General features: G+C 41.0%; 1 protein-coding gene and 1 long non-coding RNA gene across 17 annotated transcripts in view; both read right to left on the reverse strand.

Annotated features, from left to right (window-relative positions):
• The window catches only part of LOC116823746 (uncharacterized), a 14853-nt gene extending 13765 nt beyond the window's left edge, over window positions 1-1088 (reverse strand). Inside the window, exons 1-2 of the long non-coding RNA XR_012656244.1 lie at window positions 777-1088; window positions 501-654 (exon numbers count right to left, since the gene is read on the reverse strand). This is a non-coding gene — a long non-coding RNA (uncharacterized LOC116823746). The remainder of the gene's footprint in view (window positions 1-500; window positions 655-776) is intronic.
• A 36207-nt stretch (window positions 1089-37295) lies between these two features.
• Window positions 37296-108121, reverse strand: ZNF644 (zinc finger protein 644). 16 transcript variants are annotated; one of them, XM_075067785.1, is made up of 9 exons: window positions 108037-108075; window positions 82845-83111; window positions 78588-78637; window positions 77579-77654; window positions 51402-54445; window positions 50592-51197; window positions 47958-48080; window positions 38428-38530; window positions 37296-37881 (listed from the first exon to the last, which is right to left on the reverse strand). In XM_075067785.1, exons 5-9 carry the CDS (start codon window positions 54412-54414, stop codon window positions 37689-37691), a joined length of 4038 nt encoding a protein of 1345 aa, XP_074923886.1. In that variant the 5' UTR covers window positions 54415-54445; window positions 77579-77654; window positions 78588-78637; window positions 82845-83111; window positions 108037-108075; the 3' UTR covers window positions 37296-37688. The 16 variants fall into 16 exon arrangements, with proteins under 16 accessions (XP_074923886.1, XP_032634422.1, XP_032634423.1 ...); XM_032778531.2 differs by lacking the exons at window positions 82845-83111; window positions 108037-108075 and adding exons at window positions 105450-106328; window positions 107469-107750; XM_032778532.2 differs by lacking the exon at window positions 82845-83111 and having other exon boundaries at window positions 108037-108121.
• Window positions 108122-144179: the final 36058 nt, after the last annotated feature.

The following is a 144179-nucleotide window of genomic DNA, read 5'->3' on the forward strand; positions in this document are numbered from 1 at the left end:
ACAGTAGATAAAACTCTGGAGATCTGGAATAAAACAAACTACTGCTCCTCTCAGAAGGTATGTGACTTTGTACTGATGCTTTTGCCTGTTAGCTCCGCACTGACTATCTTTTCATCTGTCAGTTCTTTCTTTCCTGTTTTTGTCAACTGTTTTTTATATATTCACTTGTCATCTGCATCCTTCCTCAACAGGAACGTGCAGCCAGGTCGCAATTAAATATACAGATACACAAGCTGTTAGCAAGATTTCACCCTCGCATCCGAATCAGAAAGCAGCAAAGTTGGCGGGGATGATTGCCATGTCACTTATTCTTTATTTAAAATGTCTTAAAACTCGCCGGCAGAGCGGTGTGTTTGTTATTCAAACACTTTCTTTTGTTAGTGTCCCTTTCGCTACCGAAAATCTTTGAAGTATTGACTTAAACTGCTGCTTTTTGGTTTTTAAACTCAAATGTATAAAAGAGAGAGTCCCCAAAGAGATTGTCTACCAGCTACTCTTACCCATTCGCTTCTTCATAATTTTCTCCTCATCACAATCACTATTTCGAGTGGAGTCAGGTGGGTTTGATGCTCAGTTCTGATATTCTCCCCTTGGATATTATCGCTTGTCTTTACACGCGTTGGAGGGGGATCAGCCGACGTGCTTTTGCTGTGCCTGGGAAACATTCATACCAAAAGTGTCAGAGGGGAACCCGCGTTAGCCTGATCTTAGCCCTATCCTGCCATCACCCCCTGCCGGACTAGGGTGGATGGAGCCTCTGCAAAGGGAAACTCAACTCAATGGCCCGTAACGTCTCCCTGTCCCGGCCCCTGGAAAACCTCAGGCCCGCCCCCGCCGAGCGGGCGAGTTAACACAGCTGTGGGTCCCGGGTCCCATAGCTACGCGGTGGGAGGAGCGCAGCGCCGCAAGGAACTGAGATACCCCCCAGCGGGGTAGCTGGAATGGCTGGGCCCGGCCTGCAGCTCGCAGCAGAGGCCTGGGAGGGATGCCCGGAAATAGAGAGGGAGCCTCAGCTGCAGGGCTGCGTCCTGCAGCAGCTCAGCTCCTCCCCGAAGCTGGCGAGCCGCCCCGTCGGACGGAGCTCGAGCCCGCAGCCCCCCCGCAGGCCCTAGGAGAAAGGGAAGGCCCCCGCCCCGCCCTGACGGAGGCCGCTCCCGGCCCGCTGGGAGGGAGCAAGGGAGGAGCAGCCCAAGCTCTTGCACGCTCGCCGGGCTCGCTGGGGGATTTGTTTACGCGGGAGCAGGGCGGGAAGAGAGGCCTGAATAATTGATGTGGCGGGGCCCGCGCGCCTCCCGAGCTTCCTCTCAGGGGGCGGGGACTCGTGTTCCCATAATACACACTGCACGGCCAAAACGAAATTGTAATGGCGGGGCGGCCAATTACAGCAATTAGCTCCCACCAGCCTCTCTCCCCGCATCTCCGTTCAGCTGGAAACGCTCAGAAAGCAGCTCCTCCCAGGGTCTCCCCTGCCAGCCCCACGCTCCACGTGCTCCCTCAGGCGTGGGTGGGTGTCTGCTGTTCGCCTCCCGCTTCCCTGGGCATGGGTGTCAGCGGGCCAGGCAGAGCGAAGCCACCTCCATCTGCAATGGGGAGACTACGGGCCCCAGCCTTTCAGGAGCCGCGCTGAACTTAACAGGAGGGCCATTAGGCCACGCGATGGACCGTTGCATGGTGGGACCTGTGGTCTCCCATCAACTCCATGTCAAAAACTAGGGTGCTGTGGGGGGGCTCCTGCAATGTGGGCTATTCTTTACACCTCGACCACCCCTTCCCTAGGTTGTAACCAGGTACCAGAGGACTTTGCTATGCAGCAGGTTTTTTCTCTTTGCCCTCTTAGAGTTTTTTTTCTAAGTTGAATAATAAGCCTCTAGATATTTTCAAGATGAGCTGTAAACACACCTGGACTTTACCACATTAAAGATGCTTTTGTGAGCGTATGTAAAGTATTATTTCCAAAGAAATGCCATATAGGAAGTGATGTGTGACAACAGGAGAAACAGAGTCCTGTGCAGAGGGCCCCTAGGAAACCAATGCACCTCTATCAACAAGGCTTAGGTGGCTCTGAGTGATGCACTGGCCTGGTGGTGGTGGTCTGCACAGGTTAACCTCCTAAGGATGTCCTACCAGCCAGCTCAGGCCTTTTTCCTGAGAGGACATATAGTGTCCTGCAGGTTCTGCAGTGCTATTTTTGGGAGAAGGAACAATTCTGGGTCTTCTGACAATCTGGCATCTCAACTGTTTGCATTTATTTAGAATCATCTACCACTGGGGGGCTACTTATATGTTTGTACTACCCAGTATGTCCTTCATGAGAGTGAAGATGAACCACACTGGTGGTACAGGGGCAAGCAACTGTTTCAAAATAGCTTTAAGGGCCACAAGAAAAGCAAAATATGTGTCATGTAGAGAGCAGTAAATATTCCCTTTCCTGTACAGGAACAGCTGTGCCCAACCTTTATACCCATATAACTGTCTACAGTAGGGTGATGGTACTGCATTAACTATACTAGTATAGCTTAAGTGGTACTACCTTGTGTAGAGAGGCCTTATTTTTGTATTTACAAAAAAGCAGCTCTAGGGCACCTTTACAGTCATTAGAAGAACAGTTTTTGGGGGGTCACTATCCAGAAAAAAATCCTACCATCCACAAGCAAATTCCTTTCCTTCAGCCTCTCTCTAATCCCCAGTCTGCCTGATCAACAGTCCCGCCCCCGGGAACGCCTGGGTGTATCGATAGGCTTTGCCAGGTGAGCTGAATGGCAACAAATGCAGACTCTACTAGACCCTAGGGAAAGGTGGGTACCGTAGCTGAAGGCTCATCTATTGAAGCCACTGACAATCTCTGATTTAAATCAGGAGCTGTAAACTCCAGTGCTTTAGCTGATCATAACTGTTGCATTATCATATGAAAATAGAGGTAGTTTCTAAAATATCCAGAACACAAGACACTATGGGTGCTGGAAGTCAAAAAACACCTTACACTACACCAGGAAACTAAATGGAAGTCAGTGCAGATCACAGAGAAAGTGTATAATTTGCTTTATGTAAGAAGTACCATGAAACTTATAGATGGCTACATTCTGCACCAGCTGAAATTTCTGAATGACTTCAGCTACTGTCTCACATATCAGTAACCCAGTCGTTAGGTGACCGGGATTGGTAACTAACAAGGTCCACATCCAAAAGAGAAAGTCCCAACATTTTTTTCCAAGCAGAGATGAAAAATGTGGCCAGTCACACCAGTGCAACTATCTGGATAGCTAGAAACTGCTGAAGTCCAAGTTACATACTTGGCTGACGAATGGCAGGCAAGTGCCCACAAATGAGGGGTCAGACATAGGCCCCAAGGCTGCTCCTTGTGCCTGCATGCAGCCCCATTAATGTCATTGACTGCCTGCATAGAGCCTATTGTAAGTTCAAGGGGACAAACCATTCCTTCTGTTTTTTTCCCAGCCTATGAGCATTACTTAAATCTGATAAGGATTTAACTTTAGCCAGGTAACCCTCATCCAAAGGACAGCCAAACATTGCACTGGCTGGATTGTTCAACTCCAGCACACAGGCTTATTAACTGGAGACACAGAGCTGGGTGTTACCTACTTATTGAAAGTACATCAGCATAAAAAGCCTCACTAACTGAGATCAGACATCCTGATATTATCGGGACCATCCTAATATAAGGGCAACTATACCACTCCCCCCAAAAGGGTCCCTGTTTTTCAGACTTGCTATCTATCTGGTCACTTTAGGCAGACTAGAATGATCACAGTGGTCGCTTCTGGCCTTAGAATCTATAGGTCAACTATCTCCCCCAGTAGTCTTATATATACATTGAACAGAAGTGACAAAATACAATCTCTTGGAAACTCACGAGAGAATATCTGGGGCAGAGGAGTACCTGAGGTCACTCAGAATAAAATACTCAAAAGCAAACTTCACCTGCCCACATTAGAGGTATCAGCAACACCTCATGGGGAAAATGTTTGCAGCTGATGAGTTTAACTGGGAGCATTTGCCACTGAAAAAGGAAGAGTTCTGGCAGCCAAGTAAGGTGCTTGACAGTGCAGTATGGGATTTGGTAGGATTCTGCACACTGGAAAGTGATTGGGCTCTGGGAGTCTTATGGGAGGATATATGTGAGGGGCTTCTCACTGAGATGAAGGCTTCTCAGAGAATTGCAGGAGAGGTGTCATTGAGAATGCACTTTCCAGTTTCTTCTCCTTTTATCTCTGCCAAACACCACCTTTGACAGCAATGGGAGTTTTGCTTTAGTATTGCAGGATCAAGCCCTACATAGTTGTAACCAATATATTTTAATCCTGAGATATGCTATATCATCTGTAAAATTTTAATAAATATGTACTTTATAGGATACATCAGATAAAGCATATGCTGCATGGTAGGACTACATCAGTTCATAAACCAGTCTTTGCCACAGTATCTCAATAAAGCATTTAAAGGTAGGATGTCAATCCATGGAGTTCTAATCTTAATCTAAATACAACTGATAAACTACATTTTAAATGTTTATTTCACAAATATCCACATTTTTAAATATTGGTAACTTAGCAATAATAATTACATTTTTATACTAGAAATGGCCTACAGCATAGTGACAAATATTGGCCCCCACAGTTGCAATTGGAGTGAAATCTCCCCCAACCTTTTTTTTAGTGAAAGTGCAAATAAGTGCACAAAACTGAACAAAATAGTATTTACTTCTTCTGCAAATAAAAAGAAAATTATTTTATAAAAACTGTAAAAATGCCTACAGCCAGATTTGTAAGTTGTTTCTGTTATTGCGGATATTATTTTTTGTATATAGCTACATAAAACTGATTGGTGCTTTACAGGCAAATAAAAACTGAAGTCCCTGCCCTGAAGATCTTACAATCTAGGTAAGGATCATCTCTGTTCAGCCTGACTTGTGTAATTGGAGAGGTATTTAGGTACCTGGACAATTGTTGTCACTTATTTATCTGACAGATGGTAAAAGCTCTTTTGAACCAGGCGTTAACACAAATAATGAAGTTAGTGCAGATTTTGTCTGAGTAAGAAATTCAAGAGTGGACCATAATATAGATTGCTTCTGTGTGCCATGTCAGAGATCCTATCTGTGCTTCCATTTATGTGCTGAGGATTGAAGGGAGATTCTGAGCACACTATGAACTAAATCCTGCAGTTCTCACTCAGGCAAAATTCTCAGGAGGGGAGGCAAACTCCCATTGGTGCAAAGACGGCAGGATCAGGCCCTTTGATCTTTGAAAGAGCTTTACTTAGAAGCAATTCTGAGGGAAGATGGAGGAGAGAGAAGTCTTTCGGCGTGCCTTTTTTCTTATTTTTGTATTTTTTTTAAATCAAACTATTTCATTAGGCCAGAGCAAACCGGGGAGAGAAATTCCCCTGCATCCTCACTGTGTGTGAAACAGTCTCGTTCTAATATGTGGTCGAGCACGGAACATCGAATGTAACGTAATAAAGAAATGATGTGTAAAATACAAATGGACAGACTTCAGCCTCTCTTACTGACAAGCGTCCCCACTTCACTCGTGAGCTTGCCAGAACCGCTCAATTTCGCTCTTGATCAGCCCTGACCTGCTATAGTCTACCTCACCTACAGATGTAGGGGTACTTGAGGGGATTGAAAAGAGTAGGTGAATTCTGGTACCATAAATACTACAACATACAGATAGTGATTTACGAAGATAATTAAGAGCTCTTGAATTTCTGGGCTACTATGGGTTTACCTCAGATTATTCACGGATTTTACTGACTCTTTTGTATATTACGAGTTAGTTTATAGCATGTTTTCTGCAACTTATAATCTATTAAACGGCAAAAAACTACAGAGAATAATCACACAAATAGTATCTGTAAGCATTTCCTGTGGGTATCTGATCATGACTTTCAATACTTTAGTCCCTTCTTTTTTCCTTCTTCCTTTTCTTGCATTTATGGTAACTTGAATCTTGGTCTTAGGTCATAAACTGATTAGTATAGCTTTTATTAATTTACAGCGGGGAGCGAGAGAAAGGACCGGAAGGGAAGAAATAAAACCAGTTTTTATCGAATAGTTTACGGTAGCCCAATGACAAGATCCACACACCCAGTCTTATGATCAGACAATAAAGCTGTAATTCATAATGGGAGGGAAAAATCATGATCGTTCTCAAAAGTCTATGGCAAATATGAGTCCCTTTTAACTCTCGCTAACCTGGATGGTAGTAAAGGATATTCGGTACTTACTCTCTTGTAAGTCCCACTGGCCTTCTCCAAATGATTCAAAGCCTTTTAATTGTGAGGTTTCTGAGTCAAACCTTACTCTTTGGCTGGTGTAGGCAGACCACGCGCCTAATCGTGGTAGAAGTATGCAAATAGAGCGGCCTCTAGTGTTCATTCTCAGATTTACATTTCTGACACGGAAACAGCTAGTAACGACAAAACAACACATGGGGCTAATGCAGCTACTGGGCAAAAGACGAACAAGAAGTGACACAGAAGCCATTCTACCAAAATGAACTGTGATATCCTTTTGATGGCTATAATTTATTCCGCATAGTCCTGGACTGAAACGATCAATTAGCAACCTGAAATGCACTGTGAAGTAAATTGTCACACTCCCTATTACAGGGTGGTTATCATATATTTATAAGGTGGGTTTTCTGCATTCAGAGCAAACAAGGTGTTGAGTGATCAGTCATAAACGTAATTCTTCAAAAAAAGAAAAGCCCAAGTATTGTGTACTGAAAAGAGAAATCTTTGTGACAAGATATTACACCTTTCCTCCAGGAGTGTTAGATTTTATCTGGGGAATGCAACAATGGACTAAAAATGGGAACAGTGCTATTGCTAAACGGAGAGATTTCTATACATGTATTTAAAGGGCAGCCTACTCTGGCCGCTAGTCGGGAAGATCCGCTGTCTTCTCTGGGTTCATGCGAAGGAACACTGAAATGGAGAGTTTAATCTGTTGACGTTCCTCTAGCTCGCCCAAACCGGGGGTGACAGCTCTCTCTCTCCCATGACATGTTCTGTGCTCGCCTTCTCCACTGGTTCCCTTTTCCAAGCAACTTCTCGGTAATTTGTGCTTTTAATGAATTAGGCCACAGATTTCGCTCCTCTTGTTTGTTTCCCAGTAGCACGATAGTTTCATCTGAAAATAAATTAGCTTTTAATTGGAGTTGACATCTCACATTGTGAGAGCCAGGGGCAGGAGTGAAAGAGCTATCACTGCCTTTTAGGGACATTTTTCTTATTTGAAATAAGCCTCATAGAAACCAAAGAGACCCCTCTGATCCAGGCGCTGGGTGTCCTCCCAGAAGATGGAACGCAGGCCTCTGTGCAGGGGGTTCTCTGGGCCGGGCGTCACCGGGTTCACTATTGCAGGAGTCAGTCTTTCAAATCTGGGATACAACCCGGCTACAGCGTCACCTTCTCTCCTGAGTGCTACAGGCCGGGTTCCTTCCCCCCTCCACTTCCCCATAATGCACCTTCCCTGGTGCTGCTGACCGCCCCGCGGTGCAGGAGGGCCTGAGAAAGGAGGTCAGATTGCGCCTGGAGGGATGAGGGGTAGCTGCTGGGTGACCAGCTCTCTGTCACACCTAGAGCTTTTTGTCTGGAGACGTTCTTAAGCGAGTGATCAGTGGGAAATAACGGCCTAGCCAGAGGAGCCGCGAGCAGCCTCCCCCAGTGCTCTCCGACTGGGGAGCTGCACCGTATTAGCATATGTATACTTTTAAATAGCACTTCAGCCAGGGGAATTGGCTGCAGCCCACACCAGCGCCGGCTCCCAGGCCGAGGGGGCAGGTTGCTGGGACCACTAGAGGGCAGAAGCAGCGTATACAGGAGGGGCTGGGTGGCAAAGCAACAGCAGGCACCTGGGATAGCAGCTTCCCGTGTTCAGTAGGACTCCAGCCCCACTCCCTTGCCGTGCAGAGCTGTGAACAGGGCACATCTCGCAGGTCTCCCAAGTCTAAGCCAGGCGGCGGCGGCGCAGACACGGAGGCAGAGGCCTTCTCAGCCCGGTGTGGCTCACCGGAGGTGGAATTTAGCTTCTTAATGGACTTCAGATTACTGGCATCGCTAAACTCTCCCCTAATAGACTGTAAAGATCCTCACGCTACTTTCCCCCCTTGCATCTGGAATTCGTAATCAAGAGCCCAATTTTGTCATTTGGAAATACTAATTATCTAATCACGCCACGCAACAGAACGCACTTGTCTGCCCAATTAGCTAGGACAATTATTAAAATTCGGAGGCCTAATTATGTCTCAATTTAATGCTGGCAAACTCGTGTATGGAGCAGTAATTAAAAGTCGCTCTTTGCCTCTGCCTTTAGGGCAGTGGCTGATTAGGACCTGTCAGAGGCTGTACTGAACCAAACCAGTCAAGCGTATTGTGCACCATGACCCTGCATTGTTAAGTGTGTCAACATATTAACCTGAATTCCCTTCAGCCCCCATAATCACGTTTGGTAAAAGGAAGAAAGGAGGCTACAACATGAAGCATTTTATTAAAAACACATACATGCTTTTTAATTAATGCTACAAGAGATCTGACGCGTTTTGAGCTACCAAGTGCTGCAAGTCATAAGACCGCTTCTTCCTAATTACCAGTAAAGGAGGGTTTATTCTTTTCCCTTCCAAAAGTCTCCCTTCTGCTCTCGTTTAAAGAAAATGATCGGTCTGATGGAGAGTGTATTTTTTAAAACCCAGCTAGTTGGCTCGCAGTGATAAGTTGATTGCCAGTTTTTCTGTTTGATGAGGGGAACGCAAGCGACTCTGGGCTTCCGCGCGAATCAAACGGAGGGCTGGAGGCACAAAGAAAGAGCGGTTGGAAATTAAGAATCCTAATATTGGGTTAATTGCTCGCTATTGATTTTCTTTCCGCTTCTCACTTCGATGCCTGACCGGAATTCCGCCGGAACCCCGAGACCGGCAAGACCCGGGCTGAGCCCAGAGGCAGGCCAGGGCCTCACTCCGCTGGCGTGGCTGGGGTTACACTGAGGCCGCGCTCCAGCAGGGAATCCGCATTGACAGGTGGGGAGCGCGGCTGCGCTGCACAGAGCCAGTGGCGGGGGAAGGCCCTGCAATAGCGACGCACCCTTTGATCCAGGAAGTTGTCCAGGCTGTGTCTGTGCGCACAGGACCCTGAACATGCAAGGCCGTCCTGCTGAGGGAGCGGCGTTTGCCTTTGCCATGGCGTTTGCCCAACATCTGGGAACAGGCCTTCCTCTGAGCCTCTCTGGACGGCAAGCCGAAGTGCAAAGCTGTGTTTCGACTTGTTGTAGTGGCTGTCAGCATGTTTGCCTCTTGTCAGCAGCAATTGACTGGTCAGGTTCACCCTTGCACAGCAATTGTCACAGCTCATTGACAGACCAGTGACCCAGCCGCACCCGATAATGGAAAACTATTGATTTTTTGTAGGCTCCACGAATCTAAAACAAACGAGCCCTGTAAAGTCATCAATTGCCTTGGACCCTGGTAAAGAGACAAAGTTCCAAAGATCTGCTGCACATCCTGACAATTCACCTGTAAAAAATCAGTGAATACAACAATGAAGGGGACCTTTATCAGCTTGTTTCCCAAATAAACAATGATCAATCAATCCCCCTTTAAACCCTAAGGCTGCACTACTACATGCGCCTGTAGGCCAGCTGCGGTGGGGATTCCAGCTACCTCTTAACTGAAGAGATCTGTGTCTGTCTCTTCTGCTGTTAACACTTGCAAAGGAAGAACAAGCATAAGGAGAATGATAATAAAAACTGCACCAACCCAGTCTAGAACAGAGACCAAGCAATGGCAGGGGAATGAACAAAGACAGCACAGTATCACCTCTGTAGCCAATACTATCAACTTATTGTTGTAATCAAGCAGAAAGCTAGAATAACGAGACCCAGCTGTGCAGACCACATCTCCTAGCTATGGAGTCTGGTAAGGCAACGTGAAACTTTTACTAATTAGGGAACTGGTTCTAATGTGACCCATCTCAGGTAAGGCTTGGTTTTCAGAAGAGATGAGCACCCACAGGTCCCCCTGAAGTTAATGGGATATGTCTACACAGGGATAAAAGACCCTAGCACAGCCACTGGCCGGAGTTTGCCTTGAGAGGGTCTTCTGACAATAAGGCCCTTGCTGTCCAGCTGCTCTTTAATGAATTCTTGTTCTTACTCCCTACTGGACAAATACAGACAATACAAAACCTAGGAGCAGAGCTGACAGAAGTGAACAGTCAGGAACAAATTGTGGGGGTCTGGCAAAACTGTGCTAGCACATAGAACATTGTGTGATTACGTTATATCCTGCAGAGGTGGGGAAGTGGAAGACATAGATCTATGAAAAGTCTAGGGGAAGGCAACTGCACCCTTATCCCATAACAAATGGCATCCCTGCTTGTAGCCAGTCTCAGCAGAGAAGTCAAGGATTGACTGAGCATAGCAAATGAGCTATTCTCTCATTTGTTCAGAGGTCCATCTCTCTTCCAGGTGACAGGAGAGACACCAATAGGGAAGCTCACACTGCTGTGGGACTGGAGCTTTGCTTTAACTGCTAGGTTCCATCCTGTAAGGCACTAACTAAATGACAGTTAAAGGTACTCAGCAGCTCACAGAATTAAGCCATTAGGATCTGATCCTGCAAAACCATACTCATGTGAGTGCTCCTCCCTCAGAGGCAGGGAATATGTCTCACTCCTGCAAGCACTGAAGAACAGGTGTAACTTTACTCATGTGAGTAGCCCTATTGAGTAAATTAAGTGCTTGCTGAAGGGAATAGTGTCATATATAGCTATTAATAATAAAGGATTTCATTCATCAGTATTTTAGAGATAATCAGTTTGGAGTTCTTTTTAGTTTCTTCTGTGATTCTATGAAGTCATTCATCAGTATTGTCCATCTAGCATCTTTCCTAAGAAATCATTACTTTGGGGAAAAACTGATAGTTTAACAATCATCTGGTTTAAGATTACCTTATTTTAAAATCACAGAAATCATAGTCTATTCCTTTATAAATGTTGAGTAAATCATTCCTTTTATGAAGGAATATAGAGTAATGAATCACCTTTAGTTTCTTGTAGGCAATTGGCTGAACACAGATCTTGCATACACTTGCATAAATCAGGAGTAAGTTAGTGGAGTTATGACAGTGTAATGCATAGGGGAGATGAGAATCAGGCAGGTTCTGGCTGGGAGCTACTAAGTACATTTTTGCAGAAGGTGTTAAAAGGCCCTTGAAAGGAAATAGCCAGAACTTTACTTGTTTCTGCTAAATGAAGCTTCCTTTAAAAAGAGAGAGAGAGAAGGAAACAAATATTTATCTTGCAGATGACATGATAAACTTAATTCAACACCTAATAACTGTTGAGACTTGAATAGCTTTGTAATCCTGGTAAAAAAAGTTAAAGTACCTTTGCAGGAAGGAAGTTTCTTTTACACCTTAACTATTCACCAGCCCATCACCAAAACAAAAATCCATTCTGCAATAATTTTTCACTCATCTACTGTAATTTCTCCTTGCTGGCCTCTCACTCTCCTGCTTTGTTTCCATCCATGCAAAGGCAGCTCCCAATATCACCTTTATCTCCCACCTTTGTGACAATGGGCCTAACCCAGCAATCTGCGGAGGACTGTCAGTCAAGCAGAGTAATTCAGCATCTTGCAGGAAGCACTCAGCCCCTCACAAGATAATGACTGTCTTGCCCCACTTATGAATTCTTTCTTATCTTCTTTATATAGTATTAAACCTGCTTCTCACCTTCAGGCAACTCCATAACACTGGTTCTGCCAACACCTGAGCCCTGACTTCCCTCTTCATCTCCATCCTCTCCCTACATTCCTCTCAACCCTCTCTCCTTAGTGTTCCCTTTTGGGCCTGATACTGTGAGGGTAGGTATGCAGCACCTGAGAACTGCCGAGTGCCAACTCCCAATAAAGTCATTGAGAGTAGAGGGCATCCAGCCCTGCACATAAAAGTGCTCAGGACCACACCTTTCGTCATAGTCTCTTACTATGAATTCTATCATACTGGCCTCCTAATCTTGCAACACCTTCCAATTAAATACTCAATGCCTCTTCCTTCTCCTTGCGTCTATTAAGCCAACCAGGGATCGCCTCTATTCACTGCTCTCTGTTTGACTGCAGCGTACCCACACAGGCCTTTAGACAGTAAGATTGTACATAAGAACGGCCGTACCGGGTCAGACCAAAGGTCCATCTAGCCCAGTATCTGTCTACCGACAGTGGCCAATGCCAGGTGCCCCAGAGGGAGTGAAGCTAACAGGCAATGATCAGCTCTCCTGCCATCCATCTCCATCCTCTGATGAACAGAGGCTTAGGGACACCATTCTTTACCTTCCTGGCTAATAGCCATTTGTGGACTTAGCCACATGAATTTATCCAGTTCCCTTTTAAACATTATTATAGTCCCAGCCTTCACAGCCTCCTCAGGTAAGAGTTCAACAGTTGACTGTGCGCTGTGTGAAGAACTTCCTTTTATTTGTTTAAACCTGCTACCTATTAATTTCATTGGTGACCCCTAGTTCTTGTATTATGGAATAATAATAACTTTCCTTATCCACTTCTCCCATATCACTCATGATTTATATACCTCTATCATATCCCCCTTAGTCTCCTCTTTTCCAAGCTGAAGAGGCCTACCCTCTTAATCTTTCCTCATATGGGACCCTCTCCAAACCCCTAATCATTATGTTGCCCTTTTCTGAACCTTTTCTAGTGCTAGAAATCTTTTTTGAGGAAGGAGACCACATCTGTACACAGTATTCGAGATGTGGGCGTACCATGGATTTATAGGGCAATAATATATTCTCAGTCTTATTCTCTATCCTCTTTAATGATCACTAACATCCTGTTTGCTTTTTTGACCGCCTCTGCACACTGCGTGGACATCTTCAGAGAACTATCCACAATGACGCCAAGATCTTTTTCCTGACTTGTTGTAGCTAAATTAGCCCTCATCATATTGTATGTATAGTTGGGGTTATTTTTTCCAATGTGCATCACTTACATTTATCCACATACATTTCATTTGCCATTTTGTTGCCCAATCACTTAGTTTGTGAGATCTTTTGAAGTTCTCACAATCTGCTTTGGTCTTAACTATCTTGAGTAGTTAGTATCATCTGCAAATTTGCCACCTTCACTGTTACCCTTTCTCCAGATGCAATTTATCAAATAATTGAATAGGATTGGTCCTAGGACTGACCCTGGGAACACCACTAGTTACCCCTCTCCATTCTGAGAATTTACCATTAATTCCTACCCTTTTTCCTGTCTTTTAGCCAGTTCTCAATCCATGAAGGACCTTCCCTTTATCCCATGACAGCTTAATTACGTAAGAGCCTTTGGTGAGGGACCTTGTCAAAGGCTTTCTGGAATCTAAGTACACTATGTCCACTGATCCCCTTGTCCACATTTTGTTGACCCTTCAAAGAACACTAATAGATTAGTAAGACACGATTTCCCTTTACAGAAACTATGTTGACTATTGCTCAACAGTTTGTTTTCTATGTTCGACAATTTTATTCTTAACTATTGTTTCGACTAATTTGCCTAGTACCAATGTTAGACTTACCAGTCTGTAATTGCTGGGATCACCTCTAGAGCCCTTTTTAAATATTGGCGTTACATTAGCTAACTTCCAGTCATTGGGTACCGAAGCCAATTTAAAGGACAGGTTACAAACCTTAGTTAATAGGGCCATGGATTGTGGGCCATGGATATTGCTCATTATTACTGTTGTCATATTTTCCCTGCTGTAATGTTTAATGTACAATTATGGCACCTCATACAAATATAATAAAGACATGTTGGAACACACATGGAAGCTGAAGAGAAAAATAAAAGTGGAGCAGCCCTCTAGGTTTGTTATCTAAAACGATGATGTATCTGATGACATGTTGCCAACCACCAGATCTGAAAAGGAAATGAACTACAATTCTGAACATTTCAAAATATAGCAAACTAAAAGGAGCCCAGGACGTGATTCCCCTTCACGTAAATGGTGCATTCATTATGGTCTTCAGTAGTTCTTTGTCCCCTGGCTTTTGATCATCTCCTCCCTCAACACACTTTTTCCTCATTCAAATGATGAAGTTTAATTTAGGCAGTAGTTTTTACTGCCACGTGATAAATCCAGCAGCAATGAAAGCAACTAACCACAGTAATTATAAGAAGGAAAACATTGTGTATTCTTGTGTCCCTTGTGTGTTCTTTTAGCATTTGACTTTTCCATGATGAAGCAAATCTTAACTCACCCAAACAGTAATCTCTTTTCTAGTCACCTCACACACTACGGAGATAGAGAGAGGGAATTTAAAACGGCTCAGGTTTGCTTCAAATCACCAGAACTTCTAAAGGCAAATCTGACTTGCAACTAAATCCCTCTCTGCAAAAGTTTTCAGTATGAAATCAGTCACCTCCATCTTTTCCATAAGAAAGAAATTAATATAATACAGTCATTCATTTGGCTTTAAATGAGTTTAAATAGATCCCATACAGAATCCAATGTCTTGGGCAGTGGCTTGCCAAATCCAACATGACCTATACATTTAATAGACATAGGTCCCCATCCTGCAACTTCTCCCACACAGAAAGACTCCTGCACCTATGGAGAGCCCTACTATAATCAATGGGGATCCTTCCATTGGATGCAATTGCAGGACTGAGGCCTAATTTGGGCTGTGATTTTTGTAGGGATCTTACAAAGCCTAGAATTTTTCTTTGCAAGTGGCTACTAATACTACAAACCCAAATCCCACCCTATCTTTATAAGCACATTTTGCTGTTAATCTCAGTTACTCCTCTGGCTACTTGTTGTCTATCTAAACTTCCCAGGATTTTTAGTAGAATTTTCTAATGCTTAATAATTACACTATCTTTTCTATATGATATGTTACAAAAGACTAATTTACTTCATGATCAATTTATGTTAGATTTGGGAATAGCCTATTAGTCTTAAATTCTACAGTGTTAAATATTAAACTAATATGATCTAATTCTATACTTTCTTTTTCAGTGGAAGGTAAACATGGTTTTCATTCCTGAATAGTAGAAGATCCAGAGGAAGGCCAGCTTATGTTATTTTGACTTCATAAATAGCTCTCTATGCCTATAAAAGCTCATAAGTGTAAACACAGATTTAACAAAATCAGGTTTATTCAGGTTCCTGTGAATCCAAATGCACAGGTTTAGTTTCCACAAAGGCACAGTGGCTCAGAGAGGTTACGTGATTTATACACAGTCATCACAACTCAGTGGAACAGCAAGAACCAAACTTAGAGGGACCGAAACCTGCCAACACTATGGTCTTTTTTGCACTACTCAGGCTGTGCAAAGTCCCATAAAGCTGGCTAAATCAGCCCCTTCAAGATTCCTCTTGAGCAAAGAGAAAACCCACATGATGAACAATCATGTGCCTCTGTATCAACACCCTTCTCAGTCCCTGGCATAGGTAGCATGGCTGGTGTGCCCCTGTCCTTTGGTAATTTCCAATTGCAGAGCCCTTTGGTGCTGTTGGGCTCTGGACATAATTTAAAATAGCCTTGAGACTGCTTTAAGTTGAACCAGAGAACAAGCCTGGATGGGAAGGAAAGAGAAGGGTGTAAAGCTGACTTATTTTCCCCATCCAGAAACGTTCTGAATACAGTTCTGGCATGGCTCAGGATCAGGGTCTAGGAGTCTAACTTCAAAACATGACACAATGAGTTAGTGTGATCCGACTGGCATTCTTCTTTGAAGTGAAGTATAAAATACAAAAGCTTTCATTGGTTAGTTCAAATCCCTGCTAAGAACATTCCTATTTCTGACCCCATATGGAGCACTCTTAATTTAGTCTCACTGGAAGCACCAGATGCTCTAATTACATCATCCTTGTCTTTTGTAAGTTCTATTAGACAACAAATGGGAACATTTTAAATTTAACATTGACAAATATTTTTTAATCAGATCAGCAACATTTTTTATATCGCAGCTCAAGAATCCTCTTCAGCAGGACTATTTTATGTTTTAACACTACCCAAGAGCGTTAGTGAGGAATTCTTAGGATGCACATGCTTGTATCTGTTTTGAAAAGATTCAGGCACATAAGGCCATGAATATATCTTGCCCATCTGCTCCATAACTTTTTCTGTAAGGCTTATTTGTAGAACACAGTAAATGAGTTTTCCTTGGTCAGCTGTTGCTTTCCATTTTTGCTGAAATCACTTAATATGTTGCAGATAAAGCTCATTTCTGCATCAGCCTGTTTGATTTCATTTAAATCTAAATTAAATGGTTAGGTTAAATCTGAATTACTGTTATCTTTATCATCTCTTAATTATTCATTTATTTTAGTAATATTAACAGCTGCGTGGAAAGGACCCATGAAACCTTTACATGTTATTTTCCTATAACATTATACGAAAGTTTAGTTTCCCCCCAATCAGATGTCTCAAATACAGTATGGCAAACTTAAAAATCACAAGCAGTGTAGAATGATCATTGCATTCTTAGCCAGAGTTTTCATCACTTATTGAAGCTGCCCTTCTTTTGTCTTCATGATTGAACGATGTTCTTTTCCTATTCCCTTCTACACCCTCTGAAGGTATGTGAGCAACTTTTGAAAGTTAGTCTTAAATAAGGATTTGGATTAAGTGCCATCAGGAATCGCAGACGACAGGATGCATGGCTGTTGTGAGATAAGCACACATCTCAGGTGTGTGCTGAAGTGTAAGACTGAATGCCAGGTACCTTCAGCATCTGAGAAGTGCAGATTTCTCATAACCATTGCAAATCATGGAATGTGGTTTTTTAGCTATGTGAAGGAATAAGTGTGTGTGGGGCGGGGGGGGGGAGTGCTAGACCCTAGTTCCAAGAAGTGCGGCTGTTGTCCCATATCACGTGGGCTAAGAGCTTAGCTAGCCAACCTAATGTCTCTCTTGATCCTGCCCATTTTATAGTGTTCATTATGCTGGGGAAGGGATATGAAAAACAATGAAATACACTGGGAGAACAGTGAAAGTATAACCTAAAGTCCAGGGAGCTAACGCAAGGGTCAGAATGGAGTCAGCACTTCCAGCCATCCCGTCACCATCATATGTGCAGACACCTACACTGAACAAAACATTTTATAAACTGGATTTGTGCAAATAAAAGGAAGAAGAAGGTCGTATGCCTTCTGCTCTACAAATATTGCCATCCTCTGAGGACTATGCCGCACTTTGAGTGCTAAGTTGGAAAACCCTTCCTGTTATAGCATGGTAAGGATAGAAGAGGATCCCCTAGTGCTCTCTTCCCCCAGTAATTCATTTGCACAGCAGAAGATCTAGCCCTTACTGTATTTCTCTTAGCCTTTCTGCCAAAGATTTTTTTTTTGTTAATTTAAATGATTAATTTACTCTGACCATAACTTGTAACCAACGCTTACCACTGTCATCAGGAAATTCATATGGTAAATCCTTTGCCCAACTGGGATCAGAAACATCTCTTTCTGCTAGAAGTAAGTGAAGGAAAACTCATAAAAAATTGAAAAATACTTGGCTTGTGCAAGCACTCTGAATATTGGCTAGTATACAGGGCGAAGAATCATTTAAGTCTACTCTGGTGTCATGTTTTGGCATTTATCCTTCTGTTTAATTATTTCTGAAATGTTAATTTTCTGTAATTCACTGGTTTGACTCTTAAATTCTCCTTTCACTTCACTCCTGCACCAATGGTCAATCAGTGCAATCTTACTTATTGAAGATAAGGCTGCCAGAATCTAGCTATTTCTTTAATAATTTTCATAAAATATGTAGGGTTAAAGGGTCCAAATATTCACAGAATGGCTTTGGTTAAGGCATTTTGCAACTACTAAAAACAGTATGACAAAATGAGTAATGAAAAGAAGTCCAGATCCTGGGAGACTGGAGTTCAAGTCCAGGTTTTGCCACAGATATTCTACGTCAATGATTCTCAATCGATATGTGTACCCCTGGTGGTACACAGAGGTCTCCCAGAGGGTACATCAACTTATTTAGATATTTGCCTAGTTTTACAACGGGCGACAGAAAGAGGACTAGCAAAGTCAGTGTGAACTAAAATTTCATACAATGACTTGTTTAGACTGCTCTATATACTATACACTGTAATATAAGTACACTATTTATATTGCAAATGATTTATTTTATACTTACATGGCAAATATGAGAAAGTAAAGCAATTTTTCAGTACTGTGCTGTAACACTTTTATATTTTTATATCTGATTTTGTGAGCAAGTAGTTTTTAAGTGATGTGAAACTTGGGGGTATGCAAGACAAATCAGACTCCTGAAAGAGTTACCATAGTCTGGAAAGGTTGAGTCACTGTCTTATGTTACCTTGAGTAAGTCATTTAGTCTTTCTATGCCTTAGTTCCCCATCTGTAAAATGGGGATGTTTCTTTACCTCACAGGGGTGATGTGAGGGTAAATACATTAAAGACTGTGAAGCACTCAGATATTACAGTAATGGGACCAGATCAGGATCTTAGAAAGATACCAAGAAAAGAATGTGTCAACTACAGGCTTGATCCAGACAACTGTGGCACACTCACTTTCTTGGAATTAAGCATAGGTAGTTGGGGTGAGATTTCTGAGAGAGGAGATTGCTGTTTGGGACCATCTCTGTTCAAGGACTGGTGTACAGTATGTAAATAAACCCATTGTGCGTGCGTGCACACACACACACCCTCCCTCCCCCCCTCCCCTCTTCCACACAAAATACCCAGACTCCGCATTTGAAAGGCATTCAGATGGATGGTGGGTGAGGTTAAGATTGAACACAACTAAAACACCTCTGCAACCCATTAATTAATTAATAGTTTGGGTAGTGGGGATGGTCAGAACCTGAGGAATTACCCTTAATTTGATTTTATTCAAGATGTGGTATACAGGGAAATCTTGAGTTTATGAAGCTATTGATATCTTTTCAAAAACCTAGACTGGAAGTTACCTTTCTAAAATAAATCAGTGCAGAAATAGAACATTTGATCTATGCCCTCTTTTTGTGTTTAAGCCCTATGAAGCCTGAATTCATAACATACCTTTACCAACTTCCTCATAAGGGTGAACCCCTTCTATGTGATCTACATAATCTAGTAAATGTTTTGTTCTCAATTATACCTGTAAACAAGTGAGTGCAATGAACAGAAGTTTTAAAAAGCATGCATCCAAGATACTTTGTCTTTAGTTTTTATTATTTTTTTCATGACATATTCCCACATAATATAAAATTAGGGCCATATTCAAGCTTTTGTTATGAGAAGATGATGAGCCTATGTTTAAGCAAATTTGGTACGTCCCCTTGGGTTATGTGTCATTCACCGAGCTGTGCTTACAGTCTGAGCCAGATGGCTGATGCAGAAGTCTTTTGGAAGAACACATCTCTACAGAGGATGATGTCGCACTGTACGTGGTGGCCAGGCTGTCACTGAATGCAACTCCGTCACGGTATTTAAATCACATTAAAGCTTTCTTTTATTTATACACCCCCTTGTGATTTTGTCTGGCTACATTCTAATTGCTAGCCTCACTGCAGTGCATTGATGTGCCACAACTAGCTATCTCTTTTTATTCTAGGGAACATGACCTCCATCTCCTGCATAGAGTATTCACAATCCTGTTGACAATACTGTGACGAAGTAACTCACTCATCTGTAGAGAGGTCAAGGTTTCAAAAACAAATGCACTATCTATTCCCCCTCAGCAATGGAAAATATAATGTATTAACTAGAAGAATTGTTGAAAATAAGATGTTTCACTGACTTCTGACGACTGATTTTATAAGAAAAAAAAAGTCCAGCAAAAGTTAAAGGTGATAAGTAGTGTAGCGCTATTCCATCTATTACCCACTCGCCTGTAGTCTGGATAGGGAAGGACTCACTGGAGTTTAAAAGAAAAGTGGAGAATGTAATAATCATGAAAGCAAAGCATGTAAATCAGTAGTCCAGTCCTTCATACATCTCTGCCGTTGCTCTTCAATCATAGTCTGGAACAACCCTTGCCATTCCAGGTTCAGATCTCTCTTGAGTAATATCTCAGCTATATTAAACTGTGTGTCAGTTCCATAATCTGTCCACCGTTCCATAGCTGCCTATTTGAATGATACTCAAACTCATTTCAGCTGGTAACCAAAGCAAAACTCTAGTGTGGTGAAAGGTCAAGTGTGTACTTACTTTCTCCTGGATTTTTCCCGTCAGAACAAAATTGTGGACAATGAGAATGAACCACAGCACAGGGCAATTTCAGTCTAGAAAGTGAAAAGTTCAGACCTACATAGAGGAAAAGGGGAGCACATGTAGAGATCTCAGCTACACAGTTATATCTGCCCCAAACCTAGACCTTTCATGAGAACCATCTTCATTAAAATCCACACACCTAATAGCTCTTTTGAGAGCAAGGTGTTAAAGAAGAAAATTCTAACTACATGGGGACAGTTTCATAGTGGTGGCAAATTGAGATCTTTGTGAGATAGTAATCAATACAAGGCACTGACTGTATACAGACAGCACATGCCAATGATCCCAGGCAGCCGCCACATGGAACAGTTGAAGCTCTGAACACACCTGCTTTAATGTTCACTAGATTCACAATTTCATTTTGATCCTGGGGGGCTCAAACTGTTCTATCTATGCATAGTAATAACAGTAACATCACTGGAGGTTTGTAAAATTAGGCCAAATTATTCAGATGTTGGGAGTCTGAAATGTGACACCTAAATAAGTTGCCAGATTTTCAGAGATGCTAAGCCCTCACAGGCCATTAATGGGTTTCTGAGAAATCAGGACACTTTTGAGGTGGCTAACAGACATCTGAGTTTGAAAATTTTGGTCCAAGAATTTGTGTAGAAGTAAAATAAGATGTAGATAAACTTGTGAAATCTGAGACAGCAGTGTAAGAAAACTTACTGCTTCAAACTGAAACAAGTAAAGAATCTGCCTGTTGTAGGCATAGCTGCTTTGGCAGTAGATATTCTATACATTCATCTAGAGATAGAAATACCCCCCTTCACAATATGCGAACTACTTTACATTTCTAAGGCAACACAAAGTGCATTTCCTTCACATCTTATCTCACCATTCATAAACCAATCCAATGCCCAACACATGTTATAGCAAGTGTAGACTTCAAGCCAGTGCCCGCCTCTATTAAATTATGTGCCAGCTGTTATGTACTGCAAAGAAATTATGTTAAACTGCAGGTTGTTGGTTTTGTTTGCTGCTAGCAGTGGGGGGTTCAGGTACTTCTGACACATTTCCAGATAAAATCTGAAATCACAGTTTAATTTTGTATGGATATTTTCCTGACATCTATTGTATTCATTTTTAACAGGTATACATGCCCTGATTCAGGATCTTCAATATGTTTGTACACAACATATTTTCTTTTAAGTCTCTCTGTGAAGTTATCGATACTACCTTGCTTAAAAAGCTCACCGGCTGCTTGCTCACAAAAAATCATTCAAGTCAAATACTTCATTTCCCAGTTTTCCCCATTTTAAATTGGACTTGTCAGCAAAGCATTTTGCTGTTACATTAGGAAACCAGAAACATGGGACAGGGAAAAGAGAGTATTCCATTCATGTGGCCTCAGCTCGTTCTATGTAAAATAATTCAGCAGAAAAGATATTTCAATCATGAAACCAAATAGAAACACAAGTGCATTTTGACCATCAAGATTTGGGAGGAATTGTTACAGCTCTGGCCATACTATTTCTGGTTTCTCTCATCTCTCAAAAACATATTTAAACATTAACAAAGACACCAACAAAAGACAGTTACCTTTTCCGTAACTGGTGTTCTTTGAGATGCGTTGCTCATGTCTATTCCACAGTAGGTGTGCGTGCTCGCTATGTGCATCAGTGCCAGAAGTTTTCCCCCTAGCACAGAGGTTCTCAAACTGAGGGTTGGGACCCCTCAGTGGGTCGCAAGTTTATTACATGGGGGGTTGCGAACTGTCAACCTCCACCCCAAATATCCTGCTTTGCCTCCAGCATTTATAATGGTGTTAAATATATAAAAAAAAGTGTTTTTAATTTATAAGGGGGGGGGTCACACTCAGAGGCTTGCTATGTGGAAGGGGTCACCAGTACAAAAGTTTGAGAGCCACTGCTCTAGCAGTATCCGTAGGGAGGAGCACTTCCCACGACCCGTGGGGTGGCGCCTCCATGGCACGGTATAAAGGACGCTGCGCTCTTCCCCCATTCCTCAGTTCCTTCTTGCCAGACAACTCCGACAGCAGGGAAGGGGGATGGGATGTGGAATAGACTTGAGCAACACATCTCGAAGAATGCCAGTTACGGAACAGGTAACTGTCTTTTCTTCTTCGGGTGATTGCTCATGTGTATTCCACAATAAGTGATTCCAAGCGATATCTGTGGGAGGTGGGAAAGAGTTCACAAATTCTCAGAACGGAGAATGGCGCTGCCGAACCCAGCGTCTTCCCTGGTCTGAGAAACAATCACATAATGCGTGGTGAACGTGTGAACTGAAGACCACGTGGCAGCCCTACAAACGTCCTGAAAGGGGACATGGGCCAAAAAGGCAGCCGACGAGGCCTGCGCCCTCGTCGAGTGTGCCTTCACAATAGGTGGCGGAGGGATTCCCGCCAGGTCATAACAGGAACGGATGCACAAGGTGATCCAGTTGGAGAGCTGCTGAGTGGAGATTGGCTGACCTTTCATGTGCTCGGCCGAGGCAATGAACAGTTGCAAGGACTTTCTGAATGGCTTAGTCTGCTCCAGGTAAAAAGCCAGAGTCCATCGCACATCCAGCTCCTCACTGAATGCATGGAGCTTGAGGAAGAGGACCGGCAGAAAAATGTCCTGACCCATGTGATAAGCGGAGACCATCTTCAGGAGGAACAAAGGATGTGGGTGGAGCTGGACTTTATCTTTATGAAACACCGTGTACAGGGACTTGGCGGTCAGGGCCCTGAGTTCTGAGGCCCACCTAGCTGACCCTGATCACAACCAGGAAGGCCACCTTCCACGAGAGGTGTGACCAGGAGCACGTGGCTAGCGGCTCAAATGGGGGCCCCATGAGACGGGTCAACACCAGGTTTAAGTCCCACTGTGGGACTGGGGCCTAACATACGAGAAGAGACAATCCAACCCCTTAAGGAATCAGCCAGTCATAGCATGGGAGAATGTCGTGTGGCCCTACACCGGCAGATAGAAGGCCGATATGGCCGCCAGGTGCACCTTGACTGACGAGGGCGCCATGCCCTGGGCTCTAAGGTGAAGGAGGTAGTCCAGAATGAGCTGGATCAGGGCAGCCCCACTCCATCCGCCCATCTGGAAAATTGAGAACACTTTGCCAAGTAAGCTCAGCATGTGGAGGGCCATCTGCTTTCTAAGAGGATGCACTGAACCCCTTCCGAGCATGTCCTTTCCTCCCTACCTAACCATTGAGCTGCCACGCCATGAGGTGGAGTGCCACTAGGTTGGGGTGGAGGAGGCAGCCCTAGTTCTGGGAGAGCAGGTCTGGGCAGAATGGCAATGGCCACAGTGGAGCGACCACCAGGCCTGTGAGAGTCCTGTACCAATGCTGCCAGAGCCATGCCAGGGCAATCAGAAGGACCCAGGCTTTGTCCGGCTTTTTCTCTTCCAGGATGTTGCCAGTTAGCGGGATCAAGGGAAAGGCACAGAGAAACTGGCTTGACCAGTACAGGAGGAAGGCATTGGAGATAGTGCCCCATCCCTGCCCCCCTGAGCAGAACTGGAGACAGTGACGGTCCTGCCGAGTCATGAACAGGTCCACCTGGCAAGTTCCCCACACTTGGAATAGTCTGTGCACCATCTCTGGGTGAAGAGACCACTCATGCTGAGAGGAGAAGTCCCTGCTCAAGCGATCTGCTCGCGTGTACCGGGCAGATGGGAGGCCTGTAGGCAGATGTCATGGGCTATACAAAAGTCCGACAGCCTGAGGGCTTCGCGGCAGAGGATCGGGCCCCGCCTTGTCTGTTGATGTAGAACATCGAGGCCATGTTGTCCGTGAGAACCCTGACCACTCTGCCCTCCAGGTGCGAGCGGAAGGCTGCGCACGCCAACCGTACCACCCCGAGCTCCTTGATGTTTATGTGGAGGGTCAGATCCTGAGCTGACCACAGACTTTGGGTCTGAATGTTTCCCACATGGGCTCCCCATCCCAGGTCTGACACGACGGACACCAGTTCCAGTGACGAGGCCCTGCCCCTGAACAGGACCCCTGGGAACATATTTCTCATGGAGGACCACCACCATAGGGAGGTGATCCCTGGCTTGGGCACCATGAGGACTTTGTCCATCCTGTCTCTGGCCTGGGAGAACTCCGGGGCCAACCAGTGCTGGAGGGGCCTCATTCTGAGTCTGGCGTGATGGACCACACATGTGCATGCCAACATGTGACCCAAGAGCTGGAGGCAGGCTCTGGCTGTTGTCACCGGAACCTTGTGACCATGTTGATGAGCCCCTTCAGGGTCTTGAACCTGTCCAGTGGGAGGGAGGCTCTGGCTGATGAGATGTCCAGGACCGCCCTGATAAACTCTATGCGTTGTACCAGAACTAACATGGACTTCATATTGTTTACTAACAGGCCCAAAGTGGTACATGTGGACAGAAGGAGCATCATGTGATCCTGCACCTGCGACTGGGAGCTGCCCTTGACCAACCAGTCATCCAGGTAGGGGAAGATCTAGACCCCATGATGCCTGAGGTGGGCTGCCACCACTGACATACATTTCGTGAATACTCTGGGGGTCGCAGACAGGCCAAACGGGAGGACCGTAAATTGGTAGAGTTTCTGCCCCACCATGAAATGGAGGAAGCATCTGTGCCCCTTGAATATATGAATGTGGAAGTACGTGTCCTGCAGACTGAGGGCAGTGTACCAGTCCCCAGGATTCAGGGAGGGGATGATGGAGGCCAAGGAGACCATGCGAAACTTGAGCTTCACCATGTACTGGTTCAGGCTTCGCAGATCCAAGATGGGCCTGAGCCCCCTTTGGCCTTTGGGATAAGGAAATAGCAGGAGTAGTACCCCTTGCCTGTGAACTCCCCTGGTACTGCTTCCACCGCTCCTAGGCCCAGGAGCCATCCCACCTCCTGCTCTAGCAGAGCTTCGTGTGAGGGGTCCCCCAGGAGTGACAGAGGCAGGGTGATTGGGCAGGGAGGAAGTAAACTGGAGGATGTAGCTCCGGGAGATGGTGTTGAGGACCCATTGGTCTGAGGTCAGCTGCGACCACTCCAGGAGGAAAGCATACAACCAATTGGAGAAGGGAAGTTTTATTGAGGAGGGATCCCTGATGAGAACTGGCAGGGTGCCCCGGGCGTCCTGTCAAAACCACTTTCTCCCCACTTGCTTACCCTTGGATGACCCAGGCTGGGGGGCAGGCCGAGACTGCCTCTGTGGGCACCTCTTATAGTCCCGCAACTTCTTATAAGCTGTCTCATATTTTGAATGGGTGGCCTGAGCGGGAGTCTCCTGTGGCTTGAACATATGTTTAGCCAGAGCTGGAACACAGAGACCCAGAGTCGGAGAGTCATGTGGGAGACTTTCAGGCCATGCATCTTTGTATCTGTTTGTTCCGCAAACAGAGTTTTGCCATCAAATGGAAAGTCCTGCAGGGAGGTCTGTGCCTCACTGGACAGCCCAGAAAGCAGGAGCCATGACACCCTTCTCATGGACACCGTGGAGGCAATGGACCACGTGGCTGTGTCTGCTGCATCCGAAGCAGCCTGCAGGGTTGCCCTGGCAGCTACTATGCCCTTCTCCACCAGCACTTTGAACTCCTTCCTGTTGCACTCCTGGAGGGAGTCCTTTAACTTGGCCAGGGAGCCTCACAGATTGAACTCATACTGGCCCAGAAGAGCCTGGTGGTTCGCCACCCATACGTGGAAGCTCAAGGACGAATACATTTTTCTTCCAAATGAATCCATCCTCCTTGAATCTTTATTTTTCAGGATAGGCTAGGGGCTGGTTGGCCCTGCCGTTCCCTGTGGTCTACCGACTCGACCATCAGGGAGTTAGGAGCATGGTGGGTGTATAAGTATTCATGCCCAGTGGTGGGAACAAAATACTTGCGTTCCACTCTCTTAGAGATGGGGGTCAATGAGGCCGGGTTTTGCCACAGGGCATCTGAAATTTTCGCCAGCATTTTGTGGAGAGGCAAGGGCACCCTGCCTGGTGCCAAGGAGAACAGTACATTAACTAGGGAGTCCGAGGGCTCTTCCATCTCCTCTGCTTGGAGGTGGAGGCTTGATGCCCCCTTTATAAGAGTTCTTAGTGGGCCCTAAAGTCCTCCTGCGGAATGGAGGGAGGAGGGGCTGTAATTGCCTCATCCGGGGAGGGTGAAGAGGCTGGCGCGGTACTTTGCATGTCCACTGGCACTGGAGGGTCCACCACCTGGCCAGTTTCCGTGCACGGTGCCGAGGATGTATGTCCCACCGACTCCTTCCTCAGAGGGCTGGAGAGGGAGGCCAATGGTCCTTCTGAGGCTCTGGCAACTGAGCGAGCCCCCATTGGGGGCTGCGTCAGGGGCCATGGTGCCCCCTGGTACCATTGGGCCAGCCACAGGACCCGGTGACACTGCACCTGCTGTGGTTCTGGCAGAGCCGGCTGTTCAGCCTGGCTGGCCTGGCCCATCGATAGATGACTACAAAGGGAAGCCAAGCTCACATACGACCTGCTGCTGTCCCTGGACCAGGAGGAGCAGCGGCGCCAGGAGCATTGCCAACATGGAGGACTGGTACCATTGGTAACAGCTGCTCTGTGATCGGCTTCGGCAGGCGGACTCGCGCTAGCGATCGACGCCCGAGGCTGCGGAGGCAGTGTCATGGCAGGATCCTGGAGCAGAATGAGGAATGGGAATGATGTCAATGTTCATGCCGTGACTGGGTGCAATAGCCCCGCTGAGATGAGGACCTTTGGCGTCGACTGCTCAGTCCCATCAGTGTTCGCTCCTTGAGGTGGAATGGTGCCGAGAGTCTTGTTCAGACAGAACCCAACCAGAAAGCCTGGTGGGCGTCGAGGGCAATCCACATGGACTTTGCCCTGAATGGTCACTGGGTGGCGAACGGCATCAGGAACATTCCCTCAACCAAGACTGGTACCGAGCCAGGGGAGACTGCAGAGATCCCATTGGTGGCTTGCTTCTGGAGTGTGGGGTTGACATCAGCGGTGCTCCTGGTACTGACATGGACAGAACATCCCAGGCTGCCTGCAGGGGCTTTGGTGTGGAGGGCACCTGGACATCAGAGAAGGCCTGCTCTGAATGGGCTGGGCTATTCCGCTTGACTTGAGTAGGCGGCCTAGAAGCTGGTGGGGATCGATGACTGCCCAACATGGGTATAGCCTCTGTCATGGTTTTACTCCAGTGCCACGGCAAAGAAGGCCTCTTCCTAGCTTTCTTGACATGCTCCGTGGATGGGGAGCAGTACAAATTAGTCGATGGCGCCAAAGGGTCACCACACACCGACACCGTGGTGCCAACTCAGAGCAGCACGCCGGAGCTGGGGTCAGCACCGACTCCATCAGAATAGCCCAGAGCCTAATGTCCCTTTCTCTTGGTCTGAGGCTTAAACAACTTGCAAATCTTGCAGCGATCACTGAGATGGGTTTCCTCCAAACAGTCCACGTTCAAATCACTCACTTGCCTAGATTGCCTACAAGTGTTACACGACTTAAAACCTGGGGCATAGGGCATGCCCCGGCCCAGGCGCTCTTGCTAAACTAAACTAATTATAGGTACCATACACTGAAAGAACAAGCAGTTTTGGGGATGAACTACAGCAAAGCTGGAGCAGGGTAGTTCCGAAGCACCTTCACTGGTGGCAAGAAGGAACTGAGGGTGGGGGGGTGCGTGCAGCGCCCCTTATACTGCGCCATGGAGGTGCCACTCCAGGGGTCAACTAGGGCGCTCCCCTATGGGTACTGCTAGGAGAAAAACTTCCGGCACCAGTGCACGTGGCATGCACGCACACCTGTTGTGGAATACACGTGAGCAATCACTTGAACAACTTTGGCTTTTAGTAAGAAAGCACAATGAGATAGTGAAAACAGGTACTTACTATTAAGTTACAGGTGTTCAAACTACATATATCCCGTCAGCCTCTCTCAATACGATTAGGAAACAAACCTTTAGCTCTGAGGTGGCAGAGGTAAAACAAGACACAATAGGACAGGAAGAGAAGAGCACCAGGCCCCCTGCTACCCTCCCAGGCCGCTCTGGACCCAGAGCCATCCCATCCCATAGGATGGACTGGGGCAACTGCACCGGGCCCTGCACTTTGTGGGCCCCACGCTTCAGGGGGATGTGGGGTCCAGCACAGCCGGGGGAGGGGTTAGCAGGGAGGCCTGGCACTGGCAGCAGTGAGCGACCTGGCCCTCAGCGCACCCCTGTTCCGCCCCTTCCCCCAAACCCTCACCCCGCCTCTTTCTGGCTTCTGGCCCCTCCCCTGAGCAATGCCGGGGCAGGGCAGAGCAAAGTGGGCTGGGGCCAGGTCGCTCACTGCTGCTGACACCAGGCCCCCTTCTAGCCCCTACATCCCCGTGAAGTATGGGACCTCCCCTCCAAAGCACAATAAGCTGAAACATTGGTGGAGCCGGGCCCATGTTCCTAAATATTGATGAGCACGGGCACCATGGACCCACATAATTCGCTGCCTATGCCACCTTGTCTTTTGTAGAGAGGGCTGCTTCCTACCGTTCAGTTGGAGAAAAGGACAAAATGGCAGATGTGTAAGAGAGACCTTTAAGAAGGAAAACAATACACCCAATAGGAAGAGGAGTTAGAAAGTTATCAGTAAGGAGTCTGTGACTGAGGCTAAATACAGTGAAGGGTTCACACTAATTTGTTATGTGACTAATCATTCACAGATTGAACCATCATTTAAAAAATTTACAGTAACATTAATTCAGATGGCAAAGTAGAACAAATAGCTTCTATGATAATTTCAATTTAAAACCTATATTTGTTCCTGGCACAAGCCTATTTCTTTATATATTTTATCCGGACAATCCAGGGCCACATTAGTGATCTTTGCCCGGTAAAGGCACTTGGAGAAGATTTGAAGAGTCTGGGAAATTCAGCGATCAGATTTCATGGAACACAACAAAATAGGCAGCAACTTTTATCTTCTGCTGGTTCTCTCTCAGAAGCTGGGGAAAACCTAGCAAAAATTGTTTATGTCCAAAAAAGGACAAAGTTATTTTACATTCTGTAACTGGCTTTTTTTAGAAAAGAGCTAGATGAAAGTCTGATTTCTAGTGAGCAGGGTTTATACCTGGCTGACATGCACTTCTTCATTCAATTAAAATGTAGCTTAATCTTGTTAACTCATACTCTCTTTGTCAGTCATATCTCTTACACTGAACAAGTGCAAGAAATCATTACTTTGGCATTCATTACTGCAGTTACTTAAGTTATTAAGTTGAATTTGAATGTTTCACGACATACATGAACATGATTTGTATTTGGTAGCTGTCTAAAAGATCCATCACCAATACTACCTTGGGTAGGTAACCCAAACATCTGAAGAACAATCACTGGCAATGAAATTCCAAAAAGCATAGATCATTACAATAATATACAAGTACAAAGATCAGTATACAGCACCTTCCCTAAAAAGTCACTGGGGGGGAGGTGAGGCGATGTTGCAGGTCTCTCCAGTACAAAATGCTGCATTCAATAAGTAAAGATACAATTGTCAGTTAACTTTTGTCAAAAGACCCAGTTTTGAGAAGTTAAAAACGTAGCTTTTTACTGGGATACAGGATGCTGAAATACACAATGCTACACATGCTATGGGATTGATTCAAACATTTTTGGAAGTGTAAGGGATGGGGGTCCAGCATTTTGCTATCCCTTTAAGTCTCACTCGTAACAAAGTTGTTCACATAGGGGCAATTCCAAGGTGGATCAATGTCTCATAACTACCAGGAATACTTGTTTGTGATGTCGTATATATTAGGGAAATTCACCATGACCCTGTGTGTGGTCTCCCTAGCACACTTGTACCCTTGCCTCCATACTAGCGCTCCCAGTGATGTGTATCCATACCAAACATCTTTTGAATTGGACACATTTCCAGCCAGATTAACCACTGTCAGTCTCCACTGCCACTGTGGGCACAAGTCTGCTGCTGTTAACACCTCAAATGGTGCATATAGTCCTCTTCCATCCCAGAGCATTCTGGTGGCCTGTCTGGTCTAGATTCTGTGCTCCGGTGACTAGAAGTCAAGATGGTCAGACACCACTTACCTGTTCAAAGTTGCACACACATGGGCTGCAGATGCAAACTACTTAGACTGCAAGTATCTTCTGCTTCAAGCATTTGAATATTATCTGCATGTCATACAGGAAGCCTTCTCATAAACGGGCTGCCAGCTGGCAGGCCCTGTTCTCAAGTCTGGGGAGACGTGGAATGCCAGGTAAGCTAGGCAACATAATTAGAAATACTGTTTTATGGCCAGGTGGTGGCAGAGTTTAGGATAACCAAGAGTAGCATCCAATGCCAGGGGATTAAGGGCCTTAAACTACAATATAACAAGGCCAAGAGAAAATAGCAGTTAGTGAAAAACATGCTCATTTTATGATGAACTTGATTGGCTCCTGGGCATTTGCTCCCGCAGTGAGCCTTAAGTGCTGAGAGTCTGCAATGAATCACTTTGTGGTGTGGTTGTGAGGGGTCTGGACTGCCAGCAGGGAGGATCAAGAGGCTAAGGAAATGCACTGAGAGATACCTGATATACTGCTAGGATTACAGGATCTTTTTGGGATGGACTCAGGATCCAAATGTGACTGGTGACCCAATGGGCAAGCCAGTTCTGTGATGGAGGAGTTGTGGGATCTGGGACTCTCTACAGGAGACAGGTAGCTCTTTATGATAAATGTACCAGTGAAGGTGGATTTGGCAGGCTCAGTGGAAAAGTTCTCCAGATTCTTATGAATAGTGCCATTATTATTTGTGAAAGGATGGATATAGCCTCCTATGGGCAGAAGCGCCCACACTCTCTGCTCCACCAGTCTCCATTCTCCACCTGCACCACTGTAGCACTAGTAACAGCTGGCTGGACCCTTCCTAGCTCCCCCAATTCAGGCCCCTCAGAATTTCCTAGGTCTTGTAATTCTCTTGGCCCCCATTTTAGCTGCATAGGGCATTGGTCCAGGTGGAAGCAGAAGGGCCTGGTTTGGCATATATGGCAGCTCATTGAACCAAGTCAGATGGTTGAACTTGGAAAGGACCAGTTGGGAAAAAAAATCAAGAAGTCACACAAACTGCAGTGTTAAAAGGCAAAACATAGGAACATTTTATTGCAAGAAGTTACATATTGGGCACTATGGCCAAAATGTTTCCATTACATTGACTCTGCTAGCACACGTGCCAGGCAATGGCATCCACATCGCATGCTGAGCTTACACACCTGAAATCACATGAAATTAGTCTGACTTTCTATGAAACACTTTCCTAAGCAGATTCTTTCTAGCTGTTTAGGTAATACCTTTAAAACTGTATAAAGCACAATTCTGGAATGTAACCAATGTGCAAGTAACAGTCCACTGTTTAGTGGGGTACAAACTACAGTTTAGTAGAGAGTTCTGTTAACTATAGCCCTTATTTCTTCCCAGTCTCTAATTACTGTTTCCAAAAACCATTCATAAGAGCAAACACTTGCTATTCACCATCACCATTCTACTCAGTGTAAAGCTGAATTTTCTTCCATATATGTTTGCATACTCAGGAAAAGGCTTAATCTATGAACAAGCCTCGGAAGATAACATCATTAATGTAAAAATAGTTTGGTGAATTCCACACTGCTCACTCTTCAGAAGTTCTAAGTTTTGAAAATCCTGGAATTATGCATGTTTCAAGGCTCCAAAGGCTTCATGAACTTTTCATAAAGATCCAAGAAGGGCTGCACCACCCTGGAGAAGCAGCCCTTTCAGTTAACTGTATTCCTGAGCTTGTTTGGGAAGATAGTGGGACACAGAATGGATATTTGGATTCTTCCGTAACAACTCACAAAACCCAACTGTTTAAATACCATGATAAACTTAGGCACATTAGCAGCTTGATCACACACTCCTGCAATACACTAGGTTTTGTCTTGCACACTTTCACCAGAACAGCAACTACCATGGACTTTCTGATTCCAGACTGACTCTCTCCAGATGACTGGTAATGAATCTGGAGTGGCCAGATTCAACAGGATGACGACTACTCTTTGCCACAGAAGTCTGTCACTGCAGTATTGGTTCCTGGTCAGCATAAGAGTTCCAGAACAGTTTCTTTCTTCATCCCAAGGTTCTGTAGGTAGAGCTGGCCATCCCAAGTCACCAGAACAATTTGTGATTGTGGTTCACTGGGTGCAATTCATCCAACAGTTAAAACACACAGCTATGCATGTGGCAAGCAGCAGTAAGTGCCTGATGTGTGTGTCTCTCTCTAGCTCTCTGCAGGTATTGTCTGAACCATTTCGTCACTCTGCAGCAGCTCACTCAGATGCCTAATAAGGGCTTGTCAAAAATTTGACTTTTCCCATAATTCTCCTGTGCTTCCCAGGATATTCCAGAAGTCCTTCCACAATCTGCCAGAAACAACTGCTTGCGAGAGCTGTACCAGAAACTAGGATAGTTATTGGGAGGTCAGTGCAACTACATTGCAGTAGAAGAGCATAATATAAGGAGACAGAGCAAAACTGCAACTGTCTTTAGCCTGAAACATGGCTAGTGTGGACACACTATCACTGGTGCTTACATGAGTGCAATTCAGGTTCAACTCCCTAGTGAAGACTCTGTCTAAAGCCTCCTAAGCACAGCAAACATGCAAAGATTCAACATCCCTATGCTTAGAGGACTGGACTTATGACTTTTGTCATTTGGCAGCCTTAGGAAGGGTGGCTAACAAAAGACAAACATTTTGGAAAATGTGTGAGGCCTGATTTTCAGAGGTTTGGAGTACCTGTAACTCCCATGGAAGTCCATGAAATCTAAAAGGTGGCACCTCTGGAAAATGAGACCAATCATCCTTATTGCTTGACATCCATGATAAATGATCCACTGTAAAACTGTCTTGCACTTCACAAACACCCTATGCATCACCCCTCCCTTTGCTTTTCCTGTCAGTTCTTTCCAACTTTTTGAAAAGCTGTAATCCCTCTTCCACAAATTATATATTTTACCTAAGAAATCCAATAAATGCTTTTAACTGGAAAAAAAAAAATCAGCCTTATCAGTTCAGGCTGAACATGGTCATTTGAACTGGCCACAAAGCAACACATATAAACTAGTCAGAATGATTTATGTTAATTCAGCCATCATCTCCATTCAGTTCCTAGTGGAAAAATGTCTGCAACACAAAAACAATCCTTCACAATTGGCACCCTTCCTGGTGATCTCGTCGGAGAGCCAAGGCATGGGAACCCAGCTGGTTACCAATCAATATATTAAAGTACAGTAATGCCTATAAACAAAACAAAAGGCCAAACACTAGACCAAAATTTTCAAATTGGATACCCAGCACGAAGAATCCATATTTTGGAACCTACATAATGTGGGCTGTGATGTACCGAGCAACTTACTGAGTCAATGGAAGCACTGAAGTCAGTGAGAGCTGAATGGGCTGTGAATGCTAAGCACTTCTGAAAGTCAGACCACTTATTCAGATGCCTAAACATGGAATTAGGTGCACAAGTTTGAAAAGTTTAGACTTCTCTGTGAAATGAAAAAGGATGATCGATTTAACTAAGCCTGTTCTATCAGATTTTTCATTACCTCCATAGTACTGGAAATTGGGATTTACGGAATCTGACAGCAAATACTGATGGAGACCAAGACTCCCAGCAACAGTTACACTAGGACAGTAGAGAAGTCCTAACATCTTGGGTCAATAGGGTGATTTGAAAAAGACCTAAGGATAGATAATTTAATAAGCCACTTTTAGATCATTCATTTTAAATCCAATGTAGGTCCCAAGTGCAATGAATTTAACTATTCAAAGAGTGCTAAGATTTGCCTATACACCTCTACGCCGATATAACGCAACCCGATATAACACAAATTCGGATATAACGTGGTAAAGCGGTACTCCGGAGGGGGGGGAGGGCTGTGCGCTCCAGCAGATCATAGCAAGTCTGATATAACATGGTTTCACCTATAACGCGGTAAGATTTTTTGGCTCTCGAGGACAGTGTTATATCAGGATAGATGTGTATTTTTTAAAAAAATATATTGGTAAGAGTCCAAGATAAGCACAGCGGGATGCCACATTTTGAGACAGATCTGGATTCGCAGTGAGGGTATAGCTGAAGAATTGTGCAGCTCTGGCTCACACTACGCAAAATTGTAGCCATTACAAACAATCATTTTCTCAAAATTTAAGGGCCTGATCCTGGAAGTTGCAGAGCTCCTCCTTCAAGGATTATAGGACTAGATCCATATGCTCTTCAAACTTAACTTTAAAAGTGAAGATGTTACATTAAGTGATCCACTCAGTGATATTACACATTGCCTGAATGAACTAAATTAAATTCAAGTTATTTATCTTGTTGAAAACCTAGTTAGATTTTCTACTACTGCTAAATTCTGCATGGTATGGTTTTACTCTATCAGCATATTTAGCAATGATAATTATCAGTGTAGCTTCACCGAATTTTTCATAAGTTAACCAGCCACAAAACATGCTTAACATCTTTTTGTGAAAAGAATAAACAAATATTCTATTAAAACATTCTGAACTTTCAAAGCAATTTCATTGTTCTTATCTAATTTACATTAATTTCTTATGAATATTTTTTGTAATCCTCCACCCTACAAAGCAAGTTTTCCACCACAAGAGCTCAAAATCCCACAGGGTGCTTGCAAACACCTACTTATTTTTCAGTATCCACAACTAAACCAGCTCCCATGCAGACAGAGACTAAGGCCCTGATCCCACATTGTACATGGATGTAGATGGAGCTTTGCATGGGCACAGCAGTTCACCCGTTCGCTACACAATGTAGGATCAGTTTCTAAAGGATAACAGACACTCAGTTTTACGATGAGATATAAAAAAAAAAATCAAGATTAAATGCAGTTTGAGTATATCAAACCAAACACATGTAAGGAAATGCTCAGGAGCATGCTATGAGATTTTCCTCTCATCCTAAAAATATCAGGAGGCAGCACTCTTTTTAAACAAGAAAAGCCCTACAACATTATAGTAGGATGTTTTTGTACTATACATCAACATATTTCAGTTATCCTATTTTTAAAATTTTTCCCACAGCCAAAAATCCTTTGAATATTTTGAGGTATATTTTTGATTCAGAAAGGTAACAATATAATGGACATGTTAAAGCTTCTACTTATCCACAGGGAGGTTACACTAAGGCCATGGCTACACTGGCGCTTTACAGCACTGCAACTTTCTCGCTCGGGGGTGTGAAAAAACATCCCCCTGAGCACAGCAAGTTACAGCGCTGTAAAGTGCCAGTGTAAACAGTGCCCCAGTGCTGGAAGCGCGGCCCCCAGTGCTGCAAGCTAATCCCCACGGGGAGGTGAAGTACGTGCAGCGCTGCCGCCGTGACCACATTCACACTTCAAAGTGCTGCCGCGGGAGCGCTTTGGAGTTTCGAGTGTAGCCAAGCCCTAAGACAGTGGCTCTCAAACTTTTTTACTGGTGACCCCTTTCACATAGGAAGCCTCTGAGTGCGACCCCCCCCTTATAAATTAAAAACACTTCTTAATATATTTAACACCATTATAAATGCTGGAGCCAAAGAGGGATTTGGGGTGGAGGTAGACAGCTCGCAACCCCCCATGTAATAACCTTGTGACCCCCTGAGGGCTCCCGACCCCCAGTTTGAGAACCCCTGCACTAAGAATATATTACAATACCTCTCTAACGACTTTAGCCTAGACATATAGAGAGCTACTTTTACAAGATATTAGCAAGACCTAGTATGGAGATTATTTCAACTTTATAAAAAAAATCATCCTGACATTTACACCAATCAAATGTAATGCATCTGTGAAGAGATCATATTATGTTGTGAGTAAACGTATTCTACTCTGGATCACTAATGAGGAGAGTCTAATCTCAAGCAAGACAAATCAACTTCTCATGAACTGTTACTTCATACATAACACAAATAAGAAATGCTTCACATTATAGACATTTATATTTTGTTTAAACCTTTTTATTTAGAGATTTTTCTGGTAAGGAGATATACCATAGGAAAGCAATTTCACTGGCAGTGAGGTATGTATATACTCTACCAAAATACTCCTTGCTTTAACTGCTTTTAACTTTATTTACATATAAAGAAAATATCAATGCATATTCTTGATTTAACTACAGTTTTAGTTACCCTACATGAATAAAATGAAATGTTACTTGCATACAAAACTGATTTGTAGAGGAATCTGATTTACTGATTAAAAAATTAAATCACGTTTTGATGACAATTTAAATGAACAAACACAATTTATCATGACCAAGACACCTGCACCATATTGTCCATCCTCACAGCACATTTATTCAGTAATTCCGCAAGTAGGTCCTTAGCATGAGCATAGTGTTACACAGTTTTCATACATAGAATCACATCCAAAACAAGTTCTAAAATTTAAATTGTAAACATTCTCTTCATATGTAGAAACATTTCAATGTGTTCAAATTTGTTAAAATGATCAAAAAAATTTAAACAGAATTATAAATGAAAAGTCTAGTCCTAAACCGTGTAGTGAGCAGTTCTTATTAGTACATTTCTACAGTGTTAAATAAAGTAGTAGAGAGGCAAACTGTTCTGTAAGCAAGTCAGACTTTAAGTAAAACATCATAAGGAAACAAACTTTAAAAAAAATGCTTTACAATAAAGAAAGTTGGATTTGAATCTACTATGATACAAAAACGTAAAGGGTAAATAACATCTTTGTTGACAAAGTAGGAGGTAGCATGGATGCACCACTTTATTGTCAGTGAGAAATGCAACTGAAGTAAAGAATACTTCCTTACCACAAATAATTTCCAGTACTATGTACATATTTCTCTTAGAAATATTTGTTTAAACAAGTTTCCCTCCACTTTTTAGTACAAAAAAGCCTCATATGATTTAAAAAAAACACTTACACACCTAGATAGAATAGTACTAATTGCCCTATTTGAATGAAACAGTCTCTTGAACTATGAAGTACATGATATTTAATGCCCTAAGTTGAGTAAGTTGTATTAGCGGTTCTTGGTATTATACAAAACACTACATACATACAAACAAAATATAATATCTTATTTTACTATGCAAGTGTGTTTTTTGTGTGTGTGTGTGTGTTTTTTGTTTTTGTTTTTTGAATAAACAGAGCCTTGATTCTGGTAACACTGCAGAGGGCATGGTTTGTTTTTATTAAAATCTGTCTATAAGTACCCATGTGCAACATTTTAAAAATGGCTGCTTACATGTAATGATCTTGTATTGATAGTGAACACAGTAACTGACAAAAACATAGTAAACCTTAAAAACACATCTGCCACCCTATATAAAATATAAAGACTACTTACTGTAACTGTTAAGTACTCAATTTGTTTTGATGTTACTGTAATTCACTTTCCCTACTTCTCTGGCTTTAGGATTTATAAACATAATTTAGTGTAGCAATATTTTTTAAAAAATGACAAAGTATTTCAAATTTACATCCAATTCAATTTAAAAGGTTTCCTTGTTCTATGATGCTGCTTCTGCCATCAGTAAAGAAAATGAAGTTTCAGTAATTGCAGCAGGCTTTTTAAGTAGCGATGTGACCTCAACCATGCCAGCCCCAGTCCGTGGAAGATTTGCATTGACGATGTGTCTCTGCAAGTGCTTTATCCAGTCTTCCTGAACAGACAATGGTCCTCGAAAGACCAGACCACAAAACCTGTGCAAATTTTAAAATCATTCCATCAAGAAGATATATTAGCATTAAACAAAATACAGGTCAGCAGACATCGCTAAGGATTAAGAATCATACAGAAAGTAAACTTTTCTCCTAAAAGCTCATTTTAATATATTTTTTAGATGAAAACCCTAATAGTTTCATAGTTAATTCAACAATACTTAACTGTTTCAACTGACTACGAAGATATAAACACAAGATTGAAGTTTATACTATAAATTATACCTTCACATTTGTAATGGTATAGTTAATGTCCCATTTCCATTAATAGGCTTCTGTTTGTTTTGTGCAGGGGAAGAACACTGCCCAAATATGAAATATGGAAAACACATTTTCCAGCAGGAGAGGGAAAAAAATCTGTTCCAAAATGTAAGACTGTTTCAGGTTCTTTGTTTTGCTCAATATTGACTTTTTAAATCAAATGCAGTTACAATATATTTCTGAATATTCTTATGTAAAAGAAACAATATATAACCTCTCCCAGATACTGTAATTTCAGTTAACCAGTTATAAAAATCCTGTATATACCTGCATCGGAGTATGTAAACTTCATCAGCACTATGAGGTAATGGCAGCATTTTTTTCTTGCTTCCAGATCTTGATCTTGACTTTTTTTGCTTACAATCTAAGGCTAAGAAGGAAGGAGAACATTTTCCATATATAAAAGTTAACAATTAAAAGTTAGTCCTAAACCAAATAGAAATATTCAACAAACCTTCATTTATAACCATGCTGAAAAACCCATTTATTTTCTCTTACTGTGCCATGTTAAATTGCAATCTAAATTCCAAAATTTCCAATTACCTTTCAAACTCAGAGAATGATTCACAAAGAAGCAAAGATAGTCTTTTCCTATCTTTGTTTATCTTAGTGTTTGTTCTCCTCTAAAAACCATAGGACAATCATGAAGCTAGATACATTTTATCCAGCAAGCACTAGTAACTGTTATTGTGGAATTACCTGGAATTACCCAATGACAGTTTGAACTTCCCTTTCATTCTTAAAACTTTTTCGGTCATGGAAGATCTGTTGATAACTATAGTTCAAATTATGTTATAAAAATACAGTTATAGATTCAAAATGTTGACACATTCAAGCTAATTTGATTTAAATCCAAAACATGAATGAGAACTTCTGTCTGCAAGGAGGTCTTGTTTACATCTGCTACAACAGTGAGGAATGCACAATCATCTGCTCACATCATTCAAGCGCCAAACCGAAGCAAAAGTTTTGATCCTGTCCTGTCTCTGGGACTCTTAGCTGAAGCTTTCTTACCATTTGTCTATTCAGTGGTTAAAAGGAATAATAAGAAAACAGGGATTATGAACCTCTTGTAATAGGTTGACAGACTTTATCACAATGTATAGAGATGAAGAGCCACTTGCTGAATCACTGTCTTATCAGGTGTTTGAACTATGCAGGAAGGTACAGCATAAATACTGCTGAAGCATACTAGCATGTGGATTTAGGATTAAGAGGGGCTGAGCCCTTTAGGGGCAGAGGAAATTGAAGTTTGCAACAGAGGCCTTGCAGGGAAAAACTCTACATCAGCCATGGTTGGGAAATAACTTTAAACTGTACTTGACATTATGTAATGATTTACACTTACCATGAAGCTAAACTCAAGGGACAGTCTGGAGGCATGTGGAAACGTTAACTACTCCTAAACACGAACACAAAACACTAATGACATAGAACTACCAAAGTAACAGTAATGGAAAGGGCATCAGCAGCACCACGGACAGTCACTCTAGACCAGAGATTCTCAAACAATGAGGCACAGGCACCAGTTGCCTGCCTTTTGGCCAGCAGTTAAGTGCTCCCAGAGCAGACCCAGAGCTCTGTCCTGCCTGAGGACAGGGCAGAAGGGGCCAGAGCTCTGTCCAGAGGACAGTGCTGGGACAGCAGACAGCCAGGGATCTGTGGGGGAAGCAGCTTGCAGGGGCTCCCCTGCCCCACCCCCCAACTTATCTCTGCCTACAGCAGCACAGGGATTCTCCTGATTCCCCATCTTTTCTCCAGTAACACAAGGCCTCCCATCCCTGCCATCTTCCCCCTGTGCTCTGCTCACCAGCTCAGCTGGGGCTCGGAGATCCCCAGGGGCTCTCCTCTTTGGCTGAAGCTCCTCCGCAACATCCCAGGGGCTCCCTTCCATCCCCTTCCACCCAGCCCAGCCACATACCTGGGGCTCCCCTCCACTCCTGCCTCAGCCCGGCCCTGCAATATCCCCTCCATTTGCTACTGAGCTGCTGCTCATCCCTGGGCTGCAGGGCTGGATGAATTGGGCTTAGCAGAAGGGTTCTCTTTCCTCAGCTGCTGCAGCTGTTCATTTCTAGCTGGCGCCCCTATCATGGTGTTACGATTTCCTAAAATGTTAGTGCAGTTTTATTTTAGTTGCTACAGTTTGTATTTTTTGGAACACAACTGTGAGATAGCATGAAAAATAATTTCTGCAATAAAATTAGTACTTTTGATACTCATATCCTTATTTTAACTATACTGATCATACGCTGCTACATTATTATTCGTATTCTTGCAAAGTATAGGATTTTCAGTTTTGTGTTGTCACTGTAAACGATGAGGGGCTGGGAGGTGCAATTTTTTCTCTCTCTGAGCTTAGGGATGCTCACAGTGACAAAGTTTGAGAATCCCTGTTTTATGCTGGTGTTTCTCAGGTGCAGAAACATTAAGATGTAAAATCCTAATGTTTGCATTCTCTGATATACCAGTCAAGGATAATGACACAAAGACAATAGCACTCAAAGCCTCCTCTGCTTACGCATTCATACCAATTAAGAGAAAAGAGAGCATTACACTGCACCTTTGCATTTTTTTCCTAACATGGGTGAATATTCTGGGGAGCAAGGGATCCCTTTAGATGGACACTTGATCTATAGGTTTTAATCCAGTGGGCCAAACTTATTTTTAGAGGCCTTGTCTTCATCCCTGATTCTGTCCAACAGAATAACTATTTAAAGATTTCTGTTCCTCTAATTCTTTCCAGATAGAACCTTAAGGCCATCGTGTTCAGAAGCTGCCACAGAAACTAGCTACTGACTGAGTACCAAGATGTTCTCTCTCCCTCTATTATCTTATTGTTGTGGAAAGAGAGTAAGGGAGAAGAGATAAAGAGACAGCTGCCAAGTTGCTGATCCCTTTTCTGGAAACAATATTATCTAGAAAAAAGACTAAAAAGCCAACAGAAAACTCACTGACACTTCCGAGTCTTGAAGGTAGGAGAGAATTAAATTCAGACTCCAAATGGGTACAAAACAGGTATCCAGATAGGCTTATTTACACAAGGTTGAAGGAAGCCTTCTATTAGTAGATGAGGCCCAATGGTGTTCTCTTTGACAGCAGCAAGCAAAGGGCTCTGGACACAAAAGGTGCTGACAGCAAGGACTTTGTCAAGACCCTCTTGGAGAAACTGAAGGATGTGATCAAGGGAACAGAAATTGGTCCTAAAACTTTATGGTAACATACAAAAACATGTTCCATTTTCTATAATGGAGAGAAGACCTTATCTTCCAAGCTTTAGGGAAAGTATGAATTACACAGGAGTAGAAACCATTAAATTGGTGGCTTTGCCTTTACCACACCACTGGCAGCTTATCTTTGAGGAGGATCATAGGACTGGAAGGGACCTCATGGATCATTAAGTACAGTCCTTGGCTATTGCAGGCAACCCCATTCATAAATTTAAAACTAGTTGGGATGTTCATCCTCTCTGCTCCGCTAAGGAGTTTTGAGATCTTCAAGTGAAAGGTGCTCTCAGTACAAGGTACTAATTTTAATCACTTTGTGTCCTCTCATAGGTATCAAAGATCCTTTTCAGCCTCATCTACATAAATACATAGGTTTTTATGTAACCCTCAAAAATGCAGCACCTGAGCACCTTCCGCAAGAGATATAATCACCTGCACAGAGATATAATCTCTCCTCCCAGTCAGGATTAACTGGGCTTAATTCATTTTGTATTTTCCCCCTTTTAAATCTAGTATTACTGATGGACATCTTGCTCAAAAAAGCAGAGTTTGCATTTTGCCTGAAAGGTACTGAAATTTATGGCCATCCTTCTCTCTGAGAAGGATGACAGGATACCTCTCAGAGAGGAGACAGGATACCTGAGGTCTGGATACCAGTGTGCCAGTAGAGAACAATTAGCATAAAAGGAGATCCATCTGGCAAGGTGAAAATAGCTCTACAACAATGGCTTTGCCTCTGTGGATTTTGCAGAACACCCCAGAGAGGAAAACTGGAGGAAACAGAGACCACAGCTCCATTAGATTGCCAAGGCATTGATGTGAGATCCTTCTGAGGTCAGTTAGCAGTTACAAAATCAATGACATTAAAGAACGTGAAAAAGGTCTACAAAGTGGCAGCCCTATATGTGTAGCAGGCTCTAAAAACCAGAAGGATGTCGCTCTTGTGAGATAAATGCTTTGTGGCTCAGAGTCTCTTAGATCAGATTTCTCTGGATACAGACAGACTTCAAGGCTAGATTCCCTCATTCCCATCAAAAAAACTGGACTCTTCTCAGTCAGGCAAATACTCTAGTGTTTCAGTGAGGCTATACCATCACTTGTGTCCTAATCCTAGCTTTTCTCACAGAGGGTTCCTGAAGGCTAGCAATTCTAGGACAGGGAAGTGCAATCTTCTGAGAAATAAACCTCCCTGACCATCCCACACTCAATTGGGCCCTAACACAGGAAAATGGAGTCTGGCATAATGCACCAAGAGAGGTGACTTTGCAATAGCCAGACAGGGATTTTACAGAGTGTAGAGGGAAGGAAGGAGAGAATGGGCAAGTAATTTTTTGCTGTGTCTATTACACAGGCTCTAGATAGAACAACTGTAAAACACAGGACTGAAGAACTCAGTGAAGACTTCCAGTGAATGCAGCCCCTCTCACATAGGGTAACAGGACTAAGGTTGGAACACAAAGATCAGTCCACGTGAAACAATAGTAACAACAGACTTAGAAAACAAATTTACAAGCAATTCAAATGTTAAAACTGGCCATAGTTGAAGTAGCATTCCACACAAGACATTTGTCCCCTTTTCTTGTGGTTTTTGACTTTGAGTACATTTCTTTAATTTTAACAGCACAAACTAGCATGAATATGCTTTCAGGTCACTGTAGGAGAGAAGGTAAGACCAAAACTTTTGGTAAAATTTGACTGACGCTTCTGATCAACATTCAGATGATTCATTCTCCAAACAGACTGGTATATGAGTAACTGTAAAACTGTCATCAAATTGCTAAAACTCAGGAGTAGTAAACTCACTTAAATTAAAGCCATGTGTGCACAAACACTTTTGATGCTCACATACTGTACTGACAGGATACTAAAACAAGCAGCACCAACTTAAGAATAACACAGTCTCACTCCTAGGTCACCTGTTCCAACCCAGCCCGTGTTATGACCAAAACCGGTTATTTAACATCGTCTGTCTGGTGGTTTCAATCCAGTTCCTAGTGGACAGTTTCCACATGACAAAGTAAAACTCCCACAACCAGCAGGCTCACTAACACTCAGCAAAGAGATCAAGAAATCTGAACCCCAACCAGCCTCATGGAAATTCCTTAAGATTAGGGTGAGGCACATTGTCAAAGTGTATGGAAGCTCTGACTGCCACTACCTATGCCCATGTTGTGGATAGAGGGTATCAGTCTCCACAGCTGTCAACTATCATCTTTCATGAACACTATATTCAGTACAACAGTCTCTCTGAAAGAAGGCTTTTCCCTTCAACCTTGACTACCCGCTGTCTGCTTAGTTGCTGCTTCTGAAAGCTGTGTGTGACTGACTGGATTCACTGCTCATCAAAAGCTTTGATTCAGCATGGCAGAGCAGAGGAACAACCAATTTAAAATAGAAGATAATTGAAAATCTTTGGAAAGATCACTTGGAGGAGCTCCAGTTCTGTTGAGAACACACTATTTAAAAAAGCATACACACATTAGGTAAACAGGCTGCATATACTCAATTTCACAGCACAGTGTCAGCATGGCAGGAAAGACTCAGTCTCACGGAGGTGTCAGATTAAAATGTATGCCCAATATGAGTGGGCAGCAGCATGGATTATGTTGGAAATTGTAACTAGTGGTTCTTCAATGCACATCTTTAGGTCCAATGAAATTCTCAGGCTGTGAAATAAGTGTGCAACTACACAACAACTTAAATTTGTGCTTTCTGCTAATCCACAGTCCCCAAAACAGGAACATTCTTTACTTCAAGTGCTGAAGCAAGGTCCGTTCTTACTAGGACTTCATTATTTTTGCTACAGAACATTTACTAGTATACTAAACTCAGGCAAGACTACAATTAAGTGATATATGTTATCATTTAATTGTATTTGTTTGCTTACTTGCTAATTGGCCACATTCAAATCATTTGCAATGTCTCTCCCAGTCATTAGGGCAAATTTGTAGGGTTTAACTATACATCAAAATATTTTTATCTAAAGTAAATTTTATGCCAGGGAACTTTACTGTGTATTCCTCAAGATATTAATACATTTTCTTAAGTACTGCTTGATCAATTATGGATGTAAGACTGCAGAATAAAGACTTCCATTGTATTTCTTGCTCCTCCTCCTAGCTCCAAGGCCACTTCCCTTGTTATGTGCCTCACTGCGGCAGCACAGCAGAGAGCAGTAGCAGAGAAAGCATACGTTATTTTCACGGGAGCCAAAGGAAGGATAGGTCAGTAAAGACAAAAGAATGGTTGAAATGTCAGGGTGCAAGAGAGATCAAAGAATCTTAGGGGACAGAGAAATTTGGGGAGGTCAAGGAGAGAGAAATGGGGGACTCTGGAATACAAGACCTTAATAGGGAAAAACCAAGTGGAGAAAGATGTATTTTGAAGATGGTGAAGAGGTATGTCCTTAAAGTGACAGCGTGAAAGAGAAAACCTCTCATCTGCTCTGCAAAACACCAGAAGTGGACAGCAGTCCACTAACCCTTTCACCAAAATAGGTAGGAGGAAGAAAACTAGCATCTGTTGGGCATGGGGGATTAAACCAATCGTGCAAACCTGTGTTGTACAGCCTGAAAACTTGCACTAACTTCGGGAACTAGTCCAAAGTTAAATATAAAATTTCACAAGCAAATTGGGTAACTGTGCACACAAATGCACCTAGGTCCTTTATGCACATAGTTACAGTGAACAGTGGACCCATATTGCATAAATTAAGTTTTCAATTACACACTAAACTTAGCATAGCCAATGGCCTAACAAATCCTGGCCTTGCTTGAAGATTTGTTCCTTGAACTATTTTTCAAATACTGGCAGCCATATTTCATATTTTTTCTTGTTAAATCATAACGTGGCGGCATAATACTCCTGTATTTTCTCAGCACGCAAAATTTGGTTACATACCCTGTAAGTTACTGGTTGTGAAACAGCATGGAATCTACTAGAAAAGTGATGTTGTAATAGTTAATATTGAAAATACACATAGTCAAAGTAGTGAGAAAAACATTAATTGCCTAAAAGAAGGGTACTTAAGCTAATGCAGCCCTAGGAAAGCTTTCATTTCTGCTTCAATGACTTGCACAGATGATTCTATTTCTTTTACCCAATACCAAAGTATAAACAGTTCTCATAATAATTGCCACATCACATAAGAATTACAGCAATCATGTATGTGTACAATTATGTAATTAGAGCAAGGACCTGGGACAAGTACTGAACTAATAAAGAATTTCTCTGATTATTATTTCTTTACAAAGATGTAAGGAAGTAAAAGAGTAAGTTTAGGGCTTTTTTAAAATAGGAAAAATTACTAGATACTCAATGCCTTTACGCAGTTTAGAAGCTGAGGTCAATGAATTTCAGGGCTGAAGACCCCATATAATAATTTCTCTAAAACAGTCATCTTCATCTAACAAGACAAGAAGAACTGGGATCTTCCCAATATAGGAGATGCTCAGTAATACCTGCACTCACACAGAGCCATCTCTTCTCACTTCTCAGAAAAACAGTAAGAGCACAGTGCTTGCAGTGTGGTATTATATCACTAAGACTTCATCCTATACAATGTACAACAGTGTAGATGATTTACTTACTGGTACACTATGAATTATCAGTTAATTAAAACCACAATTTTCAAAGTATTTTGTGAGCCATTATCCTTGCTTTGTTTATTCGCTTACCAATTGACAAAAGTCACTAATTTGCAAAGGTCTCCCAGTCACTAGTGAAAACTAGCAGCATTCTAGTATCAGTTACTGGGGATAAAAGTAATACTAAATACTGATTATGTATTCTAACATAATTTAATCTTCCTATACATCATTTTTGAGACATCCAACCCATGGATTTCCTCTAGCTGGTTTAATGAATCTCCTCTCTGTGACCAGATTCAAATTCTGCACTTTAAAATTAAGTTTCTAGCTCTTCCAGATGAGAAGAAAAACTTCCAAATGGGCAAATATAAATGAAGAACTACTCATACAGAATTATCACTGTAAGTTTGCAGACAGCCTGAAACATCTCTAAAAACATGAACTGCCCTCAGTCTCACAGGTGTTATGTAATAAATCATAAGAATAATACCACTTAGCTTTTATATAGAACTTTTCATAAGTAATCTCAAAGGACTTCATTAAGTTAGTACCATCTCCGTTTTATAGATTGGGAAACTGAAGCACAGAATGACCTGCTCAGTGTTACCAAACCAGTGACTCCTGTTGCTTTTAAAATATTTTTATTAGACTTAAAAGTTAATAATTTCCAGCAGCTTACATATGCAATTGTGCACCTATCTTGCACAATTATCATAACTTTGTGCATAAACTGAATAAAAGCACTAGCAAAGAGTCCAAAATCTCAAAAACAGCAGTGATGGTAAAGCCCTGTGCATCATCTTTTCCCCACTGAGTGATATGGCAAACAGGAACCTTAACAACAAAGTTAATTATTATGTAAGAGCCAGATTCTACCATGCAGTCTTCGTTCAAACCTCCCATTGTTATCAGTGGGAGATCCACTGTGAATCAAGGGTAGCACACAACTCAACCTTCATAGACTCTGCCTACAGACTAGAATTAAAAACATATCTTGGCCCTCTTCACAAAAAGTTTGACATCCCTGATTTACATATGACTTGTACTTCATATAACTTGCAAGTTCTATGGCTAAGAAAACGGAACACTACTTTTACCAAAGTTTACTTTTTCCTGTGCTTGTTTCTTCTATATGGAGTGACAGACAGCTGCCTTCTCCATTACCTAATATTTCTATTTCAGGCTCTCCACCTCCCAATTTCCTTGATATCTTCCCCTGCTGCTCCCCAACCCTCATTCTGCCTCCTACTGTAGACCATACAGATTCAGATCACACTGACTTCAGTGATACTTCATGTGGCCACAAGGGGTTACCTGCAGAGAGCCAGCTGCAGAACCAGGCCCCCGGATAATATTCCAGATCACAACATAAAATGGTAAGGGACATCAACCTGAAATCTAGTTTATTTTAGTATGAATGATTTAAAAGCAGCGTCAGGACAGTACTACACTCACCCCATAGTACCACTACCAAATTATTTTCGCTTTGTGAACCACCAACACCAACAGAGAAAATTGTGAAACTGACTATACACAAAGTGCTGTCAGATGCATAGACTGAAAAATTAGTTATTTTTCGCTCATCTATTTCAACTGTAGTACTCTTAAGGGCTATTTGTAATAGTAAGTAGGTAAAAAGTGTTTGGACAGGCATGATTTTTTAAAGCTGTCATATCCCTTTCATAAAAAAAACAAATGGCTATTTTGATTTTGGGGTGAAGAATGAAAGTTGCTCAGCTTGCAGCTTTGTTTACATACCTGAAATGCTGGACCAAAATGAGTGAGTAAGAATGAAAAACAAACATGAAAAATGGACAACAGCAACGCCTATATGTTTACAAGTTGCTGAAGTTCAGTCTCTTAATTAAACTTGTTTACTAGAGAAAGCGTCAAAATTCATTTGGATTAACATATAAGTTTGTGCAGTCTGATGAGGAAAATGCATCATACACAAACTTGCTTTTACATCTGTAACAAAACATACCTGTCCCAGTCAAAAGTCCAGCACTCTTCTTTCGTGCATAAGCGCGTAAGTGGTTGGACAGACTAACAGCACTTGTAAACGTCGTATTGCAATGCACACACGTTCTAAGCTTCACAGGCATACCTATCATTCAAAAGAAAACTATAATCCAGTTCTCTCTTCAAAAAATGAAATTCTCAAAGCGTTGTAAAAAGTTTTCTGTAATAAAGATGTTTAAAATATATTCACTGCATTGATGCAATCGTTTAGTATATTAGAAGGATCCAAATTAACCATTATTAGTTTTGCATGTAGCATTTAGAGCCAAACCATGTTATTTTGAAAGAAAAGAGGGGTAAAACTTGAACCCCCAAGCTTCTCTGGATTTAACACCTATCATCACTTTCCTGCAGATCTCCACAGTATGCAGATCATTTCCTAACCCCAAAATACAATCCTGTGATTTGAATAGCACAATTCTGTTGAGAAGTTTCAAAGCCTGCAACATTCCCAATAAAGAGAATTAAAAAGTCTAGTTGACAAAGTGGTAATTAAAGTGTTTTACCCACAAGACTGTAAAAGGCTCACTACTAAATTAGGCTGCTGATGAAGGCTGGGAGAAAAGGTGGTAAAACACACCACTGAACAGCTGTTAGACAAAACATTTTATTCAGTGCATTTTATGTTCATTACTTTGGATGCGCAATCAATAATGAAAGTTAATGATTTGAAGTTTTTTGCTAAAATCTTTGTGCTAAATAAATGATCAACAAACTAACATCTTATTTATCACAGGAAAGAAAACACAGTGAAACAATAAAACTCCTCACTTACCAGACAAAGAAACCATTATAATTGGTTTCTTCTCAAATTTACTGTGATACCACATCAAAGTGCTTCCCTTCCCTTTGTCAGAAATACATTATCTTGGTCAATGATGTCAACTAATATTATAGAAGACTTAAAATATGTTAGTTTAAAAATGTCTAGAGCTATTATGTTGGAAAACTTCTGTTTGCAGGATAGAAAGAATCCTATAATCCAGCAGCCCATAGAAGACAGACTGCTTTTCAGGCAAATTACAGAATGAGAATACCTGGCTGGTAGACAATTTTTTAAATTGGAATTGTATTAAAGATATTTGAAATAAGTTAATTTTTGCTTGATAAGCAACTTATGGTTATAGAGATTTTATTTTCTTTTTAACTCAACAGTCACAGGGAGTTAGTTGTCAAATTCTATTATCTTAGCCACAGCTCGCTCAAGGGCTTTGTTTATACCTATTAGTATTATGCAACTGTATGTTCATTTTCACTTAATTTTTCAGTACAGCCAAATAGATACCATCTAACATTCAGAAGTAAATGTATTAAATTTGGCAAGCTATACTTCAGTATGTTTTTCCAAATATAGTGAAATCTGTCAAAGAGACAATTCCCTTATTAGGCAACTTCCTGTTTGAAAAGACCACCAAAAATACCCAAATGTACTGAATATAATTCTGTTCCACCTTTGTTAGGCCAAATTAGAAAGTCACCTTTGTTAAGAAACTGATTTTTGTCAGACAATTGTGTAGTCACTTAAGACAGATTTTACTGCACAGGCAAGTTATTTTTTAAAAAGACAAACACACAGGTGAACAAGCATTGAGCACTGCCAGATATGCTATGCTGTACTGGAATATTGGCAAGAGAACCAGCAAAACAAAAAACTGGTAAGGAAATAAAATAAGAACCGATACTTCAGTATCTACGATATTGCAGTACCAGAAAGCGGTGTCCAAACTAGGAGCAGAAACAGACTAGCTAGAAATTCTGTTTACACAAAGGCGTTATCAAAGGATACTAGTAGAGTTTCCCTAACCAATGGAAACAGATTTTATTACAAGAGCTGCGTTAAGAACATTGTTCTAAAATGGGGCTAGAGACTATGAGCAAGTAGTCAAAAATTACAGAATTGTTTTATTAGCACAGTTCTCAGGGAAAAGAAATCTTTGCCTGCAACAGTCAGGGATTATGCGTTAGAACCCTGCTGGCAACCACTGTGTTCAAACAGAGCTGTAACTAGCACAGTTCTTCTCCCAGGGTAGACAGGGCTAAAAGGAGAACAGCAGTTTCCCACATCAGCCACAATTATACAACAAACATGCACTAATTTATGCTGAAGAAGCATGTTTGCCTAAAATGTTGAAATTATTCAGTAGTTGTTCATAGTTTTGAAATATTATGCCTTTGTAACATTGAGAATAGTTCTGTCAGCTTGGGTAAATGCTGTTTCTGTATAAGTCAGCTTACTCTCTGGGAGGTCTAAGGGTTGCACCCAGCTACTTCAACTATTTTTGTTGAGGAGCAGCATATTTTGCTATCAAAAGAGTGTACTTTTGTCTAACCTTTTCCTTAATTTCTGGCTCCTTTTAAATCACACTCCAACCACATGCCAAAAAAGAACTATTTTTTTGTGCAAGAGAATTCACTAACGTTGGGCAAGTTACACTAGAAGTTTATTGCATTCTCTTTCCCCACTCAGTACTTTGCAAAGGAAACAAGAGTTAAATGAACTGTGTTCTAGGAAAAATATTCTACACCACAACAGCTTTGCTAATAAATGAAAGAACTCTTTGGAAGCATAGTTAGACAGCTATAAACATTCTCTTACCTGACTGCATAGTCAAGTCCATTCGTTGCGGCTGATACATCAATGGACTATCTTCATTTAATGGAAGAACACATTTCTGAACAAACCTCTTCCTTGCAGTTTGATTATGGATCTTTTGAGAAGAGATATCAGGATTCCTTTCTTCTCCTAACCTTTTATTTTTCAGAAGTTCTATCAGTGTAAGTGACTGATTTTTTTTTTCATCATGTAGTACTGTTTTTGTTTCATCACATTCATTTAGGAAACTCAGACCTTCTTCCTCCGATGCAGACACTGAAATATCTTCAGTCTTTAGGCCATTACGGTATGCTTCAAGAGGTATAACATTTTGAGATAAAAAGTCATCATTTGAAGCAAGTTTCTGAGCGACAAATGGTCTGGGAATAATACGGCGACTGTTCAATGCCTTTAGGATTTTTTCATATTTTTCTTCATTTTGCATCATCTCATTCAGAACACAGATTGGAGACTTGTGTGCATCCCACTTGGTTTTGCCAAGCCTTTTCAGGTGTCCTCGCACATGATTAGACAATCCAATTTTTGTATCAAACCAACCTCCACAGAGTTGGCATGTGTGTTCAGAAGAAGTTTCAGATTTCTCAATAGCTAAAGAGAGAAAATAATGATTTATCAATTTTTCCAAACATTTTTGAACACCTTAACTGTACTTAATGCTATAAACTTTTAATCATGAATACAAAAAAACACCTTTTTTAAAGGAAAGAAGACATAATTCATCTTCTTTTATGATTAGCAGACCATTATATCCTCCTCTACCCCCCACTGCACACCCAAATTAAAAAATTGTACCTTTTCTAACTCGTTTAACAGGGGTTCCTGTTCCAGTTCTTTTGAAATGCTGCATTTTGTCACTTGTCGCTATCTGCTCCGGTGAAACAACATGGCGGGCTTCATAGCTTAATCCAGCTCTGTGAAGATGCCCACGGACATGATTAGACAATCCAACTCCTGTTTCAAATGTTGCTGGACAGTATGGACAGGACTTCTTCTCAAGTGATAAATCAGTCCAATGGAAAACTGAGTTATGCTTTGGCAACGCTGTTCCTACATTTTCTAAATTTTGAGGATCATGTAATTCATGCAGAAAGTTACTACTCTCTGCATCTTCATAATACTCAAAATAAAAACCATCATTCTGCTCATAATGAAGAGAGGATTTATCACCAGCTTCTTGATCCTCCATTTTACCTTTGAATAAAGGGAATAGGTTTACATGATCCTGATTAATATCACTGTAAGATTCATCCTCCACAGACTGTGCAGTGTAATCACATAGTTCAACATTATCCCATGAACTTTCATCCTCCGTTTCATAGCTGTCTTTTTTTTCAGCAGAGTTAAGTTTCTGTAAAACAACAACAGTCATTTTATGTAGAAAATCTGGATAGCAATCCAAATCATCTCCTGTAACAGAGCCTTCCCTCTTAGACTCTTTAACCACTCTTTTTACAGCTACACGCCTACGATCTTTATAGCCTTCTGGGCTTTTGGAATCAAGATTATGAGAATCCATCATAAAACAATTATTATGGGGACTATTTGATGATGAAAATAAATGTAAAGAACTAACAGAGCTGGACTCTTCCTTTTTAAAATGTAAAGGATAAGGATCACTAGATTTTTTAATCATCCTGTAGTTTTCATATTTGTGCCTATATAAATAATTACTGCTTGTTTTGACACTAGCTTTTTGTTTTGCTGCTTGATGGAAATATTTAGGTTTTTGGTCAATGCTATTTTTAATCAAAATAGTCTTGTTTGTAGAGTTTTGATTGCACACACTTACAGCTGACTGTGAAACGCTTTTCCGAGCCTTCTGTATCCTGTGGGGTCTCTTGTGAAGTTTCGCAAAGTTACTCGATTGTGAAGCTGAGCCAAACGATCTTTTTACATCTTGCTTTAGAACAGAATTCTTTGGAAATGTAGATGATTGTTTGATCAAATGTTTAGTTCTGCTACCAAAATCTAAAGGTTCTTCAATTATGCTGCTTTTCCTTTTTTCTAATCTAAGATGGCTACCAAATGGATCAATGCACGATGTCGGATGCAAGTATTCCATGTGTTTTTTTAAAATGCTTCTGGCTGATGTAGTAAATGGACACATTTTACACATATATGTGGTTGACTTTTTTGATGAGCCTACATATGGATCTTTCACTGAAGTCTTTTTCTGTGTTTTTCTCTGGGACATATCACTACTGATAATTGAACACTTCACTACTGCTCCATGAGCAATCCCTCTATGGCACTCCAGTTCATTTTCTGTCACAGCCATGAAATTGCATTCCTCACAACAGTAATATCTTTTATCCTTTTCATGGGTTTTAGCATGTTGCACAAATGTTTTGGGACAATTGGTACCAAATACACATTGTGGACACTGTAATCGTGCACTTCTACCTTCATCCTGGAGTTCTTTCAACTCCCGGATTTCTTCCATCAGTTTCTGCCTTCTTTCCTGGTGAATTATCATGTGCTTAAGAAGTGAATTACGATCTCGAAATGTCCGTCCACATTCCCTACATGCATAGGGTCTTGGAACATTGAGATGACGGAAGTGACTGTTCCCATCCAAATGATACATCATATGCCTATGCAGATGTTTCTTCTCCCTAAAATTCACATTGCACTTTGTACAAGGATAAAATGATGGCTCATCAGTACTAAAAGTAGATGGTGATTCTGAATCATTCTGTTCACATTTGTTTTTTAAAGTACTAGAAAGAAAAGTGCTAGTGTGAACTGGAGAAGTATCTTCTGCACATTTGTTAGTAGGACTATAAATCAAGTGTTGGATAGCATCAACAGCTTCTAACTCCTCATCTGTTGATTCAGGCTTCACTTTTGTTAATGCATATTTCTGTGGTTCTACTACTTCTAGATCCTCACTCTGCTCTAAATAGTCAACATTTAGTAATTTTGATTTACTGGGAATATAATGTGTATCATCAAAACAGTCCTCTGTATAACGTGTTATCTTGCTAACATCCATTTTTCTTTTTCTCTTTTTCTCTAGACTTACTTTACAGTGAACTGGAGACTTCTCTATTGTTTCTTCATTTGTCATAAGAAACTGTATAAACTCTTTTTGTGGATCCCAGTTTGTATCATTTCCTGATCTGAAACCACCTGTACCTGAGGAAATTCCTGTTAATGTATTGATACAATCATCGTCTACTAGTAAACTTTTGCTATCCTCACACACTTCTACTTGGCTTATTAAAGTGCTATCTGATTTCACACTATTTCCTATAGATTTCTGTGTATCACAACCAACTGAAGCAGAGGTAGGTAGATTTTTAATGGAATGAGTCAGGTTCTTAGCCTGTGCTACATCAGGTAACAAAAATAACACTTGGTGTTGACTTGATTTCTGTGTTGTACTCTTTGCAGGCAACTGGAGATCATGTACCACTGGCAAAGTTGAGCAGGAATCTGTATGACCCCCAGGTTGTCCAGTGGTTAATGAAACACTGCCTTTATTCATAATGGAAGTTTTAGTTAAGGTGGAGTGTGAAACTGGTCCATTAACAGCAGTTCCTTTAGGCAAGATAAAGTTTTCGGTAGAAACAGTAGGAGCACCAGTATGAATAAATAGAGACTTCTGGCCTCCACTTAAGGCTTTTTCAGATCTGTCCCTTGACAGCTCTTCCGGCAGAGTCAATATATTGTTTTTCTGAAATGATGTTTCACTCTCTTGTGGTTTAGGAATGCCACTTTCTCCCTCGGAGATGAAATTGCTGTCATCTAGGAGTCCTTCTTTAGCACCAGTAATCTCAGTATTTATCTTTGAATCATCCATGTTGCTGGGCTGTCTACTAAGCACATTTATACTAAAAATAAAAAGAAATACAGTAGTTAGACATGCACAGAAATAGCTGATAAAAACAGTTTTAAATTGATATTATTTCTGCAGCAATGTGCTGTATTATGATTGGCTATTTAAAGCTGAAAAATCATTTTGATTGTTAAAAACAGTTCAGTCTTTTCATTTAGGAAATTCAGTGCAGACTGTTTTCTATATTAACTTGAAAAATAAAGTGAATCCAATGCTCCTCTCCCCCTAATTTGTGCAACGTTAAAGTTGCAAGATAAAGCATTAAAAACAAATTGAAAGTTCAAAAAGTTAAGTTTGAGATAACAAGATTAACGTAGCCACATTACACAGCCTGTATACTTTATGATATATTACATTAACATTTTCTAAGGAAAAGAAATAGTATTTCCTACGTATTTGCAATGGGCAGGCAGTAACCTTAATTTGTGGAATTTCCAAAAGTGCTTACAACCTGATCTTGCAGCCTTAACATCATTTCCCCCTTCTAATGTCCTACAGTTCGTATTTGTTTAAAAGGGAAAATATGGTAGAAACTGGAAGTAATTGGCTTCTGCAGCTTAACACCAGGAGAACTTTTAAGGCCCCCAATCCTGCAAACACACATTCTTAACTTTACTATGGGGAGAAGTTCCAGTGATTCCAGTGGAACTATTCACAGTAGTAAAGTGGTTGTAGAATCGGGCCTAAATACCTTGTTCCATATCTGTTGGGTTTGCACACCTTACAAACTTCACTGGCTTTGCACTTGTCAATTCACAGAAATTTTCTATTATATTCAGCGTGTAGTTTTTAATGGTTAGATCTTAATTACTGTATATACTCGTTCATAAGCCGAATATTTTTGGTAAAAAGTGAGAGATCAAAGAACCAGGGTTGGCTTATAAACAGGTCTACACCAAAATTTGATGATTTTAAACTCTATGGAATCATTTAATTGAATATCTAATACATTGCCGTTTTGTTTACCTGGAGCATCTGCAAGCCTGGAGCCCCTCAGCTCCCTGTGGCCATGGTTCGCCATTTCCAGCCAAGAGGAGCTGCAGAAAGTGGCGCCACTTCCCACAGCTCCCATTGACTGGGAATGGCGAACCGCAGCCAAGGGAGCTGAGGGCCTCCAGGCCTGCAGATGCTCCAGGTAAACAAAACATCCCGACCCGCCAGCGGCTTACCCTGTTGGGCCGGGAGTCAAAGTTTTCCAACCCTGAAATATAGGGTCAGCTTATGAAAGGGTCATATAGTTTTTGCTATTTTTACCTATCTATGGGGGGGGGGGGGTCGGCTTATTAACGAAAGGGCTAATGAACGAGTGTATACGGTAAATCAAAACTAACTTTACAACAAAGTAAGAGCAACAGTGCTTAATGAGGATATTTGCAGGTAATTATTTTAAAAAAACAGAAAAAAGGATCTTCACTAGTCTGATGTCTCTCTCTCCCCCAAATTGTCCGCCAGTCATCTATTTATACAATATTTAATCTCCCAATTAAAAAATGAACTAGTACACGCAGGTAAAAAGGGCAGGAAAGTATTAACAACAAAAAACTACTGAAAGTACAATTTATAAGTACATTAATGTGGATTACAAAGTTCATTTTTAGCTGTTTACTATAAACATTCTAATCTACACATTAGTGGTTACAGATGTAAAACTACAGTTGGAAAAGAATAAAGGCTTCCAAGATCACGATGTTAGAATCATTTCAATGAATTTGCATCATCAGAAAAGTCAAAAGCTCCCTTTAGCATCTGCAGAGTTAATCAAGAGAACTTGTTCTGTATCTGAAAGCATCACCCACCTTCAAGGTGTTTGCCACAACAGACTTGACACTTACTATGGAACAATTTATTAAAACCTTTGTTCTGGTGGTCAAGGAACTCCCCAGTACCAGAAAGAAGAAAACAAAAACCTAATTCTAGTCTATAAGCATTGATATAAAACATGGCAAAGCACACTGAGTATACAGACAGACCTGGGTTATCTGAATCAGTTAATGAATTTAAATATGTCTTGCAAGAAAGAGGAGAAGTTGGGTGTCTGTCTTTCACTACTTCCTTATGCTACATAAAGTTTACCTGAAAGATTTTTCTCTCCTTCCTCCACATTCTTCCTCCTCAACTCCAAAAATATTTTTTCTTTTACTTGGTTTAACATTAGGATTTCCAGCCCCATTTAGAATAGAACACTGTGGCAACTGGAGAGCAAGTGTAATATGACATCTCAAGGGTACAAAAAGTGAAAGTTAAGCAACAGAAAGGGAGAGAGAATTTTAAAGGTGTATCAAACAGGGCACCCAAAACTTGAGGCGGCCCAAATTACCAAGCACTTTTGAAAATTTTGATCTTTGTTATCTGTTTGTTGTTAACACCTATTTAACTTCAATTACTAATTAACATTTTAAATAAAGAAAGCCTCTATTAAAGTCATCACCTACACTCCTTCAATTAAAGTGCCACAACAAACATCCCTTGCTCCTCCCAATGGTCCTTCAACAAAACCCAGGAAGACCACACTTGACATCCCTTTTTCTTAAAACTAAAATTAAAAATAGAAATCAAGCAGTAAGTTAAAGAAAGCACACTTTCGTCTTATTAACAAATCAAAAACTAGTAAAATGGACCCACAGTGTCTTTTTTAAAAAAAATCCTTTATAGTTCACTCTAAAGACAATCTCCTCCTCCTGACACAAAGCCAGCCAATGCCAGACCTCATGGAAATGCTGCAATACTGCTTATATTGGAGCCAATTTACAGAGAAGGAAAAGCACAGATTTACCAAGCCACATTTAATTTTCTCCCTCTCCCCGCCACAACACTTTTTTACTATCTTATTTTCCTGGCGCAGTTATTCTTCTAAAAACTAAACTGGGCTAAAGAGTGTGAAGAAGAAATGATAATACAAGTACTGCTGTATAATGAAAATAGCTTTTATTACATGCAATATATATATCAAAGCTTCTCTTCATTGTATCAATATGCAGAACAATTCCATTTAAGTAATATAGTATTACTCATATCAGTGTGCAGTCACAAATACATGAAGTATACATTAATGACAGAACATTGTTTAAACGGATTTATGTCATACCCTTAAGTAAACCTAACTAGACAAAACATCAATTTTTAATCCTTCTATTTCTCCAATTTTCAAAATTCTATTAAATGTTGAGATTAGCAAATTTCCACAGTAATTAAAAGACTTATAATAAGATCATATTCAATGTTATCACCCTAAAATGGCGATAATGCAGCACCCAGCAGGAGTCTTTACATCACATACACAAGTTAAAAATGGGTAGCACAAACATGCACTAAAAAGCAATAGTGCAAATGTCAGTTAAAAGAAAAGCAAACCCTAAGGATGCTCCACAGTTTCCCTGTCAAATTTCTCATGGAATAAGTAAAAAATATTGAACTCTCAATCATATCATGTTATTCAATCATTCTGAAATAGAGTTTAGAGATTTCATCTTTTTTAGTTATTTATTCTGAAAAGATTTGTATTTTTTTCATCTTATATTCACAGAGGTAGACAAACGTATGTTCAGTCAATTTGAGAGCCTATATTAGTTTTTCTCAACAGGAAGCAATGTTGCTAACGAAGTGGTAAATTCAGTGTTAATGAGTGGCTTCACTGTTACCACCTCTTGAAGTAAAACCTTCCATGTTCCATGTTCTACCCATCTGTTCTGGTGTTAGGGGTTCAGAGAAAAAACAGACGCTTCCCATTTAAAGCTACTTCATTGGTACCCCTGAACAGCAGGATGGCAAACTGAGAATATCATGTCTGCTTGGAGATTGCAATCCTCATTATCAAAATGGTTTCCTGAAAACTTTCCACAAGTTTAGATGAAGACAAAATCATACTGTTGCACACATGAAATTGTAAATGCATAAAGACTTTAGTAATCTATAGAGAGCATTTAATTTTATTAAAATTATGGAACATGGAAATATTATAATCCAACCACCTCCAGCTAGAAATGTATTTTAATGGTATGATGAACAGTTTAATTATATCAGATATTTTTATTTTTCATAAATTACTTCAGGTGTTATACGTTTATGAAGATTAACAATCAGTCAGAATGGGCTCGATCAAGACTACCAAAATTGATAAGAGTCTTTCCAGAGACTTCAGCAGACTTTGGATCAGGCCCACAATGCACAGTACTCCAACACTAAGATGTATCAGATCATTTTAAGTTAGTTGTAGCATTTTTCCACTTATGAACCAAGTGTTGGTGCCAATTAGCTGGCACCAAAGGATGAAGTAACTGTATGTTTGCAGTGATTTTAAAAGTCTTTTTGTGAGTGCATTGAGAGGCGGAGATTTGAGGCTGAAATTCAATACTTAAACCTATTGGATTATACTTGAATACTACAACAAACAATCGCCTAGGGTCACCAGATGTCCTGATTTTAGCGGGACAGTCCCGATTTTTGGGTCTTTTTCTTATATAGGCTCCTATTACCCTCCATCTTCTGTTGTGATTTTTCACAAGTGCTGTCTGGTCACCCTACAATCGTCCACTCTGATATCCTGAAACAGATGAAATAAAACAATACGCAGGGCTAGACGGTTTTAATAGTGTTCTATCCTGAGCTTTCAATGTCCTTATTTTTAAGAGAATGTTTATGTTTGAACCTCCAGAAGAATAGTGACCTACTGAAGTGTAATCTGATCCAAGGCACTTTCAAAATTAAGTGCATCAATAGAGCAATTAAGATTTAGCCAAGATTGTATATTATTCTTAACATGCAGTCACAGCACACATCTTAAAAAACTTCATGCTGTACACTGAACCATGAAAGCATAAAACAGTACAAACTGATCCAAATGCACAGTAGTAACTTTTAAATATACTTACTCTACTTGCACAGTACTAGCCACTTTAATATGTCAGGATTTAAATAATCTATTTCTTTGTAAATGCTGAATGTATATAGTATCCCTCCTCTCCCTCCATGTTAAGCATTGTCTCTCTTTTTTTAAGATAGAGAGCTGAGCTAGTTTCAATTTTTTAAAAAAAGGTACGACTTCTGGCTAAAATCTTGTATAACAAGTCATTTAGATTGCAGCAATGCCTAAAATATGCTATGATTTTACAAACACAGAATGACACAGTCCCTGCCTTGAAGAGCTTACACAATATATACCTGCAATATCTGGCTAATAAATACTGATAAATTACTAGAGTAGTGCTATCATCCAACTGTATATAAGTACTGGGCCAAATTCAGTTACATTAGCAGAAGTCTGGAATAACTCTGCTGCTCCTAGCAATCTTACTCCAGATTTACACCAGCACAACTATTTACTGTATTGAGTTACTCAAGATTTGTCCTAGCGTAGCCAAGAGTAGAATATGATCCATTGCTTAGCTAACCGAAACAGTTTGTCCCCCCTACTTTAATTATAAATGGACATTTAAAAAAATAAAACCACTAACTCTTCTTAAATATCTTGTTTTCAATATTTAACATAAAACATCTCATTTTCTGAAAAATCCTAATGAGTTCTGCAGCTATAACTGCCTGTAGCTAGATACTACAAGTCTTTTTAAAAAAAAGTGCAAAGGTCAGATCTGTCTTCAAGATGACAGATCATCACTTAAATGCCTCAAGCTAATCTTATTGTCTCAGAAATCTCAAACATCAGTATTTTTGCAAACTATCAGCACTTGCTATAACACCCTTACTACACTACATCTTGAGGTTACCACAGAAGAAATGAGGTGATAATTGCATATTAACATAATTATTCTGTAATCCCTCTGAGCAAGCTTCCTAGGTCACTCAGTAATTCAGATTAGATGCAACCTTCTTGTCATTAAATCTATGCTGTCCACTTTCTGTTCATTAATAATTCTTTTTGATAGAAAATGTACTTAATTCCATTCTTTTATGTACATTATTAATTGTATTTATTAGACGTAGGTTAATATTTCTTGAGTACTTATTTCATAATAATAACCTTTGCCATGTAATACTGTCACACACCAAATTATAATATTGCTCTCATTCAAGGCTAGTTCACTACAGAGCTAAATATATTACACTGTTGCCTGCTAGCACCATTATAGTTAGAGGCTTGTCGATTTCTATTATAACCCCTCTATTTTATAGGCATTTGCAGCATACTCAAAAAAAAACAACACTGGAACTGAAAGAACAGGATTTAACCAAATTTGTGAAGAGCATAAAATGCTTTTCCACAGCTAATATAAATTTTCATGCAAAAGCTACAAGTACAAACATAAATGAGCTAAAACCATGGATCTTAAAGTCATATTAACATTAGACATTTTTAATAAGGCCATAGGGTTTGTTTGTTATTTTCTGAGACCCTGATTAAAAGGAACACTGGAAAGTAAGTGGCCCAAAAAATTGAGCCAATTTAAAGGTGAGCTAATTTTATTCATCCTGTTTATACAATATCAAAGAGAGAAAACAAGCCTTTCAGCATAGTTTTAACCCTATATAAGCCCAGCACACTGTTTTTTTAAACAGACACATGCACAATCTTTTCACAGGAAATATGGATCCAACATTTAGCAACAGGAAAGGCATTTAAAATTCTGCACCAAGTTTTCACTTGTGCCTCTTTTGTCACCCAAGAGCGAAGCCTTGAAGAGAGAAAACTGCTGCCTAACGTGTATCAACTATTTTGAATGTACTTACTAAAATGCATAATTTTACATACAGAAGCTTTCATAGAGTAATGGTCTCTCACACACACAACCCCTATATGACTGGGAGACAAGATGGTAGAGCCAAAGCACAGCTTTTCATGAAATGAAGGGCAGAAATGGAAATTTTAGATTGCTGGCTCTTTGGTTCTGGGATCAGACAGGACCACAATCAGGCTAGTGGACGGGTTCAGTAGCCATGCTGAAGAGGGGCCATTTGCAGCCAGAAGGCATAAGCCTGAAGACTATCAGTGAAGACAGAAAAGTAAAGATAATGGGTGAGAGAAGAGAAAAAATGACCAAGAGATGAGGAGACACTGTTCTAGTCTGGAAGCTATTTTTGCCTAAAGAAAAAAGCATACAGGACAACTGGGGAGGAGGGAAGAGTCACAGCAGGCAAGAAGTCATTACTTAGAGAATGAAATTAAAAAGATAGATAGGAAAAATGAAAAAATACAGGAGAGAAGAGAAGAATAAAAGATGCACAGTTTTTGGGTTGATTTTTTGTGTTTTATATTTTCTCTCTCTATATCATCTTGATCAAAGTACAATTTGAGATGACAGGGAAAAAGAATGTTAACCTTATGCGAACAGGAGTCATTACTTCATATTGTTATAGCTGAGCATGTAAGAACTCATATTGTTTGAGGTGGGGTTGTTTCAATGAAGCTAATTGCCAAGTCATGTTCAAGCACTGGTTTGGAACAAGACTGAAAGTTTAAGACCTTTTAAAAAATGAAAGGGCACAAAAAGAAACAGTTATGACGAGAAATTGGTATTAACTTGCCAACAGTTAGCCTGGAGGGAGACAGCCTGCTCCACCAGTCACCAACAATGCTAGCAGAAGCCAGCCAGTCACCCAGCAAAACCCAAATGGTGTAAAGCAAGAACAAAATCACTTGACTTTAAGTGGATTTTTGTCTAATAATTCTGGATATTCATATTGTTGGATATATAATTGACTATAAGTTTTAACTTGTGCTTCTGAAGGAACAGTTTAGCAGTTTCTGGTTCTCTGCCTTTTAGAGCAATTCTGACCGCTCCCTGAGAGAAATTTACTGTTCCTTATGTAAGGCTTCACAGTGCTTTCTCCCTTTTTCTGCTTGTACTTGCAAAGCAGATTGCTGAGAGCGTGCTCCCATACTCACGGCATAGCACTATGGATCATACCATCTCCACTGTTTGTGGGCTTGCCTTGTTTAGAAACCCACATTTTTGTTTAGCATGTGACTTTGTTTAGCACGTGGTCTGATCCTCTTCTCCCTTGGCTACTCATGCTGAATTTAATTAAACACACACAGAGCATTCTACAACATTTAATAAAAGAGTAATGGAGGAAGGCTCCGTTAAGCTCTGAACAAAAAGCTCTCTTTTTAAAAAGAAAGAAAAAAATGGAGCACCAATGGTTCTTCCTGATATTTACACAGATCGATTGTTTTGAGTATAGTTACTAAAATGCATCACCTGCAGGGTGACCAGATAGCAACCGTGAAAAAACAGGACAGGAGGTGGGGGTAACAGGCGCCTATATAAGAAAAAGACCCAAAAAACAGGACGGTCCCTATAAAAATGGGACATCTGGTCACCCTAATCATCTGACACACAGAAGTGTTCCTAAAGATCATTCAGGCCTTCTCTAGATGTTTTTCATTTGTTTTTATAAATTCACATGTGTAGAGTTTTGAAACAAGTATGATTACTGGTTTGGAAACAATTCCAACCTAACTACCACTATAATGAAGTGCTAAAATTAAGTTTTCCAGGTAGTGTGGTGTGGCCTACTCAAGTCAGAGAGCAGAAACCAAGTCCTTGTATCTGGCTCCTTGAGTCAGCAAGGGTTGAAAGTGCTCAAGAAGCAACATAGTTGCAGAAAGAAGGAAAATGGATAATTGTTCAAGTCATTCAACTGGGACAACAGATCTGTTAACACCGAGTGACTCTGAAATCTTGTAGTTGTTGTAACTTGGGTCCTTAAGACATATTCTGGCTTGCTGGAGGCAGTTTTCGCTGAGAGAAGGCTGTAGTGACGCAAAGTGTTCACACTATTCCTTCTGTTGGAGATATGCTGGGGGTGATCACAACAAACAAAGTGGGTAGTACAGTCATTGCAGGGGTTTTGGCATGGCAGCCAGGAAATGTGTCAATTCAGTACACTACCAGGACTGCCTCAATTAGCAGAGTGTGTGAGATTAGACACCAAGCACAAAATAAAACTGGCCCTGGTCAAACCATGACCAAAATTCAAACTGCTGCTGACCACTGGACTCCTCCCAAGGTGGAAATAATGTTTATCCTCACTAGGTGTTAATCCTTTCTGAAATGCAGTGGGCCTTGCTAGTGTGGAGAAGTGCAATTTACACCACCATCCAACAATCAGAATATATCCAGCCCACTTTTGGATGTGTGATCTCAGATTCAGAGAAGCATATTAAATGCATTTACCTGAATATGCACTCTTTCGTACCTGGGACATACAAACTATCACATTACATTTAAGTACAGCAGAGTCTTCAGAGTAATTAAAGTTAAAGATGACCGATCAGGCAAATTACTTTATACCATATTTGACTGCACGATGATCCAAATTTCTACCAAAACTATTTCTAGAGTATGTCACCTTTGCATCTAATTCTGCAACAAAAGCATCACATCTTAATGTATTAAGTTAATAGAAAACGATAATCTCAAAGCACTTTTCAGATAGACAATGCCTTAAGACAACACTCTTGTGAGGTACAGATATCATCCCCATCTTACAGAAAAGGAAACAGATTTTGCCTTGGCCAAAGAAGGGGGTTGGGGAAGGAGAGGAGACTGCAACTAGATGTGATTTGGTAACCAAAATCCTTTGAACAAGACAGAAGGCATTAAAAGTCAGACCGTTTAAGAAACACAGAAAAAGTGATGGAGTGCAAACCCCCAAAGTTTCTGAACTGGTAAAATATACCATATCGTCAGGCTCAGATCTTTCTGGAATGGCAAACTAACCAATCAAACAACAAAATAAATTCACCTTTCATTGAGGATATACATGTACAAATAAGAAGTCCATGAATTTCTCTCTGTGCATCATTTTAAATAAAATATTTAAATAAGATAAACTAATAATGAATATCAAGTATCAGAGGGGTAGCTGTGTTAGTCTATCTGTAAAAGCAGGCCAGAGAATCTGTGGCAACCTTAATAGATACAGACGTTTTGGATCATGAGCTTTCGTGGGTGAATACTCACTTCATCAGATGAAGTAGTGAAATTTCCAGGGGCAGGTAATATATGCTAGCAAGCAAGCTAGAGATAACGAGTTTAGTTCAATCAGGGAGGATGAGGCCCTGTTCTAGCAGTTGAGGTGTGAAACCAAGGAGGAGAAACTGGTTCTGTAGTTGACAAGCCATTCACAGTCTTTGTTCAGCCCGAGCTGATGGTGTCAAATTGCAGATGAATTGAAGCTCAGCAGTTCTCTTTGAAGTCTGGTCCTGAAGTTTTTTTGCTGCAGGATGCCACCTTAAGGTCTGCTATGTGTGGCCAGGGAGGTTGAAGTGCTTCTCCTACAGTTTGTATATTGCCATCCTAATCTGATTGTGTCATTTATCCTTTTCCGTAGAGATGTCCAGTTTGTCCGGCACACCATCACGGTTCATTCACCGCACGTCCACCAATGAAATACGCCATCAATGCCAGCATGCCCCTCTGCATGTAACATCGGACAAACTGGACAGTCTCTACGGAAAAGGATAAATGACACAAATCAGATATTAGGAAGGCAATATACAAAAACCTGTAGGAAGAGCACTTCAATCTCCCTGGCCACACTATAGCAGATCCTTAAGGTGGCCATCCTGCAGCAAAAAAACTTCAGGACCAGACTTCAAAGAGAAACTGCTGAGCTTCAATTCATCTGCAAATTTGACACCATCAGCTCAGGGTGAACAAAGACTGTGAAGCTTGTCAACTACAGAACCAGTTCTTCCCTTGGTTTCACACCTCAACTGCTAGACACAAGGCCTCTCCTCCTGATTGAACTAAACTCTTATCTCTAGCTTGCTTGCTAGGCATATATATACCTGCCTGGAATTTCCCACTACATTCATCTGATGAAGTGGGTATTCATCCACGAAAGCTCATGATCCAAAACGTCTGTAGTCTATAAGGTGCCACAGGATTCTCTGCTGCTTTTAGTAATGAAAATGAAATCCAAGTTTCAAAAGTAGCACATCGATGCATATGGCAAAAATGTACTGTTAAAATACTGTTTCATGTATTATTTGTAGAAGTAGACATGGATCAGGAACTCACTGGGCTATTAAAAAAATCGTATGATTTCATTATTAACGGTAAGACTTTTATAGTGAATTTAGTACCTATGAAAGACGCCTGATTGACAACACTGTAATCTGAATTCCTATTTTACTACAGCTTGGATGGCAACAGCACAAGCTTCCCCATGCCCCCCAAGTGTTCAATTCTGTTCTGTCAGGGACCATCAGGTCTCCACATGTATTCAGTGCTTGATGACTCTACTGAGATTGCCACACGTATCAATTGCAGGGGAATTTCCCTAAAGCTACGGCTGCACTAGAGAGCTTACAGCAGCACAGCAATACCGATACAGCTGTGCTGCTGTAAGTTCTCCAATACAGCCACTCTAAGCTGACAGGAGAGAGCTCCTGTCAGCTTAGCTACTCCAGCCCCTGTGAGCGGTGGTAGCTATGTCGGCAGGAGAAGCTCTCCAACCAACACAGCATTGTCCATATGGCGCTTATGTCAGAGTAACTTATGTCGCTCATGGTGGTGTTTTATTCACACCCCTGAGTGACATAAGTTATGCTGACACAACCTACAGTGTAGACATAGTCTAATTCTCACTAAGGACTGGGAGACCATATTTGAATCACTGAATTTTCTAAGCAGGCCATGCATACAGCAATCAATGCAAGAGGAATGAATGCTTCTATAAACGGCAAGATAGACGTCCGGAAATACTATTTTTGAAAGCATTTTTAATTAAAACATTTAAAAAGTGGTTTCTTTAGAAAACTTGGAGTATTTTGTCTTACAAAGAAAATACTGACTTCTGGTCCTTATTCATTCATAAGTAGTAAGAGACAGTGTTATAAACTCATGATTATACCACAAGTCTCAGTATTTGGTGATTTTCTTAAAGCCTCAGTAGTTGGACTGCATGAAAATCTTGATATTTGAATGCTTAGGATTGGTAATACTGAAGAACATATCCCTATCCTCTTGGGACCATAAACTGGTAACCAAATTAGCTGTAACACAGAAAACTACTTCTAAAAGCCTGAAAAGAGAAAATCTAGCTGTTAAGTACAGCTAAAGCAGCTTTTTCACAATAAGTACAATTGCTTTAAATTTTCTCCAGGAAACTCTCAACAAAGTCAGAGCCTTTAAAGTTTTACTGTAAAAAGAATTAATTCTTTTCAACTTAAGCATGTATTCTGTATGCCCCATTAAGAAAATCAAATTATTTGTAAAGGTAAGAGAGCCTCAAGCTAATCAACACTATGGATTCAGTTTAGAATAGTGAAACTCCAGAAACAGGAAATTTGCTCGTCTGCACTGAAACTTGTTTAGTATGCACCTTTGTCACATGACTATCTTTAAAATGAATATATTTTTGCAGTGGCAAATAACCAGCAGTTTCCTCTAGCTGTGATTCAACACTCATTAAAGCTGTTAAGTTTTTGCTTATTACATACTCAGTTTTAGAGTTTCATTTACTATTGCAGAGACATCCGTTTAGTATAAATTTCAATAATTTAAAAGCCACATTAATAGATTACAGAACACGAAGCCCATATGTTATACAAAGCTTCCATTTCTCAGATAAATTTTTTTTTTTTTAATTACCAAGAGCTGGATTTTTGTGGGGTATTTGTCAGCAACTGATCACCATCACACACCAGCAAAAGAAATTAGGAACTCTAGTTCTCTCAAGAAAACAATATACCCCAAACAAGTATAATACAGTGTTCAAGACCATACAGACTATCTAAGGTCAGAGAGGTTATGTACATTTGGGGGAGAACTGGTAGAGAGGGGACACACATATTTTAGTTTGATTTTTTTAGTCCTGAAATAAAGTGCTATTTTCCTGGACACAGTATATCCCAGCCATTCTTCCAGCTGCTCTGTCAGTGCTCTCTCCCTAATGTATCTTCACTTAAGCCATGTCCACACTACCTCTTATGTTGGCAAAACTTATGTCACTCAGAGCTATGAAAAAAACCACCCTCTTGGGATGGAATCCTATCCACTGTAGACTTCTACCATCTCATAATTCTAATTCTTTCGGGTCTTACACTTAAAAAATATGAGCATGCTGCAGTGCAGACCAAACAATATGGATATCAAAGTGTCAGGGTGGCTGATTCATGTATCTCCTGCTTCAGTCCTCTCTATGGTGACCAGATATCCCAATTTTATAGGGACAGTCCTGATTTTTGGGTCTTTTTCTTATACTGGCTTCTATTACCACCTCACTCCATCCCGATTTTTCACACTTGCTGTCTGGTCACCCTAGTTCTCTCATTCTGGTTTTTGTTTGTTTTTTAATTCCTTAATCTAAAAACAACATATTTGGGTTGACAGCTGCACAGCCCAGGATATTTTTTCTAAAGTTAGAAAAAAAAAAAAAAGACCCCATTACTATGGGGTAACACTAATTAAGGCGAAAACAAGCTTTTTAAAGCATTTTCCTGTTTATTTCATTGCCACTAAATACGCTGCACAACTCACTCGTTGACAAACTATGCTTCAAAATCTAAGTTTTCATCTAAAAGGAGTTTTGTTCCTAGCCTTCATGATAGCAAAGGCAGCCTTTCAAAAGTGAAATGAATATAAATTATGTAGTGTTGTTGCCTTCCTCAGTTTGCAGGCAGTTTGAAGCAATGTCTTTAAGATAGATAAGAACTGCCCCCCATTTGGCATTATGGCATATTATATTAAAATCATAGAAGTGTAAGGCTGGAAGGGACCTCAAAGAGCCATCAAATCCAGCCTCCTGTGTTGTGGCAGAGCCAAGTAAATCTAGACCATCCCTGAAATGCTTCTCTCACCTGTTCTTAAAAACCTCCAATGATTAAACCTCCTCACTCAATTTCAGAATCAAAGGTCAACATTTTTTAACTCTCACTGCTGATCATTTCAGTAGAAACATCTAGCTAATATGTTTATCCCGGCAACTCAAATGACCGTGTGCGCCAAAAGCCCCATTCGTCTCTAACCAGCTGCCAAAACATCTAGTTTCCCAATGATCCCTGATGAGATTACATGGAAACTCACAAATTTTCTTTTGTAGAAGATGTGTCATCCCACAAACAAATGAAGTGCTAATCATCAAATGGTTATCAGAGAAGTTGAAGGTTTTGAGGGTTACATTCTAATACTAAAATACAAAGATGTGTACAAAATACATCTAAGTACTGTTGAGACTAAGAATGTTAGAGAATTGTGAAAGCTGCCTCCTGCTTTCATGTGCATTCAAATGTTAAGTAGCACTACTTTTAACAAAATTGACATTAGACTGGCAGAACAGAAACTTTACTTCTTCAGTATTTATAATAGCGGCCAGATTTTCAAGCATTTTCAGCACCCAGCAGTGCCCGCTGAAAAAAATAGGAATTGAACACTTCTGAAAAATCTGGCCACTTTGTTTGGGTGCCTAACCTTTCTCCTGAAATTGTGGTTCAAACTGCGGATGTGGAGTGCTTTTGAAAATCCAGCGTCTTTTTTATACAACACAACAGGTGGATATTTTAAAATATTGTAATTATTATTTGATTATGAAGCAGCTTCAAATGTTCCATGTCAATAGCACACAGAGAATAAAGGAGAATAATCTTCTATGTAGCAAAAATGTTTAGTCTATTCAAAATTTATTTTCCACCTCAACCCACCCCCCACCAAAAGGCTGACCATTCTCAAATGGTTTGGGGCTGGTTTGTGTTTAAGTTTAGTTCTCACCTCCATCAACTGTAACACTTTCTCAATATAAACTCTTGTTCTCTTCACTATTATTTGATAGACTTACAGATTTTTCAAGTCAAAAGGGACAATCATAATTTAGTCTGACCCTGCCCCCCATCTAAACACAGACAGTAGAATTTTGCCCAATTATTCCTGTATTGAGCCCAGTAACTTGTGGCTGAACTAGAGCATAAATCCTAGAATGTCTTATTCAGTTTTTATTTAAATATTTCAAGGGATGGAGAATTTATCACAACCCTTAAACTGTTGGTTAATAATCCTTATTTAAAATTTATATCTTCTTTCCGGTTGGAATTTGTCCGACTTCCAACTTCATGCAACTGGATCTTGTTATGTCTGTCTATCAGAGCTCTCTCACATCGGAAACCTCCCTCTTTTGATGTACTTGGCATGATCAAGTTGTCTCAAATATCTCTTCAATACCATAAATAGACTAAGCTTCTTAAGTCTCCCATTGTAAGGTCTTCCAGACCATGAAACATTCTGGTCAATTTTGACTTCCATCCTTCATAACTCTTCTTTATTTGTACACTTGATTTCTCCTCCAAACCTCTCTCTTATGTTCCCCTCTGCCTAGATTAATTCCTTTCCTTCATGCTAATTTCAGATGCCGAAGCATCCTTTCTTTAAAAATCTAAAACCTTGATACCATATCATCTAGGTTTTCCTTTCCTCATTATCACCTGGCTCCTTTCATTCAGACTTCAAATATTTTTTATTTCACTTATGCCTAGAGTAACCTGCAGACTGATCAGTATTTTGGCTACAAATAACTTTTCATCATTAAAATTCCATTTTATTAAGTATTTGCATTTCAAACAAAAATGTTTGGTGTAGACTTTTTTTTTTTGCTGTCCATTCCTCCCTTCCAGTAAAATTCTCAGCCTTTTCTTTCTTCCCTTTTTCCCCCCTCAAATTAAAACTCCACATTTTATCAGTCCCTAGAAAAATTCTAGGTTTTAACATACATATAGATATACAGGGGATTCATTCTGATCTCCATTATAACTCTACTTCAACGGATGTGCCCTGCAGGCTCAGATTTAATCTACAACTTTCACCCATTCTCAAATCTGGCATTATGCAAATTAAGGAATTTTAGCCAAAAAATGTCCACTGATGCTACAACCAGATGCAGCCGCAGTTAAGTCTCCTCAGCAGGTTAAACCCTCTTTACTGAACACAATATTATAGGTGCATTTAGAAGATAATTATTTTACACAATGGCACTATGAACATAATCACGCCTAATATATTCCCCACCATCGCCTCTAGGTCTCTTTCACCATTAGTGTTTTCAAAGAGTGTCTCATTAAATTGCTCAGTTTGGGACTACTCCTCCACCACTGTATTAACTTGCATTTTTCCAACTCGCAACTTGGTATTTTCTATTAATAATTCTAATATTCAAGGTATTTATTATTTCTCAATTTCATGCAATTTAAGATCTGTAAATTTCACTACTGTTCTGTGGATTATACCCTCCTCTAGGTCAGAACAGCTTACCTGGACTGCCTTCTTGATTTATTGTGTTTCAAAGGAGCCTAAGGGAGTTAGGCACCCAACCTATATCAGTTTCTAAGGTGATGCAAGAAAAGAATGCACTTTCTTCTGGCAGACTTATTTGTTTTTGTTTTTGTTTTGTTTATGGTTTTTTGGTGGGGCACACACAGCAACAGCCAATTCTAGTTCCTATTACAAGAGACAAGAATTGTCCCAACAGGAGGCACTTTTATAAGAGTGCCTGCCCCAGGGGGTTTCCTCCATCCCCTGCAGGCCCCAGCCCTCCAAACACACAGTCTTCATGAAACAAGCAATTCTGAAAGCAGTTTTCCCTCCAAGCCAAAAAGTGCTGCAATCACTAAGGTATGAGGGACATCATTAGGAAAGGAACAGGTGAAAGTAGTCCATGTCCCACTGTCTGGAGCCATCATTTCCAAAATATTAAATAAGTCATGCTATTTCAATTGAAGTAACTGAATGAAAACTTTTCCATTTAGGGAAATGTTATCATATTAGTAGTAAAATTACAGTAGGTTAGAATTCCTTTAAGTACACTGTCCCCAATAAAAGTAAAACACTAAGGTAAATAATATGTTATTACACAATGAAGGGCAAACCAGTTCTTTAGCTTTACAGTTAAACATTGCCCAAAGCAAACACTTAATTAAAAAACCACATCCCTTTAATTATACATTTTAAACATTCTAACTAACTTCTCTATAAAACTGTCTTTGGGACATAACAATTAAAAGCTTTTCTTTACGTTAAACAAAAGCCTCTTGCATTTCTGAACACATTGCCATTCTTTCCTATTTTAAAACAAAATTAATACAATTCCTGTATCCTCTAACCTGTAATTTTAAAGAGAATTAAGACCATTTTCCTTTTGAAGCCAAGTACTGCCACCAAGTGGTGACTAGAATCTTTAACCAACAATTTGACGGAGTACACAAAAAACAGAGAACCGAAAACACTTATTTTTTCAAAATGAGCACAAAAAAAATTATTAAAACTATGCAAGTAGCTCAGGACAAAATGCATTGGAGCATTTGTTTCATGTTCCAAAACTGAACTTTCCGTTCAATCTGAATAACTAAAGCTTTTTTTAATACTAAAGTAATCTTTTACATATAGTATTTTTTACTGTAGCCTTTAACCATTACTCCCATAGCTATGAACAAAAATAATTTAAAATCTTATATTTATACTGGAAGTTATTATTGTATGATAGAGCAGTTATATCCTGCAGAGTTACAGTAAATTTAATTTTAGTAGTTTGTTAAATTTTGATTTCTATAAGAATTTAGATGTTAAGCTCCAGGGGACAGACAGTGTCTTCCTCTGATCTGCCCAGAGCAACAAGTATATTGTCAAAGTTTAAATGTCTATATCTTTCACTGGAATTAATGAAAGTCAAACAACTTTGAGAGGGGGAAATTGCCTTTTTTTATTATTATTTCTTACATTCCCTTACACACTTTCAAGAACATACTTTTCAAAGGACAATCCAGGCAGGGCTGGCTTATATGTAAGGCTAGCACTCACCCAACCATTACTGAAACTTTTTAAAAATAGTCTTGAATTTCTATATTATCCTCTTCTGCAACCTATACATCAAAGAAGTGTTTTATAGCTCTTTTCAGCAGATATTATTTCATGACTTCTCTTCAAGCTGTCTGATCATGCTGCTACAACAACAGGCAGTCATATATAAGGCTTATTTTCGCGGTAGTTACAGATTTTTATGGGTAGTGTGAAATTGAGTTCTCACAGTGGAAAACATTAATATTCAAAATTCCTAACAGCTTTTTGTTTACTGCAAAGTTGATTGAATAGAATCTAAGTTATTTAATATTTATATTGTTATAGCGCCTATAGGTCACAACCAGGTTGGTCAGGAAATGCAAGAAATCAGTTCAATTTGATTCTTGACAAGAACATTTCCCAGACTTGTCAAACTTTGCAGTTAGCTTGTCCATTAGTCCAAAAGTACAAGTTCTAAAAGATTTTCATATAATGCACAGAAAGATGATAAAATCAGGAGTACAAAGATAGAGAATTTGCATGTCAACAGCATGCTGCCACAGAATGAACTTAAAGTACAGCTTCCCTACAGCCAACTTAAGAAATTTTTAATTCAATTTTACTGAAGTTTGTCATGGTTTTATAACAAGTTTCACATCTTCTGATTTTTGAAATTTTTCAAAGTGAAGTTCCATCAAGCTAAAAAGTGAAAATTCTTTCTTCAATGTATACTGAAACATACCTAGCTACTTGTGATATTTTCTTTGGTTGATAGTGACCATTGCAATCATGAAAATTCATGACCAAATTTTGCCATTTTGCTCTTCAAAAGCAGATTTTTTCAAACTGAAAAAAATACAGTCCTAATCATATGTTCTGTTAAATATTTTATAGGTAACTGGATACTGTATTGATATGATTGATAAACTTAAAAATACAGTGAAGTAAAACTGATGATCTGAGGAAGCCATTCACCCTGCCTCATCAAGATCCATCTTCCCTAAATTAGGAATTCCTCAATGGGAGGTGGAAATGATCAGCACTTTTATTTTCTTCTCTGGCCCCTAGCACACTACCAGCATGCTATCCTTTCCAATCTCATGATGTGCCTTTCAATAGGGAACCTTTTAAGGGCAAACCCTCCCTCTTCTATCACACTCTACAGTACTGGACAATGACTAACATTTAGGGAAGTACTTTGCATCTGTCCTGAGGCCTGCTTCTTATGCTCCTAGCTCAACAGCTGTACTCTTCAATGATCATGTGTATTTTTAATTTATAAACAAATGCCAATTCTAGGCAAGGCCAACAAAGTAAAGATTGGGAGCTAAGAATTTGGCAGTTTGGTGGGGTAGGGGAGGGTTCCCTTTCAGTATTATCCAACATACTGAATGATTAGGAAAGGAACCAAATTTATTTTAGAAAAAAAATTGAGAACTATCAGATGTCCAATGTGCTACTTACAGTAAAAGAGGAACACCAGGTTGTAAAAGAGGAATAGGATACAAGACAAAGGGAATAGTGATACATAAGAGCACCCAATGTCTCTCTTCATTGCCCAAGAGGCATTTGGACTATATTTAGTCTAAGGTAAAATAATTGCATATATCAGTTTGCTTGTAAAAATATTTCAAACTTACTAGACCAGATACTTCAGTTCTCATACACACACAATCTAGTTGGAATCTTCCAGAAGAAATAAAAACACATGTATTACTTTAAAGTTGTTTTTTTTTATTGCTCAAGTAAACGAAAAGTTGGAAATTTGGAATTCTACAATTTCAAACTACAACGATCAAAATTTTAGGATACATGAACGCACAGAACACTAATTGTTCACCAAGTCCATCCTCTCTGCTTTATAGTAAATATATCCTGCTATTTAACAAGTATACCAAGCTAAGTATTTTGATGTCATTACTGTACATTGTATTAGGTAAGCCAAATCTGAGACACAGATCTAGGAAAGAACGGTTAATAATCTTCAGTAGCAGTGGTTCTTCAAGACGTGCTGTCCACATTAATTTCACTCTGGTGCGCACACACCATGCGCTAAAGAGCCAATTCTTTTTGGCTAGCAGTATCTGCTGGAGTCACACCTGTATTATGGATGTCCTCGCACTCTCCCCTCATCTCCCTCCAGGGCATAAAGGACAGAGCTGGCCCAGCTATTTCTCATTTCCTTTGAGGATACAGAAATCTGTAGCTATGAGACATGAAAAAAGCAGAGAAGAGGGGCAGGTGGTAGAAAACTCTGCAGAAACAGGGACTCAACAACAGGCTGTGAGCCACAGCCTGATCCTGGCCCTTTACAACCAACAGGGACTGCAACTGGGGAGCTCTGTCTATAGCAAGGGATCCTTCCCAGACAGCAGAGACCCATGCCAGTCCAGGAACGTATCTTCAGATCTTGTGTGTTTGGTTTGGGTATTTTTGCAGTCTTGTTCATCTGCCACTCAACCATGGCCCACACCACATCCCTCTTCTCCATGCTAGCCCCCATCCTCATACTCTTGCCTCTTCCCTTTCCCTCCCACCAGCTCCCTCTTCCTTTCCTGGTAACCTCCACCCCTCTACAATTCTTCCTCCCACCTATAACTACTCTTTTCCTCTCCATCCCAACCTGCCCCCTCCTCCTGCCAGCACAAACCTAGGTCCCACATCCAATTTGTCCTCCTTATCTTTGATGACATTTGCCACAATCGTGACCTTCCCTCCACCCTCACCATCACCTCCACCCTTCTTGTACTACCATCCTAACCTCACACCCATACCTCCTCCAGCCTTTTCTTGCTGTCATTTCTTAAAAGATCAGTCATTCAGGACCTCTTCCTATCTCACTCTCTCCAGCTCCTGGCTGTCACAGAGATCTGGAGCCCTCTGTCTGACCTGCTTCTGCAGTCACCCTCTTATGGAGGTCCCTCCTTCTCTCACACTCTCTAAGACCATGGTGAGGGTATTGAGATTCTTCTCTCCTGATCCTGCTGCCACTTTCAATAACCTTTCTTCTCCCTTACCAATCTATCTTCCCTCTTTTGAATAAACCTGTATCCGACCCCTCTCCTCTCCCCCTCCAGATTGCTGTCAGCTGCCATCCATTCAACTCCTCCCCGTCAGCCTTCCCTCTGATTTCAACTCCTGGCTCTTTCAATTCCTGGCTCTCTCGCTTCCTCTCTTCTCAGTCTCCCACACTCATCTGCAGCAACTTCAGCTTTTGTGTTGATAACACATCTGACCCCTGAGCTGCTCATTTCCTTACCCTCACCTCTTCATTTGACCTACAGCCCTGATTCAGTTCTCCCACTCACCAAAAGGGCCATTCACTTGACATGTCTCCAGACAGTGGCCTCTCTGTTGTTGAATTCTCCCTCCCTGACCACAACCTTCTCTCTTTCAGCACATCCAACAGCCCCCATGTCCTATCACCCTGCTTTTCGTGACTTCTCTCCTCTCGCCACACCCTTCTGAATAACTCCATACATAAACACAAATTCAACTCTCTCTATGATGAGATCTCACAGATCTACCTCTCCAGACCTGTCTCCTTCTGTCCAACCTAAAATCTTTGCCCATCTGTTTAGCTTCTCTTCTTTTACTGATTTATTGTGCTCTCTGCACTGGCAATATCGCTGCACCAGTGTATCCAAAAAGAAAAGAAAAATCTCCCCCCACATTTAGGCTATTAATACACTGTACCTGTATCTACCCTGTAAATCAGGAAGAAAGCAGTTAAGATAATCATTATCAGGCATGAAGATTAGAGGTAACAAGGGGCCCAAAAGATTTAAATACACACTATACGTGGCCCAACAAAAATCGTCTCCCCATTCATGGTTCTTCTATTATAAACTCAATCTGGGAAGTAAAGATGAAAATCTTTGTGGGCATAGTTTTGCAGAGTTCCGATTGTTCCACTTTTTAAAGTCCGGCTTGAAATTGTCATCAGTCCCAGTGTTAAACATATTCATGCCACTATGATACACCTCTACCTCGATATAACGCTGTCCTCAGGAGCCAAAAAATCTTACCGCGTTATAGGTGAAACCATGTTATAGCGAACTTGCTTTGATCCGCTGGAGTGCGCAGCCCTGCCCCCCTGGAGCATAGCTTTACCGCGTTGTATCCAAATTCATGTTATATCGGGTCACATTACATCGAGGCAGAGGTGTATTGGAAACATTCTTCCCTAGCTAAATATTAACATGATACAATAACCTGTCTGTTTATACTGTTTCCTCCAAACAACAGAAGATCACACTATTCAGCCCAGAGTTGCTTACTCCAGTACACAAACCTACACCAGTAGACAAATTGACATTTCAAATTTGTAGGAAGTGTTCTCCTACAACCAGTGCTGTTAGGTCCATAAACTGTGGCTCCTTCAGAATCTTAGGACAAAAGAGGTGAAGACACAAAGCAGCTCAAACCTATTTTAAAATGTACATTTCAATTTATTTTTAAAGCAGTTTGAACTCATTTTAGGTCTACATATTAATCACAGATCAGAGAAACAAAGCAAGTTCAATATGTGTAAACCCATCCCATCCAAAATAGCAAGTTACCCATTATTTGGTTCAAAGATTACGTTAGTTGAATAGCGAGCAGAAAATGGGATGTAGAGCCTAAATAGTCAGATAAGTGAAGAAGCTTCTGTACATACAATGCCATCATGACCAGGTTTCAAGCACAGAAAGTTCCTTGAAAAATGAGTCCTTAACCAAAGGTGCCATGCTTTAGTAGGCCAAGCAGTAATGCAAAAAGTAGGCCAAGTAGTATGCAGAGAGATTAAAATTACAAAGGCTCAAATTTAATTTCATTACCACAGAGAACATTTTCTATAATCTTGACTTTATAAATCTGTGTTTGTAACAAATTGATCTCTAAAGACTGTAGGTATATTTAGGTCTAAAATGGAGTGATGTCCCTAATAATGAGGGACAGCTGAGTGCACAGGTAATTTTTGGTAATGGAACCTAGCTATTACTGACCAGTGACCCATGTTTCTTAAGTCACCAATATATGCAGATATCTTTCGAACAGCATAGATATTTACAAATGTTATTCTTGATACAACCCAAACTTTTTTGTACTCTGTCTTCTGTGGTGTTATCTACACCTGTCCCCCCAATTCCTCTCAAGCCACATCAATTTGTTCAAAATCATGCAGCACACTTGACTCGTTTGGCCCAGGAGTTATCTTTAGTTTAAAAAAAAAAAAAATCAACCTGTTTGCATGCTTTATTTTACCATGGGATTTCCCACTTGCTGCACAGTCAGAAAGGGTTTGCTCTGACACAGCATTTCATTCCAGCATGTTTCAGAATACATGCCCTAGAAAAAAAGCTTCTTTAACATGAGACTTGGCCAAACTCCTAATACTCAACCCCACTGCCTTAGAGACTCACCTGTTTGGTCCCTTAATTCCCACCGAGCACCCTCGCAAGAAGGTGAGGACACCTTTGATTGCAAACTCCTATACACCTAAAAATGTAAAAAGGAATGCCAACTGATAATCAAAAGAGGTTTTAAAAAGATCTGATTATGTGAATCATTTGTTCTTCAAAGTTAAATTTCCTTAACAAACTTTAATGGGGAATAGGAGAGGTTTTCTGACCACAGAAATCCTCCACAAACAGAATGTCATGAATAAAGAGAGGCCTAGAATCCAGCTTTAGTTAGAATTTCCTTAATCTGAAAATATTTATTGTGAATTGTTCCTTTTTGGCAATGCTGCAGTGAAAAAAAAATTCTCCTCGAGAACATATATTTTGCAGTTATCTGAGAATGCCCATGTAATACTCTGAAGAATATCAATGCTTTATAGTAAAGTCCTTACTAGCTTGTCTGTCAGTCTCATGCCACCTGATACAGTCCCTGAGGACAGGAAAACCAAAGAACATAGGTAAACCTGATGTCCTCTGGTATTTCATTTTGTAAAACATTAAATGTTCTGGTGGCCACTCAAATTTTCGATCTACCAGTTAAGAGAGCTATGAACTGAATTAAATCTGAAATATAAACTTACACAATATTTCTGTAGCACAGCAAACTACATTGGCAGCTTTTCATAATCATGTGAACAATTTGCAGATAGAAATCCACATGAATGAAGTCTTCACTGTTTTTGGTTCTCCATAGCTAGCACAAGTGCAGGTTACTTTCTCGGCTATGGATCATTTGACAGATTTGTCATCATAATGTTAAACACATAGTCAACACAAAACAGCACAAGAATTTCATTTTTTTTAGACCTCAGAAGAGGAAAAATAAGCTATTACAAACAAGTAAACATTCACTTTAACTTACCAATTTATTCCAATTTCTGTAAACCAGTGTTTCTGGCTATTTATAAGCAGGTATTAAGAGATAAAAGATTTGCTACATACCATTTTTAGAAGCTGGTTTTCTACTTACCTTTATCTGTTTTATTTGTATCAAGCTGCGAGGTCTGATTTAAAACAAACCTGCAAAATAATAAAAAAGTGAAAATCTTAGAGCGATCATACTGCTTAGGATCCTATAAGCATTTGATGACAGATCAGCAGAGCACTAAGTGAGGAGTTTACACACATGGAAGTATTTTAACTTGCCACAAGTTGTAAGGATCAAAATCCAAAGGCACTTTCCCTCTCACATGCACAGATATCAAGATGACTGGATAACTACTATAATTAAAAAGGTGAGGAGAGACCCTGAATATCTACAGACCTGACACTTGATACAGTAACAAAAATGTACACAAGATATTTCTTTGTTAAACTGTGTGTGCAGAGCAGGAAAATCATATTAAAAAGTCAGGGAAACCCCCTTGCCAACATCTTCAATGTCTGCTAAGCTATTTCCCTGGACTGCACCAAGCAGCAAACTGAAAGAATAAGTTCAATATCTGGACGTAAACGGAAAATGGGATGAAATGCAACATGGGTTTACCAAAGGTAGATCATGCCAAACTAACTTGATATCTTTCTTTGAAAAGATCTGACTTTTTTAGACAGAAATGCAGTAGATCTAATCTATCTGGACTTCAGGAAAGCTTTTGATACAGTCCCACATAGGATATAATTACATCTCTACCCCGCTATAACGCGACCCGATATAATATGCGCTTTAAAGGGTCCAGGGCTCCGGCTGCTGTGGGGAGCCCACGGCCCTTTAAATCACTGCCAGACCCCTGCTGCTGCTACCCGGGGCTGCAGCAGCACGGCTTGCCAGAAATTTAAAGGGCCCGGGCTCCCCGCAGTGGCCAGAGCCCTGCCGCTGCTACCCCGGGACTGGTGATTTAAAGGGCCCTGGACTCCGGCTGCTGCAGGGAGCCCTGAGCTCTTTAAATCACTGCTGGAGCCCTGCTGCTGCTGCTACCATGAGGCTGCAGCAGCGGGACTCCACCGGCTATTTAAAGGGCCTGGGGCTCCTCACAGCTGGAGCCCAGGGCTCTTTAAATCACTGCTGCAGCCCTGCCACCGCTACCCCAATATAACAGCGTTTCACTTGTAACGCAGTAGGGATTTTTGGCTCCCCACGACCGCACTGTATCGGGGTAGAGGTGTAGTTAAATTGGAGTAGATAAGGTTTAGTACAAGAATTGTAAAAGACAAGTTGTGCCTAAAGGAGAACTATTGGGCTGGACGGTGGTTACTAGTGGAGTTCCTCAAGAGCCAGTTTTGGGACTGATCTTATTTAACAGTTTTATTAATGAGGTTATTACAAATAGTGGAAGACTGTTAATGAAATTTGCTGATGACACAAAGTTGGGAGGCACTGTCAGTACAGGAGGATCAGAATATTGTACAAGAACAATTTGGATGACCTAGAATATCGGTGGGATTGTATAACTGAGTTGCCTATGATGGTGGGGGACCAGACTAAGTGGTCAAGGAAGTTCCAGTCCTGAGTCTTATACCCCTAAATCTAATGTTTAGAGCTTTAGCCAGCTACTTGCAAGGTCAGGAAAGAATCTGTCCCCTCTCCCCCACGCAAATGCATTCTAGGGGGTTGTTTCCCACCCTTCCTTTAAAACATCAAAGATGGTCACATCAGGAGATGGGACACCAGACAGGATAAGCTAGTGCTCTAAGACAGAAAAGAGAATTCTCTTTCAGATGCTCAGTCAAACTGATTGCCATATTTGGGATCAGAAAGAAATTTTTCATAAGTCATATTGGCAGGGATCTTGGAGGATTTTTCACCTTCCTCTGCAGCATGGTGAGCTGGATACTTGCTAGGATCACCTCAGTATATCTCAACAAATCAATTCTGTCATTTCAGGGGCTTTTCAGTCCCTCCTGTTCTCCGCCTGTGGCACACAATATTTTAGTCTATAATACTTTATTCTAATCCAGGTTGATGTGCTCAATACTGGGTGGGGGTTAGTATATACAGGAGGTAAGACTAGATGATCTGGTAGTCCCTTCTGGGACTCTGGGACTCAGACTCTACTAGAGAAGATAAGAAAGCAAGTGGGGAAAGTGAGAACGATTTTTCTAAACCACTTCAGAAGAATCACCAACCTTTTTGAGACCAAGTGCTGAAGGATATCAGAGCTGGGCCAAACTAAAGCCTTGTCTTCACTAGCAAAAGTGTGTTTTTAAGGTGTTGGCTAACATCCCTTAGTTTTATTCTTAACCAGTTAACCTGTTAAAATCCTAGTATAGACCAGGCAAACTGTAGTCTTAACATGTGTTAGTTAACATGCTTTAGCTAACACACTAAAAATACACCTTCCCCCAAGTGTAGACATGGCTTCAAAGGGCTTTGGCTTCGCTGTTTTAGTTAAGGTGCTATAGATAAGTCACCTCTCTTCTCTGTTCATCCCCTTCAACTAGACTCCAGTCCCAAATTACCAAGTATAATTTTATGAACCCCTGTGATTTGAAACTGGGTCACATCCCCTTAAATCCCATTTTGGACTACACAGATGAAACAATTCTAACAAAAGAGCTGTAGATAGAGTTACCATACATCTAGGTTTTCCTGGACATTTCCTCTTTTTTGATCCTCCACCCTCTAACTGATCAGATTTTTCAAATAAGAGGAAATGTCCAAGATTTTTGCAGAGTGGACACTGCAGCTCAGAAAGAGCTGGCTCCACATCTGGATTGGTCCCTGCACTGCAGCCGCCCGCTCCCGCTCCCACCCACCCAAGCCCTGGCCCCCAGCCCTGGAAAGTGGAAGAGGCAAGGAGGCACTGATGGACAACTAGAGCTGTGTCCCAGGTCTGCACCATTGCGCCCCCCCATCCCCATAGAGAGTGAGGCTGCAAGTACCCCTCCCAGTACACATCTCCTCCTGCATCCCCAATGACTCCCCAGTACTCCCAAATACTCCCTTCTGGTACCCATACCCTCCCACACCCCAAATACTCATTCCTGTACCCTCCAAATCCCCTCCCAATATAGACACCTCCAGCACCCCCCAAATACCCTCTCCTGCACCTCCAAATACCCCCTCCAGTACACACACCCCTCCAGCACACCCCAAATGCATCTCCAGTACACACATCCTTCCCATACCGCCCAAATACCACCTCCCAGTAGACATCCCTTCAACTGCACCTTCTCCTCCAGCTGCCCCTCCACCGCCCCCGGCAGTGTCCTCTTTTTGGGAACCTGAAAGATGGTAATCCTAGATGTAGAGTAAATCAAGACAGTAATGAACTCGAAACATTCCATCCCTTCAAATCCTATGGCTTGACATTGTTATGGCCTGTCTTCACTAAGAAAACAATTGAGTTTAAAGGTGACAAGCAATATTTTTAAAAATTGAACTTATAACTTTTGCTTCTTTTATGCTACATGGAGGAAGTCCAGAAGACTCTCTCCCTTTTCCCCAGCTTTATATTCTACCTTTGAAATGCTGATATCTTGTTAGATAATATACTCTGGTTTCACTAGTGGGCCTCTGAGAAGACTCAAGGACATATGTGTGAGCTCTCACATCTTGACTGGAGAGCAAAGGTGTGAAATATTTAGCGATGACTTACCCAAAATTATAAAGTAAGTCACTGAAATTAAATAAAAACACAAAGCCAGAGTTTTAAGAATGTGTCTTTACTGCACAGTTAACTTTGGCTTTTCCTTGGGTGTTGCCCCTAACCTCACTCCCAGCCGCACAACTCTTTCACCTGAGTTTAGTTATGCTTTAAACCCAGGCTAGCTGGCCTGACTGGTGAAGATATAAGCTACAGCGCAGCTGCTGCTTTCACTCAGGCTGGTAGCCCAGGCACTTTGCAGTGAGAACACAGGCTAAATCTCCCAATTGCTGAGAGTCCTCTAATGTCTTCCCCCGGTTCCCCCTGTATGCCCAGAAGGACAGAAAAGTTCTCCCACAATTCACTGGGAAAAGAACAAAAAAGACAGGTTCAATTTACTATAGTACAAAAAAACATGGAATGTGCCCCCAGAAGTCCTAGCAACACACACTGTTGAGGATACATTCACTTGGGTATGGCTTTGCAGTGTGGCTGCTCACAACAGGCTATGCTTACCTGGGTCCTCATACACAGGTGCTGAACACCTCAGCTAACTCTGCAGTGAAGACATCCCTTTAGGATATGTCTACACAGCAACTAGATACCCGTGGCTGGCCCGTGCCCACTGACTTGGGATCATGGGGCTTGGGCTGCAGGATTGTTTCATTGCTGTGTAGACTTCTGTACTCCAACACCCTCCTTACCTTTCAGTTTTAGAGCCCGGGCTCCAGACCAAACGCAGACATCTACACAGTAGTGAAGCAGCCCCAGAGCCCAAGCCCCACGAGCCTGAGTTGGCTGCCATGGGCCGGCCATGGGTTTTCTTTGCAGTGTAGACACACTCTTAGACAACCTAAGTAAAAGTCCCTTTCCCCTCAGATCCTTCATGCTCTTGGTTCTTGTGATGTCCCCACTTTGAGTTCTTCAATTAGCTCATCGTAATTCCCTCAAGGCTGGACAGAATTTTATTCCTAACGATAAAAAAGAAGAGGAGTGGGGGAGGTGGTTTTTTGTTATAAAATTTAAAACTTTTCAGGCCTTGATTATCTATCATAAAGCAGCAAGAAAGGGCACCAGCCTCCCTGCCTTGTAGGTTAATTATAACAACTCTTATGCTCAACTGTGGCTCAAACATGTTATTAGCAAGTATGATCCAGCCTGTGTGGACAGTGAAATTAAGTTATAATCAGATTTTTAAAATACTTTAGTCCAAGTCTCTTGCTTTCATAACAAATGTATCTTACACATGCAGAAGCCCAACAACTGGCATTAAAATAAGAAGACACTAAAGTAAAACTTTGCACTTTGGCTATGTCCTCAAAGAACCACAGTAGCTCCAACCATGTTTCCCTGATCAGTGCAAACAGGAATTTTTATTGCTAAGAACCATACAATAGAGTACTGCCCCCTTGTAGTCAACAGCATGGATTTACCATTCTCACAATCTTCAAATCTTTTGACAACACTTCTTAGGGAAACATTAGCAATAACTGTACTTAAAATGTATCTGTAAGTAGCAGGTTTCTGATATAAATGTGGACAGAACATAGGCTAATTTGAGAACTAAACTATAGCCTATATAAAATAGCAAAATAAGGCATGTAAAATTTCTCTTGGGGATTTCCATTTTCCTTGTAAGATAGAACAGCTTTTGCAGTCCCCAAATCAGTAGCACATTAGAAGCCTTTCAGGAACAAAATGAAGTACTATAATCTGTAATATATTGGTATAATACTACAGTTGGAATATTAAACTAGGAAACAAGGAAGAGGTCTGCAGAGAAATAATGGTAATTAAAAAAAACAGAACACACACCCCTACAAGCTGGAGAAAACAAAAAAAACAAAAACAAAAAAATGCAGGATTCCCAGCAAACAAAGATGTATGTTTTAAGCCAAAAATAAAATCTGTAGTTTACCAAAAAAACTAAAAGACTATTGTTCACAAATTGCAGTCCACAAAGTAGTGGCTGGTCAGACAGCAGTTACCAAAAAACTCTTTCCCAATATAATGATCCCAAATAAGGAATTGCTGTGATTGTCACAGGGATGTTTAGAGATTTAAGGCCACTGCAATGATCTTCTAGCCTGACCTCCTATATAAAAGGTCAAAGAATTTTATCCAGTAATTCCTGCATCAAGCCCACATCCTGTGGTTCTGCTTCAGTATATTTTATAGAAAGATACCTAATCCTGATGTAAAGATTTCAAATAATGGAGAATTCACAACAGGTCTTTGTAAATTGTTCCAAAAGTTAATTTCCCTAATTTAAAAAAAAAATGTGCATCTTGTCTCTAATCTGAATTTCTCTTCTTTCACCTTTCAGTCACTAAAAGCAGCAGAGAATCCTGTGGCACCTTATAGACTTAACAGATCATGAGCTTTCGTGGGTGAATACCCACTTCGTCAGATGAATATTCGTCACCCACGAAAGCTCATGATCTGCTAGTCTATAAGGTGCCACAGGATTCTCTGCTGCTTTTACAGATTCAGACTAACACAGCTACCCCTGATACTTTTCAGTCACTGACTCTTATTATGCCTTTGTTTGCTATTATCAGATATCTCCCTGTCTACTTACTTACAGGCTGTGATCAAGCCACCTCTTAACCTTCTCTTTGATAAACTGGCAGTTTGAGTGGAAAGAGAAGTGATTCCTGCAACTGAGAATAGGAGAAGTGGTCATTCACAAATCTCTCTCTACTAAAATCTGTTCCATGCTATGAATTTTTGAGAAGCATTAGACTACGCTATTGTGGCCTGTGTAAAGGCTACGATGAATCTGCGTTGATTAAATAGAAGCCTGCAATGCTCCTGTCAACACTTTATATTTTTTCTGAGGGAATCATTTATCTTCCTTTCTGTTTATTCCATTAGGAAGGAACCCTTTCCCAAATGAATTCTTGTCATTTGCTAAGGAATCTACTGTTGCATCCACCTGGGATATTTGCAACTGCTGATCTTAGGTATACATTACAAACTTTTTCTGAATTATATTGATCAGAGATGTGATGAGGTGTGATTTTGACTGACACCGCTGAGCTGGCAAAAGTCCTGAGCAGAGACACAGCTATACCAGCAAAACTGCACTTTTGCCCATATAACTTATTTCACTTGGAAGGAGAGAGCGGCCCAGAATAAGCAATAATAGGAAAAACAGTTTTACCAGTATAAACTACACCCACACTATCTGTTAGGTATGACATTAACACTTAGTAGGATGTTCCCACACCAAAAATATAATTTGAGAAATGCAAGTTAAAAAACTTTATCAGAAGGAAAAGATTCACCATGTTCACATTCTGGCTTCCACTTGTTGCAGGCCTGAAGTATTAGAGTCTTACCAACATCTTAAAGAAATCTGAAGACCTTAAGAACTAAGGTCAGAAGGACTGGGGGAAAGAACAGAGCATGTACTCGTTAGGAAAGTACTAGCTAAATCGCAGCTTCCCCACCTAGGGAAGTATGAAGTATATAACCACCTCATGAGGCACTCCTCTTCACACTTACATAATTGCCTTTGAAAGGGATTGAAAAAAGTAGCATTTATCTTAAACCAGTCATTTCTGAGTCAGTTACTATAGCTGACTCAGCTGTTGGACTGAGTATGTGTACTCATCAGATTGCAATCACCAACATAGGCAATCAGCAAGGCTAACTAGCTCTGTATGGAGGTACACAGCTTCCTGCTCCTTTTAAATGCTTGCATAGGGAGGGACCCTGGATGATCTTTATGGTTCCAGTTATGAGTCTGAAATTACTTTATCCACATTCGATTCCTAAGACTAAAATTAGTACCCAGGGTGGAGCAATTTAGATCATCGGTTTACATCATGATTTGAACATGATTTTTTAAAAACTGATTTAAATCAGGTTGAGGCTTTGTAAAACTAACATGATAACCTGTGCTAATGAAATGTAAAATTTATAAAGAGCTAAATTAAAAATGCTCTTTTAGGGCTGTCGAGCAATTAAAAAAAATTATCACGATTAATCACACTGTTAAACAATAACAGACTATCATTTATTTAAATATTTTTGGATGTTTTCTACATTTTCAAATATATTGATTTCAATTACAACACAGAATACGTGTACAGTGCTCACTTGCTTGTAATCAAAAATAAAAATATTTGCACTGCAAATAAAAGAAATAGTATTTTTCAATTCACCTCATACAAGTACTGTAATGCAATCTCTTTATCATGAAAATTGAACTTACAAATATAGAACTATGTACAAAAAAACCTGCATTCAAAAATAAAACAAAGTCCACTCAGTCCTACTTCTTGTTCAGCCAATCGCTAAGACAAACAAGTTTGTTTACATTTGCAGGAGATAATGCCTCTTGTTTACAATGTCACCTCTAAGTGAGAACAGGCGTTCTCATGGCACTGTTGTAGCTGGCATCACAAGATATTTACGTGCCAGATGAGCTAAAATTTCATATGTCCCTTCATGCTTCAACCACCATTTCCAGGACATGTGGCCATGCCGATGATGGGTTCTACTCGATAACAATCCAAAGCAGTATAGAGCGATGGCATGTTCATTTTCATTATCTGAGTCAGATAACACTAGCAGAAGGTTGATTTTTTTTTTTTTTTTTAGCGGTTCGGGTTCTGTAGTTTCCATATCAGTGTGTTGCTCTTTAAAACTTCTGAAAGCATGCTCTAAACCTCGTCTCTCAGATTTTGGAAGACACTTCAGATTCTTAAACCTGGGCCGAGTGCCGTAGCTATCTTTAGAAATTCTCATATTAGTACCTTCTTTGCGTTTGTCAAATCTGCAGCGAAAGTGTTCTTAAAACAAACAACATGTGCTGGATCATCATCTGAGACTGCTATAACATTAATATATGGCAGAATGTGAGCAAACAGAACAGGAGACAAACAATTCTCCCCCAAGGAGTTCAGTCACAAATTTCACTAACACTTTTTTTTTTTTTAAACAAGCATCGTTGGCATGGAAGCATGACCTCTGACATCGGTAGCTGAACCATGATGGGACATACGAATGTTTAGCATATCTGGCATGTAAATACCTTGCATGCCAGCTACAAAAATGCCACGCAAATGCCTTTCTCACTTTCAGGTGACATTGTAAATAAGAAGAGGGCAGCATTATCTCCTTAAATGTAAACAACCTTGTTGTCTTAGCGATTGTGCTGAACAAAAGTAGTACTGAGTGGACCTGTGGCTCTAAATCAGGGGTTGCAACCTTTCAGAAATGGTTGCCAATCTTAATTTATTCAACTCTAATTTAGGTTTCGGTGCCAGTAATACATTTTAACGTTTTCAGAAGGTCTTTTCATAAGTCTATAATATATAACTAAATTATTTGTGTATTAAAGTAATAAGGTTTTTAAATGATTAAGAAGCTTCATTTAAAATTAAATTTAAATGCAGAGCCCCCCGGACCTGGTGGCAGGACCTGGGCAGTGTGAGTGCCACTGAAAATCAGGCTTGTGTCCGCCTTCAGCATGCATGCCAATAGTTGGCTACCCCTGCTCTACAGTTTTCCATTGTTTTGTTTTTGAGTGCAGTTATGTAACAAACAAACAAAAATCTACATTTTTAAGTGCACTTTCACAACAAAGACTGCACTAACAGTACTTCTATGAGGTGAATTGAAAAATACTATTTCTTTTGTTTTTCATTTTACATTGCCAAATATTTGCAATAAAAAATAATACACTTGATTTTCAATTACAACACAGAATACGTATATTATATGAAATGTAGAAAAACATCCAAAATAATTAATAAATTTCAATTGGTATTCTATTGTTTAACAGTGTGATTAAAACAGCAATTAATTCATGTAAATTTTTAATCGTGATTAATTTTTTTGAGTTAATACTGATAACTGCAGTTAATCGGACAGCCCCAGCTATTTCATTAATGCCAGAGATAAGCTATCTTCTTTAAATTTTTACAAACGCTAGAGGCAAAAACAAGAATTCCTGAAATTAAACAACACTGATCTGCAAGCATAAAGAGGTATGTAACTTCATGAATTAACCATGACTTCAGTTGGACTACCTGAGCTTAAAGTTAAGCATGTGCACAAAAGTGTTTGCAGTATCAGGAGCTAAAACTTTATTTCTCCGCTGGAGAAATAAAGTTTTAGCTCCTGATACTGCAAACACTTTTGTGCACATGCTTAACTTTAAGCTCAGGTAGTCCAACTGAAGTCAATGGGTTAATTCATGAAGTTACATACCCCCTTTAGTGTGTGCAGGATCAGTGTTTTAATTTTCATAATTTTGTTTTGCCTCTAGCAGTTTTGTAAAATTTGGTTTGCTCAAGAAACCCTCCCTTACACTACAGAGAAGAAAAACAGACTTAGACCAGGTCTACACTATAATCTTATACTGGTATAATAATGTCACTCAGAGTGTCAAAAATTCACAGCCCTGAGCAACATAGTTATCCAGACCTAACCCGCAGTAGAGAGCACAATGGTAGCTATATCAATGGGAGAAGCCTCCCATCAGATAGGTGTAGATCTGCCCTTAGCTTCCTGAATCTGCTGCTAGATTTTGCCAGTCATATGAGCTTTTGAGTCTAGAAGAAAACTAATCTCAGAAAAGTTGCATTTATTCCTTTTTCCAATCAACCTATTCGAAGAACTTATAATACACATGCTCCCCAAAACCGTGGTCAGGCTTGCAATCTCTCAATTTTCCAGTCTTAGAGAAAGTTTTTATTTGCTGACAGTCCTCATCATAGATGGTGAAGCAGTTCAAAAAGATGCCTGACAAGCACAGGAAACAAATAAAACTGATAGTAACAAAAAATAAAACAAAACAAAACACACCACTACCCAACTTCACAGCCTATACAGTCCAGACAAATAGATTACAAGTCCCCACATGCCAAAATAGAAAAACAAACAAAGCAGTGAAGAATTGTGTCACTCAGTGAGAAGGAAAAAAGTAATTAAAGGAGCTAAAATGAGGAGTGAATGAAAAGATACAGAACAAGAACATGCGCTTCATCAGTTAAGATACTTACAGGCATGGATATTTATTCCAAACTTATACAACGCTAGTAAAATGACTAAGAGAGCCCTCCCTCATGTCAGAAAGAAATAAAATCCCCAGTAGACTGTAGACTCTTGGATGGACACACAGAATTTACTATTAAAAATATAAATGGTTATTTTTCCCCCCTCCACATTCCTAAACAAATAAAAATATTCAATTTTAAGACATTTCTGTTAGAGAGGGTAGGGGAGGAAAGAGAAAAGAAATCAAATACTATTCTTTTAAAAAACTGTTTGGTCAGTATTCAAAGCAATGAACAAGTAGATGACTGAACTGTAAGTGTACATATGAAAATAGCAAAGTTTTCAAAACATTTTATGGCCTCAAACCCTTAACAGATTACATATGCGTATTTGTTATTTGAAAGTTTACTTACTCTGCAAAAGGAAAATTGCCATGATTGGTGGTAATACTCCACAGAGTTAACCCAGTATTTGGTAAATAAAAATGTGTTTGCCACCTCTCACTATGTCAGTGTCTGGTGTCTCTTACAATAAGAACTACCATATAGTAGGATTACATCAAAGATACAAGAAGCAATGCAATTCAATTCTCTACATCTACCTTCTCTCCTGCCATCTTAAGTTACAAGTTAGAGATATCACACCAATACTCCGTTGTACATCTTTCAGCACCACCTTCCACCTTAGTTATCTTGACCAAGTAAAGTAGCTGTCTTAATTTCCTTCATCTACATATCTCAAAGCTAACAGCTTCTCTTGAACAAGGAAAGCTAACTCAAATATAATGCAAGTCTCTCTCTCCATTTCACCATGATCCACAAGTTGCTTCCACTATACATAACCTTGGCATCATCCTTCGCCCTAAACTTCTTTTAGGTCTATGTGTCAGCAAAATCTCTCCAACACATTAGCAGTACATGATACTGGCATGACCTGTCACCTGCTGAAATTTTCTCTGTTTGAATTATAGAAAATTCCTTTTTCTATAGTATCACCAAGTCAAAGTTCTATAATCTCCAGTATGCACAAACTACTGCTGTCCACCATCTCTCATTTACAAAGCTGCATGAACATACAAACTCAACACAGAAGAAGACTTGGGCTATACAGATCCTATTTTATTTCTTGGACTTTGTTCCATAGCAACAGCTATTATTAGGGTACCCTAAGTGTTTCCATTCCAAACCACCATTTTCGGTTGCTCATGTCTTCAAACACCTTATAGGTTGAGAAGTTTTAGACTTGACCTCTGCCCCAAGGTAAATATTTCTGAAGGTTTTAGCAAGAATTGTTCAGCCATTTTTGAGGAACAGACATTTTTCCCATTACAAAAAAATAACATTGCACGCACTTCTCTTAGATATTTAAAATCTGAAAATAAAACTCTCTTAATTAAGAAGTGCTTGAATGTTTGTGAAACAGTGCATGAGAAAAAGAGTACTATCCAAGAGACAGGCTGGTATCTACAAACTGCTGCCCACTTGGCTTCCACTCCCCTCACTTTTGTTCTGCTTCCTGCTCTGGTTTATATAACTGAGCTGCTAGGGCAGGGAAGAGTCTTGTTGATTATCCCCAGGCTGCAGGTGGCAGGCTACAGACAGTCACTTAAAGGGATAGTAGCCTTTTCTCATGCACTCTTTCCCAGCATTCCAGTGAAAAAGATTTTATTTGAAAAACTGCATTTCATGCTTTGTTTTTTAAAAACAAAAGTGCATAAGTCAAGCTTATATATTCAAGTTTAACTTTTCCATTTCCTGACTTGCAGGTTTCACATTTCAACTTTAAAAATAAGTTGTTGTTTGTTTGTTTTTTCCAGAAAAGGGAAAATGTGTTTTACTTATAATTGTTTGAGATCTTAAAACAGTTATTTCTTCATCAGGAACTATACTTTCACTAGGTGCTTAACCTATACATTTCAATCCATTCTGTCCCAACTATGCAATAAGACACAGTCTGGTAGAATCCTTCATGTTTCAGTTGCAGGATCTGGCTTAAAAAAAAAAACAACCAAAACACTAGACATTTTTACATTATTTTAATATCAACAATGAAGGCTTTGTTGGACTAAAACCCACTGAAGGCTCATTCTTTGAAAAGTGGGATTACATTCTAGGTACCAAATACATTCTGGAAAGATATTGAATTTTTTTCAATATTACTGAAGAGACAAGACTTTTCTTTTGGGATGTTGTTTTCATCTGTCATTTTACAATGTGGAACTAGAAATAAATGCTTCTCTACAAAGAATGAATGATTGGTTTACTAAAATTATATTTAGAACAGTCAAATATTATTAAAAGATTCTAAGAATTCAAACTCTGAAAGAGCAATCCACTTACATAAACGTAATTATAAAATAAAATTCTGACAAAAATCAAAGTTTATAAATAACTATATGTGAACATACATTCCCATTAAGCATCTCTTTTTCTGAAAGGCAGGCATTATAAAACATTTCAAATGATATATGAAAACAGTACATTAGGAGTCAAGCCATGTTGATGCTGTAGCAGCAATGATTTCTAGTGGCCATTTTCTTTTCAGTTCTAATACTGTGCCAATTCCAACACTTCTTGCTGCAATCTCTGTTTAAACCCAAAAGTGGCAATTGCTTTAATGCATGGTCTCTCCAGCTATGTATACTCAGATCCCTTCTTCTTCATTATCTTCTTAAACCTAATGTACATTCTTAATTATTTCCGAATCACATATTGCATACCTGTATTTCATATGTAAAAATTATTTGGGTCAATAAAAGTCAAACTTACTACATTTTGTGGACTAGTTTGCATCATACCAGTCAAAACTGCAAGAGAATTAGGGCAGTATGATGGTTATCTTAAATCTATGGCCTACAAAAAAAAAAGTAAAAAAAAAAAAAAAAGCCTATTGAAAATTTGAACTAGACAGAGCTGAAATTTCAAGACAAAAGCATTGCTACAACATAAACAGAATTGAGTACTACTATAATGTAAACTGTATTATCTTTCCACCTGTTTAGGTCCTTATATAACTGCACTACTGTTCCCCAAACATCAGAGTACCTGAAGGACAGTAAAGGCAGGGAAAAGTAAGCTACTAAGGATGTTTAATTAAATGTTTATTGCACTTGTTTTTATTAGGAAAGATTTTTAGCCACCAATTTATATATGTACATCATAGCACCACTATAGTAAGAAGTGATTATTAGAGAAAATACATCCACACCAATCCAAAGTACTGCCCATAGAACCAGGCACAGTAGATCGAAAACGACTGAGATTGAAGCTATTGCAGTTTAGTAATCCAGTATATATATATACACTACTACAAAGGAGACAATAGACAGAAGCTGGAGAAAAAGAAATAGGAAGGTTTAAGTAACCATTCACTTAAGAGAACATAATGGCATCTCCAGCAAGGTAAATGTGTTTTAATTACAAAAATGCATGTAATCTTCCTCCCTCATTTTACCTTTCAAAGAAAATTTGTAAATAAGGGCAGGAAATTAAAAACTGCAACTATGGCCATTTCTATACGTACAGCACTGCATCGGTACAGCTGTACTGGTACAACTGTGCCACTGCAGAGCATCTGGTGAAGATGCTCTATGCCAACAGGAGAGAGCTCTCCTATCAGCATAAAAAAACCCAATCCCCGCCAGCATTTTAAGCTCTGTCGATGGGAGAAGCTCACACAAGCACTTATGCTGATGTAATGCATGTCGCTCACGGACATGGAATATTCACACCCCTGACAACATTAATTTTTGCCAACAAAGGCTATAGTGTAGACATAGCCTAAGACTCCATATCTAACTCATGCAGACTTGACTTCTCAATATGGTGATTTAGACAGATGAAGTCTATTGTCAGTTTCTCACCATCTTATCTTTTAAGGATTTTTTTAAGTATATTAGCTGTGCATGTGAAAATGTTGGTTTAAAAATTAATTTATTTTAAAATTCTACAGATTTTACAAATTGAATAGAAAAATGTGACCTAACACACTTGAATACAAGAAAGATTAATATAATTCACACCTTCAGTCAATTTGGATTAACTTTCCTGAGTGCCCCCTCTAGACAAGACTTCAATTTTCACTCATTTCCTCTACAGAAACTACTCCAGCAAAAACCAGTACAAATTCAGTTTTACTACACCTACAAAGCAGTTACAAAGCTTGTTACTGTAAATAATGTTCCAGAATTCCAAAAGATAATGTGTAATTTCAAGAATCAGCTATTAGATAATTCTTGACTGGGAAAAGTAGTATTACGACTGTTTTGTCCAAACATAGAGAGCAAAGATCTCTAGGATTTTACCACCGTCTATAAACAGTTTTAAAGATAGCCTGCAAAAAGAATTTTTTTTAATTGGACTTGTATAAATTCTGCTTCTTTATAAATTCTATCTAGTCTTCCCTAGTTTTCCATGAGGAGATGCTAAGAATATGTTGAGAGTTCCATCATCTTAACTGAAAGGATGCAAGTGTTAAATGTTTAAACAGACATCTTTTATCCAAAAGGTTAGTCACTGAGGTGAAACAGGTGTTGAGTTATTAAACAAGTCAAAATCCCCTCCTCTCCTCTCAGCTGCTCTACTTTCACCATTGTTTCTTGAAATATTATTTCACAAGTCCCCCAGGTGTCACTGTTTCTAACCCGGATGTCAATATTGAATAAATTCATGACTTTTTTTATATATCACAAAGTGATAAAAAGGGTACAAGCCCATTCCTTCCCGTTTTGCAGGCCACTTTTGAAATAAAGATGTTAGTTCCCAGCAAAGGTTTTTTTTTAAAAAAAAAAAAAAGTTGCAGAACAGTAAACCAAAAGGATCAGCTCGTACTGTTATAGCTTATTTCCATATGGGAAGGGGAATAAACTATCCCAATATAAGGCATCTTTATATCAGTATAACTGCATCCACAATGGGGGCTGTTACTGGTATAAAATTAAACCCTAACCAAAATAATTACATTGGCTCAAAATCTGCACATAAACCAGTACAACAGCATCTGAACAAGATTTGTACTAGTTTAACTATATTGGTTTAAAAAAGAATTGTTAAACCAGTGCAACTTTCCCCATGTAAATAAGAACTACATGATTATATCGTCTCAAAGTCTAAAAAGAAATGTCAAATAAAGACAAGAACTCAGATTCAAGCTTCTGATCTAGTCATTAACAAGGAAAAACAAACAGGATAAAGTATTATAGAATTTAGACATGCAAGAGACCAGAGAAAGCCACAGAGAAGTGACGGTCACACGATCCTGGATCCTTTTGTTCCCCATTAACTTGCATCAAGATAAACTAAAGACATATTTAAAACTTTCTGACTACTACTTTTCTATATAAGTCATTGCTGTATTCACTATGTTGGATTGCAAATAGATGATCCATGAGACAACTGTTCTATTAAAATGCGGACCTTCTGTAAACATCTGGAAACCCTTACACTAGATCATTTTGCCCATCTCATTGTAAACACAGGATTGTTTTATTTAGTACATTTTCTAGTGTTTTTTCCAGAATAGTTTTAGAAGTGCTGAAGAAAGGAAGCTTCTACCACTTCTTTTGGAAATTTATTCTACTGCCTATACATTTCACCATCAGGTAGATTTTCTCATTTTCTTAATTTCCTCCTAATTCATATTTATAGTGCACACAATTACATAATAGTAAAAGTTTCTCACTCTTGCAGTGAGCTTCACAGTCAGATCCCTCTACCCATACATAGTCTCTTTGACTTCAGTGGTGCTCCACATAGGGCAGAGGTTTTTCTGGGGAGAGTTCATTGGAAGATCATAGCCTAAATAATTCTTCTCCCTCTTTAGTGTTTACACCTTTCAAATATTTGTAGGCACTGTACCCTTCACATCCCTTTTGCTAAGTCATCACTTAAACAAGCTATACAAATTTAGCTCTTTTAATTTTTATTCAAATTAATCCCTCCAGCCACATGATAATAGATGAACAACAAATTAACTCTCTCAACCTTGCCAATATTATGTTTAGTTCTGGATGTCAAATTAACATAATATTCCAGGTACGACTGTGTGAGTTTCACAGAGTAACTTCCCTTTCTGCTCCATGATTCCTTTTCATATGCAGCCAAAAATTGCACTGGCTTTTTTTTTTCCTGCCAGCTTATACTACGAGCTCATGCTGTCCAGCTTGCTTTCCATTACCATAGGTCTCTTTCAGAATTAATGCTTCCCAGGTTTCTCCCCACTATCAAGTATTTGTTTCTGATAACTTTTCCTTCCCCATGTATATAGCTTGCATTTTTTCCAAGTTACAGATATTTATATAGTAGCTAAGTTTTGGTGAGGAAATTGATATCCCTCCTCCAATTTCTACATGATAATATCCCATGATGTGAAATTTACACAGGATGTTTCAAAGAAAAGCATCATTGAGATAGGCTAGACAAGAGACAAACTTCTACATATTTCTGGCTAATGTATATTACCAGAAGGCAAGGGGTGGGGGTGGGGGAAGCAGGAGTAAGTGGATAAGCAAAGAGAAACTTGTCACTTATTGGATTAAGGGAGATAGCAACACACACCAAAAGAACTCTGCTAGAAGAATGTTTCAAATTTGCTTTAGCTAAAATTGACAAAAATCCAGAACAGATGGGGAAAATCACAGATTTTGCACTTTATTTTAGCTGTTCCCAGAATAAACTAATTAACTTCAGAATACAGACCCCAGTGCCAGGTTTTTAACTGGAGAGAAAGTGATTCCAGATGAAGAAGTATTTAGGTAGAAAATATTCCACTGTCTAGTGGAGAGTACCTTGTCCTACCAGTATATAGCTTATGTACCCTGTGCCAAAGGGCCCAGAACCAAGAATCCTCTTAAAACAAACCAAAATATGCACTCAGATTAAGAGAATGGGCAACACTCACTTTGTCAGAAAGGCTTTTGACCACCTAAGCTTTAAAAATTGACTAAAAAGGCCAATTAGATGATGGTTCCAATTAATTTATGCAGAGACAATATCTGAAATCTCCACAGTCTGCACCCCTGAAGTGAATCCAATCCTTACAGGACACACCAGGACCCATAAAACAGGGGAGTTCATGGGAGCACTAATGAAGCAAACATATTAACTGACAGAAAGAAGGGAAAGCAGCCATCTTTTTAGTAAAAAATCTGAATGGCTTCCCTATTGGGATAGAAATAGCAGAGCCAGCTCCTTTCCAACAACAGAGAGGAAACACCTCTCCTTGTCCAGACAGAATTCTGATGAGGAATGGGGTACAAGATGGAGGAGTTAGAGGCAAATTGCCCAATGATTAATTAGAAGGCAAAAGAGGAAAAGTTCTGAAGGGCAAAGATAATGAAAACAGCCTAAGAATGGCACGATGGCTTAAAAGGCATTTAGGTCATCTGCTGGCCTTGAAGTTATCACCTCAGTATTTTCACCTGGGAATTTTGCAGCCCTAAGTTTGACTGTCAGTTTGTTAGTGTTATAGCACTACAAGTTAGGATTTTCAAGGGTAAACATAGCACTCCATATTAGTTTCTGAGTAGGGCCCAGAAGTATCATATCTGATACAAAATGCTCAGAGAATGCTTCTGAAAATTAATCCTTCTGTTTAAACACTTCAGGGATGTAAAGACAAACAAAAAAAAAAATTCCAAGAGTATCTGGAATGTATCTTAAAGCGGGTTACTTTGTCAATCTGAAACCAGAAATAGTTCTGAATATTTTTACATTTCCCATTTATATAACCTCAAAAACCTTCTGCAGAGCCAATGAGATACTACAGTTGCTATCTATAAGTCTGGTGAAGGAAAAATACAGAAAAGCTTAAGGAACGTTTAGACCAACTGAAATCAAATCTCCTTGAATAAGTCAAAAAAGTGACATTGGGAGGACAGGCCAGCTTCTTTAAATCTTCTTCTGATTTACGAATATTATAAACAAAGGTATAGCAAGGGAATTAGTATGCCACCTGAAAATTTCTTGAAGACTGACAATATTTAGAAAAGAAGCCAACATCAAAGTGTCTTTCTCAACTATTAGTTAATATTGCTCCCAGGTGTGCATCCTTAAGTTTACCATCAGGCTGTGTGTCTGTGTCAGAGGATAAAGGACAAGACTCTAGAGAGAAAAAGAAGAGAGGTAACTATCTTTGAATTAGTAGTGCTGTCCCCAGATGATATTCAAGTGAAACTAAATTTGAGCAAAGAATGTCACTGACAAATGCTTGTGCTTCAGAGCACCACTTTTAATTCTCAATACTCTCCCAATTAAGCTGTTCCTTAACATCAAACATTTTTCTTTTGTAGATTCCTTAGATGACACAACCTACTTTAAGACTAAGAATTAAGGCTAATGAAGCTGTACGAACTGAAAAACATGAAGATATGAGCACATGTTGTTTCAGTTTAATTTTCTGGGTCCTTAAATTTGTTGTAAGAAGAAACTCTGAAAATATGACCTGAAACAATATTTAAAAAAATGGGAAGAAGGAAAGACCCTTAACATAAAGAAAAGTTTGCTCAAATTTTCAAACACAGTCTGGTCTGAGGCAACAAGGAAACTTTTTTGAAACAGCTTCTCTCAAAGCTATTTTTTCCTCTCCTAGATTAGCTTCGAACCTCGTTCTATCACCGTCATTTTGAAAAAGCTCAACCTGAGGTGCCCACAATACTGACAGACTACTTTTAAAATTCTTCCAGGTCTATCTGCACTGGGTAAAACCAAGTTAATGTACAATGTATAAATAATGTTCCACTAGGTCAACTTTCCAACAGTTTGGCCATCCAGTGTTAAAAACCATCTTAGAGCCCAGAACTATTTTTAAAACAAGATTTTAACAGCTGAACTTACCAGCTAAACCACATCAAAACCAATTTAGCTGAAACAGTGTTTAAACAGTTTATCAATTCTTCAGCTGAGCTATACAGTGCCTTAATACTTCCTCACACATCAATCCTTCTAATCTCTTGGTCAACTTTGTTACACTTGTCCAAATTCTCTGTAGTTTCTTTCTAATATGAATTGCTCAGAAATGAACACATTAGACTGTACCTAGAATAATCATTTCAGTTTTTATCTATATTCAAGAGTTAAGACAAATTAACTAACAGTGTGAAGTTAATATGCATAAATTAAAGCATATTAGTTCACTGTGGAAGATTGACTGGTAACTTCCAGTGCTACTTCCCCCAGGACCCTCAAACATTTAAAACCTCCTGATTCCAGGGCAGAGTTAAGGCAACACACAAGTGGAATCAGCCTTCTCAATCTCCCCCACATCAGTTAGACCTAAAAAGAATCAACACTATGCCGCCACTTTCCTTCTTGGAGGATCAGGTTGAGATAATAACCCCTTTTGACTTGTAGGTTATTAGTTCATTAGGGGCCAATTAAATTTGATCACTACCAACAAAGAAAGCACACTGCAGGGCCCCTTCTTCTGGCTGCAGAGAGCTGAACAAGGCTCCCTCCAAGCCCATTACTCAAGCTCCAGAGACTGACCATGCAGGATTCGGACTGCAAACCTCTTCTTGGTACTATGCCCAGGTGACAGATCTAACAATAAATAAACTAAAGATTTGGGCTTTAAGCAGGAATCACTAGGTGAAATCTGGTAACCCATGTTATACAGGAGGCCAGATTATATGATTGTAATGGTCCTTTCTGGCCTTAAAATCTATGAATGTACTGAAGTGCCTGTATGGTATTTTTGTAAATATTGCGACACTTCAGTTCTACTAGAGCTCAGATGGTGTCTTCCAAGTTCTGTTTCCAATACTGATTCCAATGCACAAATACAAAACATGAAGCAAACTGGCTGGGAAGCAGTACTGCAGAAAAGGATCTAGGTTATAGTGGATCACAAGTTGGAATGAGTCAACAGTGAGATGTGGTGACAAAAAAAGGCAAATTTATTCTGGAATGTATTAACAGGCGTGCCAGATGTTAAGACATGGGAAATAACTGCTCTGCTCTGGTCAGCGCAGGTGATGCCTCAACTGCAGTACTGTCTCTTATTTTTGGGCACCACACTTCAGGAAGGATGTGAACAACTTGGAGAGTCCAGAGGAGAGCAACAAAACACTTTCAGGGATGGTTTAAGTGTACTTAATCCTGCCTCAGTGTAGGGGACTGGTCTAGAGATGACCTCATCAGGCCCTATAGTTCTATGATTCTCTATCTCCAACCCACCCATTCTTTATAACTAACCTGGGTAATTCACCAATGCCTTCTTTCTTTTTTCTACTTCAGGAAAGTTGTCACCGTACAATATCAATCCCTTGCCGACTACTCTTTATAAAAATGCAGTCTACCTGGTTATTGTTTTTCATTTCACAGAAGACAGGACAAAGTTTTCAAAACATGTTTAGAATTTGTCAACTTCAGTGCAATGTTCTTATAAAGTGTACTAAATCTGTCCTGTTGAGTTCCTCAATTTTTCAAAGCTCTGATCAAGTACAGCAAAGATCAACTTAGTGCCTTGATTGAGGCCAACCTAATTAAACAAGAGTAAGGGAACCAGGAGTGGCTAAATGCAGGAGGACAAAGTACACACACAAACGTGGGATAGAACTAGGAAGAAATAAACTGCAATAACTATTGCTGCCATCCACAGATTCAGTGCACCAGGGTGCAATGCATAAGCACAGAGCGGGACACGATCCCTCCCCCTTCTTATTTTTTTTGCTTTTTCACTCAGACCACTACTGGCAATGTTTATACAGTACTAGAAGCATTTTTGTGTGAGGACACAAACCTTGTCTACATAAGGAACATTTTCTAAAAATATCCCACTATGCCTAGAACTGGTCCTAGTAACATTAGGACACAGTTTCATTGATATGGTGGTATAAAGAGATCCAACTGTAGGAACCGTGTCTATACAAAGGTTCCACTCATGCCAGTGGTAACACTGGACATACAATTTTTGGTAAAATTTCCTAAAAGTATACAAAGCATAAAAACAGTGAATTCTAACAAGTGAGGCACTGTCCTGAAAAGTCTGAATAAGGTGAACTAGATGCAACTGCTAAGTAGAAAGCTTTTGCTAGTGAACATGAGTCAAGTCATCTCTCTTGCAGCTTTAAGATTTCACTTTAAGATGTTTCTAACCCTTAAGGTTTGCAAAGAAACTTTCAAATACGAAATGAATGTACACCAATTCATTTTTGAATCTGCACAGAGCTCCAAATCTGCTGTCCATTGTGGCATTCTAAAATGCCACAAAGTACAACTAACAAGACTGGTCAGTTACCATTCCCTTCCAACAGCTACAGCAGACAGAACTTAAAATTTAACAGACACCCTTTATTCAGAAGCTAACACAAAAGATGGAGCCCCAAAAAGGGTCAACACAGCCTTCATGCTACCTCAAGTTGCTGGGTAAGAGTGCAGTGTGCTCTGGACAGCTCCTAGGTAAAAATCCCAGCATCCTCACTTCCCAGGAGCTGGACAACAAAAAGTAGCTAAACTTTTCACCAGACAACATATGGATCATCTTTTCAGTTTACCACAAAATGAATCATTTTAATGTTATACAGTTTGGCTTTGTTAAGGAATACCTCATTTTTCTTCCTTTTTTAACATATAAAAGTTTAATAATCCACATGTACGGCAGAGGACATTACTTAAGAAACACTAACACATCCAATGAAAGCTACAGAATTTACACCTTGTTTTGCCCTGTGTTCAGTGAGCCACAGGTCTGTAAAGTGAGCTATTACCATGTAGAATTGCCAATTACTGATCCACAAAATCGGTGCCCCTACAGAAAAGCTGGGATAATCCTGACTTCATCAGTGACTGTAAAACAGCTGAAGGGAAGCAATTCTAACTTCTCCTCCCACAAGGCTTTCTGGTTAATATCCTATTTGCTTGATTTCTTTTGCATTTGGAAGTCCCGTAACATTATCCAATTGTGGCTTCATATAAATGAACTAAATAGTGGTAACTGAAATTTATAAAAATAAGTGTCCCTCAAAATAATTCGACACTATATATTTGTTTATAAAGTCAATTTGCATAATTTTACTTCCCTTATTAAAACTGAGTAAGGGAAATTGCAAATTTGAACTGCACGACTACATTTAAAGAATTGCAATTCCATTTTTAGAAAATCTAAACTTTTACATCATAGACATGTCACTAATTAGTTATTTCAGGCACCTTGGAAGTAGTCATCCATACACTGACACTATTCCAGAAGTTCTAGCAATCACAGAACTGGAAGGGATCTAGTCCAATACCCTGCACTCATGGCAGGATTAAGTATAATCTAGACCACCCAAGACAGGTGTTTGCCTAACCTGCTCTTAAAAATCTCCAGTGATGGAGATTCCATAAGCAATTTATTTCAGTGCTTAACCATCCTGACAGCTAGGAAGTTTTTCCTAATGTCCAACCTAAATCTCCCTTTCTGCAATTTAAGCCCATTGCTTCTTGTCCTATCCTCAGAGGTTATGACGAACAATTTTTCTCTCTCCTCCATGTGACAACTTTTTATATACTTGAAAACTGTTATGTCCCTTCTCAGTCTCTTCTTTTCCAGATTAAATAAACCCAATTTTTTCAATCTTCCTTCACAGGTCATGTTTTCTAGACCTTTAATCCTTTTTGTTGCTCTTCTTTGGACTTTCTCCAATTTATCCACATCTTTCCTGAAATGTGGCGCCCAGAACTGGATACAATACTCCAGCTGAGGCCTAATCAGCGCAGAGTAGAGTGAAAGAATTACTTCTCGTGTCCTGCTTACAACATTCCTGCTACTACATCCCAGAATGATGGTGTTTTTTTGTTTTTGTTTTTGCAAGTGTTACATTGTTGACTCATATTTAGCTTGTGGTCCATTATGACCCCTAGATCCCTTTCCACAGTACTCCTTCCGACGTAGTCACTTCCCATTGTGTATCTGTGCAACTGCTTGTTCCTTCCTAAGTGGAGTACTTTGCATTTGTCCTTATTGAATTTCATCATTCAGACCATTCCTCTAGTTTGCCCAGATCATTTTGAATTATAATCCCGTCCTTCAAAGCACTGACAACCCCTCGCAGCTTAGTATCATCTGCAAACTTTGTAAGCATACCCTCTATGCCATTATCTAAAATCACTGATGAAGATATTGAACAGAACCGGACACAGACCCCTGCAGGACCCCACTCATTATGCCCTTCCAGCTTGACTGCGAACAACTAATAACTCTTCTCTGGCAATAAATTTTCCAACCAATCTGAACTTCATACTGATTTAATCCTAAGATTAACATTGCCTTGTCCTTGTATGAATTTCACATGATATGCTGAAAGACTAAACATCATATCATCATTCATTTGGTCAATTACATGAGTAATTGTTAAAACTGCTCAAAATCAAAAAGTATAAATAATTCTTAGAATTCTAATTATTTACAGATGGAACTGGTGAATTTAGTCATTTCTAAAGTACCAACTCCGATTCCATAAATATTAGTATCATGCTTATGCCAGTTTGAAAGGAAGTTTTAAATATTATCAAGTTCACTAAGAAACATTAAATAAACTGGTTAACATTGGGTGTAGACAAAAACAAAAATGCATACTCACTGTTAAGCCAGTTTCTTCCCCCTTAAACCTAAGTGGCAATAATAAACTGTGCTTATTCATCACAACAGCTGCCGTATACCGCTAAACAGCCAAAGTACACACAACTACTCATTTATCTTACACTTCAGATAATACAAACCAAGGAACCAAAATAAGTGGATTTCTCTTATTCAAAGAGCGACTATTTAAATTTGAGTATTGTCCGATTCTGAGCAAAACACAACTCATACCCAGATCTAGGATGACTGCTACAAACTGAATAACAAGTAACATTACTCTTCCTAAAGAATACGTACTCATGTCAACGATTCGGAAATCTTATATTAAAGTCTATCCAAAGTCACTGATCAATGCCTTTTCTTGGCAGGCAGCAGGAACGGATTTACCATGAAACAAACCGAAGTGGCACAGGGCCCCCAGTAAGGGGGGGGGGGGGGGCGCGATGGGGCAAAATGCAGGACAAATAACTGACAACCAGCATGAGTCCTAGCTGCTGGCACAGCAAGGCTCAGGTAGGCAGGCTGCCTGCATGCTGTGGCCAGTGGCCCCACGCCACTCCCAGAAGTGGCCGGCTGCTGGCACATCTCTGCGGGCCCCTGCTGGGGAAGAGGGACGCAGCTCAAGGGGTGCGCAGAAATATGCTAACAGCAGGGCTAAGGTGGCTCCCTGTCCGCTCTACCTCCCTCCCTCCGTGTCACTTTGCTCCTGGAAGCAGCCAGCATGTCCCTGTGGCCCCGGGGGCATGTGTCTCTCTGCACACAGCTCCCACTGTCCAGGAACTGTGGCCAACGGGAGCTGTGGGGGTGGCGCCTGCAGGCAGCACCATGCGGAGAATCCCTTGCCTCCCCGACCTAGGAGCCGCTGATGGAGGGGTGTGTGTGCCGGTCGCTTCAGGGTCCACGCCACCCAAGGTAAGCGCTGCCCCCCTCCCGCACCCTACACCTCTACTCCAGCCCAGAGCCCGCACTCAGCACCCAAATACCCCAAACCACTGCCCCAGCCCAGAGCCCACACCCAGCACCCAAACTTCTTCCCTGCACCCCAAACCCCACCTCAATTAAGGTACCTCACTTTATTTTCATTTACTTCCCATTACTTATAATATAGGAGGAGGATGAAGGAAAAAAAAATGAAAAACAGGGGGAGATGAGAGAATGTTTTTTTTCTTGGCTGGGTCCCAAGGGGGAGCTCCCGAAAATGAAACTGTGTATAGGGTCTCACTAATTTTAAGTCCGCCACTGGCAGGCAGCTGTCATCTCAGAACCTAATAAAATCCCGCACAGAAAGTATTGCTGTATCTATGGTAAAATTCCATGAATTAGAAAGAAGTGAAGGAAACTATATTGAATATGGCAGCGCACAGCAAAGACAGGAGGCGTATTCCTATGGCCTCTGAATAATATAGGTGTGAAAGTGCTGATGTAAGTAGTACACACACAAATGGAACAGCAAACATTCAGAAGTTTTTAATGTTAAGGGTAGCAGCATGTTCAGACAAAGAAACGCATGAAGAAGGAGGCTCTCTCACTCCCTACCCCGTTTTTAAATGGGGAAAAGGCATTCCTTCAAAGATACTTCATGTGATTTGACATCCTTTTAAATTCATTTTTGGGACTACCCAGCTTAGTAGCATCCATCTGAGAAACAGCTTATATGTAAAACATCATATTTCTGTGCAATTTTAATTATCCACCCAAAGTTTTACATACTTGGCCAATAACCCAACGTACTTTTCTATAACTAGGTCATGCCTACAAGAGAAAATTGTACTGGCTTAATTAAAAAAATGTGATTTAAAACCAATTTATAGTTAAATTGGTGGAAAATACTAGGAACACTTATTTTGGTATAAAACTGTCTCATGATTTTAAATTGATAAATCTATTTATGCTAAATCAAAATAAGCAGCTCTTAAACTGAAGTAAATGTCCACACAGCGGTTTGCACCAGTCTAAATCAGTTTTTAAAAAAAATCAATTTAAGCTAAACCAGTCAAACTTTTCAGTTTCATGCCTTTGAAAAAAAACAATGACAGTACTGTATTTCTACCATAGACTACAAATAAAACTGCCTTATGTTCAATTTAATTTAGCTCTTTCAAAACACAAAGTTAATACTGGTTTCAGTACCTTGAGATACCTGGCAGCAAAAATCTTAGAAAAGATGCCCTCTCCTAAGAGCATTACTTATTATGCTTATTGTTGAAGACAAGGAATTCTTTTCTTCTTTAAAAAACCAACAATGAGGAGGGGGAAAGGTTTGAGTTCCACAGAGTCCACATACTCTTGTTGTGCCATAATCAATAGCAACTCCCATCTGGCTATTGCATCAGAGGTCCAAGTATTTTCACTAAATCCAACTAATTGTGAAAAAAATTTCTTCATGAAACTGTAATGGGAATTATGTAGCCACTCTATACTTTTTTCCCCCAATTTTAAACTCAAACAGCTTTTGCAGGTCTGTAAGTAAGTCTGTCAGTGCTCAAAATTAAAAACCTACAGGTCAGTAACTGTATAATTAATACTGTCCATCACTTTAGCATTTTTTCAAAGTGTGTGTTTTCTAGGGGTGATTTTGAGGAACTTGAAGCAAAAATGCATGCGCATTAGTACATTCGGTTCATACATACAGCTATACGCAATCTTCTTGATGATAAAATGCAGTCATCCCTTAAATTCAAGAAATATCCATAAATAAATTCAGAATGCAGTTATTTCAAAATGGAAAATATTACTACCATTGTTCATTATCCTGTTTATTCAATTGCTGACGCTACCACTCTGACATATGTTCCAGTCAAGTGTTACATTGCTAGAGAAGACATGTAGGATGCTCAAAGTCATCATCATCTTCTCTTCTGACCACCCAGGTCAGCTAAATGGAAACAGCAGAGACAGGTTTCAAGATAACACTGCAAGAAAACCTTTTTAACTCAAAAACTTTATAAGTACTTTGTATTGTTTTGTAGATAGCATCTAGCACTACTGAATCTAAAGATTTATAGATATTGCATATTCTGCAGAAAATTCAGAAAGTAGGAGAGGGAAAGGTGTTGCACTGAAATCAGAGGAAAAGCACTAAAATGCAGAGTTTTATATTAAAATGTATGAAAGTCATACAAGGAGTATACAGACACAGTATTCTGGCTTTCCTTTAGTTATTTCCATTACAAGAAAAAAAATTAGTGAAATTAGTGACCAATTTATTTTTGCATCCCTTCTCTCATACACGTTTATTTGAGAAACAGAATGTCACTTTTTGACACAAGACAAACATCCAGTTTTAAAAGCTTAACTGAGATGGCTGTGGAAGTAATACATAAATTAATATTCTGAAGTTGATTGCAAATTCTGGTTGTAATTCATGAATATTTCTATACCACATCACTTTACTATCTTATTGACAGGTTTGCAACAACAGCTCTGATTATAAGTCAGTGTAATAGGACTGTCACACTGCACTGCTCCTTCATGCACTCTGCTTAAACTCTTCTCCAGTAAGGGAATTGCTGAATTCTCTCTGCATCTAAGTGATCCGTTAGCAGCTTTTCAAGATTTATTTTCTCTGTCTAATCACTCCACTCCTGCAGTCTTCAAAATCAGCTCATCATGTAATCCTGGTAGTGAAGAATTTTATGCAGAAGGGTTAAATTAAATTGTGGAAGTCTTGAAGCATCTTACTCATCTTAGTGTAGTAAGATTCTTCTGTTTAAAATTATTTCTTATCTTGAACCAAACCAGTAATTTAGAACCTGCTTTTAATGGAAAAAATATTAAGAAGAATTCCTGATATAAAGCTACATACAGCTATAATCCCATCATGGAGTTTGAGAAACAACTATTCAAGGGTTGCTCTCATGGTTTAGGTCCTCATTAAGATACCCAAGATAAAATGGTTGCCTTGGCTGGGTGCATATGGTTTCTAATATGCTTCTAACTACTAAATTCCATGATGCAGCCTTCATAATTAAATTAACTGCTAGAAAATCAGAATATCACTTTTCAATATTGCAACTAAGATTTTGCTTAAAGTGTTATTTTTCTGCAACACCAATGGGAACCTATTTGGGCATATTTTTATTAATGGCATGTCTTATCTTACAGTCCACAGAGCCACAATGCATGCCTTTTCAACAGGCCTAAAATACATATAAGGCATTGAAGAAAGAAAACTTATTTTGGGATTTTGAACAAGTGGCACAATGGCAAAGGGGCTTCAACTTAAAATTGTATCTGGGCTCAGATTTTTTTTGAACACCTAAACTACTAACTTTTCCTTAGGTTTTGTAAGTCATCTTCATATTGTGAAGCATGTGCCCAGAAGACAATGATGATGCCACCATATTCATAGCACAGGCTCCTCAGACTCCACAATGGGCCACAAACGTGCAAGCTTCAGTAACAATGACATACGTTTTGCTGACCTCCTGGCTTCATGCAAACGGAACAAATGTTGGAACAGACTTAGCACCACACCCAGGTGAGGCCGCCACTCTCTGCCACCATGACCACGCACCCAACTGGGCACGGGGTGTGGCAAGCCCCACTACACTGCCGTGCCTAGAGATGGCACCAGAGTTGGCAGAACCCACCACGCTCATTTCCACACCCAGGGACATCGGGCCTGTCAGACATTACCAGAGTGACCCCAGCTGCCCTGCAGCTTCTGCATCCTCCTATCCCAGTCACCCTCTGGGCGTCCCAGCGGGCGGCAGCACAGCCGGCGGGGCCCTGGCACCACTGGATGGGGGCTTTACCTCTCCTCCCCGCGCCCGAGCTTCCTCTCGGCTCTACCGCCCGGCAATCCCGCGCCCCTGGGGCGACGCCGGGCTCCCCCAGCTCCTCAGCGCCTGGCAATGGCGGCGGCCCCGCTCCCCCTCCCAGCTCCTCGCTCACTGGCTACGCCGCTTCATGTGACCGAACAAAACCCTCCTCAGCGCAGCCCTTTGTGTCCGGCCCGGCCAGGGCAGCGGGGAAGCCGCCCGCTTCCCCGCGCGGGGCTCCCAGGGAGCCCGCTGAGCCCGGCCGCAGCGCCGCCTCCCCCGCGTCGCCTCCGCTCCCCACCACCTACCCTGCAAGGGCGGCCGGGGCCGAGTCCCTTTGCCGCACCAGCTCGGCGACGGCGGCGGCCATGTTCCCCGATGCGGCAGGATGGAGGGGACGCCCCCGAGCCGCTAGGGCAGCCGGTTCGCCCCCTTTCGGGTGTCTCCCCCTGCCCTCGACCGCGCGTTCCGCCCTTTCCCTGCGCGCCCCCTCCCGCAGAGAACCACCCTCCCCTCCCCCACTGTCAGCGCCGGAAAAAAAAATCCATAACGGGAAACTCACGGGCTCGCCAGGGTGTGCGTCACACCGCGGTTACGTCCCACGCTCCGCGTCATGACGTCACCGCGCAACTTCCCCCACATAACACACATCGCCCCCTCCCCTCCGTTGGTGAAGAAACACGCAGGCGTGTAGGTTTCCCGCTCCAGCGGAACGTAGAGCCCCAGCCTGAGGTGTCAGTGGAAGGCGCACAAGTGTCCCTGCTCGAAGTGGGTGGTTGAGCAACGTGACTCTAGGGGCTGGCACTAGGAGTGCCGCACTCCCCGTGCACTTTGCCAAGTACCCAGCCAGTTCTCACGCACAGGGCGCGTTACTGTAGCAGCCAAAGGCTCCAGCTGAGATCAGGGCCCCTAGGCACTGTACACGCACCTCATAAAAGACAGTCCCTCCTCCGGAGGGCCCAATCCTACTGACTCTGAGGGGTAGAGCCCTGTGTCCGTGTAGATCCTCCCTGAAGTCAAAATGCAGAACCGGGGACTAAACGGGAGGGGGGGGCGGGATTAGCAGTAGTAGCTATGCTTTACTGGTAGGGAACCAAGGCACATCGCTCAAGAGTTTGTAGGTTGTCCTGCACGTCAGACTGACTGGATAGCTCACCTGTCACACAGCCAGGTCAGCCAATGGCCCGCAAGGCAGAGTGAGATCTTGCCCTGGGGAAAGTGCCCTGAACTGGAAGGTAGGAGAATGAGTTGTGGTCTCTCCTATAACCGCTGCTGTTTATATTTCTCTGCACATCGGAATAGCTGTTGTGGAGTAAGACCTCATACCTTACCCTAAAAGGCAGCTCCGTGTCATTCCAGACTGAAGTGAGCTGAGTGGTTGCACCAGGGCCCAGCTAGGAACAGAATCTGAGATTCTAACAGGGCAGCCCCAAGTCTTACCACTGAGTTATGTGGCCTTTCAACTCTGCGAAGTTGGTTCCCTTGTCTGTAACCACTCAGCCTCTCTCTGCTCTCAGAGCCAGGAATAGAACCCAGACATCCTGATCGGGACTCTGGAACTTGGGGCGCGGACTGCAGTAGCACTCCCAGCTTAGAACACATGGCTTCCAACACATGCAGGTTTTTGATGGCTATCAGCACCCCCACTAGAAAAATAATTGTAATCTGCTGCCAGAAGCCTCCGCCACAGCTCCCTTTAGTGACTGCTCTACATAGAGGATCAATTACTCCTTTTGCTCAAGTAGTACTGTAGACATCTGTGCTGAAGGTCCAGGTTCAAGGCTAGCCGATCCCCCATGTGGGGTGACAGAAATTTGTTTCCTTTTTTAAAAAACAAACAAACCAAGGTGTTCTTAATTCACCCAAGGAAGAAGCATCCTTAGCAACAGAATTTATAGTTTAAAAACACTGTAATCCATCATCGACAGTGTGACAAACAGCAAACCTCACCGGCATGCATCACATGTTCAGTGGCTTGCATCGTGCACTGGCAATGGTCGAAGGTTGAAGAGGCACCTGCAGGGCTGAATTAATCTTTTGTAAGCCCTGTGGCCCCTTCCCTGCTCCGCTCCAAGGCCCCATCCCGGCTAGGCCTCTTCCCACTGAGGCCCACCCACTGCTCGCACAGGTAGGAGCCGTTGGAGAGGAGCACCCACTGCCAAAACCAAAAGTCAGTGCCTATGGTGCTGCTACAGCAGCAGCCTCTGGCTAGCAGTGGATTCCATTAGATACAGGGTTTACAGTTTGCTTCAATGACTTTCAGACCCCCCCCCCTAAAAAAATTGTTCCAACACCCCTGCACGTTTCCCCTGCCTATTAAAATAAAGCTGCTTCAGCCCTACAAACAGCAAGAGAGGCATGGGCCAGGTCTGGAGAGTTGCAGCCCATAGGATAGGACTTGAGGCAGAGTTCACCCTAGGCATAGTTTGACTTCTATATTTGGGGGAAGGGGAAGAACTCCAGCCAGACTAAGGGGGCTGTGGATGTGTGTGTAAATTCCACACTGCTCCAGGCTTGCGGTGGGGGAGGGGGCAACCTCACAATAGGTTTACCAACTTTGGTTGGACAAATTCCTGGAGGTTTCATCACATGACATTATCTTTAATTAAAGATGAATCTTTAATTCCTGGAGGGTGGGCAACCCTACCACACAGGCTGGGCAGCCCTTTCAAGAGTACTTCCTATATAGGGCTAGCATTCCTTGGGAACCAGAGTTACCTGCACTCCATCACCCCATGGCATCCTCTCACTTATACAGGTGAAAACTAGTTACATCAGCCATATAGGTTGAGACAGCAAGGTTGGAATGAGAGTTACCCACATGGCTGAGGCCCTCCGCAGTTTGTATCCTTCTTGAGTGATTTTTTTTGTCCTTTATTTTGGCTCTTTCAAGGGTGACCATATGACCCGTTTTGGCCACGATAGAATCATAGAATATCGTGTTGGAAGGGACCTCAGGAGGTCATCCAGTCCAACCCCCTGCTCAAAGCAGGACCAATCCTCAACTAAATCATCCCAGCCAGGGCTTTGTCAAGATGGGCCTTAAAAACCTCTAAGGAAGGAGATTCGACCACCTCCCTCGGTAACCCATTCCAATGCTTCACCATCCTCCTAGTGAAAAAGTTTTTCCTAAACCAAACCTAAACCTCCCCCACTGCAACTTGAGACCTTGTTCTGTCATCTGGTACCACTGACAACAATCTAGATCAGGGGTCGGCAACCTTTCAGAAGTGGTTTGCCAAGTCTTCATTTATTCACTCTAATTTAAGGTTTTGTGTGCCAATAATACATTTTAACCTTTTTAGAAGGTCTCTTTCTATAAGTCTATAATATATAACTAAACTATGGTTGTGTGTAAAGTAAATAAGGTTTCAGAATGTTTAAGAAGCTTTATTTAAAATTAAATTAAAATGCAGAGCCTCCTGGACTGGTGGCCAGGACCCGGGCAGTGTGAGTGCCACTGAAAATCAGCTCGCGTGCCGCCTTCGGCACCTGTGCCATAGGTTGCCTATCCCTGATCTAGATCCATCCTCTTTGGAACCCCCTTTTAGGTAGCTGAAAGCAGCTATCAAATCCCCCCTCATTCTTCTCTTCTGCAGACTAAATAATCCCGGTTCCCTCAGCCTCTCCTCATAAGTCATGTGTTCCAGCCCTCTAATCATTTTTGTTGCCCTCCGCTGGACTCTTTCCAATTTTTCCACATCCTTCTTGTAATGTGAGGCCTAAAACTGGACACAGTATTCAGATGAGGCCTCATCAAAGAGGGGAATGATCACGTCCCTTGATCTGCTGGTAATGCTGCTACTTATACAGCCCAAAATGCCATTAGCTTTCTTGGCAACAAGGGCACATTGTTGACTCATATCCAGCTTCTCGTCCACTGTAACCCCTAGGTCCTTTTCTGCAGAACTGCTGTTTAGTCACTCGGTCCATAGTCTGTAGCAGTGCATGGGATTCTTTCGTCCTAAGTATAGGACTCTGCACTTGTCCTTGTTGAACCTCATCAGATTTCTTTTGGCCCTAATTTGTCTAGGTCCCTCTGTATCCTATCCCTACCCTCCAGCGTATCTACCACTCCTCCTAATTTATTGTCATCTGTAAACTTGCTGAGGGTGCAATCCACACCATCCTCCAGATCATTAATGAAGATATTGGACAAAACCGGCCCCACAACCGACCCTTGAGGCACTCTGCTTGATACCGGCTGCCAACTAGACATGGAGCCATTGATCACTACCCGTTGAGCCCGATGATCCACAGCTTTCTATTCACCTTATGGTCCATTCATCCAGCCCATACTACTTTAACTTACTAGCAAGAATACTGTGGGAGACTGTATCAAAAGCTTTGTTAAAGTCAAGGAATAACCCATCCACTGCTTTCCCCTCATCCACAGAGCCAATTATCTCATTATGGAAGGCAATTAGGTTAGTCAGGCATGACTTGCCCTTGGTGGAATCCATGCTGACTGTTCCTGATCACTTTCCTCTCCTCAAAGTGCTTCAAAATTGATTCCTTGAGGACCTGTTCCATGATTTTTTCAGGGACTAAGGTGAGGCTGACTGGCCTGTAGTTCCCCCGATCCTCCTCCTTCCCTTTTTAAAAGATGGGCACTCCATTAGTCTTTTTCCATTCTTCCAGGACCTCCCCCAATTGCCATGAGTTTTCAAAGATAAAGGCCAATGGCTGTGCAATCACATCAGCCAACTCCTTTAGCACCCTTGGATGCAGTGCATTGGGCCCCATGGGCTTGTGCTTGTCCAGCTTTTCTAAATAGTCCTGAACCACTTCTTCCTCCACAGAGAGTTGGTCACCTCCTCCCCATACTGTGCTGCCCAGTGCAGTAGTCTGGGAGATGATCTTGTTCATGAAGACAGAGGCAAAAAAAGCATTGAGTACATTAGCTTTTTCCACATCTTCTCTCACTAAGTTGCCTCCCTTATTCAGTAAGGGGCCCATACTCTCCCTGACCTTCTTTTTGTTGCTAACATACCTATAGAAACCCTTCTTGTTACTCTTAACATCCCTTGCTAACTGCGACTTCAATTGTGCTTTGGCCTTCCTGATTTCACTCCTGCATGCATGAGCAATATTTTTTACTCCTCCCTGGTCATTTGTCCAAGCTTCTACTTCTTGTAAGCTTCGTTTTTGTGTTTAAGATCAGCAAGGATTTCACTTCATCAGTTGGCAATAGCAAACGGGACAAATGCCCACTTTTGTCAAAAAAGTGGGGTGCGGAGGAACGTGTAGGGAGCAAGCAGAGATGCCAGCCCCATGCGGGGGGAGAGTTCCAGCACACAAGGAGCCGCCAGGGTCTGAGCAACCAGTGACAGGCTCATGCGGGGAACAGTTCTGGCAAGTGGCTGAGGCCAACGCCTCGGGGGGTGGGGCAGGGGAGGAAGAGGGCACTCGGGCCAGCCCTGACTGTGTCCCATTTTCCCTTTGGGAAGTATGGTCACCCTAGCTTTTTGTCAGAGCTGCCAAGTTTTGTACAGCTCCATGGGCAGTGGCACTGGAACAATTTGTTTCGTGGGGTTACTGAAAGCCATTGAGCAAAACTGTAAACTCTGTATATGATGATAACCACTTTAAGCCAGGGGGTGTTGCTGCACCCCCAGAACACCTAATTCCAGCACGCCTGTCCATGGATGACAATTTAGGCAAATTATTGAATGAGCTAAATTGCATATAACTTGTAAGTAAACTCCAGCTTCAGCAAATACTGTGTTTACTTAGTGCTTGTGTAGCCCCAGTGAATTAAGCTCTGTGTTCATTTACAGGGTGGAAGCAGGTAAGCATAGCTCTGCCAGCCTGCCTCAGCCCAGCTCTGTGCAGAACTTCCTCTAAAAGGAGGACAGACAGGTCAGTCTGTAGCACACCAAGCTCCTGATTTGTGAAATAGGCACTGGAACTGAGATTCAAACTTATGTCATATGGGGGCAACTGAACTTTTAATCTCTACTGAGTTAGGCTGAATTCAAAGTGGAGGCCTGCAGTCACCTTAGGCACCCAGCCCATTGCTAAGTTCTGGCAGTTTTGGGTACTTACATAAAATAGCTCTTCCACTAGCTGCACACACAAGTAACAAACATATTGCACACACTACCCTTCATCTTCAAATAATTCCTATAATGTGTGTTCCAGCCTGTTCTTAGTGGGACAGCTCCAACTAACCAAAATTCAACCACTAAAAATACAACACAAATATTAACACAACAGCCACATTCATCTCTAAATATATTACTTTGCAATATAAAATCATTTCAACAACTATTTGAAGGTCATCACATTTGCTCACACATATTACCCCCAGGATCAGTTGGCAGGTATGATCCCATAACTTTCAGCTGTATAACAGAAACCCCTATAGCTCTAGATACAGAAGCAACACCTGGATAAAAGATCGTTATACTTCAGGAAATCCGCCTATTGAGCAAAAACACAACACACTTTATAGCGGCTACACAGTTATTTGTGAATTAGCACTAGAATGTTTGGTATTAATATTTCTGGTCTCTCAGTGTTGCCGACTCTCACAATTTTATCACAAGTATCATGGTATTTGGTGTTTTTCTTAAAGCCTCAGCTCATGGCCAGCAGTTACTACATGAGAGTCTCATCTTTTTAAATAAGTTACTAGCCTTCATGTTTGTAAAAGAAAAGCCTTGAAAATGTAGTCTATTACTGTATACCTTACAGAAAAAAAGGAAGCAAATAAAAAGAATGCAGAATCTTGTTGGAGTGTTGATTTGGTAAATCTCATGATTTTAGATCTCTTAATTTTAACATGATTTTTAAATGTTTCAGTCTGGCAATACTGTACTCCTGGCTGTGGGAGGAGAGTAGGGATTAAATCAATTGAAATGCCCATTTTTAAGTCATGTGCAGAGACTGAACTTGGAATATCAAAGAATAAGCCACAACCACTTAAGCGAAAGGACTAAGCTCAAAGACAATAGCAGACCCAGAAAGCTCTCTCTGTGGCCTACCCACTAGAGAGGAACAAAGATCCACTGTGTTAGTATGAGTTAGACAAGCATATAGTTGGAACTAGTTCATCAAAAGGCAATCTAGTAAATGATTGAGATGTGGACCTGTCATATTAGAAATCGGGGTTCCCATGCCTAGAGGTGCTTACAGTGACAGTCCTATATCTCAGCAGAATGAGCAAATAATAATTGTCTTCATGAAGGTTGGGGGGGTGAGGCCTTGTTTAAGAAGGGTTAAGAAATACACAGAAATATTAAGAACCGTTAAAAGAGCTAGGAGTAGAGTGCATGAACTCTTGGCATGTAGTTCAGTGCACCTTCCTGTAGGCTGCAGGGTGTTGTCTGAGTGAAAAAATACCTGAGATATGTGACACTTGGCAGGGTCTGGTAGTTGTTGCAGATTTCATCCAACATTTTGGCCTTCACTGGTGGAGAGCTATGGGCAGCTTTGGAGATTGCTGACCCCACAAACAATGAGGGAGACATTTAGCACTGTGGCTGGAGAGTTCCTCTCTTACCCTCAGGTCGACAGTGTTTTCTAAAACAAAACAGTCCATAAGGAAACTGTTTTTCCAAACAGATTCAATGAGCAGTTTAGGGTGACCCTTCCCACACATGCAACATCCAGCTACTCTCTTCTTTGGCATCAAGTTCTATCCCAAAAGGCTCTACCACACAGTTATAGAAGATAAGAAAAGTGTGTTTGGAGTAAAGGATCATAAAGCATGACTCCTGGAAACAAGTTTTAAGCCATGCAGAATGATTTTCCAAAATCCTAAAACGGGTGCAGAGAAAGGCTATTAAGATGAGCTGAGGAATGGAAAACCTACCTTTTCAGAGGAGACTTAAAGAGTTTGGCTCATTTAGCCTAACCAAAAGAAGGCTCAGGGGAGATCTGATTGCTCTCAATGAATACATCAGAGGGATTAATACACCTCTACCTCGATATAATGCTGTCCTTGGGAGCCAAAAAATCTTACTGCTTTATAGGTGAAACCGCGTTATATTGAACTTGCTTTGATCCACCTGAGTGTGCAGCCCTCCCCCCCCGTCCCCGAGCACTGCTTTACCGCATTATATCCAAATTCGTATTATATCAGGTGGCATTATATTGAGGTAGCGGTGTACCAGGGAGGGAGAAGAGTTATTTAATTAAGTACCAATGTGGACACAAGAACAAATAGATATAAACTAGCCAGCAATAAATTTAAGCTTGAAATTAGATGAAGGTTTCTAACTGTCAGAGGAGTGAAGTTCTGTAACAGCCTTCCAAGACAAGGGGCAGGGGAACCTAACTTGCTTCAAGACTGAGCTTGGTAAGTTTATGGAAGGGGTAGTATGATGAGACTACCTACAACAGCATGTAGGTTATCTGTGACTGCTAGCAGCAAATATCACCAGTCATTGGTGATGGGACACTAGATGAGGAGGGTTCCCAGATACTATAGAGAATTTTTTCCCAAGTGTCTGGCTGGTGGGTCTTTCCCACAGGGTCTAACTGATTGCCATATTTGGAGTCAGGAAGGAATTTCTTCCCGGACCAGATTGGCAGAGACCGTGGGGTTTTTTCACCTTTTGCAGTATGAGGTACAGGTCACTTGCAGGTTTAAACTAGTGTAAATGGTGGATTCTCTGTAACTTGAAGTTTTTAAACCATGATTTGAGGACTTCAGTAACAGCCAGAGGTTAACAGTCTATTACAGGAGTGTGGGGGTGAGGTTCTGTGGCCTGTAATGTGCAGGCTGGTCAGAGTAGCTGATCATGATGGTCCCTTCTAACCTTACAGTCTATGAGTCTAAAACATATTAAACTCATTCATAGTGGCAGATTAACAAACTAATTTTAAATTTTAATGCATTCATTTTTGTAGATGAAGCCACTGAGGGAAACTTGCAACAGGCCTAAGCTGAAGTATTTTGAATGAAAAAAGATTGTAACTGTATCCCACACTAACTAGAGGGAGAAACTTTATGATTTTTTTTACATTTATATAGCACCTTTCATTCCCATAGGATCTGAAACACTTCATTAACTATAAGCGAACAGCTTCCCCCCTGTAATGCAGCTGCTCACTGCATCATTCTTTCAAAATCTAGTTTGTAGTTAATACATTTCTTTCAATAACAAAATACTCTGTTGCTTCTGTATACGTGCGCACAGAGAAAAAGACAGATTAAAACTATAGTTTGTCAGATAGACAACAATTTAAGTGGATGTGACTTTCAAAATAGCCATGCATTCTTATAAAATGGACAACTTGTACAAATCTCCACTACTTCCCCTCCCCATCCTTATCACAAACTTGGTACATTAACTAACTTCTCCTGCCACACAATTTTCAAAACTGGCCCTACCCCCATTTTGGATTAATACTTTGATGGTGAAAGCATAAAAATGTATGCAGTGTCGCTGTAGCCATGATGCTTCCAGGATAGCAGAGACACAAGGGGGGAGAGGTGAGGTAAGATCTTTTATTGGGCCAACTTCTGTTGGTGAGAGAGACAAGCTTTTGAGCTCTGTGTAAGCTTGAAAACTTCTCTCACCAACAGCAGTTGGCCCAATAAAAGATATTGCCTCATCCACTTTGTCTCTCTGAAGCATAAGAAGACATTCATGCAAGGCAGCTAAGAGGCACTGCAACTGTAGCATGAAAGATGCCGGTGTCATTGGTTGGGGTTTGCCATAGAAATTTTCTTTACAAATTTCAATGCAGGAGGGTCAGATGCATTTCTGTGTTCTTATCTGTTCCTATGTAGATAAATTACTAATTTTACCAGTTCCAATGCATTCAACAACTTCATGCAATGGCCATTGCCCCACCACCGCCACCTCCCCAACAGCAAATAAGAGGTTTCTATAGACAGACATTATGGAAGAACTTTAATTTTAGTTAACCGGGAGATTTCTATTTCACTTAAGAAACTTAAAATTTAAAGGAAAAAAAGTGTCCTTTTCTGAGAATTTTTTTGAGCCATAGGTCTCTCTGCTGTTGCCCTGCCTCCCTGATAGATACCTTTTTAAGAAGAGTGTCAAACATTTCAAGCAAAGACAATGCTATTGTCTTTTTTTATGAAGCAAACAAAAAGTTCTATTTTAACTTCAGTTTAGTTCCCATTTTCACAATTGGTCACTTATATTTAGATGTCCACGATAGGCACCTTTTGTCTTTATCAATTACACTTTTACACTTCAGAGATGTAATGGTGCAGATATAAGGTACAGTAGAAAATTATAGAGATCAGATCAAATTCAAACCTACTTCCAATACTTGGAATCCCAGGGATTCTCAAGTTAGTTGTAAAATAAAGTGCTTCTCAGTAGCAGGATTTCTAAATATTATTTGCTTGCCATTGCAAGTAAGCTTTAAAATGGATGGTCTGACAAGGTATGTTGAAAAATAAAAGATTCCTAATATTAAACAATAAAGATAATTCCCATTTTAATTTGCTGCTTCTAGGATTTTGTCCTTGAGTGCTAGGACAGTCTGACAATATTTCCTCCACATTGAATCCTTTCCCACTGTGATACTAAACTAGTACATTTACAAAACACTATTTTGTAGTAAACATTAAATGTGCAACTGGAGCTCCTATAATTCTGTGATGTTTTTTGACCTCTTCAGTGGGGACTATCATTATCTGCCACTGAGTGTAGAGGAATGGCTTCTGGACTTCCTGGACGATCACTTTCTTCTAGCCCACATTTTTCTGCTTCACACACCACAGTGGTATCTTACTATTTTAAGTCAGTGAAGTAGTATATTTATTTTACCACAACATTTATTATTTGCTTCACAACTATTAGTTTCTAAGGCTAGGAAGAACTTTAGACACTTGCTGATCCTCAACAGATAAGCCACCGTCTCTTTATCTCTTTACCTCCTTCTGAAAGGTCAGCCATACCTTGAGCTACAGGCAGACATTTAGGAAAATTAATCCTAAATAATTAAAGGTGTGGATTAGTTGAACTGCATTAAACCCCTGTGTAGACACTCATTCAGAATTAAAGTGGCCTTAATTCAGTTTAGCTTAATTTGCTTTCCTGAGTATCCCCAACTAGACAAACCCTGAGAGACTTAAGCTCAAGCATGGGGAAAGGATGGCTGATCTTTCAAAAGGAGCAAGAGGGTTAAGATATAGGGAAGAATTGGTGATTCAACAACTTGCTGACCCTCAACAGCAGGCTGTTATACTTATCTATTTTCCTATAAGAGTTCAAGGAGCATAAGAAAAAAGAGATGCTATACTTAATTGACTTTCTTTAAAATAGTATGTTCTCTTGGATAAATGCCATAGTTGCATCACACAGGAAGTATTAATGGGAAAATATGCTATGAGCAACAAAACTAGTCTGTTGATCAATGATAATTTAGTGGAAAAGGAGAAAAGCGGTGGTGTAAAGTGAAAAGAAAAAGGACCACAGTAGATGAGAGAAAGGAAACAAATATTTCTGTTCCAGGTACGAATGACTGAAAACAAAACACTGAAAAGAAAGACAACTTTGGGCCCGATCCTCAGCAGGTATAAATTCTTGTAGCTCCAGTGAAATCAAGTTGAAGAACTGATGCATTGTATATTACTGCACTCAAACATGAAGAGTGGCTACTGTAGGAAAGAAGTTGGTGCTCACCAGAACAACTGAGTGGTTATGGTTCTGGACACTTCTGGTCAACCTGCACTAATTAGTTGCTGTAAGAAAGAAGTTGCACTTCCTTGATTCAGGGCTGCCCAGCTAGGGTTGCACAGCAGCAGCCCTAGTTTAGGGGTGTAGAGAGCCAGGCATAGAGAAGCTCAACTCTGCCACACACCCCTGGCACAGTAACCCTAACATCCCCCTCCTTTCTTTGTGCCTGGGGTGGTGACAGCTGGCATGGGAAGCGAAGAGCCACGTCTGTCAGTTATATACACAAGTAAAGATTTTCCTGCACAAGGAGAAATCTCAACTCGCCTTTTCAAAGTAGCTGTAGCAGACCAGAGAGTTGGCCTGAGGTCTTCTTAATGACATTTCCTTCATAGACTTATCTTCAAAGGGATTTACCATGTGTTTTACCATCATTTTTCAAAATGAACAGAACCTCTTAGATGGCATCTTTACTTCCAGTTTATTAGTTTCCATGTAGTACATAGGCAAGAAAGAATTCAAACTTCCCTCTTCTCGCCACTAGCTCCTGCTGTTCTGCCCTCTCATTCATATACTTCTATTTTGGGGTCACTGTTATTAAATAAGCTGGACATTTGTCCTATTATTCTGATGTTTATTCTTTGCAGCATGCAAACTACAATTATATCTAAATACCAAGCAATGAAAAAAATATTTTATTAGTATTAATAGTAAAGTACTGAGGTGCTTGTTTTGTCTTCAGGTAAGATCACAGCAACAGAAAATCTGTTTGATATGCCAATATCTTCTGTTTTGTTTCTTAATTGTAAGGAGTTTGTTTTTGATCAAGACAATTAATTATGAATATAGCTGAATTTTTTAACAGAGATAAAGCTTAGAAAAGCTACAAAAGCTTTTAAAATATACAGTATTGTGTATATATCTACAATGTATGAAAAGCGACACATTTATAATGGAAACTTGAAAAGAAAAAAAAAGTTACCTAAAAGAAAAATCATAATTTAAAAAAGATTTGAGTATAGCATATATCATATGCATGTGCAATAATCAGCATAAAATATAGTGGGTTAATATACATAATTTCAATGTATTGGTCATTATAAAAATCTATGAAGACATTGGGAATGACATTGGGAATGTAATGTCTCCTTTTGTGGAATGAAAGCACTGACAGAGTAGAGATCCTTAAAAACACCAAAAAAGAGATTGAGAAATCAAAACACATAGTTATTAAATGGAAATGGTATTACCTGAGGATTTTCTTTCTGGGACTAACCTCCCTTCTAGTCCACACTATTTGGTTTGTTCCTTTCTGTGCAACTACAGGACTCCTGGGCTTGACCATACCCTTACACCCACCTGCTAGAAGAGTCTCTTCAGTGCTGTAACCAACGCTGAATTAAAACATTTCTTTTATTAGAAGAGCAATCTAAAGTTCTATCTATTTGGAAGGTAGCTAGCAGCAGCAAGAGCAAGAAAGAGCAGTAGAGATGCAGAAATAAGACAGGTACAAGAAAAGAAATGTTAACCTTTCTGTAGGGATTGTAAGCAATAGATAATTTTAGGGACACATGCTTGGAGCACGTTCATGCTGAAGGAATTTTCAGCAAAGGACTGCAGGTCGAATCTATGATATTTGATAAAGATATGGATGAAATACCAAGTAGAAGCCACATAGGAGTTCTGCCATGGTTCTGATCAGGGAACACGATCCTTTAGAAAATTCCTACAGGAGTAGAGGAAGTTGGAAAGCATGGTGGGGCCATGGAGGAAAAAGGGGTAGACTGACTCATTTTACCACATAATTTAACATTTAAAAGCTGTGAAGTAAAGGTAGGAATGCTGTCTATGCCACCAGTTTTGATAGGAGAGTAGAAGGGGCTTGGTCAAGTCCCAGAGCCCTAGGGCTAAGACTGAATTACAGAGGGATGTGTACCCCAAATAGTCCACAGAAGCAGGTATCAGTATCCAGAACAAACCTTTTCAGTAACCAGCAGCAGGGGTGAAACATCCACTGAAGAAAAAAGAAAAAGTCAGACACGAACAATAGCATCACGAAAAGGTGGCCACAACATTCATCAATATGCAGCATGTTCTTCTGAGCCCTTTCCTTCTGAGGATGAAGCCCACCTCTCCCCCTCCCCATTCTAACCTTTGCTGATGACTGCCCACCCATCTATGCTGATAAATCCTCTATATTCATATTATGCCATTCCACAATGAGAATTCTTTTTTCAGTAAGTTATAATGGTATCATACTTGGCTTCTCTCTGGCTCATCCCAGATTTCCAGGCAAACAGCCTAACTATGCTTTCTGAGGATTGTAGGATTTTGGTGTTATCAATGGGTTGCTATCATCCCACATAGAAAGTGTGTCTTGTGTTTAGGATTTAAAGGCAAATTTTACGCGACATTGCTACACTTTTCAGCATGTCACATATGGGAGCATAAAAGGCTTGATTAAAAGCTTGTTGAAACCATTGTAAAGACTCCTATTGACTTCAATGAGCTTTTGATCAAGCTCAAAGAGGAAATTTTAGCTCTAGTTTTTTCTAGTAATTGAAATCTACGTTCTTAAAATAGCTTTAAAATAATGACTTCAATATACTGAAATGCATGTGATATATATCTACTGAACTTCCATTAGACAAAATAAAGTCTGAAAGATCTGAGAGAGTTCTTATGTTATTTTACTTTGTTCTTAATTTTGTCCCATCTGAGCAGTCAAGAAGAGACTGGTTTCCAGAAGTACGCTGTGACGTTGCAGCATATATGATTTTATAAATATATGCTAATGAGTGAATATAATGTAACTGGAATATGCTTTATGCAAAAGATCTCTTGTAGGTATCGTTACAAAACTTATAATCTACTGAGTGTGGTCATCCTATTTGTATAAATGTATCAATTTAGTATCTGAAACCAGAAATATAAAATATAACTCTGAGGGCCTATTGTAATTATGCAAAATGTGAGCCATTAATTTTTGTTCAAATTCTTAATAGCTCCCATCAACCAGGACAATTCACTGTGGGTGGCTCTGTTTGCAGGCACGCCTTCCTGTTAGTCAAGCTGGGAGGAATAAAAGCTTGGGGTCTTAGCGTGACATGTAATCATGTCACCTGAACTAAAACCCATCTTTAATCTACTGCTTTTCCATTGAGAAGTGGGGGGTGGGAACCTAGAGGGACAAAGAATTCCCATCTTATGCAAAATATATATAAATGGGTGAAACAGAACAAAACAGAGAGCCATCATGAGGAATCCACTAGCTACCACCTGAGCAGGAACAAGAGCTGGATCAGGGGAAAGAATTGTGCCCAGGCCTGGAAGATGTCCAGTCTGAGGAAAAAACTTACTGAAGCATCTCTAAGGGTGAGATTATCTGTATTCAGTATGATTAGACATAGATTTGCGTGTTTTATTTTATTTTACTTAGTAATTCACTTTGTTCTGTACGTTACTACTTGGAACCACTTAAATCCTACTTTTTGTATTTAATAAAATCACTTTTTACTTATTAATTAACTCAGTATGTGTTAATACCTGGGAGGGCAAACAGCTGTGCATATCTCTCTATCAGTGTTACAGAGGGAGACCAATTTATGAGTTTACACTGTATAAGCTTTATACATCTGTGTTAAAGACAAAAACACTTCTGTTAGCTGCTTTCAGGTAACCCTGCAGCTGTTAGGGGACGTGATTCAGACCTGGGTCTGAGTTTGCAGCAGACTAGCGAGTCTGGCTCAAACCAGGCAGGATACTGAAGTCCTAAGTTGATAGGGCAGAAAAGGAGGGGCAGAAGTAGTCTTGGCACATCAGGTGGCAGCTCCCAAGGGGGGTTCTGTGATCCAAACCATCACATATGCCTTACACTTGGTGGGAGAGAAGGGAGGCGACATGGACACAGGATAATCTTTCAAAGTCTATTTTTATTTATAGTTAATTGAATAAAGTTGGATAAAGAGCAGAGCTAGCTCCACTTTCATAACTCTAGGCAGGGCCGGCTCACAACATTTTGGCACCTAAGGTGGGGAGCTCAAATGATACCCCCATACCCCCTCACTTGGGCCAAAACTTTGAAAGGTCTCAATTCTGCCTTCTTCCTGTTCTGCTCCTCTCATGGTACTGCTCTTCTATCTGCCCCAGTAAAGGAGAACTAACCATTTAAAATGCCTTGTTCAAATTTTAAGTAACACTAAACTCTCAAACACCTGAACAGCAAATGTAACTTTTCTTGTCTGCATAGTAAACACTGGCATTTTTATCTGTTTGAATAATTAAAGTGGTGCTTTCCATGCCTTTTTGGTTGCAAAGATTTGAACTGCTCCCTGAAGGTCCACAGTCTGGACCAGCTCATGCTCTGTTGAGATGGTTGCAAGGCCGACCAGCCTCTCCTGTGTCATTGTGGAAGTAGATGTGTTTTTATTAACTTCAGCTTGGAGAAGTTGCATTCTCCACTGGCAACTGTTACAGGAAGTGTTAGAAGTATGCACAGAGCAACAAAAGCATTTGGAAAGAGGGTGGTCATCTTATTTGTGCATGTATATTCCAGAACAGCCTTTGGAGTTGATCCTGTTGAAATGTATCTTGAAAGGGCTTTCAGTTTATCACCTAAATCACTCACATCAATATCGTGCGTGTCATCATGTGTCAACACTGTCTCTAGTGCCCTGCATTGTTGGTGTAGGTCTTCTTCAGGTATAGTGAGGAGTTTTGGAATATCATACAACATCCCAAATATACTGTTGTGTTCCTTGGGCTGCATGAAACATTCTTCAACTGACTGTATTGCACAATCTAGCACCTGGTTAAAGAATTCAACTTTGAATTGTTGTTTGGGGTCTCTTATGGGATTATCCCGTGCCTCGTAATCAAAATGTCTTCTTCTTCGGTGACTCTTGTATGAATGGGTGGAAAATAAGTTCAGTGTGAAGTTCCTCTGCCAACTTCTGTGCACTCTTCAAGATGTTTTGAAATCCCTCATTTGACCGATAAGACTGTAGGTAGGACTTTGCTTTGTCCAGTTGTTCCATTGCTCCAAATATACAAGGTCAACACCTTGGAGTCTCTTGCTTAAGGCATTTATTTCAAAAGTATCATGCCGCAACACTAAACCACACAGAAATTTGAAGTTATGTATGTTTCTGATTATTCCATTTCCTTCTGCCACTGTTCTCCCACAAACAGTTCCTGTCATAGCATTATCCTCCATAATGGCAACTATGGCATCATCTATTTTCCAATTTTGGTGTTTGATAGGCTTTATTGCCTTCCACTCGACTTTCCCATAAACGTGGCACTCCAGTGGTTTCAGTGTCAGAGAGATGTTTCCCAGATGTTGTTCAAATCTGCCATCAATGAGTTGATGCAGAGAAAATACATAGATGCTTTGAATTACATTAAAAAATTTCACAGTTGACTAGAAAGCGATGCTGAATCACTGACCACCAAGTTTCAATGAATGAAAACTGCATGGGACAAAAAAGCCACGAAGGGTTTAACTCTTGGATCCGTGTCTGCATCCTCTGTTTTTCCTCTCATGTTGGCATCATTATTATAGCCCTTGACCTCTATGTCAGCTATTGCAAATCCCGTATCTTCCAGTTTTAAGAAGCACATTTATACAGCTCCTACAGTATTCAACAGTGTCAATAAATTCTAGAAAATGCTCTCTGACAGTCCACCCATTGCAGGGACATTTTCACTAAGATTCGTTGTTGTTACAAAATGTACCATTTAAAATTATTTGTTCCGTATGGCTGATGTCAGGGTGGCATCCAGAATAACACAGTAAATCTTGCTGACCTTCGATTGCCACAAACTTCTGTTTTCCAAGGTAGTGGTGCGTGTACATTTCATTGGGTAATGGCTCTTCTACATGCTCCTGGAGTACAGCATCAAACTCAGCTGTTAGCTCCCACAATTTTAAGGAAGTGTTCCATTGTTTGGTACATACAGCTGATCTGAAGTAGACACAGGGCTAGGTTTTGGGTAGCAAGCATTCTCACAATGACAATGAGCCTTTCAGTCATTTTACCAGTAAAGAGACTCTGATGCAATCTTCCCAGATGCGATCATCTATGGTGCCTCAACTTTAGTCTCATCCAAGTTCTGTTCCCAACATGAATGCTCTCTGGTGATTTGCTGCCTTCTCATGGCATGCAGATTTCTAGCCAATTTTTCGCAGTCCTTTGTTCCTACATTGACTGGAAAGAGTTTGCAAACAAAAACAGCTTGCAGCAACTGGTTTTTTTTGAGTACAAAGCATGGCCTCTCCAGCTTTGTCACCATTGGGATTTCACGCCACGTAATGTGTTGGATGAAAACTTCTATTTCTTTGTCTTTGGGAAAATGAAGTTTTTTCAACTTGCTGTGGCCCATGCAATACAAGGAAGTCCTCAGGCTACTGCCATGTGGGTCCACAGTCTGGATCATCTGACTTAAGGAACTAAACTCACAGCAGCTGTTTCTCCCTCGCTCCACCACACTTTCTCTGATTACTCTTTGCTTCAGGAATGTGCATAGTTACATCATTTGAGATGAGAATATGGAATGCTGCAGTATCTGCCAGGTCACTACACTCTTGACTAACTGGACAGATCAGCATCTCCTCAACCAACACATCCTCATGGGGCCAGAAGGCTCACCGTGAACATTTGTGTCTATGGATTCGGAGAAGCTCCTTTCTGCTTAGATAGAAAAGCTTCCCTTTGCTTTCTTCTTCTAAATGCTGACCCAGCGGGTGTGTTTCTCCTTTTACTCATGCCTGCTGCTCGTGCCAGCTATAGTTAGCTTCTCAACACTCAGTGGAGGGGACAATAAGCAGGCTGGTAGCAGGGCGCTAATGAGGGAAAGATATCAGTGTCTTAAGGGCCTAACTGACTCCCTACTACTTCAGCTGACTGCCTGTTCTCCTAAGTGGGTTTCGGGAAGCAGCAGGAAACAAGAAGCTCCCTGGAAGCTGGTGTTAATCAGTCCAAGCTCCCGCTGGAATGGCTAGAGAAGTACATAACGAGGCTCCTGTCTCCTCTCTCTCCCTGCAGCTCCTGCTGCTTTGCTGTTATCCCTCTACCTTTTCTCCTGCCTGCCTGTTATGTCTCTCGTGCCCTCCTTCCTCCAGCACAGCACTCCACCATCTCTGTGCATTTAGAGCAGAGAGAATACATATGCACCAGCAGCAGATACAATTTTCTACACCCTGGGTCCTAGTGGCACTCCCACACAATCTGGCACCTGAGGCGGCCGCCTCAGTTCACCTCATGTTAAGGCCAGCCCTGACTCTAGCAAAAAAACAGCTACATTTGAACTTCAGCCAGTTCTCAAGGCTATTATGATGCAAAACCTGTCTAACTCCACCCAAAAAACACATTAAATTCCCTTTATAAGAACTTGTGTTTGGCTTATCATTCAAAAATACTCTGGGCTCTGAGTCACAGTGTCGGTATTTCTTTTTAAAAACAACTACACTGCTACCTCGATATAATGCCAGCAGTATAACGCAAATTTGGATATAACACGGTGAAGCAATGCTCCGGGGGGGCAGGGCTGCGCACTCCAGTGGATCAAAGCAAGTTCAATATAACACAGTTTCACCTACAATGCAGTAAGATTTTTTGGCTCCCAAGGACAGCATTATATTGAGGTAGAGGTGTATTTTTTATTTATCACATTCAAAAAGGGCTCCTGCTTTTGAAACAATACAGAAGTCAATGAGTTAATTGTCTAATATTTCACTTAAGTAGCGAGTCATTAAACCAAATCGATGTAAGATTGGGGGTACCTTGAATATGTCCTGTTTCATGCATTTTGTTATATTCTTGTATTTATCATTCAATCAAACAAAACTTGGGTCTTATATAGTACATATCTATAGATCTTTATAAAAGAGGCAAGTTGGGATAAAGGTAGATGGTGAAACTGGGGCAGAGGGCAGTGAAATAAGGTCACCCAGTGTCAGAGACTAGCACCCAGGTCCCCCAACGCTCAGGCCAGTACCCTGTCCATCAGGCCATGCTACCTCTGACCAAGATTGTTACAATACTATGGGTTGAAGAAAATAGCACAGTTTGATGATGAATTCGTGAAGAAATAAACTTCCAACTCTTATCCAAGGCTTTACATAATATTATTATATTATTGGATTTCTGGTTGCTTCTTTAAAACAATGACTTACTGAACATAAAGTTTATTTACCCACTTTTATCATTAACTTCTGATCTAGAGTGGGTCTCATACCAAGCACCAAAGTCAGTATATACTTAGAGTTCAATTCACTCCCAGTTATCCACCAGCAGGAACAAAGGCTACAGGTTCTTGGTGGTAGAAAGCCAGTCTGGCAATATATTGAAGCAGCACACAGCATTAGCAACTCTTGTGCCATAGAGAGTTCCAGAACCAGCCAGTGCAGCAAAATGAACAGTTCTGGCCAAAGACAGGGTATGGCTAAGGTAGCTGTGAGATAAGCCAGTGTGGTTCACTTAAGATTTATCAGTACCTGTCTGATGGGTGCACAAAACTGAAGGAGAAAAGTATTGTTACAACCAATATGAAATCTATATAACGTTTACTTATTGTTAACATTAAATTAGACAATGAACTAGATTTAGTTCACTTTATAGCATGAGAAAGCCTCACATAAGGAAAATCATCAGTATTAACTTCTATGTTAGATGTGCCAGTAGCTGACAAAACAAGTGTAATTACTTTGCAGAAGTTTCAAGGTGATAAATTATAGAAAATACTCTTAATAAAGGGTGTATTGATCAACCAGGGCTATAGCATGCCCTCCTCCACTATGAACAGAGGAGATAAAAACCCTGCAGCTCCAGCTGAGAAGACACACTGCCTTTGCTGCAGAGTTTTCTCCTTTGTTGACCCCAGAGAAGCCTCTCCATGGTGGTCTGTGAGGGATCTGCTGTTCTAGATGGGGCAGGGCTGGGAGAGATGGTGACCCTTCAATTCCATTAGACCCCTGTCCCCAACTCCATGGGACTTTAGCAGGTAAGTTACTGCTAACTCACCTACAAGCTGTGGGACTCCCCTGAAGCAAAGTTCTGGGGGCAGCAGCCAGTGGTAGAACCCTTGAGCTGAGGGTAACTGGGAGCCAATGCCGATGCACCAAGCCTCCAAGCAGATAGCCCTGGCCTCTCCAGATCTCAAGCAATCCTCAGGTTGGGTGGCTGAATGGCTTGCTGTTTCCATTAGGCCCAAGGAACCAGCCTCACTTCAGTGGCTCCCAGCTAGCATGTGAATTAATTTCCATACGAAAAACTTGTGAGTTTCCTGTTAACTGGCTGGGAATAGCCCATGTAGATGATGATGATTTTGATACTGTGCAGTGTTTCCAACAATGCTTTTAACTAAATCAGAACAGAGACCCATGTGGGTAAATCAGTGCAACCCAATGTGTGGACATGCAAAATTAGTGTAAGAATAGCTTATCTCAATCTACTATAAATCAAGCTGAACTGATACAAGACACTCATGCCAATTTTAGAGTGTACTTGATTTAATTACATCAATTTTTGCACTGATTTACCCAGTGTTATAATTTGTGTGTAGAGAAGGCCTGAGTATCAAGAGTGATTCAAAGTCTATTGAAGTCAATGGATGTCTTCCAGCTGATTTCACTGAGATGTTGATCAGGTTCTAGAAGCTAAAAGAATAAAATTATGCATACTGAGAATGACACCTGGAAATTGCCTACCACAATGGGAATTATTGCAATAAAAAACAAACAAACAAATAAATAATTGGTGCCAGTAAACTGCTGCTGTTTAACATATACTGTAGTTAAAGTTATTTATTATTTCAGTTTTTATGACAATATTCTTGTGATAAATATTTCTACAAGTTCTAAAATCAGAAATAGGCTGGAAAAATCTGCAAATTCTACACATTACCATGAATCCAAGACTTGTCAAAAGAGAATAATAAATAATAAAAATAATAGCAATGATAAAAAAAAAATTCAGACAGCATCACTCTCATTAAACACCTAATGATGCCACAGGCATAGTAGTGCAGAGATACTCGGGAGAATCATGAGGGTTTTTTTTAAAAGCTGCCCCTGAGAACACTTGCCAAACTGTTTGTACATTCTGCCGCAGGCATTTTCTTGAAAACAATGGACACACGAGTGGAGGGAGTCAATGGCTATTAGATGCTGATGAGGGAGAGAGCAAGCAGAATCATTGATGCTAGAGATTAAGGGCTGTAGTCTGTTTTTGGTTATGTCTCAACATTCATAATATTTAAATGAATGTTACACAAGGCATCTTTCCTATCTAGGCTCTTGAGTAGCCATATTCTCTTTTCTGGTTTAGTTTGTTACAGGAAATATGCGAAGTCATGAAAGTGCTAGTGTATGAAAGGGGATTTTTAAAATCAGAAAAGCTCAAGGTGGGGAGAGAGGAAGGCAGCAGGTAAACTGATTCAGTGGACTAATATATAATCATTCCCAAAGTACATTAGGTGCTTAAATTACAAGTGAGCTGAAATGAAATAAATACACAAGGATATTTAAGATCCTGAACCATTATGTTCATGCTCTTATGAGGTGCTGAGTGCCTCCAGAATGGTGCTGAGCAGTTAACTCCCAGGGCTCCAAGGGATTTCAGGATGCTGAGCACCTTGCAGGACTGGGCTATAGCAGATTTTTTGAAACATAAAATCTTTTTTGAAATTATATGACTATTGTTTCCAGCTGAAGGGCTTGTTCTTGCAACGTGCTGATCAGTCTCAACTGTCAGGGTAGCCTGAGCACCTTCTTGGATCAAGCTCATATCTATCTGCCAAAACCTGACTGAAAGGTCCTATATTTCCAAAAGATTTCAGCTGGGTGCTCTCAATATTACTAAATACGTAATAAAATACTACACAGCTCTTTTCTTCAGTAACTCTCAAACCTCTTTACAAAGTAGGTCACTTGACAGTGGAAACATAGGTCTACTTTGAGTCAGAGCGAAAAAAAAAAGCCTTCCAGCTCATCTTTAAAAATGTACTTAGTTGTAATTCTTTCATCTAGAAATGTGCTCTGGGAATTAGTCACAAATCTTAAACAGTTTATTAAAAAGTATTTCAGGTCAACTTTAATTAAATAAATAGATACAGGAAACTATATGGACTATCCTGCATGGTGCATAGTCCTTTCTGAAAGATCTTTTGTTCCGTCATTCTTCCTTGAGGTTAATGGGAACTTCGTGAGCTCAGTGTGTCTCAGGATCAGATCCATTATTAGCACACTACTTGTCACTGCATCATATTGTATATTGCAACCTTGAAAAATTCTAAATCGCTCATTGGCCCAAGGCAAGATTTCCAACATATACACCTCATTTCATAGATTCATAGACTCTAGGACTGGAAGGGACCTCGAGGGGTCATTGAGTCCAGTCCCCTGCCCTCATGGCAGGACCAAATACTGTCTAGACCATCCCTGATAGACATTTATCTAAAGCTACTCTTAAATACCTCCAGAGATGGAGATTCCACAACCTCCCTAGGCAATTTATTCCAGTGTTTAACTACCCTGACAGTTAGGAACTTTTTCCTTATTTCCAACCTAAATCTCTCTTGCTGCAGTTTAAGCCCATTGCTTCTTGTTCTTTCATTAGAGGCTAAGGTGAACAAGTTTTCTCCCTCCTCCTGATGACACCCTTTTAGATACCTGAAAACTGGTGTCATGTCCCCTCTCAGTCTTCTCTTTTCCAAACTAAACAAACCCAATTCTTTCAGCCTTCCTTTGTAGGTCATGTTCTCAAGAACTTTAATCATTCTTGTTGCTCTTCTCTGGACCCTCTCTAATTTCTCCACATCTTTCTTGAAATGCGGTGCCCAGAACTGGACACAATACTCCAGTTGAGGCCTAACCAGCGCAGAGTAGTACAATCGTCATGGTAAAGAAGAGGCGAGTAAATGTTGTGCTTGGGCTCCTAAATTTTCATGGCAGTTCTGCAAGGCTGGAATACTGGGAATTTTTGTCTACAAATATAGTCTGTTAATGACTTGCATCTCAAGCAGATGTTTTAATTTATTAAAACAAATTTTTTTCACAAAAATTACCATTCATTCATTCTTTCATAGTGGAGCAGAAAGATCTTTGATGTTACTAGTCACATAACTGAACGATGTGAAAAATGGAAACATTTCTCATTCAGGCTTGAGTGAGAAGGGAATGAAAGAAAAACAAAAAGTTTGCAGTAGTAATGATTAACAGAAATGGGACTACTTGCTTAAACTCAAGGCAATTTCTTAGGGCTCTCATGCACCCTGAAACAAGTAACATGCATGGTCACATCCAAGATCTTTTAAATAACTTAGGCCCTGATTCAGCAAGATTCTTAGCGCTTGTCTAACTTCAAGCATGCAAGTTATCCCGTAGATGTAGTTGTATAATCTTGAAAGGAAAAAAAAAGGCAATATAGCAAAAAGAAGGTTACTCATTTGTGCAGTAACTGAAGTTCGTCGAGATGGTTGTCCCTGTGGGTGCGCCACTTTAGGTGTCTTGGCGCCCCTGCACTTCTAATTGGAGATTTGTAGTAGCAGTGCCCCGGTTGGCCACACACGTGCGGCAGCCATATCACACTACTCCAAGAGGTCACCCCATGCATGCAGCCAACCATCCCCCACTTCCTTCCCTATGCCACAGGATCAACATGAAACTCTGAAGTAGAGGGGAGGAGGGGGGGATAGTGGAGCAGCCACAGGAACAACCATCTTGAAGAAACTCAGTTACTGCACAAGGTGAGTAACTTTCTCTTCTTCGTCTTCTTCTTCAAGGAGTGTCCCTCTGGGTGCTCCACTTCAGGTGACTGTAGAGCAGTGCCCCTCAGTGGAGGAGAGGGGCTTCGGAGTTGATTTATGTACAGTGGAGAGCACCAAGAGTCCAAAGTGAGCATCTGCAGCTGACTGCTGTTCTAGGGCATAGTGTTTAGTGAAAGGACAGGGTGATGCCCAGGTAGCTGCTTTAAAAATATCAGTGATGGGTACATCTTTGAGAAAAGCTATCGATGTGGACATAGCTCTAGTGGAGTGTGTGCAGAGTCTGGAAGGAGCTTGCAGATTGTATTTTTGGTAAGATAATTCAATACTGTTAGAGATCCATTTAGAAAGTCTCTGTTTGGAAATGGTTTGACCTTGTGACCATTCTGTTGTGGATATGAATAGCCTGGATGATTTTCTGAATGTTTTTGTTTTCTCTATATAGAACACAAATGCTCTGCAGACATCCAGCATCTGAAGGGACTCCTCCCTGATGTCGGCATGTGGCTTGGGGTGAGTAAATGGGTTGATTTAGATGGAAGGGGAAGGCGACCTTGGGTATGAATGTAGGATGTGATTGTAGGACTACTTTGTCCTTGAGGAATGTGGTATAAGGTGGGTGTGACATTAGAGCACCCAACTCTCCCACCCTTCTTGCTAACGTGATCGCTACTAGAAAGGCGACCTTCATGGATAAGTGCAGGAAAGAGAAGCTCACTAGTGCTTCAAAGGGTTTGCCTATGAGGGCATGGAGAACAAGGCTGAGGTCACACATAGGGGTCTGGGATAAGTGTTCTCTAGACCCTTGAGGAAGTGCTTAGTCATTGGAAGGGTGAAGACAATGAGTCCGTCCACGTTAGCGTAAAAGATGGTGATGGCTGGCTGATAAGTGCATTCTGAGTGAACTAGTGGAAAGGCCCAATTTTTTGAGTATTAATATGTAATCGAGGATAGTGGGTAGTGTGGCTGATTGTGGAGTAATGTGCTTGTTCCGGCACCAGATGGAGAATCATTTCCACTTGTGCAAGTATGTTTTTCATGTGGATGATCGTTGGCTGTTCATTAGAATGTCCTGTACTTCCTTGGAACAGCATGTTTCAAGCTCTGTCATCCGTGGATTAGCCAAGCCTTGAGATGGAGTACTGGAATGTGGGAGGCGTCCTGTGTCAGCAGATGGGGCACAAGGGGAAGGGTTTGTGGTGGTCTCACAGTCATTTGGTCCAGGTATGGAAACCATTTTTGCATGTTGGTGCAATTAGAATGACTCTGGATTTGTCTTTTCTGATCTTGAAGGACATTGCTTAATAGGGAGATTGGGGGGAAGGCATACAGAAGCAGGGCTTCCCACTTGATAAGGAAGGTGCCTTCCAGAGAGATGTGCCCCAGTCCCGCTTGGGAGCAGTATTGTGGGCATTTGGCATTGGGGGTCCTTGAGGGAAATCCCCATTGTTTGAATATAGTTTGCAGTATTCCTGGGTCCAGCTCCCGCTTGTGCATTTGTGAAAAGTTCCTGCTTAGGTCATCTGCTGTGGCATTCTGGCTTCCAGGTAGGTAGGATGCCACGATGTCTATGCTGTTGGAGATGCACCATTGCCAGAGGTGAACTGCTTCTGTGCAGAGCAGGTAAGATCATGCCCTTCCTTGGTGGTTTATATAAAACATAGTCACCAAGTTGTATGTGAGAACCTGGATAGTTTTGTTGCGGATACAGGGGAGAAAGTGGTGGCAGGTGTTTTGGACTGCTTGTAGCTCCAGTAGATTTATGTGGAGATTGTACTCCACTAGGGACCAATGGCCCTGGCTGCTGTTTTCAGACAAGTGCCGAAGTGCCCCACATTCCACCAGAGAGGTGTCCATGGTGATAATTACCAATGGGGGTTCCCATTGGAAGGGGACCCCAGAGCAAACGTTTGTTTGTTTTGTCCACCATGTGAGTGAGTCTTTCACTGTGTTGGGCATTGTAAGGCATCTGTTGATTGAGTGTCTGTGAGGAATATAGACAGTGCGTAGCCAGATTTGTGGACATCTCATATGAAACCTGGCATGTTTCATGACAAACGTCATAGCTGACATATGCCCTGGAAATTGCAGAAACATTCTGGCAGATGTTTCTGGGCTATGTCTTACTGCTGTAATTAGGTTTGTTAAGGTGAGAAAGCATAGTTGGGGTAGCTGTGCTGATACCATGATACAATCGAGATGTGCTCCTATAAAATAATTTGTAACCCTAGGTTTGTAAACAGGGTTATAGTGGTGTGAGTGGCATTGACCACCTCCTGGTATGCTGGTGCTTTTAACAGGCAGTTGTCTAGGTAGGGAAAGTTTATCACACCCTGCCTGTAAAGATGTGCTGCAGCAACAGTGAGAACTTTGGAAAATACTCTGAATCGTGGATAGGCTGAAGCGGAGCACTCTGTACTGGTAATGGAGGTTCCCAAAAGTGAATCGGAGGAGCCTCCTGTGCGCTGGGTGGATGGTGACGTGAAAGTAAGCAACCTGTAGGTCAAGTGCCGAGAGCCAATCTCCTTTCTCCAATGCCAGAATTATGGTTGCTAGGGTTACCATCATGAAACGCTGTGTTCTCACAAACTTGTTTAGTTTCACAAGACCAGAATGGGCCTCCATCCACCTATTGTCTTCTGAGTGAGGAAGTAATGTGAGTAAAACCCCCTGTCCCTGAACTGGTACAGGTTCCACCACTCCTAATTGCAGGAGATGGTTTATTTACTGCTGTAACAGGTACTCGTGAGATGGGTCCCTGAAGAGGGACAGGGGAAAGGAGGGTGAGTAGGTGGAACAGAGACAAAGGGGATGGACAAGCCCTTCTGTATAATTTCCAAAACCCACTTGTTTGAGGTGATGGCTCTCTAGACTGGGTAGAAAGGTATAAGGAGGTCCCCAAATGGGCTGGAATTTAAAAGAATTGGAGAATGTGGGCTCTTGTGTCCTCGACCAACACTTCAAAACATTTGCCTGGAAGTGGATGCTTGAGACATAGATGACTGCTCTTGCGTTTGTCGGTGTCTTGTCTGGTGCTGCTTGTGGTGTTGGTCAAAATGTCTTTGAGGCTCGATGTATGGGGCAGTCTGGAATTGTTGGTTATACACTCTGCCCTGTTTCTTTTTGTTCACAGGGACATATATTCCCAGTGTCTTTAATGTCACACGGGAGTCCTTCAGGGTACGTAAGGACATATCCATGCTCTCTGTGAACAATTTTTGGCCTTCGAAAGGTACATCTACAGTCGCCTGAATTTCCCTGGGGAAACCAGAGAGATGGATCCAGGAAGCTCTCTGCATGATGACAGATGTGGCAATTGATCAGGCCGCTGTGTCAGCAGAATCCAAAGAAGCCTGCAGGGCCATTCTGGCGATGAAGAAACCCTCTGTTATATTGGCTTTATGTTGTTCTTTTTTATCTGCTGGAAGGTTTTCAATAAAAGTTAACATTTGCAAAAAATGTGTGTGTACTTGGCTAGTAAGGCAGAATAGTTGGCTATGTGAACTGGAGGGCAGATGATGAATAGGACTCAGGATCGGAGGCAAATCTGAGGGATTTCTCCATCATCAAAAGTTTTAGTTGGAGATCCCTAGCTTTCCTTGTTCTAGATGTCAGTTTCTTGCAGTGGGGACACATTTGGGTAATATGCATCTTCCCCAGACAATGGACACACTGCACGGAGCTGTCTCTGACTGGTATCGAAAGTCTGCAGGTGATGCAGCATTTGAAACCTGGAGATCCAGGCATGTCGGAGAGGCTGTGTTGAATAAAGAATGGGAATAGTCCTGTTCTAATGTCTCTTTAGTTGTTAGGTGATTGACACCTGAGGCAAGGAAAAAGGGGAAAAAAAGTTGTTGTTTTTTTAAAAGGTAAAGAAAAATGAAAGGAGAAATTAATAAAAGAAGGATAATAACAGAGAAAGGGCTGAAATAAGAGGAATATCTAGAGTTGTTAAGGGTGCTGCTGTCATTCCAACCAAAGCCAAAGGCGTTAGAGAAGAAACTGGGGACGGTTGGCAGCGCACAAGGGGTAACCACTCAGAGAAGTGCGAGGCAGCTGCTGTGCACGTGTGGCCAGTCGGGGCACTCCTACTACAAATCTCTGATTAGAAGCGCGGGGGCAGAATGACACCTAAAGTGGAGCACCCACAGGGACACTCCTTGAAGAAGAAATGGCTATTTTGCAGCTGCGGGTGGCGGGGGATGTTTTGTATTTGGTTGTCATGGTTTTTGTTCCTATGGCAACTGAGTTAGATTATTAGGGGATAGCCCAGCCAGCTTCGGACGGTTAGGCGAGCTCTGTGTCTGTAAATAAATGGTAGTTTTGTTAGCTGTCTGCTGTCTGGCCTCAAGTGATTTCTTCCTAAACCGGCTGCCCCCCAGGTGGCAAGTGGTGATGAGGATGGGATTCCAGTGTTGCTTCAGTAACAGAAGGAAGTAGAAGTCAAGGTAAAGAACAAACAAACAAAAAAACTGCTTGTTTGCACTGACTGTGAAAGTGAAACTAAAAATCATGGCTACTCTGACCAGGCCACTGGAACCTTTTGATGAGAATATAGTGCAGTGGCATGTGTATACTGAGCGTTTTGAGCTTTTGTTATGCAAAATGACAATTACACGAAGAGAAGAAGGTGCAATATTCTACCTGTTGTAAGGGCTAAAACCTACTTCCCTGCTACGACAGCTTACTTAACACACAGTTAAAGCCTGAGACTAAATCTTAACATGAACATTGTTGGAAATCCTGGGGTCCCATTCTTTCCAAAACCACTCGAATTGCTGAAAATATCAGTTCCACAAAAGAGACCCAAAAAAGAAGAATGAAACATTTGTACAATTTGTAGGCAATGTTAAAAACTAGCAGAAACACTGTGAATTTTAAAGAGATGTTAAATGATGTCCCTGCAGACAGGTTAGTAGTGTGGCCTGTACAGGGAAGCTATAACACGGAAGCACCTACTGAAGAGGCTCGATACCTACAAAAAGGCTGTTGATATGCTGCTCCATGGAACTGGGCTAAAGGGCAGGTGCAATACAATCGGTGCAATCCCCTGGGGGTGCAAAAAATGTGTCATCAAGAACCTACCCCAAATCCGTTGCAGAGTCCCAAGAATGTTACCAGTGTGGTAAGCCAGGTCCGCAAAGCGTCAGAATGCTGGTGTAAGTGACCTGGGTGTCGAAACACTGTGGCATAAGGGAACACATCGAGTGGGACCTGTAAACAAAGAAAAAAGAGGCGCTGTGGTCTGCTGACAAAAGAGTGAACAACTGCATACCTAGCAGACCAGGATGATAAGGTGACACCCTCATCGCAAGGGGAAGTGCCACTGCATATTTTGTCTTTGCAGTGGGCGCACAATAAATACTGGGTAACCCCATTGTTGGATGGCAAACCTTATACGATAAACTGGACACTGGTGGCAGCCATCTTGCTGTCTCCGAGACTGTGTATAAAAGAAAAGCTACAGTTATTCCGCTTAGCAACAAAAACGGTTCTGAAGACGATACAGAGAAGCTGGCCCATGTTGGGCGCTATTGATGTAAGGTGGAGCTCAATGGACAGGCTTGCTAAATTGCCACTGTTTGTGGTGAGAGTAACTACCCGCAGCGTAAAGGTAGGTCTGGTTGGCGAAGATTCAGCTGAACTGGGCAGAAGTGAACCGGATGACTAAAAGAAGAAACCAGTCAACCCCTAATACTAAGGTAAACATGCTGCTTGTTTGGGATGATTTGGGAAGTATGAAAGGAGAATCAACTGTGATCATTGAACATTAAACCTGACAGTCCACCAAAATATCTGAAAGCCCGAACTGGGCCAAATGCCATCAAGCCAAAAGTTGAGCAGACCTGGAGCGCCTGGTCCCAAGGGAGTCCTAATATCAGTACCCTAGCTCATGTGCCACTCCTATCGTCCCAATAGTGAAGAAAGGTGGCTTCTCCGGAATTTGCCATGATTTTTAAAGTCACTGTCAATCCAGTGTTGTGTGCAGAGCAATACTCGCCTTCCCCACATCGATGACCGCTCGCAGGCCTGTCTGGGGGGAACAAAGTTCAAGTAAGATTCGTAATCTGAGCAAGCCATCATTACAGATGCACGTGATGAAAAGTCCCAAGAGCTGTTGAAACTATTGTGACTCATAGGGCCTTTATGATACTGTCCGCTTACACTTCAGAATAACCGTCTCTCCGCCCTGTTCCAGAAGCTAGGGACCAGTCTGGTGTGGCTTGTCAGAAGTTCAGTGTATCGGATGATATCTTGGTCGCTGGAAGGAATCAAAGGAATCATTTAAAATTAGAGCTGACTGCAAAGACTGGAAGATCAAGGCCCTACGAGTTGCAAAGACAAGTGTGAATTCTTCAAGCTCTCTGTTGAATAATTTGGGACACATCATTGATTCCTGCAGGTCTTCATAACCCCTGAAAAGTTAAAGTTATTGTTGGAGGCCCCCACCTCAAAATATAGCCAGCTGGCCGTTTCGAAGGAACTACTGAACTATTTATTGGAAAGTCATCTCACAGTTTTAGCCAATTGCTAAATACCACTTCTCCACGAGCCTCCTGGGCCGAAACAAAGGCCTGAAGCGGACGAACCTGTGATGTTGCATTTAACAAAGCTAAGGATGCATTGCTAAATTCTGAAGTTCTAACGCACTTTGATCCATCCTTACCCCTACAATTGGCCTGCGATGCCTCCCCTTATGCAGTGGTAGCAGTCGTGTCACATATTATGTCTTCGGGAGAAGAGAGACTTATTGCTTTTGCTTAACGCACTCTAAGCAAAGCGGAAACTAACTATGCCCAAATCGAACGTGAGGCATTAGGAATTATTTTTGGAATTCGGAAGTTTCATCAGTACCTGTTTGGGCGAAAGTTTACTCTTCTCACAGACCATCGACCTCTGACGTCCAGGGGGGGAAATCAGAGTTGTTTCCACAGAGAGTAAAACACTGATCAAGTTCATAAGATAGAGCTATCTAAATAGTGAATGGCAGCCCATAGAAGAAAGGCTGGACTCCAAACTCTAGGATCCTGCAAGGTGGGAGGTTCCCAGACCCTGAGTTCCAGCCCAGCCCAGCCATCTACATAGCAATTAAAGAACCCCTGAGCCAGAGCTCCACAAGCCACAGTCAGCTGGCATGGGACAGCCATGGGTATCTAATTGCAGCGAAAACATACCCATTCTGCCCTCCCATGTGGGATAGCACTAGCATAACTGAGCACAGGACATGGCCTGCAGAATTGTAGTGTTCACTGTGCACAAGAAGGAAAAGTTCAATGTGACTTTCAGGTCTCAGTTTGAGTTTGTAGCCCATTAGAAAACAACATTTTGCTTCCCAACATAGATAATCTGATGTGAAGCCATTGGGACACAAACATGGAAACTCACAATGCCATTTTAATAGGGTTGTTTTTCAGAAGACAACATGAGAACTAAAATGCAAGTGATCTTGTTTGACTATAATTGCATTTTAGATTCAACACTACAATCTTATGAAACTCTGCAAACTTCAGGTAATTTTTTAATGATTAAAAAGGATCATCTGTTCTCAGTGAACCAAATCAAGCCCCGGTGTAACTCCATTTAAGTCTGCTGTTAACTTCAGTGGAGTTGTGCCAGGGATGGATTTGACCCAGTATCTTAAATCACAGACTGTAGATGCCCAATTAATAATGTAGTTAACATTGCTATATGCAAACACTCCCAAAGACACAAAGATGTGCATTTCATATTAATATTTTATATGAACTTTGTGTGTACATGAAAAATGAGTAAATGGAGGGACACAAGTGTGTGTGTAGAACATGTGTTTCATGTGTGAAAATTACAACTGAATCCTAGTTAAAAAGAATAGGGCATAAAACCAGTGACAGAGGTGATGTGTAAGAGGGCTCTGGAAAGCCTAATGGAGTTTGTCAAAATTATGTATTATATATATAAAACACAACTTGCAGACTTTCAAACACCATACACAAACAGTAGACCACCTGCAAATGAGATACTCAAACCTCCAGGTGTTTCTAACTTTATATACTTAATGGTAATTCAGGGTATGTTCTGGTCAGCATTTGTTGTGATTGCCCTATATTTGCTTTGGTGTAATTTATAGATGTGCTGAGCAGTAGTGTTTGGAAGAGAGAGTGCCCCCTAATATACTCTTAGGGTTGTCTATGCTTGAAATGCTACAGCAGCATAGCTGCAGTTGTGTCACTGTAGCACATCAGTGTAGACACTACCAACACTAACAGGAGGGATTCTCCCATCAGCATAGGTAATCCTCCTCCCCAACAGGCAGCAGCTAAGTTGACAGAAGAGTTCTTCCATCAACCTAGCACCATTACACCAGGAGTTAGGTCATCTTAACTGCCGCTCAGGGGTGTGGATTTTTCACAGCCCTGAACAATGCAGCTTGGTTGACCTAACTTTTTTGTATAGATCAGGCCTTAGTCTGAAAGAAATACAAGTTGTTTGGCCACCCTATAAGTAAATGGAAACGCATTCAGAAACAGAACCCTGCTCCTTCAAAGGGATACCTGCATGCAGATATCTACACCCCAGTGGGCCCCTTTGTAGAGCTCAGACCTTGTAGCAGGCTTCACTCAGAGGCCAGCAGGCCTGCTGGGCAGGCCACGGCTCAATAGTCCCCCAAATATCATGATGGCCTTGTCAGGCAGTCCACATACCTGGCAGCCTAGCTGCAGTCTGTCATTCCCCAGTGCTCCCTGAATTCTCCCACCAGAAAAGTTGGGGGGAAGATAGGGGCACCTACGGCCCATCTCTCTCCATTAGGTACCAAACCAGCACTGAAGGTAGAAGAGGCAAGGAGTATCTCAGTCAGTACTTCCTGATACACCAAGCCAGCCTTTTCTGGACCACTTTCTACCTCCCTGCTCTCTTCCGTTCGGGGAATGGTCACAACACTCCCCCTCCCCCCGCACACACACCTTACTCAATCCCAGCAAAGAGTTCCCAATCTCAGCAGTTCAGCTAGTCAAGTAGGTACACCCAGCTCACATCTCAAGGTCCAGTTATTCTCTCTTGACAGGGAAAAGGATGAGGCCTCTGACCACTTCCTGGGGTCTTAAGCACAGTCCAGACCCTTCTCATGTTGATCACTCTGTTTCAGAAGCTACACACTGTTTTTGTCCTTTCAGATACCAGACAAGCATCCCCCCGCCACTCCCCGGTCCCCTTTTAAGCAGATCCTCCATTTGGAGCATTGTCTGCAGCTGCTATGGTGGGGGGGGGTCCATCTGGCCCAGTTTTGGCTCCTTCACTCCCTTAGGGTTTATAGACTTCACACAAAGGCTATCACAGACCTACAAAAGCACTTATAAATATACAGAGGGGTAGCCGTGTGTCATAAACAGATGGTTAAAGGTTAATGTCTCTTTTACCTGTAAAGGGTTAACTAGCTCAGTAAACCTGGAACACCTGACCAGAGGACCAATCAGGAGACAAGATACTTTCAAATCTCGGTGGAGGGAAGCCTTTGTTTGTGCTTTTTGGGTTTTTTCTTTGTTCTCTCTGGGTTCTAAGAGGGGCCAGACATGTAAGCAGATTTCTCCAATCTTTCTGAAAAAGCCTCTTCTGTTCAATTTAGTAAGTACCAGTTATAAAGGCGGTTTAGTCTTTTTGTTTGTTTTTCTTTATTTGCAAATGTGTATTTTGCTGGAAGGATTGTATCTCTGTGGCTGCAACTTGTATTTGTACTGGGGGGAGGATTCTCTCTAGTGTCTATAAGCTGAAAGACCTTGTAACATTTTCCATCTTGATTTTACAGAGACAATTTTTACTTTTTTCTTTCTTTTAATAAAAGTTTTCCTTTTTAAGAATCTGATTTTTTTTTGGTTATCTTGTGTAAGACCCAAGGGGAGGGGGTCTGTACTCACCAGGGTATTTGTGGGAGAAAGGAAAAGGCCTTGGAGTTTCTCTCTTGTGTTAGGCATTACTGTCTCTCTCAGGGAGAGTCTGGAGACGAGGTTGATGGAGAACAGGGCGTGGGAGGTCAGAGTGATTTTCTCTTCTCTTTTAAGATTCAAGGTAGTTGATCACAGGGATCTCCTCAGTGGTTACCAGGTGGGGGAGAATCATATTGGGGGGAATAAAATGGAGGGATGGTTTATTTCCCTTTGTTTTGAGATCCAAGGGGTTTGGGGGCCAGAAAGTGCCCCAAAACACTATATTTTTGGGTGGTGGCAGCTCTACCATTTCTAAGCTAGTAATTAAGCTTAGGGGGGTTCATGCAGGTACCCCATCTTTTCGACGCTAAGGTTTAGAGTGGGGGTTCATACCTTGACACCGTGTTAGTCTGGATCTGTAAAAGCACCCACGAAAGCTCATGCTCCAAAATGTCTCTTAGTCTATAAGGTGCCACAGGATTCTTTGCTACTTTTATAGATATACACTTAGCTGGGGCACATTCCTGCATTTGGGAGGATTTCCACATGCAGAGTGGCTACAAGACTTGTCCTATATGCTTATGAACATCATCCAAGCTGTTTGGCTGCTTCTGCATCCAAGCTGGTTTTGATAGCTCGTTAAAAAAGTTTAGGTAAGAAATAACCTGAGCACGATCATTGGTATCATTCACCTGCCAGTGTCTACACTGTCTTTCATTTCACAATACATTTTTCTAGCGGGCTGCCGAAAAATTAGAAAAAAAAAACCCTTTCAATTTTGTTTACCAAAACCCCTCTCCTTATAATAAAAATGCATTTTATATGAGAGCTAGTTCTCTTTCTATCTAGAGAGGGGAAAAAAACCATTTAAATTACCTCTAAAATTATATTAAATATCTTTTCTCTATATAAAAAAATAATTACTTTAATGTCAGATCTCAGCCTCTTCCAAGGCTAGAAAAGTGGGAATCTACACTTTTTAGTGATATAAGTCTTCTCTTTTCCTCTTCCTCACTCCCTTCTTCCTTTCTTCTCTCCGCTTTACAGGTTATATGCTTTATAGGCCCACGCCACCATATTTTCTTGTGATAAGGTCCACCGATAATATAAGGCCTAATACTACTATAGCCAAAGGTCTCGAGTTCTGCCCCACCTAATGACCATGTACTGCTGTGTGATCACAGAATCGTAAAAATCTTCTTGGTTTGTAGGGGGACACCCCACGCTGCTCTCAGGTAACTATCTCTGGACAGCTCAGAGGTAGCTGGGAAGGGGAAGGAAAGATGGCATTGTGGCTGGGCATCAAGGGATTCTGTGTTGCACATCTAAGAAGGACAGTACAGAATAAATAGCACAAGCTGTGGGACACCATGACAGCTTGAAACCATCTTTGCATCCTCCTGGTCCGCTTCAGCTGCGCCCACCACAACTTAGACAGCCCTGAGGGCCACCTATGTTACAGCAGCTCCCATGGCTGGAATTGCCCAGAATCTCTGCAGAGCTACATGCTGTGGCCTCATGCTGACATTCCCCTCCTATTTTCAAATTCAGCCCTACCATCAGCCCCCTGTGCCAGAGCTTGCAAGTGGGGAGGAATGAAGGGGCGTCCAGGGAAGACAATCTTATGGCTGTCTTCCAATAGTGACTGTAAAGGGGGAGTCCTCCCTGGGCCAGATGTGGGGCTTTTGGGACCCCTTCATATTGCTCCAGCCCTTTCACTCAGCATAAAGGGTCCAGAACAGGAGTGAGATTCTCACCTATGAAATCAGAGGCCTGATTCTCCTTAGTCCTGCACCTTATGTGGTCATTTACACAAGCACAAAAGGGGTGTAAAACTCCACCAAATCAGAATGGTAGTGTTTTGCACACACTTTGCATTCATTTTGCACTGGTGTATATGACTGCACAAGATTCAGGACAATGGAGAATTAAGTCCCCTGTTTCTTCCACTGACTTTCCATGTGACCTTGGTCAAGCCACCTAAATGATCTCTGATTCAGTTTTCCCTTCAGTATTATCCTCAGTTTATAGATATTCACATGGGTATTCTGAGGCTTAGGGTATGTCTACATTACAGTGGCAGAGCTGCAGTGCTGCTGTAGCACAACTGTCCAGATGCTTCCTACATCAACGGAAGGGGATTTCTCATCAATTTAATTAATCTCTTTTCTGAGAGGCAGCAGACAGATCAAAAGAAGAGTTCTTCCATCAGCCTAGCCACATCTATACTGGGGGTTAGGTTGAACTAACTGTCGAACAAGGCGAGAAATTTTTCACAGCCCTAAGCACTGTAGCTAGGTCATTCTAATTTTTAGCTGTAGACTAGGCCTTATAACCAGATTTTTAAAGGTATTTTGGTGCCTAAAAATGCAATTAGGTACCTAGTGTGATTTTTAAAAGCACCTAGACACTCAGACGGCAGTCCTCAAAGG

The sequence above is a fragment of the Chelonoidis abingdonii genome, chromosome 7 (assembly GCF_003597395.2).
Source record: "Chelonoidis abingdonii isolate Lonesome George chromosome 7, CheloAbing_2.0, whole genome shotgun sequence".
Lineage (NCBI taxonomy): Eukaryota > Metazoa > Chordata > Testudines > Testudinidae > Chelonoidis > Chelonoidis abingdonii.

Coding starts and splice junctions, on each gene's coding strand:
- ZNF644 (XM_032778519.2), bottom strand. CDS start 54,414: ATGGATGATTCAAAGATAAATACTGAGATTACTGGTGCTAAAGAAGGA. Junction 51,198..51,401: donor TGTTAAACGAGTTAGAAAAG/GTACAATTTTTT, acceptor TTCTCTCTTTAG/CTATTGAGAAATCTGAAACT. Junction 38,531..47,957: donor TGGACTTTTGACTGGGACAG/GTATGTTTTGTT, acceptor CTTCCTTCTTAG/CCTTAGATTGTAAGCAAAAA.